The sequence below is a fragment of the Xenopus laevis genome, chromosome 8S (genome assembly GCF_017654675.1).
Source record: "Xenopus laevis strain J_2021 chromosome 8S, Xenopus_laevis_v10.1, whole genome shotgun sequence".
Lineage (NCBI taxonomy): Eukaryota > Metazoa > Chordata > Amphibia > Anura > Pipidae > Xenopus > Xenopus laevis.
Window position 1 is genome coordinate 35,449,035 of NC_054386.1, and position 144,179 is coordinate 35,593,213.

Genomic DNA, 144,179 nt, shown 5'->3' on the forward strand with positions numbered 1-144,179 from the left:
CATAGCACTTTGTTGGAAGTAGCAGTCTCCAAGTTGCAAACGGTTTCTACATTCTGCATATTACAGTCTCTTGTGCATTTACAGCACAGTGGTTGAATAAAATTGTAACCCTGACAAAGTGCACATGAAAAAGTTTGGCAAGTTGGAATCCTTGCCCATTATACTGGGGACAGAACTGGCTCAATGTATTCTGCTTTGCGTAGTTAAGAAGGATCCATATCACAAATTCATCAATCGGTTGTTAACTGGCTATGTAATAAAAGGAGAACTAAACCTAGGCCGCAATCACTTACCATCAAAGAAAAGATTAGCCTATGGACATTTCACTGTTTAATGTCAGTATTATCTGCCAAAGTTATTATACTCTACCAAGAGAAGTCAATTATGTACAATTCTACTCCACCCTCAAGGCAGGGTCTCATGTTTTTCCCTAGTTTACTGTTCAACTTTTTATCATACACTTTATGAGTTTTATGTGACTGAAATACAGTATACATAAAATTGTAACATAGGATTTGATGTGCTCCATCGAAATGAATAATTAAAAATTGCGTGACTGGGATGTGATTATATCCATTTAAATGATGTACTGTCCTCAGAAGGATTATAAAGAGTCTTGGCACACAGGCAGATTTGGGGAGATTAGTTGCCCGCAGACAAATCTCCTCTTCTTCGGTGATTAATCTCCCGAACTGCCTCTCCTGCTTTACCGCTGGCTAAAATGTAAATCGATGGCGGGTTGGCACTCGGTGCGATTCTTTTCCAAAGTCACCCAAAGTTTCCTCGTGAGGCAACTTTGGGCGACTTCGGAAAATGAATTGCGCTGAGTGCCCTCTCGTAGGTGATTTACATTTTAGCCGGCGCGATGGCAGGGGAGGCAGTTCGGGGAGATTAGTCTCCCAGAAGAAGAGGAGATTTGTCGCCGGGTGACTAATCTCCCTGACTCTGCTTGTGTGCCCTGACCCTTAAGGTATGTTGCGCACCCTCACATAATGTGTACCCATCTAAAAAAAAGCTGGGTTGTAACTGCATAGGCAAATTTTCATTCACAGACCAGGATTTGGGATCTGTGATTAGGGATCTTTTCCCTCTATTAGTGTTGCAAGATAGCACCATAAAGTGGAACTGTTTTTAGGGTACCTAGGTTCTGCATGGCAATGGGCAATAGGGCTGCTGCTCAGGAACCACTAGGGAAAGTCAAAACAGTTAGTGGGTGCCTGGGTTGAACAGCAGTAAGGGAAAGATGGGGTTAGAGATTATTCACTCTTCTCAAAGCTATTTTAACTATAGAAAAAACTGTCTTTTTGTGACCAACTGCACAGCCAATCCAACCTTTATCTTCCTCGCCTACTAATGTGTTCCTAACATAGGTCTGTGCATAATGCAGATACAAATTCAAAGTTTGCACCAGGTCTGATAGCCTTTAGCAAACTATCGGATGCTTTTTTTCATATAAATCCTCTTCTTGATTCCTTGTACTGTGAGGACATAACAGTTTCTAATCCCTACCAGACCACAAATGGTTAAGGAGGGGGAAAAAATCTGCAAGCAATGGCTTTGCTTTGAGAGAATCAGTGTGGGCACCGATCATGTACCAGTCTAATCCCGCTACCCTTATAACTGTTATCCTTTTATGATAGGCAGTGACATTCCACAAATTAAAAAGGTATTCCCCCAAATTTCCCACAAAGGCTACAAGTAAAAGATTAAGTTAGACTCTCCTATTGCCAACATTTTTTTTGTGTCTGTGTGTGAAATATTGGATGTTTAAGTATGATCTTAAATAACAAATAAAATAAATTAGGTTTCAGGCATTCCTTTCAGGCACTAGGACCCAGCTGTTTTCTTGATGTCACTGCGTTCCTGTAGCAGCTGCTGCTTTTACTGGGGCTCTGCAGCCTGGGAGAGAGATAGACCCTCTGTCAGAGGGAAGAAGCACAGACTCCGTTGCCTTGTCTCATATAGGCACTGTCTAGCATGGCAAGGCTATCTTCATAAAGGGAGCCCCTAAAAGATAGAGTGAGAAGCAGATCCTTGATACAGAGAGGGATATTGAAGAGCAAAGAGGCTCTCACCAACAGATAAAGGTAAACCTAGAATAATTGAAAGGGGAATAGAGTAGGTGGGTGCAGTGGCCTGTGATTGAAAGGACCATGGTGTGGGTGGGAGACAGAGACCTTCAGGCTGTAGGGAAGCTGCAATTACAATAGATAGAGAGAGGGCTGCACCGTGGGTTGGCTGGGGGAAGGAAAGCCCAAGCACTAGCACTGGCTCCCAGCCCGAAGAAGAAAGTGCTGGGAAAACAGATGCTGGTTCCTGCTTTGGGAGGAGAACTACCCTGACAGCAAAAGAGGAGGCCTGAAATCCCAGTGAAAACAAGGACCCCATATCTGTCAGTACCTGCTTCCCTTGGCCTTGGTGAGTACTATGTGGGAAGCTTGCTAAAAGATTGGGTATGTCGTACCTTTTTAAACTGTGGTGTTGTCCTTATCTCCCTTTCCCCTGACCCCCAGTATAAGGCATCACACCTGAACATTTCTACAACTATTACATAAAGACAGTATACAGAACTACACTAGACTGGACTGGATTAAACATGGGACATTGGCGATAATGTTTAGAATATATATATATTTATATATGCCAAAGGCTAGAGGATTAGACGAAGTGTTGTCTCCACCTAATAAACAACCTATTGTTTCTACTTAAACCCTGAAAGGGAGGATTCCTTCCTTGATGTGTATATATACAGTATATATAGTAAAAGAGTGAAGTAGGGTTATCCTTAGGTCCTGACCTACGTATACCATTTATATAAAGAAGGGCTACACAACCTTCACCCTTCCATCTGTTTTTCTGTAATTCAGAACCATCTGGCCTTACTATATTAATGGAACAGCATTCGACTCTAGTAGAATTAAAGCTGTACTCAGTTTTATCATAATATGTTCAGTTCAGAATTTGTTGGCTCATTGGGCAGTCTGATATATACCTGTAGGTACCATGGGCATAATAGAAAGTTACTGGGTACCACAGCACAGGTTTAAGAGGCATCTCTTAAATTATTCTGGGTCCTCTTTGCTAGCAGGGGTGTAACTATAGAGGAAGCAGACCCTGCAGTTGCAGGGGAGCCCAGGAGGTATAGGGGCCCCATGAGGCCCTACTAATGAGCATTTACAATATACAGTTAGGCCCATTAATCTTTGGACAGAGACAACTTTTTTCTAATTTTGGTTCTGTACATTACAACAATTAATTTTAAATGAAACAACTCCAATGCAGTTCAACTGCAGACTTTCAGCTTTAATTCAGTGGGTTGAACATAAACATTGCGTAAAAATGTGAGGAACGAAAGCCTTTTTTTTAACACAATCACTTCATTTCAGGGGCTCAAAAGTAATTGGACCATTGACTCAAAGGCTATTTCATGGGCAGGTGTGGGCAATTCCTTTGTTATGTCATTATCAATGAAGCAGATAAAAGCCCGGGAGTTGATTTGAGGGGGGATGCTTGTATGTGGAAGATTTTGGGAGCTCTCCATGCAGGTGAAACAAGCCATCCTTAAGCTGCAAAAACAGAAAAAACCCATCCGAGAAACTGCAACAATATTAGGAGTGGCAAAATCTACAGTTTGGTACATCCTGAGAAAGAAAGCACTGGTGAACTCAGCAACACATAAAGATCTGGACGTCCACGGAAGACAACAGTGGTGGATGATCGCAGAATCATTTCCATGGTGAAGAGAAACCCCTTCACAACAGCCAACAAGTGAACAACATTCTCCAGGAGGTAGGTGTATTGATATCCAAGTCTACCATAAAGAGAAGACTGCATGAAAGTAAATACAGAGGGTGCACTGCAAGAACAGATAGGCTAGATTGGACTTTGCTAAAAAAAAAAAAAACATCTAAAAAAGCCAGAACAGTTCTGGAAAATCATTCTTTGGACAGATGAAACCAAGATCAACCTCTACCAGAATGATGGCAACAAAAAAGTATAGAGAAGGCATGGAACAACTCATGATCCAAAGCATTCATCTGTAAAACGGCGGAGGCAGTGTGATTGCTTGGGCGTGCATGGCTGCCAGTGCCACTGGGACACTAGTGTTTATCGATGATGTGACACAGGACAGAAGCAGCCAAATGAATTCTGAGGTGTTCAGTGACACACTGTCTGCTCAAATCCAGCTAAATGCAGTCAAATTGATTGGGAGGCCTTTCATAATACAGATGGACAATGACCCAAAACATACAGCCAAAGCAACCCAGGAGTTTATTAAAGCAAAGAAGTGGAATATTCTTGAATAGCCAAGTCAGTCACCTGATCTGAACCCAATTGAGCATGCGTTTCACTTGTTGAAGACTAAACTTCGTACAGAAAGGCCCACAAACAAACAGCAACTGAAAGCCGCTGCAGTAAAGGCCTGGCAGAGCATTAAAAAGGAGGAAGCCCAGAATCGGTTGATGTCCATGAGTTCAAGACTTCAGGCTGTCATTGCCAGCAAAGGGTTTTCAACCAAGTATTAGAAATTAACATTTTATTTTCAGTTTTTTAATTTGTCTAATTACTTTTGAGCCCCTGAAATGAAGTGATTGTGTTAAAAAAAGGCTTTAGTTCCTCACATTTTTATGCAATCTTTTTGTTCAACCCACCGAATTAAAGCTGAAAGTCTGCATCTGAGTTGTTTCATTTAAAATTCATTGTGGTAATCTACAGAACCAAAATTAGAAAAAAAGTTGTCTCTGTCCAAAGATTTATGGGCCTAACTGTATATTGGTAAAGCTTGCAAAATCTGGATATTTTAAGGGCCCTAAAAAATATTTGCTGTGGGGCCCAGTAACATCTAGTTACGGCACTGACCAGTAGGTAGTTACTCTCCTGGTCCAGGAGGTACGGTTGCTCTGCACCCAATATATTTATTTATTCATACTTATTTATTTAATTTATTTATTTATAGTGAAATGGACCACAACTGTCTTGTTTTTGTTCAAGATCACTACAAGATATAAAGTGGCGTTTACAAATGTCTTTAAAATTATTTGATGTTGATTTATTGCTTGAATCCATATGCAAATGACGATAGTGGGAGTGTTTAATTACCAGGATTCTATGTATTTGTTATTAGGCCAAGTCTTAACAGGCACTACCTGTTGTTGCATTTTGCTGTTATGTAGCACTAATGGTCAGCGTCTGCCAGGGATGCTTATGGATCTCAAACATGCACATGGTCCTGGTGGGAAAGAATTGCACTGCCTACATTTCTGTGTATTAAATGGGAATGTGTGTGAATTAGAAGCACGTTTTACACATTTTTAGTAAACATGCTCTGCATTTTCCATTAGTGAATACATCTTGCACACATTCAAGAGGCCTTATGGTTCAGACCGTATGGTGTCTTGGGGATAAGTATTATGGTCCTCAGAATAGTCGTGGTATTGTGCTATTATCAAAGCCACAAATTCATCCTATAGTTCTATGGTTGGATGCAGTGGCGTAACTACCAGGGGTGCAAAAGGTGCGATCGCACCCGGGTTCACACCCCCCCCCACCGGCGCCGCAATAACAGTTATCGCAGGAGGCTAGGCAGGGCGAGATTTTACAGCTTGCACGATTCATAGGGAGGAGGGCCCAACAGGGGGGCCCAGTTGCCCATGCTGTACCAGGGCCCGCCGATGAGTAGTTACGCCACTTGTTGGATGATTCTGGTCATTCTAGAGCAGTGGTTATCAGACTGTTGTGGTTTCATCCTGTGTTAAGGTCCAATAATAAGGTTAAACCCATATATAAAAATATATGTGTTCAGCCAAATCTCTATCTAACTGATTTTCAAGTTGGGCTTCCAGGGGTAGCGAAGATGACCAGAGCCATCACATCCTTTTTAAACCTATGAATGTAGCACAGCAAATTGCAATGCTGATAATCTAAGCCTGAGATATCACACCAATTCTAGCTAACTCAGTATTTAAATACATATTATATTCAGTATATATATTTTTTGGTACCTCTAATGTTTAATTAGTCCTCTAGCTTTCCCATTAGAATCTGACTCTACTGGAAAAACTAGACGTTACTAGGCCCCAGAGCAAATTCAGTGTAGGCCCCGAAACATTAGTAAAGTTGACCTATCCTACAAATATATATATTGAAATTGCTCAATAACTATGGCCTTACTGGGCAGGTCTCCTTCCTCTGTAGTTATGCCCCTGATCTGACTACTGGCAAAATCAACTCATACAATCATCTTGTTCCTCTATCACATACTGTAACTTCCAAATATAGCCCTCTCGTCTTTTTCTCAGTACCACAAATAACTCTGCAATCCAAACATTTTAGCAGTTGAACTCTGCTCTGTTTTTCCACTAGCAGAGATTTGAGACAAAATGATAAAGTTCTGGGGTGTATAGTATATAATGTAATTAAAAATAGACAAATGAAAGATCTTCATTTCCTTTGGTAACATAATGATATGCTAGAACCCCTTTATATTTGGTGCCTACTGCAATTATCTGGCAGTGGGCTGAAGGCTTTAGACATTTTTGGGGACTTTTTTCCACTGCTGTAGCAGCAAGACAGGGAAAAAACCTGGCGGGCCCTGGCCAAGGAATGGCCATAAAATAGGCCATAGGAGGAGCAGTAGGACCCACTGACACCTAAAGGATGCATAATCTTTAATCTGAACGATAATAATAATATAATGTTTTACCAGGAGCGACCAGTTAAATATCCAGACAAACAAGTGCCATGTTGCCATGAAAATATAACCAGAAACTTTAGTTTTTCATCCAATTAAGATTCCCTGTATCAATGTGGCCCTAAATCAATGGATTTTTATTAGTGATACATAGTATCGCCAAGTGACCTTAATGCACTGGATTACTAGATAAGAATTTGATGACATATTTACATATGGTAATTTTGATGCCAGGCTATTAGGATGCTTTACATAAAGCAATATATCTAATGTAGAATAAGATGGGAAAGAGAAAGGCAAAAAAAATAATCCCCCTCCCCTTTAAATTCATATCTGCAACCCCAAAATACTAGCATTTTACCAATTTCTGTCATATTCCTCCCTCACATGTACTCTGGCTTTTCCTCTCTCTTTCTCTCTCTCTCTCTCTCTCTCTCTCTCTCTCTCTCTCTCTCTCTCTCTCGCTCATTTAATCCATCTTCCCCTCCCCTAAAACAGTCTGGTAGGGGGATGATTTCTGCAAGACTCCTGATTCGTTGCCATAGAAACGCATTGAGTTCCTGCTAAAACAGAACAGAGCAGGTTTCTTGTGCAATTACAAGCGGGAACAAGGAGAAGTTGCATTCATGTTGAGGGGTTGGCAAGAGAGAACAAAAAGAGAATGTAATTGCCTGTGTATGGCTGCAAAAGAGCACAAAATGGAAATATATAAATTCAGAACAGGGGTTGTTTCCTTGGCCTTGGTTCCCAAGTAGTGATCAGAGAGTAACACTGAGCCGTAATTAAAGCCTATGTTTCAATATACAATGCTACAGCATAGATAAAGGGACAGTATGAATTCATATTACATACAGATAATAAAAGGGGGAATTGACTAACCAGGCACAGTGTGCAATTTGGCATTTTTTTTATACCGTAATGTAATGTTTTCTCCCAGAATTCCAGCATGTTTGCAGTTGCACACTGATTTGCTGTCAGAGACACAATTACATCATTTCCAGTGCATGGAGTTAAAGGGGATGTTCACCTTGCAAACACTTTTTTCAATCCAGTTGGTTTTAGTTCACCAGAAACAGACTTTTTTCTTCTATTGCTTTCTATTTTCTATTTGTGACTGTTTTCCTAATATTGAAGTGTAAAGTTTTGTTTAACATTTCTTATTTGTCCCTGTTGAGCAGCAGGGCCGAATCTCTGCCTTTGGCACCCCGAGGCACGCCGCTGGGTCCATGTGCCCACAAACATCACGTGCAACCCCCTGTTCCCCTCAGATGCGTGTGTGCATGCATGGCAGTGGCAGTCTTGCCTTCCTAGGCCCGGGCCTATGTGGCCTCGTCACAAATCCGGGCCTGCTGAGCATAATCCCTGAGTTTCATTAAAGACAACTGTTAGAATTGATACAATGAATGCTTATATTAGAAACTAAGGCTGGAACTACATGATGCGTCTTCTTGAGATCCGACACACTGAGAGTAAGCGTATGCGTCGAGATGGATGCGGCAAATATAAGGTAAATAATAGAAATGTCGCTGCGTGCATCCGGCAGGACTATCGGATGAAGACGCAGCATGCAGCGTTCACATCCGACCGTCATGTCGGATGCACACAGCGACAAGGTCTGACATTCTATTACTTACCTTATATTTGCCACATCCGTCTCCTCACATGTGCCTCCTCTCAGCGCATCGGATCTCAAGAAGACGCATTGTGTAGTTCCATCCTAAATGTGATAAATTGTAACAGTAAAGACTATGCGCCTGGGATTAGCTGCTAGACTGACACACCAGAGACAGGAACATTAAACTTTAAAGGGGGGCTTCACCTTTAAGATAACTTGTAAGTTTTAAGCAACTTTTCAGTTGGTCTTCATTAGTTTTTTAAATAGTTTTTTAAATGATTTGCCTTTTTCTACTGACTCTTCCCAACTTTCGAATGGGGGTCACTGACCCCATCCAAACACAAATCGCTCTGTAAGGCTATAAATCATTGCATGGTCGGTAACATAATTAGGAGCCTAGCAACCAGATTTCTGAAATTGCAATCTGGAGAACTAAAAAACTCTAAAACCACAAATAATAAAAAATAAAAATCACAGAATATCAATCTCTAGATCATACTAAATGTTAATTCAAAGGTAAACAACTTTTTGAAGGGGGGCTTCACCTTTAAGATAACTTGTAAGTTTTAAGCAACTTTTCAGTTGGTCTTCATTAGTTTTTTAAATAGTTTTTTAAATGATTTGCCTTTTTCTACTGACTCTTCCCAACTTTCGAATGGGGGTCACTGACCCCATCCTAACACAAATCGCTCTGTAAGGCTATAAATCATTGCATGGTCGGTAACATAATTAGGAGCCTAGCAACCAGATTTCTGAAATTGCAATCTGGAGAACTAAAAAACTCTAAAACCACAAATAATAAAAAATAAAAATCGCAGAATATCAATCTCTAGATCATACTAAATGTTAATTCAAAGGTAAACAACTTTTTTTAGAAAATGGGAAAAACATTAAAGATGGAAAGAAATTGAAAAAAGTTTTTATTTCTGGAGAACAAAACGGCAGGTGAACTCCACGTTTAAATTGACAGTAGCAGTTGATTATTTTTGGATGCAAGTGTGGGGTGCAGCCCGCAGTGGGAACCCTGGCAGTAGCTAATGGGTGCACTTGAACACAATTTACCAGAGCAAGGTGTATGGAAGTGGCACTTGGCAGAAACACACATAAGCACAAGGAGCATATTATATGTAAGTACTATTACTGAATGGCACCAATATGTGCACAATTGCATCTGGTTTAGTACGTTCAGCCTTGTGGCTGCGGTCATAAATGAATTCCTAAATATCTTTACTACTCCTGTCTAGATAAGCATCGGAATCGGTTTGGGGTGCAAGTTTTCAGAGGTACACAGTGGAGCAGAAGGGGTTTGTGATGGGGGAGGAGGTGATCACTGGAGGTGGTGGCCCCCAGTCCGACACCTGATGTAATGTTCATATATGTTTATACTTGTTAGAAGCCAAGGGGGTCCCTGGCTTAGGGTTGCCACCTCACCCCTTTAAAACCGAACACACATGGAATTAGCAATTCATTTAGATGCGTGCTGCAGACAGAACTGATTTATGTGCAACCGTGCATCATGCATCTCAATGAATTGCTAATTCCATATGTGTTCGGTTTTAAAGGGGTGAGGTGGCAACCCTACCTTGGCTAAATTTTGGGCCTGGAACTAAAAAGTTGTGAAAAACACAGGTCTAGATGATAGATATACATCCTGCATATTTCACATGACGCTTGTTCTGACTTAGCAGCAGCAGCAGAAGTCAGTTTTCTTTTAGGCACAATAGTCAGAACCAGGGAACAGCAAAGGGCAGATTAATACTAAGTGTGCATGGGGTAGTGGAACCAAACTCATCCTAAAATGCAGGAATGGGAATTTCTCATTTCCCCTTTGATCAGCTCATTTGGGCTGTCAGCCTTAATGAATGTAGCAATCCTATACGGCCATCTGTGCAGATGACCAGCTTGGATAACTGTAAATGTCTGTCCACGTGTGACCACCTTAAAGGAGAACTAAACCCTAAAAATGAATATGGCCAAAAATGCCATATTTTATATGCTGCATTTATTTCACCAGCCTAAAGTTTCAGGGTTTCAATAGCAGCAATGATCCAGAACTCCAAACTTGTCACCAGGGCCGGATTTACATAGCGGGCGCCCTTAGGCCCCCTGTCGTTCATTGCCCTTCCCTTTTATTTTGTCAAATTTTCATCATCAGGTCCGGAGCAATGGGGATTGGCACACGGGAAATTTAAAAAACTGTCGTATCTCCTGCACATCCACAGTGCTTCTGAACCAATGTGGGTGTGGTTGGGCAGCATGCTGCCCCCTAAAATCCTGCCGCCCTAGGCCCGGGCTTTGGTGACCTTTTCACAAATCCGGGCCTGCTTGTCACAGGGGGTCACCATCTTGGAAAGTGGCTGCGACACTCACATGCTCAGTGAGCAACTGTTGAGAAGCTAAGCTTAGGGGTCATAGCAAATTATCAAGCAGGAAATTAGGTTGGTCTGTAATATAAGTTGATGCTACAAGGCTGATAATTAAAATATGATGCTAGTTGCACTGGTTTCTGTGCTGCCATGTAGTAATTATCTGCATTAATTACTAATCAGCCTTATATTGCAACATTTGTATTCTATGTTTACTGTAAATTGTGAGTGGGTCCCTAAGCTCAGTAAGTGGCAGCAGCACAGAGCATGTGCAGTGAATCAGTAAAAGAAGATGAGGAGTTACTGGGACATCTTTGGAGACAGATATCTAACCTGCTAAAGGCCTGTGGTTGCCATGGGCTCTTAGAGAAACCCAAAACATAATGAACAACATTCCTAGTCTACTTCTTTAATTAAGCTTTACTTCTCCTTTAAAAGGAGTAGAGTTCAGCCAGTATTTTTTAGAATAGTTATGGTTCCCCTTTCAACCTTGTGGTGAAGGAATGGAGTTGCTTGCTGCACAATGCAGTGTTGCCACGCTTAGGAAACTCTGCAGTGCAGTTTTCAAAAGGAAGCCAAAGCTGTGAGTCACTGTGGTTACAGTGGTTTTTTGCTCACAATAGAGGAGTGCTATTTGTTTTTTAATTAACTGCGTTATCAATGGAGAAAGCCACAGGGAGCAAAAAGGCAGTGACAGACATAGATATTTGTCGCCTGCAGGAGATTGTCTCTTCTGTGAGGACTAGGGTTGCCGCCTCAACCCTTTAAACCGAACACATATGGAATCCACAGCGTGCATGGCTAATTAGCAATTCATTTAGATGCATGATGCATGGCTGCACATAAATCAGTTCAGTCTACAGCATGCATCTAAACGAATTGCTACTTAGCCATGCAAGCTGTGGATTCCATATGTGCTCAGTTTTAAAGGGGTGAGGTGGTAACCCTAGTGAGGATCACAAAGCACCCAAAAAAGGGAAAATCCATACTGTGATTTTCCTTTCCTAGTCCTCTCCATGACAATACATTACGGGATGGCCCGTCCCTCTACCAATTACAGAACCCATGCATTAACCAATAAATACTTACTGAGCACCTCCCACCTCGTCTGGTCACAAGTTCTTGTATTATCCAGGACATTATCGGGAGGGAACAATCTTGCCATGGAGAGGACTAGGAAAGGAAAATCACGGTAAGTATGAAAGGATTTTCCCTAGTCTTCTCCATGTCTATACATTATGGGACTTAGCAAGTTTTCAGTCCCGGGTGGGAAGAAATACCCAAGACTTAAATGCAATTAACTTTTTAATGAGCCGAGGAGGCAGTAATCGGTACTAGAGCCAAAAATCGAGTATTCAGAATATCTCACATCTAGTTTATAGTGAGTTATAAAATTCCCAGGTGTCGACCAAGATGCTGCCCGACAGATAAGTTCCAAAGAAACCTAAGCTTCAGCTGCCCAAGAGGCTGCTTGCCCCCTAGTTGAGTGTGATTTAATGCCTGATGGTTCTGGAGGGTTGGAAGAGGAATAAGCTTTTTTGATCACCCTTCTTATCCATCTGGAGAGAGTTTGAGTTGAGGCTCAACCATTCTTGGACCTGAAGGAAGAATGAATAGTCTATCTGATTTTATGATGGAATTGGTCCTTTCACAGTAAATTTTAAAGTTTTCTGACACGTCCAAGGCACGCAGTTCCGGAGACTCCACTTTGTCCAGAAAAGCTGGTAATACCAACTCATCCTTAAAGGAAAACTATACCCCCAAAATGAATACTTAAGCAACAGATAGTTTATATCAAATTGAATGACATATTAAAGAATCTTACCAAACTGGAATATATATTTACATAAATATTGCCCTTTTACATCTCTTGCCTTGAGCCACCATTTCGTGACTCTATCTGTGCTGCCTCAGAGATCACGTGACCAGAAATACTACAACACTAACTGTAACAGGAAGAAGTGAAGAAGCAAAAGACAGAACTCTGTCTGTTAATTGGCTCATGTGACCTTACATGTGGTTTGTATGTGTGCACAGTGAATCTTACGATCTCAGGGGGTGGCCCTTATTTTTTAAAATGGCAATTTTCTATTTATGATTACCCAATGGCACATACTACTAAAAAAGTATATTATTATGATAATGGTTCATTTACACGAAGCAGGGTTTTACACATGAGCTGTTTTACTCAGTATCTTTTAATAGAGACCTACATTGTTTGGGGGGTATAGTTTTCCTTTAAGATGAAAAGATGAAATCACCTTTGGCTTGAAAGACAGCTGAATCCCAAAACTACTCTATCTGGGAAGAAAGCTGGACTGTTTGCTGAGAAACTAAGTGCCTGAAGCTCTCCTACTCTCTTCGCTCATGTTATGGCTACCAAAAAGACCACTTTGGCAGTCAACAGCCAAAGAGACCTGGAGCATCGAATGGCGGGGAAGAGAACATCTTCAAAACTTTAGGAAGATCCCAAGTTGGGTACAATGGTCTTTTGGCTGTTACCATTCTGATTGCGGCTTTAAAGAGATACTGACACCAGAAGTTGAACATTTTTTTAAATATACCATAAAATTGACTTCTTGCTTCTTATACTTTTGCCGTAAAGTATTTTCCCAATGCTTTTACATTACCCATCTGACTCCCTGTGATCGCCTATGAGGGGGCTGCCATATTTGTGCAGCAGGAGTCCGTTAGCAGCAGAAACTCTAACTGACAGGCTGAGATGGGACAGTCAGGTTGGCAGAACAGTCAGGTTTAGGAACTTCAGCTAACAATTGCAAACAAATACAAACCTCACAGCAAAAAATGATCAACATGGCCTATAGGTAACTTTTAATGTACATTCATATTTTAAAAAAGTAGTTTTTTAGTGTCAGTATCACTTTAAGAAACGTGTAACCAATGACTGAAACATGAGTCCTGAGTACTCCAAAATATTTTTCAGCAGCACTCTGGTTCAGTGAAAATATAATTTATTGAAGTGAAGGAAAGTTTCGGCATAACCAGTCCTTTATCAAGCTTAACCACAGTGTAACATAAAATCCTTTAAATAGCTCTGTAGGGGGAGGGGGGAAAAATTCACACCTCCCATTTAGTGTTTCATCACGTTAACCCTTGTGACATACATCATAAATAGTTGGTCATAAATACATGTAAAAACTATGTGCATTAGTCATATTCAAACAAAGTGTCTGAAATACACCAGATATTGTATATAAAATTGAACAATTCAGCATGTATTAGGATTGAACAATTCAGTGTATATTAAAATCATTACTCAATTAATGATAACATACAATTTGTATGCTCTATTCCTGGGAAAAAATGCCTATGTATTGCAGAACACAGTCATTCCCAGGGTATGAGCTGCATTGATCTAAAAGCAAAAGAATACAAAACAATGTTACACTTAGCACACAATCAGGTCAACCATATTAAATAAATAGCATTGGTGTTTACTCCCGATTCAAACCACCAGGTCCCAGCGTACCTAATTTATGTATCCATTTCATCTCTAATGTCTTTAACTGTAGGGTCCGGTCGCCTCCACGTCTCAAGGGTTCTACACTATCAATCACCTGGTAACGTAGCTGGCTCACTGTATGTCTAGCTTCAGCAAAGTGTCCTGGAATTGGAAGGTGTACATAACCAAAGCGGACATTAGATTTATGTTGCTTAATATGGTCTATGACCTTCTGTGTGGCTTAATCTGTCTATGCTGATTCCACATTGGACAGCCAAACTTCAAGGGCTTTGACCACCGAAAGACTGGCAATTGTGGGTTTCAGAGATTCTCCTGCCACTAAAAAGCCCTCTTTAGATCAGTTTCCAGACGCTTATCCATAGAATCCTTTAAAGTTGCCTGATCTTCGATTGGCAATACTGTACTTTTAGATAGATTGAGGACTGGGGCATCCATCTTTGGTATAGTAGTGAAGTCCTTAATGTCCTCCTTGGACACAATATCCCATTGAGACTTGACCAAATCCAGTACTTTCTGATGACGTGAAAAGGATTGTGCTCTTTTTTTGGATTTAGGCAAAAATGTAAATAAAGTTGCATGTTCCTCCTGCTGAAGAGCCAAGGAAGCTCTCATTGCCTTGATTAAGGGCTGAACCAGGGCAAAAGTCGATAAAAGAATGTCTAACCTCATCTTCCTCTTCAGATTCAGATGTTACCATACCGGAACCTGCCCTCTTATCATCTGGTGGCAGGTTCCGTTTGTCTCCAGTTTCTGACTGAATATCCTTGGCTACAGCCAGCCTAATCCATGATAGGATGTCAGCATTGGGGATAGCAGACTGCACCGTGGCAGCATTGAGACATGCCTGGCACAGCTTCTTCTCTGGAAGTGGGGCCTCCGAGCAACCAAAGCAGTGACTTTCAGGAACTTGGACATTGTCCTCTCTTGGTGCAGAATGTTCCCTAGATCTCTCTCTTGATCTAGACGGCTTCATAGCACTGTCAGAACAAAGAGACATTATTGAGAGTCTTGGGACAACCCACAAAGATTCATGCCTTCTCAATTTTTTTTATTTACCTCAACTCAGGGGTGTAGACTTCTTGGGGATGGCAGCTGGGACAAAACCTTGAACTGGGTAACCTGAGAGAAAAATAAGAGATAAGGAGACTTCTTAATTTCCAGTCCCAGTCACCTGAGTCCCACTACTTACCAAGGGAAAAGGACCCGAGGTTAAGGGCAGTGCGTGGATAGAGGAATGGCAAGGTCAAACCGAGCCACGCTCCCTCTTCCTCTATTTAACCACGGAGACCCTGCCCACTGCAGGAGCCACCAATCCCTGCTAGCAACACTCCGCTCAACTCCCCCAGGTAGAGGAGCCGATGCGGAAGTGACGTCAATGCGCTCCGGCATCACTGCCAAGCACAAGATGGCATCTGATGCCAGGGCAGGAAGTGGAAGTTTCAATGAGTCCGCCCTGCTACCCCCCCTCCAAGAACGAGCAAGGTATTCTGTGTACCTACCTTTCCACCATCCCCGCCTGATCTTGAAAAAGAACCCAAAAAAGACGAGGTGGGATAAGTATTTATTGGTTAATGCATGGGATCTGTAATTGGGAGAGGAAGGGAGAGTGAGGGGCCATCCCGTAATGTATTGACATGGAGAGGATTAGGGAAATTTAAGAAAAATGCTACGTGCGGGGATCTGATTTAAAGGGGTTTAGGTTAACTTTAAGTATGTTACAGAATGGCCAATTCAAATAAATTTTTTAGTTGGCCTTCATTTTTTTTCTATTTTTATAGTTTTTGCTTTCAAATGGGGGTCACGAATCCCATAAAAAAAGCAAATGTTCTTTCCTGTTCATATTCCGGTCTCTTATTCAAATCAATGCATGATTGCTAGGGTAATTTGGACCCTAGCAACCAGACTGCACACTGGAGAGCTGCTGAATGAAAAAGCTAAATGACTCAAAAAACACAAATAATAAAAAATGAAAACCAATTGCTATTTAATCATGGGGAAATGCAAAGGATGGTATTTTCCCTACAATTAATCCAGATCTCTAAAAGCTAAACCATGACAATTAGGGATGCACCGAATCCAGGATTTGGTTCGGGATTCAGCCTTTTTCAGCAGATTCGGATTCGGCCGAATCCTTCTGCCCGGCCGAACCGAATCCGAATCCTTATTTGCGCAAATTAGGAGCGGGGAGGGAAACTGCGTGACTTTTTGTCACAAAACAAGGAAATGAAAAATTATTTCCCCTACCCACCCCTAATTTGCATATGCAAATTATGATTCGGATTCGGTTCGGTATTCGGCCAAATCTTTTGCAAGGGTTCGGCCGAATCCAAAATAGTGGATTCGTTGCATCCCAAATGACAATGAATTTGTATTTTTTTTTTTTAGACACAAACGTGTGGCACAAGGAGATGATCGAGGAGTAGCAACACCAAGCCGGCGTGGAATATGTCTAACACCACAGTAATTGCACAGCATTTTCATCCTCTCTAAGCAAAAGGCCATCCTCTTTCCCCAATATACATTCCTTATCATAAACACACGAATGCCCTTCCTTGGTTTGCCTTCCTACATCCTCTGGCCCGACGTTGTTGCTGTATTAAATCTCCCAGCATCCTCTGCCTCTGGCTGAAGAACCTGGATGGAAGTTGGACATGGTGACCCTAATGCTGCCAGAAATTAAACTGAGAGCCACGGTACACAAATTCAGATTTAATGTTAACATTTTTACACTTGTGCTCCCTAAACACCAAAGGAGGCATTTACAGGACTGCCAGGTTTAGTGACCCCTATTTGAAAGTTGGAAGGAGGCAGAAAAGAAAAGCAAACAATTGGAAAAAAAACCAACTGAAAAGTTGTTAATATGCCATTAGCTTCCACATTCTGTGCCTCTTCAATCCTGATATATTAATGGAGGTTATAATAGGCATAGGCGCTATTAGTGGTCTCTGTCTGGTCCACCTCTTTTCCTGACAGACCACATGGTATATTCTGGCACTTTTTATTAGTGCTACTGAAATAATGGAATACTCAGTTTGAGCTCAGAAGAAAAAGAAGTGGACAGCTTAGATAAGACTCAGCCTTATAGAGTCTGTCAATAAAACATTCCCATCCTGAGTTGGCAAAAAGGAAGGCTGGCCTGGCCATGTGGCTTACCTCATTCATGGCTGACCCTCATCCACCAACTTCACTATGCATACCAAATAAAGATATATTATCTTCATTTCTTATTCTTTTATAATTTCTTAGCACTTTATTTGGTAGTAATGTAGAGGTGTTTTTTTTCCAGATATGGGATCCATTATCCGTAAACCTGTTATCCAGACAGCTCCGAATTACAGTCAGTCTCCTATAGACTCATTCAAAGCTGAAAAAGGAGAAAAGGCACAGGATACACAGCAGATAACAGATAAGCTCTATAGTGTACAATGGGATTCTTCTGAGTTTATCCGTTATCTACTGTGTATCCTTTGCTTGAATGACTGCCCCCATGGCTACACAGCAGCTTGTTTATATAACTATAGTTGTGTTTGTGACGCAAACACACCAGTTTTACCAGTACAGAGCAACACTACATTGTATTATCATTCCTTTAAAATCCTTTCATTTTTTGGTGTTACTGTTCCTTTAAAATTGATTTTCTTTTTCTCTGTTATAATAAAGCAGTACCTTCTACTTGAGCCCAACTAACATATAATTAATCCTTATTAGAGGGGAAACAATTGTATTTATTTAATGTATGGTTTTTGTTTTTTTTAGTAGTGCATTAAAGTTGGTACTTCTGGTATCTTGGTTTGCTCACTACTTTGAATACTTTGTCTGGTGTCCCCTGCAGGGCCGCACAGCAGCACTTATACTGATTTTCGCTTTGGTCACCTTTCTCATCATACTGACTTCCAACAACAGCGAGGAACCATTCAACTACAGGGAGCTGAAGCTCAAACACACCAACCCACCCAATATCAGGAAATGGCTTCTGCAAGACGGTTACATCTCAGTTTCTGGCAACAAGGTAAGGAGGGGAAGATGCACCTTTGTAGAGTTTGAACCAAATTGGCCTAACTCTATGGGAAAAGCAGTTTTGTGCTGCTTGCTCTCTGTTCCCAGATGGCCTGCAAGATGTACTGTATGTCTCACCCATAGTTCCTGACAATCTCGCACTAGTAAAATGTTTTGTGATGTTGCTCTGCTCTGAAAATTAAGTTAGTGAGAAGAGTCTGATGTTTCATTGGTCTGTTCTAAGCACAGCAACATCACAAGGCAATTTCTCAATAAAAGGTATTTTCAGATGACTGCAGTCATTTAAACCAGCAGGTATCGCTGTTTCAAACTGCAAACTAGAAAATGTATGTAAAGTGCAAACATTTAGAAGAGCGCTGCAAGCCTTTTATATTTATCTGTTGTGAGGGTTTTGCGTTACCTCTAAAAATTAGCTCTTTGGTGAGTTATTTTAAATACCCTTTTCGGTTTGAAAACAGATAGCCTGAGATGAGTAGGGATGTCGCGGACTGTTCTGCGGCGAACTTGTTCGTGCGAACATCGGCTGTTCGCGTCCGCCGCAAGTTCGCGAGCGACGTTCGCCAATAGGCGTTCGCGTCAAAATCGTTCGACCATTCGACCATTCGGTCGCTAAAATCGAACGATTTTCGTTCGATTCGAACGAAAATCGTTTGATCGAACGATTAAAATCCTTCGATCGTTCGAATCGAACGATTTTCGGATGTTCGAAGTTCGCGAATTGTTCGCGAACTGTTCGCATTTTTTGCCGGTGTTCGCGAACGGCATTCGCGAACACATTATCGGCGGTTCGCTACATCCCTAGAGATTAGTTAGGATGCATCACTGCTGTTACACCAATGATAATTGACTGACCTCTCTTTAGACACTCCACTCCAAGTGCAACAGCTGCGTCATCGTCACCAGTTCCAGCCACCTTCTCAACACTGACCTGGGCCAAAAGATCAACCAGGCAGAATGTATTATTCGCATGAATGATGCCCCCACCACCGGTTACGAGAAGGATGTGGGGAACAAGACTACATTCCGTGTGGTGGCCCATTCCAGTGTATACAGGGTTCTTCGAAGGCCGCAAGAGTTCTTAAGTCGTTTTCCAGGGCAGTCTCTTTTCTTTTGGGGCCCTCCTAACAAGATGCAGCAGGGTAACAAGGCAAATCTGTATCACATCATCCAACGTGCCAGCTCGGCGTTCCCCAATGTATCTGCCTTTGTTGTGTCCCCAAGGAACATGGGGAGATTTGATGAGCTGTTCCGGGCAGAGACAGGGAGAGACAGGTGAGAACTCATATGTTGATATGGTTGCTGCTCCTTACTTTTATAACTAGACATGTAGGAATACTAGAAATCAGACTGCACTGGTTTACTAACAGCCATTAGAAAAAGACGTTTGCATGCAAAGAAGAGTCATCTGATGTTACTCTGGTCTAAGCAAAACAACATTACAAGACTTTCTTTTCCAGCCAATTGTAGCCAGCTAAAATGACCAGTAGGTGGTGCTGTTGCTTCTTATTCACTATATTAGAAATTTCAAACTGCTAATATCTTAAAAACTAGCAGAAAAAGTATGTAAATTGTGAAATTTCCCTAAAGAGCCCTCTGAGCAATACCTTTAAGAAAAAAAAATTCAGCTCCACTATGTAAAGCACCAGTACATGTATCTTAATTGTTATATTATAATTATTTCTTGGTACGGATGGCTTAGAATCCTACATTTAAAAAATGTTTTTGTCCCTTAGAGAGAAGTCGCACTCCTGGCTGAGTACAGGCTGGTTTACCATGGTGATAGCAGTGGAGCTGTGCAACAATGTGCACGTGTATGGGATGGTTCCCCCAAACTACTGCAGGTAACACCTGATCTTGAAAGCTGAATATTAATCATATAGATTAAGTTCCATAGACATTTGCATCTTGCAGCACTGGGGTCCTGATTTTGACTCAGGTCTCCGTGTATCTGTGTGGGTTTTCTCCGGGTACTCTGGTTTTCTGTCATACTGCAAACCCATATTGGCTCCTGATAAAACTGGCCCAAGTGTGTATGAATGCAATATGAATTCTATAGGGACCTTAGATTGTAAGCTTCCTTGGATCAGTTAATGATGGACCATTTGGCCAAAATTTGAGGCACTTGCCACCTTAATGTACAGGGTCAATAGCAGACTGCTAGACTGGGGGTAGATCATCATACATGTACATTATTACATACTAATTCTGAGGGTGAGTCAAAAAAGAGAGGCAAGGAACACAGGAGGCCATGTATTTGCTTAAATGGATGAGCAATCAATATCAATGTTCATGACTTGATACGCATTTATAATATACTGTTATCTGTTTTGGAAAAATCGAACTTACTCACTGGCATAACAAGGAGATTTTGGGCCCCTAGAAAAAATATATTAAACTTTACATCATTCAGGACACCCACTGCAACCTCTACACTTCGATAATTTCTACCAGCTTCTGCCTCTATAATTACACCCTTGCTTATTGCCATTAATGCAGTAACTTGATGTTACTGGGCCCCACAGCAAATTTAATTTAGGGCCCCAAAATATTGATAAGTTTGCATATTGTACCATGTTACTGTATATTAAAATTGCTCAATAATTAGGGTCTTGCTGGGCCCCCTACACTCCTGGGCCCCCTGGAATTGCAGGGTTTGCTTCCTCTGTAGTTACTCCCCTACATCAGTGGGGAAAGGCAAATTCTATTGTGGGAGCACCAGAAGCTTCAAGTTAGTTCCTTGACAATGGGATTTGTTATTCAGTTATAGCTGAGTGGCTGCATGATATCGAATGAATTATTCTGAAGAAAGCAAGTCTTTGCTCAGCTATTTTCTTCAGTTCCTTGCCAAGTACTGCTCTTGTGTTATTCTTTGCATTGGGATAAGGGCCAAGGGTTACTGATCGCCAAATCTCTCTGATATCAGTCCTCTGCCCAATAACACACAGATGGAAACTGTTGTGAGTCAGTCTTTGTGCTCTTCATTTAACCCCGTACCTGCCATTGATTGTAAAATATATTGCTACGGCTCAAATGCCTTTTTACGTTTTTATATTACTGGGTTTTGCCTTGATGCTGAGATTGCACAGCAAGGGCAAAGGAAAGGGTTAATGGGCCACATTTTTCCCCACCATCAATAATATCTCCATCTGTGCTTTCAGAGGGGAAATATAATCCCTGCTGGCACATGAAGCGTTTGGAAGTTTGCTAGAAAATGAGTCAGCTCTGAATCTTTCATGGTCTTCACATGATCTCCCTCTTTTTTCCCCCCCCCAGTAAACGCCAGAGGAAGATGCCGTATCATTATTACGAACCAAAAAGTCCAGATGAGTGCATCACGTACATTCAGAACGAGCGAGGACGTCGAGGAAATCACCACCGGTTTATCACAGAGAAATTAGTTTTTGCCCGCTGGGCACCTGTATACAACATCACTTTCTCCCACCCTGAATGGTTTGATGATGCAGAGACTGAATATATTTAACTGGGTCCCAGTGGGTTATTTTACCCCCTGTCTCTTCTACTCACACCTTCACTGGTTTTTCTCTGTGTTGTTTGGTGTTGGGTGCTGTCCAGATATACAAGAAGCTGGCAGAGTGGATAACATGAGACACAATGAAAGAGCCATGGCATCATCCAATTGTGGGTTGCTTATAGTTTCTCACTGAGTTATCCTGGGAAGAAACCAGCTGTCATAAATATACCAGCAATAGCTCAAGGGTCCCAGAACTCTGCTGGAAAAATCTTTGGCCCAAAAGATAGGAGGAAAGTTTGTTTAGGGTGACTGGACCTGGAACGGTCACCATGTTACAAAATGTTATATATTTCTTTTGTGTTACCACCTTAAATATGTATGATTTGGCCCTATAATGAGGGAGTGCAACCATGCTGTAGGCAGTGATATACACATAAGGTTGCCACCTTTTCTGGAACAAAATACCGGCCTTCCTATATATTTAACTTTTTTTCCCTATTAATAATATTGGGATCAGCCATCATTTTTACCGGCCAGGCCGGTAAAATAACGGCTAGGTGGCAACCCTATATACACATAGGGCATCAAGATCTCAAGATCACCGCCAACACTACTAATCTACTGAAGGAACACAACTGCTTTAATCTACCGTACGTCCCAAAATAGTGTACAAGATGGTTCTATCCTATATTGGACATAGAAAAATAAGCACAGGCTGTCTTTCAGAAAGCAGCTGCCCAATGGTGTTTGACAGTGAATATTCCTATGGAACTACAATAGGTTGGGATAAGTAAAGATGGATCATGTACGAGAGTTGAGCAGTATGAATAAAGCTTTAAGATTCTGGGAAACGTGAATGTCAAAGGAAAACTAGTCCTGAGAGAATAAAATTGATATAAGAGGCAAAACAAGAGGAATGGGTTTGTGTTTTGGATATTTGTAATGTTTCATGAAGTTGCCTCTGGTGTTGTCCACTGACTTGTTCTTCCCTTTCCCCCACTGAAGTCTTGTATTGTGTACAAGGAACCCGTACTGTGCATTACTTTTAATATATCTGATTTATATTTTACATTGTTATTATACAAACAAGACACCCCCAGCCAAAAGCTAAGCATAATTACTGTACCAAATGGCTTATCATCCAGTGTATCAAGGATACTGCAAAATCTATTTTTCTTACCCTTTTAACCTGGTAATGTAAAAACAAAAAAAGGTTGTCCAAGCGATCTAGAGGAGGCTACCCCGAATGCTTTGTGTGTATGCATGGTATCTGAAACCGTAGGTAGTTCCATTGATAATGAACGGAAATGATGTTTGCACATTTCATATTTAGGAGCTTGAGTATTAATTCAGGGAATGTCAGGGAAATGCTTTACTTAAGTAAACAAAATGCTCTTTTACTTAGAAACTGCAAAGTGAAGATCCCCAAACAATGAAAGGGTTACTGCAAATCAACACCACGCAACGTTTGTACAAACATGGAACCAACTACGCCCAAATAGAGAGAAAATTATTTTTCTTGCTGTGGATTTTTGGGAGGACCCATGAAATGTTAGATTTGAAAAAAAAATAAATCTAATTTTAATACATCAAAGATCTTTTTGTGTGTGTGTTTCGCCATTAAAGGAACATGGTAATTTAATGGTCATATAATGTGTATTTACAAGAATAAAAAATGTAGGGTATAGGGGCAGAGTATTTGAAAATTGAGGTTGAGCATGACTTTTTTTCACCTTAGTTGAGCATGAGATAGAACTGCAGTAGAGTAATCCATAGGAGTGAAAAATACAGCCTTGATGTACCGGGTAACTGGTAACAACAGCTTTGCACAAACACAGGTTTTATATATAGTTCTCACATTGGGAGATAAGCAGCACTAGATTTTTTTATACTTATTTTCCCTTAGAAATGCATCAGTGCACAACATGCAAGGACTGTTTTGGATGCAGGTATATCTCAGGATAATCAGGATATTTTCAGATGACATGATGCCATTTCACTTTTACTGCCACTGAAGGAAACACGGTAAAAATGTGGATATTTTATTATTCGTTAAATTCAGCCTGAAGCGGCAGTGCAAGGTTTACAAATGGCTGCAATAGTAAAATAAGCACAGTTTTTCAGCAAGGCTATCACCCCCCAGACATAAAAAGGGGAGGAGGCAGCCAGGGCAGCCCAGCTTGATCTTGTATGTAATTACTGTACACTAGAAACTTGCTTACAATTACTCATTTTCTACTAAGCAGTATTATTTTGCAGTAGAAGAGCTCCCTCCCATGGCCAACTAAATTAACTACAACCAATAAGAAGAAAACTGAAAGTTAGCAAACATTTGGTTGTAAATTGAAGCCTCTCTTTTTTTCACATGTAAAATAAAAGTTAGTAAAGCTCTTGTAGGGATGAGATAGGATTCCTGGCTTGGTCAAAAATGCAAACACTGTTTTACTATCTGTTTGAGAGCTGGGGAAGCCAGGTAATTATTTATAAAACAATATCAACAAAATAATTGCCTCCAGTTCAACAAATGGGTATCGAAATATGAATAAAACACCTCCTGGGTCACTGAAGGTATCCTACATCATGAGGGTTGCCTCACATGCAGCATAATAATGGGTAAGCATATAAGCATTGACATACATATATATCCATATAATACACAAAAGCCATGAATATCTTGTAAATTATATCCTTATAAACGGTGAGTAGTGATGTCATCAGTTATAAACGGTGAGTAGTGATGTAATTTCTGTCACATGACTCACTGAAATTTGTGTATTATAATAAATAAAGTACCCCCTCTTGTAAAATATGAGGATATTAGAAGTTACCTCGGAGTTCCATGTCCTGTATAAAAACACTCGGCCTTCGGCCTCGTGTTTTTATATGGTCATGAAACTCCTCGGTAACTTATAATATCCTTATATTTTACAAGAGGGGGTACTTTATTCACTATATATACATAACAATTTTTAACTACTGGGACAGCACAAGACTTCTTCTTCTTATTTCATATGGATAATAGGTCACAGTGACTCCTTCATGCAATAGGCTTAGGATGACTTTCCTACTACAGAGAACTAAAATACTAATGGAGGTTTGTGGCACTAGATTAAGGATTTCCCAAATAGTAGGTTGTCTTAAAGGGGTAGCCCACCTTTAAGTTAACTTTTTGTATGTTATAGAATGGCTAATTTGAAGCAATTTTTCAATTGGCCTATATTTTTTCTTTCTTTCTTTATTTTTATCGTTTTTTGAATTATTATTTCTTCTGATGCTTTTCAACTTTTAAATAGGGGTCACCAATCCCATCTCTATAAGGCTAGAAATGTATTGATATTGTTGTATGAATATTGATACATTTTATTACTCATCTTTCTATTCAAGCATCTCTCTTTTTCATATTCCAGTCTCTTATTCAAATCAGTGCATGTTTTCTAGGGTAATTTGGACCCTCGTAACCAGATTGCCGACATTGCAAACTGGAGAGCTGCTGAATAAAAAGCTAAATAACACAAAAACAACAAATAAAAAATGAAAACCAACTGCAAATTGTCTGAGAATATCCCTCTATACCAGGGGTCAGCAACCTTTACTATCAAAAGAGTCATTTTGCCCCCTCTTCCACTAAAGAAAAATAGTCTGGAGCCGCAAAACATAACATTGCTTATAAACGTTTAAAAGTTTAAACCTTTTTTTAATTTTAACCGTTACAACAACAGAATACAACAAACAGAAGTGCATATGTGTAGGCCTACTTTGAAATAAGTTAAACACTTAAGAGCCCTATTAAATGCTAGTGTTCTCATCTGTTTAATGTGACTTCGGTTTCTGAAGCTCCGTGCTGATCTTCCCTCTCTTGTCTTGAGGTGTGACCTAGGTAAGGACAATGATGAATCATCTTGCTGCAGCTTGGTCTTGCCTGTCACTCCTGGGATGTCTATACAGCCCTCGCACCTGCTGCTGGCTTCCTGGGTGTGCAACCATGGTACGCTGATCATTAGCTTACTGCAGTAGCACACTCGAGAACCGCCAGCAGGTGCAAGGGCTGTATAAACGTGACTGAGCCGCAGAAAGCAGGATAAAGAGCCGCATGAGGCTCCTGAGCCGCGGGTTGCCTACCCCTGCTCTATACCATCATACAAAAATGCAACCCCTTTAGGAGGGTGCAAATGCGGGTACTGGCCTAGGGCCCATACATATTGAAGTCTCCATGGTTAACAGAAGGTTGAATATATAGTGAGTAAAAGGGCAGCATATAAGATATATATAAATATATATATATATATATATATATATATATATATATATATATATATATATATATATATATATAGAGAAGTGAAGAAGCTCGCACTCACAGGACTTATCAAAATCAAAAATGGTGTTTATTTCAGTAGAAGTAACTAACGTTTCGGCTTGCACTCAAGCCTTTCTCAAAGTGCTAATACAAACATTCATCAACCTTTTAAACCCAAAATGGCGGGAAATTAGGGGTAGTGACGTCAGCTGACGTGTGTGGGGAAATTCCACTGTGCAGACAGAACATCAAGTGTGGGGAAATTCCACTGTGTAGTTAGTAGTTCAAGTGAATGAAAAGCAATACATAATAAAGATACAATAGTGTCAATTACAGGCAATAAACAAATGTAAACAATCTGTTACTGTTGTAGGCAAAAAAGTGTCCATTTACAATAAAAAGTCTAATAACCTGAAGCGCAATAGACTCAATCCTTGTGTGCGCTTTTGGAGAAGAAAACCCAATATACGGCCAATCACATAGCATAATAGCAGTACAGTTACATGTAGAAGCGCGACGTTACCGGCTCTCTGCGGAGCATCTGGACCTCTGCATAATGGCGGCTACATATTCCATGGCTTGCTTACCGATCGCCGAGATCCGCATGTGCTGCGGCTCTGTCAGTACAGCCGCACACTCAATGCCGCTTCCTCTTAGAAGGCTGCTCACTTCGTCGGTGCTGCGTGCAATATTCTGTGCATGTTCAGGGAATAGGTTGCCCCTGGCACCGCCTATGCGTCTCACGGTTGTCATCTCGGTGCACGAACGGGTCGAGGATATATTGCAAGTGGATGGTCCCTGTGTTCTAGATGGGGACGTGTCATGGCCAGCCATCATATTCAGGATAATGCTGTATATGCCCACTTTTGCCATATCATCCGTGTAGTTCGAGGTGCTGGTTCCAGGTGGTTTTGTACTCGGTTGCCATGTTCCCAGTCCATAGCAACCAATCATTCAGGGCTTTTTGTGGGAGGGAGTCGATGCTCCACATCAGTTACAGAGTCACTATATGGCCGCTGATCATGTCAGTCTAATTCTTCCTGTAATAAAGCAAAGATTTCAGTACTCGACTGACATGATCAGCGGCCATATAGTGATTTTTCGCCGTTTCGCGAATTTCGCGAATTTTTCGGCGAAACGGCGCAAATTCGCCCATCACTATTCCTTACCCTTAATCACATTGCAGCATTTTGCACAACCAGTACAAGTATACATCCCGGAAGTCCACAAATCCAAAAATGTATCCCTTTGTTTCTGCTCTTTCTTAAGTATAGATGTAGTTACCATACTACCAATGGTCCTATCCCTTCAATAGAATTGTAGTGGGAGCGTTGTAAATTCCCAAATATGGGGATATGCTCTCTGTAAAACATACCAGTGCCGTCGTAAGATTGTCAGCTATTAAATTGTGAATTCAATCAGTGGTAATGCAAAACCTGTGCGTGTATTTGGGTGGTGCTTAATCTGGAAACCCTGCTGCAAACCTTGGTTTCAGTAATCCGTGTATAGTAGAAAATCAGATGGCACACACTCTGGCAAATGTGCAAAAAACTTGTAGTTTACGGAGATCTCAATAAATTACAAGTTTTTTGCACATTCGCCAGAGTGTGTGCCATCTGATTCTCTACTATATACAAAAGGAATTAGTTGGTTTTTATTTTTTAGTTTAGGTCTATCATGTTTTTTACCCTGTTTTTTGCTTGTTTCAATACATATTCTGGGTAGCCCCTTTTATGGAATATTTGACACATAAATTCCTTCTGTCGCTCACTCTCCTGTTTATCACTAACAATTCTATTTACCCTTGCTAGCTGGCTAATATGTATCCCTTTTTAATATGTTTCGGATAGTTACTCCGATAATGCAGAATTTGATTTCGGCCAGTGGGCTTCGTGTAAATCGAGGACCGGTATCGATACCTCCTTCAATATTTCTGTATACCAATACATCCAAAAATTTAAACCGTTCTGTACTGACAGTTAATGTGAAAGAAATGGAAGGATGTATATTATCATAATTTTTGTGGAACCGCTATAGCGACTTCATGTCGTCCCCCATAACACAAAAATATCGTCGATGTAGCGCCACCACGCCAGACAATGTCTGGTGAACTCCACATCGCGATACATACCAATTATTTTTTAATAATTGGTATACCTCTAGATCTGCTAATTATGCCTCAATTTCCGCAATATAATAGGAGGTATCCAGTATAACTATAGCTCCCCCTTTATCAGAGGGCTTTATAGTTATATCTGATTTCAATCTTAAGTCATTTAGGGCCTGCCTTTGTTCTTTCGTAATATTGAGAGCTTTATTAAAATTGGGATCCCCCAATTTATCCATCCCCCCAATCTTTTTTTGTATATTCTGAATATAGGTTTCAACTGCTGAATAGATGGTGGGAGGAACATAGTTACTTTTATTATACAAGCCCTAAAGCTGGCCATAGATGCAAATATCCGATCGTACGAATCAACGTATGATCGGACTTTCCCATCTCCCGAGTCCCGACCCTCCACTAACCATTCAGATCAAAGTCTTTACCATTCCGATCAAATAAGAACAGATCACCCAATGTTCTGCCCCTGACAGCAATCGTACGATACTTATGTCTGACAACACTAGTGACAGTCTCCCACTGAAAATCGTACGATCGGCAATACACGCAGAGATATTATCGGCATGCGACAGAAATTTTCTAACCTGTCCGATCGACCAAACGACCGATCTCCGACGGACGAAAAATGTCGGGACTCTCCACACATGGTCCGAAAATCGTACGAATCGGATCTTTGCGTCTATGGCCAGCTTAAGTCGTAATGTCCAAAGTTTCCACATCAGTTAATTCAAAAACTATATTAGGATTTGCAGCAAAATGTACTTTTAATCTCAAAGATCGAAAAAAATAATAAAGATCAATGTCCAATTGAAAAAAATCTGGATCAGTATCAGGACAAAAATGTAAACCTTTTGATAACACGGATTCCTCTGTGGCAGTTAATTTTTTGGTAGAAAGATTGTAGGTTATTTGCTGATCACTTTCTTGGTGCATCCCCATTGCAGACGCTTTGTCCCCCCTCCTGTGTCTGTTGCCACCTATTCGTGTCTCTCTCCTCCTGTATTTTCTCCCACATCTCAGACTAAAAAACGTGTGGTCACTGGCATTTCATTATTTATTGGGGTGGCCTTGGATTCCCTATGCTTAAAGTGTGGGTGTTGACTATCTGGGCGTGGACGTATATGCATACTTTTTTTTGCCTCCAGCTTCCCAGTTTTAAACCCGCCCTTGTAATCAAGGGCATCCCTATCAAACTTTGATCTTTTTTGTTTTTCTCTCTCCTTCCGATAGCAGTCTAGTTTTTCACTTAATTGCTCTTTCAATGTAGTGAAATCCTCCTCCGTACCTCCCCTCTTTACCTCCTCCTCCAATCTAGTAATGTCCATCTGTACCGTGGTGAGCTCTTTCTTAATATATTCAAGTGTCAATACCATAATATCGGCAGAGCATTTATTCAGTATCTGGGCAAAGCGTGCACTATAGTCGTCAACATTAGCAAATAGCGTTGGGCGTAAACTCACCCTTAAGCCTCTCGGAATCCACTGCTTTCTGTGATATTCCGCCAGTGTCAGTCCGTGCAGCTCCAGATCTATATAGCGGATAAGGTCATGGAACTCCGAGGTAACTTCTAATATCCTCATATGTTGCAACTGGGGTACTTCATTTATTATAATACGAGTCATGACATCAAGGATATAATTTACAAGATATTCATGGCTTTTGTGTATTATATATATACAGTATCTATATCTATATCTATATATATCTATATCTATCTAATGCTGAGAGGTAGTGACTTGGTTCCTGTTGCTTCTCTGACCCATTGTTTTTATTGTCCTGAAATAAAAGATGGAGTTTAAATATAATCTCTATGGAGAAAGAGTGGTCTATTTTTTATATATTGGTAGTGAAATGTGCAGACCAACTAGCAGAAGGGCTGCAGGTTGGACACCGTGCTAACTATTAGTGCTGGGAATAAAGGAAGTGGTTATATGAAACATGCACCAAGCTACAGTATAAAAGCAAGTACTGTATCCTTACATAAGATACCTGCTACCATAGAACTACTAGGGATAAGGCAAACTATTTGCTATGCCCCCCCCCACCAGTACCCCCCTTTCTGTTTCCGCCGCTAGGGGGGTGCATATGCTGCAGCTGGCAGTGTGTAAGCAGTAGGAAAGCCTGCGGGTTTAAGAACAGGCACTTAAGGGGTAGAGTGAGGGAGAGGCGACAGCAGCAGCAGAAGGGGAGGCAGCAGAGAGAGAGACAGTGACTCACAGTGGGGGACTGAAGAGTGAGAGACCAGGGACTGGCCGGAGTCGCAGTATGAACAGCAGCCAGGCTAAGGATTACCTGACGGACAGGCACATCCCCAGGCTTTTTGAGGTACATGAGCTGTGTGTCTATTAGTCTCCTGTTTGTTTGTGCGATTGACGTGTGCCTGTCCCTGTCAACTGCAATCTGCATCAGTATACACTAGTATCACAGTGCTTGCTTGTATCGGACACTCACTATCTATCGATAACTCATTCTGTCAATCCCACTCTCTTTCTCTCTCTCATGTTTCTGTTATCCATACATTCTATCCATATTCCCTAATACACCCATTCCACCTTTATGTCCAGCCATCTATCCTACCTATCTCCAATCCATCAATCTCATCGACCGACACACACACACACACCTCCATCTATCAGCAGCTCTTAGTGTATGTGTCACCTATCACTGCCATTTGTAGTCAGTATTGATTTATATATATATATATAGATATATCCAGCATTGGAGGGAGGGGGGTTCGGTGAGTTGTAGATAAATAGCAGTAATTACATTGATCTCTCATTAGATCTAATCAGCAGTGATTAGATTGACTCTGCTGCGTTTTGTTCCTGCATTGATCCATGAATGCGTCTTGCCCATCATCATTTAACTGTTTACCCATTCTCTGTGTTTAGGTTTATATAACAAAAGAGTTTGCTTTACAGCATTTTGTACTGAAATGTACACAATATACTCTCTCTCTCTCTCTCTCTCTCTCTCTCTGTTAGAAAAGACTCTTGAAGGAGCTGATCACCTTTAAATTAACTTTTAGTATGATGTTGTAGACAGTGATATGCAGAGACAATTTGCAATTGGTTTTAATTTTTTTTATTATTTCTGGTTTGAGTTATTTACTGTAGCTTTTTATTCAGCAGCTCTCCAGTGGTCACTGACTAAATCTAAAAAAAAACCAAATGCTCTGTAAGGGTACAAACTTATTGTTATTACTACCTTTTATTACTCAGGCCTTTCCTATTCATATTCCAGTCTTTTATTCAAATCAGTGCATGTTGCTAGGGTAATTTAGACCCTAGCAACCAGAGTGCTGAAACTGCAAACTGGAGAGCTACTGAATAAAAAGTTAAACAACTCAAAAAAACACAAATGATAAAAAATGCAAACCAATTGCAAATTGTCATTGTCAGTGACTATTATCCTCTACTTCATACTAAAAGTGAACCACCCCTTTAAGTAGCTTTGGAATAGAATATCATCACCTAGTATATTACAGCCAAATATGGCACACCCTCCATAGCAATAACCTTTTTCATACTTCCCCAAAAAGTTAGGTGAAATGATCTGCTTTGTATGTATGCTGATATTATGTAGCTTCAGTGGGAAAACCTAATCTTCTGTTTCTGTGCCTCCTACTTCCACAAGTAACACCAATAATAATTTAAACATTAAATAAAGCAATAGAATAGTTTTACCTATAACATGGATTCACGATGCTTAGTTAGAGTCAAGTACAAGCTACTGTTTTATTATAATAGATAAAAAAAGAGAAAGCAGTAAAAATGTGAATTATTAAACAAAATCTATGGGAGATGAGTTTTCTACTTATTGGGTTTCCAGGTAAGAGATCCAATACCTGTACTACTATAATGCCACATATCACTCAGCCAACAAAGTAAATGAAATAAAAGCCATTCAAAGAAGGCGTTGATGATATTAGTAATGAGAAAATCTTGCTTACATCCTGCAGAGTAGATAATTAGGTGCCATAATCTAATTCAACCCCCTCCCCAATTTTATTGGAAGCCTGGCTGATGGATGGAGGGCACTTAAGATACACGGGCTATTAGCATGATAAAAACCAGAACACACACTTAGCCCTGGCCACTTTGCCTGTGATCTCATTCTGCCAAGCTGAATAGATGCACTTGGGCACAAATTACATAAATAGTTTAAAAAAAAAAAAATATGTGCCTATGAAATTTAAAAGGGAACAGACGCAATCTATGTATAATTTCAAGTAAATTATAGGTGCCCTAGTAATCGGGCTTTCATATCACACATACATGTGGTTTCATAATATAATATCATCTAAAAGTGAAAGTGGTATTATGAGAGTTTGGAGTAGGGCATTTCCCTACATTTATTTTTGTGGCTTTATTAATGCAGCAGTATTTACAGTGAAATCCTGGGAAGAAATACTGCATTGTGGGTAAAAAATGGTGATTCCCCAAAGTGCCACACATGCTCACAACATGGTAGGGCAGTATAGTTGAAATCTCCCAAAGCCCCTGACCAAATCTAGGCATGAATGGCACCTTTAGTCTGTAAGACTCAATGTTATTTCTAAGGTGGAAATTTCCCCTTTGATATGCAGTAGAACCCCCATTTTACATCCCCTGATTTTAAGTTTTCCCTTATTTTACATTGTTATTTTGTGGTCCCACCTGTATATTATGCATAATACATTTCCCTGATTTTACATTTTCCTGGATTTTACATAATTTTTTTTCTGGTTCCCTGAAAAATGTAAAATGGGGGTTCTACTGTATTTAAAATATTATTTTCCAAAAGTAGAATTCTCTCTTGCTAAGAAATCAAATCTCACTTGTTCTTTTCTGTTAGATTCCTGTAATGCAGAGCAGAAAGATGCTCACGGCTGCCTGTTGTAAGGGCATTGTATAACACTGCGGGATATGAACGTGAGCGGTTATAAACATATCAGCGCAAAGAGAGGAAAAAAGAAATATAATAGTCATAAAAGCTGTGCCACCCACTCAGAACCAGCACATCAATCCCATATAAATAAGCTCTCCATGGTACCTGCAAATGCATATTCACAAAGGGTATAGGGAAATACTTTTTCAGAGCAATTTCACCTTGATAGAGAACATGAATATTCTAGTTACACCTTTGCCTGCAACATCTAAATGTTTTACCATGTCCCTTGTGCCCCGGAAGAACTGGTTAGCCATACCCTGGCCACTGTGAACATTAGGTGGTCAAATTTTCAAAAGCCCAGAAAATGCCCCTGATGCATGTAGATTGTTGAAGAGACAAAACAGCGTAATCCCATAATACAGTAAAGCGACATTTTCCTGATGTTTATGGGTGGTTGTGGGAGTCGTAGTTGTGGGGAAATGCTTGCTTTGTCCTTCCGTTTTACTTTATGGTGGTACTTTAACTTTAAATTAAAATTTTGTATCACATAGACAGTGATATTCTTAGACAATTTGTCTTTGGTTTACAGATAGCTTTTTAAAACATCCAATAGAAATAGGTATAAAAGTAAGGTAAATAATTCATGGTGAAGCTTTCTCTTGAGTTGTTTTCAGATTGTTCTCCAGTAATAAATACTTTTTTCAATTGCTTTCCATTTTTTATTTTTTACAGTTTTTCCAAAATCGAAGTTTAAAGTTGAATGTCCCTGTCTCTGGTGTTTGTGTCTGGCAGCTCAGTAATTCAGATTCTAAACTGTTCCAATTTTGCAACATTAAGGGGCACATTTACTTAGCTTGAGTGAAGGACTAGAATGAAAAATACTTAGAATTTTGAAGGTTTTTTTTGGCTACTTCGACCATCGAATTCGCTACTTCGACCTTCGACTACGACTTCGAATCGAACGGTTTCTAGCCAATTTGGGATCGAAGGAAAATCATTCGATCGATGGATTAAAATCCTTCAAATTGTTTGTTTTGAAGGATTTAATCGTTTGATCGAACGATTATTCCTTCGATCGAATTGCACTGAATCCTTCTACTTTGATATTCGAAGTCGAAGGATTTTAACCTCGATATTCGACCAATAGTAAATGTGCCCCTTAGTTGATACATTTTTCAGCAGCATCTGTGGAATATTAGCAACTATTGTATCAATTCTTACATCTGCATTTAATCAAACTCTGGGACCTTGCTCAGGAGGGACAAAGAAAAGAAATGTATCACCGAAATGTATCAATTTGGACAGTTTAGAGAGTCAGCAACCCCCCCCCCCCCAGAGCCACTTAAGAAGGTGAAAAATGGGGGGCGCTTGCGCGCAGGCAACCAGGATGGCCACCATGATGCCACCTACAGAAGACTCCACGCTGCATCCTACAACATCGTCCTGCTGATCCCAGTCATGGAGGAGAGTCTAGAAACACAGCTCTCACAATAACATGATAGACTTAAGCCTACAATTCGGGACTCCATTAAAGAACTATGTGAGCGGGTCCGAAATAAAGTTGAGCGCACGGAGCACTTGGAATCCACTGTGGACAATATCACACAACATCTCTCCCTCCTTGAGAAAGAAAACAAGTCCCTCCCGCAAGAACTCCAGCACCTCCAGTATCAACAGGAGGACACTAAGAACAGGGACCGAAGACAAAACCTCAGAATTAGAGGGATACCCGAGGAGGTAGGACAATCAGATTTAAGTCCATACCTGATGACACTCTTCCAGCAATTAGTCCCCAACCTGCCAACTGAGGAGTGCTGCTTAGACAGAGCACACAAGCCCTAACCAGCACAGCCCAACAACTACGACAACCCCGGGATGTGATCTTGAGGCTACATTACTATACCTCTAAAGAAAACAGACTAAGGCTAGCTGTATGGAAATCACAGCAGGGGTAAATCTTTATTGTTTACAGAATTTATAACCTTATGTCGCCCTGTATACAGGTATTAGGGAACAGTGAATCCCTGCTATTAAGAGCTTGCAGTCTGTAAATACTGGCTGCCAATTCAGCCTTTCTTGTTCAAACAGATTGATGTATTGGATTTGCTTTTCCAGAGCAGCTTCTGTGTGGGTGCATTAAGATATCATCAGTTAAAAGAATCAAGAAAAATGCAGTCCTCTGTGTGATCCAATTGTTGTGCAGCAGGGAGTGTTTTGCAGCAGCATACAAACAACAGTTTCAGGGTTTCAGGGCTTGTAGTTATGTGCTGGAGATTATCAGAAAAGAGATCCTGTCTGTCAGTCTGTCTATAACTGTAAATGTATGTACTGTGTGTGAGCCGTTCATAAACCTTTTTAATAGTAATGCTGAACATAGGACCATGATGGCTATTTTCATTAACTGGTTGACACTTTTCTGTTTCTACAGAGTCTGTTGACCGGACTCATGTATTACAGGCCAGAAGACCCCATCAGCTATATGGAACTGTGTCTGCAGAGGGTCCGGGATATGGGAGGGCCAGAAAAGGTTCAGTGGGACACTTTCCTAAGCCGCAATTTACCTCCCATCAATGGAGGGCAGGGAAAGAAGACACCACACAGGACAGGTGCGGGGGGAATAAGCATTTGGGCTTGGGGATCTGTCTAGGTTCTATCACAGTTCCTCTTTTTTCTACTTCATTTCACTCAATTTCCATTCATGATTTTTGTTTTCCATAGTTATGTTTTTTTCTTACTTGATAACAATGGCAAAAGTTAAGTTGACTGATTAGTTCATCTTTCTGCCATTTTAATGTTTTCTTCTTATTTCTTCTTTTGCAGTAGGTATTTATCTGTCCTTCCTTTCTCAGTCCATGCCTGTTCCTTCTACTTTTCACGTAATCTGTTTAATCATAGTTTCTCTCAGTTAAATTTGAAAATTTAACAGCCCCAGCGAGATTCCTGTTTATCCATTTTCCATTATTCTTGCCTTCTGGCCCTATTATTTCACATGTTCCATATTGTTTCCTCCTTCCTCAAAATTCTTTCACTCTTCATTTTCTTATTAATTTACCAGTTCAGTCTTCATTCACTTCCTTATACTATGACATACATATAAATATATACACATATATACATACCATCCTTCCACATTACGTTTTACTGTTCCACATTTCATTGCTTCTACTCCCCCCTTCTCTACTTGAGTCACCTTTCAATCTTCTATTCCTTCTATTTGCATAATCTATTCTTTTTTTCTATATTTGATCCTTCAACTTTTATCCCATATTAATTCTTCCACACCATCTTTTATCGGCCATTCCTTCTACTATTTCTTCCCATAACCTATACCCTTTCCTCTATCTTTCTTTTACTCTTCGTTATCTTCTCTTTTATTCTTTTTTAATGCTTCTTCCATTCATCCTTTTTTACCATAGTTCCTAAATCCTTTAATCCATTCTATACTTATTCCAACAATTTTACTTTCTTCATTTTTCTTTTTCTTATCCCTTTTCTATCCTGCTCCCATATTCTATCTTTACTTCCTACTCCACCGTACATTTTCTTTCACCTTTCTGCACTTTTGTTTTTTATTCTTCCTTCTTTTTATTATTCTGTTTTGTGCGATTTGTTCCTTCTCACTTTTCCTCTCTTATTTGCCTGCTTTCTCTTCTTGGTTCAACTTATTCTGCAGGGTACCCCTTAAATGCAGTGACATTTCTAGAAGCATTCAGTTAATAAGCCTTCAGATAAAAATCTCCTACTATGTTGACTGTCATGTACATGCTATTCCGTAAAGAGCTCAGTCCCATAGTCTGAATACCTGTGCCTTATACCCAGACCAAATAAATTTGAGTAAAAACAATACTTTTATATAACATTATAACAGAACATCTCTCCTTCATTCAGAAGGCCTCCCTGCTCCACAGATGCGACGCTATGAACGTCTGCCCCCCATCCAGTCACAGTTTTCAATTGATAGTGATTCAGACATGACAGAATCTTCTGGTCTCATCCAAGAATATGATGTATTTGACCCAAACAGGGAGAGACCCAAAATCATCTTTGTTATAGGTGAGTTGGAGTATGCGATCTGAAGGTATATTTTGGCTACTATTCACCTCTGGATAAGTTACAGGTAAATTTCTATTTTTATATCTTTCAGGTGGTCCTGGCAGTGGCAAGGGAACACAGAGTACAAAGATGGCTTCCCACTTTGGCTTCATCTGTGTTTCTGTTGGCGAGATCCTGCGCAAACAACTGATACATCATGCCAGTAGCGACCGCAAATGGGAGTTAATAGCACAGATCATCTCCAAGGGAGATCTTGCTCCTCCGGTACTCAACTTACTTTGCTGGTTTGTGAAATACAACTTGAATCCTCATTAAAATCCATTGTCGCAATATGTGTAACAAACATTAGCTCAGTAAGTCTTTAGGCATTTTGTAAATTCCACAGATGGTAGTTTCTGGAGAAAACAGGTCTTAGGTCTTAGCTGCTTTTATTAAATATATCCATATTGCCTCTTGTTTTTCTTCTAACCCCTAATTCTAGTAGTAATTTTTATGAACTGAATTAATTTAATTCCATATGATTCACTGGCAAAAAGTTAAACGGCTTCCATCTATTCTATTCAGATGACAAAATGTTCATAGCTTTTTAGTGCAAAGAAGGTTCTTTATTCTTTATTTACTGTAGGTTATAAAGTGTTCTACCAAGAACAAATGCAGGCCCTGCCCAAGTATTTCTGTTCAACATCAATTTCAGTTTTGCTGTTGTGTTGTGATGTCTACATCTAAAAAGTTGCCATGCATTTTTTTGAAGTGCCAACAATCCAAGGAAATATGGCATGGGATAAACATTTCGACAATAGAATACATTCATTTTGCTTCTCTAAGGAACTGTTGTAGGTGACAGCCAGCAGCAGAAATACAGTAGCATCATCATCAAAAGGAAATGGCATGACATGAGCTTCAACCATATCACTTTATCCCATTAAATTCCAGTTTAGACAATGGTTAGAGGTATTCTTTGTATTCATCAACCTGCTTTCTTTTTCATTTTTTTGCCCTTCTTTCTTTCCAGGAGACAACAATTGAAGAGTTGAAACAACAGTTCATCAATCATCAGGATGCAGCTGGTTTCATAGTTGACGGCTTCCCAAGGGATATTGGACAAGCCTTTACTTTTGAGGAGCAGGTAGAAAAGTTGCATTAGGGCTAAATATTTTGTAATGCTAAAAAGTGGAAATCTTTTGCACATTTAAGTGGTGATTTTGGATTCCTTTAAGATTGGATCACCAGACCTGGTCATTTTCCTGGCTTGCTCTAGTCAACGGCTGCGACAGCGTTTGGAGAGGCGAGCAGCTCAACATGGCCGGCCAGATGACAATGCTCATGCCATCGACAGGAGACTTGATACCTTTAAACAGAACCTTCCCTTGATTGTCAAGTATTATCAGGATAAAGGACGTATTGCTAGGGTGAGCACTCATAAGAAAATGGTGAATCTGGGCCACCACCAGAGCAGAATAGGAAAAGGCAGGGCAGATGAAAACTCTTATTTAAGAAAATGTCTTGCAGCAAAAGGAAATTTAAAAGAAAAAGTTTTGAGAGGCCTCAGACAGAAGTTCCTTCCTCTAAGATATTTCAGTGGGTAGGATTAAGGTAATGTTAACCCTCAAAGCAAATTCATGTTAAATGTCTCAGAAAATGAAGTTGTGCAGAGAAGAGCCATCTGATGTTTCTCTGGTCATTTCTAAGCAGAGCAATATCACAGCACATTCACCTTTCTCACCAATTTAATTTTCTGACTGGGGTGACCAGTTGCCTGAAATGAACAGCAGATGGTGCTGTTGATTTAAAGTCATTAGAACAGCCGTGTAAAAACCGACGAGTAAAGCTGGCCATAGATGCAAAGATCTGATCGTACAAATCATCGTACGATCGGACTTCCCCATCTCCCGACCTGCCACTAACCATTCAGATTTAAGTCTTACCAGTCAGATCAAATAAAGTAGTAAAAGAACAGATCAGCCGATGTCCTACACAAATGGTCCGAAAATCGTACGAATCCATGATTCGTACGATCGGAACTTTGCGTCAATGGCCAACTTAACATTTGTAGGTTTTACATTTCTATTAAGAGAAATTTTGATTACAAGTTGAAAAAAAAAATCATTTCAAATATTGTCAAACATAAGTTGCACGGTTTAGCTGGCGCTCTAAATGGATAACGGATGTTGAACCAATGGCTGTTCTACATCTCCATACGTTTTTGGTTAAACTGTCAAGGTTTAAGCATTCTGTTTTGATATTTTATTGCTCTCAGGCAAAACAATGTTGTTTGGCTCCTAGAAAAGTAGCATGTCTAGCAAGTTGCTTATTAATAAACATCTTAATTTAACTATGTGGGTCAAACGACCGAGAGGGGGCTAGGTGTAAAAAGTTTGACTTAATAAGGAGACTCCTGAGGTGTTGGTGCAGAAGGCTACAGAAAGACTTCTGGTGACAGAGCATACAGTGACTAAATAGTACAGAAGACCACGGACAACCCACAAATCTCGTCACTAACAATTTACATAAGAGGCATACATAAATCCTTTTTTACCCACCCACACTATGTAACTTTCTGTTTTTTTCTTATTGTACTTAGTTTGATGCAGACAGAGAAGAGGATTCCATATTTGAGGACATTTGCTGTGCTGTGCAAGGGCTTCTCTTCCCAAATGGCCTGGGGATGCAAGGCAAGTTGTAAATATGGCTTCCACCTACACAATGATCTGAGGAAAAATGCATTTAGCAATCCTAATTTCCCAGTCAAATTTTAACTCCCATATTAAATTCTGTTAAAGGACCAGTATATGAGTTCAAGCGACACTCACCTAATATGCTAGTCCACCGAGGTTGCAATTTAAATTTTGATTATTTAGTTACCTTCCCACTGAGCTATTAGTAACTCAGACTTTTTATGTCGGTGCCCTATAAATATGTATAGAGCCATGAATGCCATGTGTTAACCTCTGCTTATCAGCTCCTAGGCCACTAGAATACTAAAGGCTCTGATATACAGGCTGCTTCATCACCCAATGTAATCTCCCCTTCTGCGAGGAGATGAAGCACCCCACATTACATGCCTCATCTTGGAATAACATGCAGCAATCTCTTAAATATATCACCTGTGTGTCAGGGCCCTTAGTATTACATCTATTGTATACTAATTTGTTTATCTGTTATCTGCTATTCAAAGTGAAACTCCACTACAGGTGTAAAATTGACAAATTACCTGAAAATGCTCTGGTAAGAAGCAAAGTGCAAGAGTAATGTGCAAATTAGAGGGATTAATAATGTCCTGGGAAGGCTCAGTCGGATAGGCTGAATGTGAAGTGTTTCTCATGGAACCTATCGCTGTAGGGTTAATTTACTGCTCTGGATAATTTTTGACAGTATAGCCTGGGGACTCATGGGCTGCCTATTCATATTAAAGTAATACTGATGCTAAAACATCCAATGGATTTATAAGCAAGTGCAGTGGTGTAACTAAATGTTACTGGGCCCACAGCAATTTATTTTTCAGGCCCCCAAAATGTCTAGAGGTTGACCAATATTTATTGCAATTGTATATGCTTTAGGGCCTCATTGGGGCCCTTGTACCTCCTGGGCCCCCCTGCAGCCGCAGGGTCTGCTTCCTCTGTATTTATGCCCCTGAGCAAGTGTTACTGAGTTGTCCCATAGGGTGAAACAGTGCTGTATACCTTCCAGTGGAGATGAAACTTTAGAAGAAATTGACTTGTGCATAGGAGGAAAAACAGATATTGGATATATTGGTGTAATTAGAGCCCCAGATGTAACAAAATATTTGCCTATAATGTTCACAGATTCTGGAGAAATTAGACTGCTGCAGTTATATATTCTTGTTAATAATAATGTTTTCATTTACATCAGAGAGTTTTTGTGCAGCACTTACTGTATTTTTATCTTGTTCCTTCATTTTCATTTCCTTCCTTTTAATTTACATCTCTTTACTCGTTCTGGTTTCTTCCTCGCTGTGACACTGCACAGAGTTCTTCCAGCAGAGTTATCGTGCCTCTTGTTCTGAGGACTCCAAAGGACAGCAAAGAGAGGTGGAATTACCACAACAGGTAACACCGTTCCTTTACTTTTCTCTAGGGGTTAACAATATCCAGTTGAATAATTGCACACAAAACAGTATGTATGTATGTACATCTGTCAGTGTTACTGATTGGACCCATTTAAAAGCAAATTAGGGTTCATGCAGCCTATCAGACTGAAGAGTTTGGGGCAGGCTGAGGAGTTTGTTCTTGATATACCTGAAAGCTAAGCTCTACGGTTTATTAGGGTGAGATTTGTGGCTTATGAACTTGCTGTCCTGAAAATTCCTGGACCTGTTACTAAAATGATGCAATGTGGGTCACAGGCACAGTAAAAATTCTATAGGGATAATAAGTGATTATCTAAACATTTATGAATGGACATAGTAGCATCAGCCTAATAAAAAGAATGTTGTTATGTGAATGTAACTTCATCTAGAGACCATACCATGTTGTTTAGCTTTTCTTTCTGTTGCAATTGGTTCTGTTAATCTTGGATTTGTCTGACTGATTATACACAAACTATAGAGCAATTAGCAGACGCACACTCAAAATACTGTGAGGTGCTAATTCCACAGGAGGCTACTCATAGGTCTCCAATAAATGAGTACTTAAAGATGTGGAAAGCACACTCTTTATAAAAATCAAAGTTTTATTGAGTCAAAATATTTAGCCCTATGCTTTTCGACCACAAATGGTCTTCCTCAGGGGCACAAAGTATCTACAAAACAAAATGAAAAAGGCAGAAAGAGCATATTTACAAGATCAGCTTTATACCTCTTATATACTTAATTCAATCTAGCTCATCTGTAAAGCCATGCGGGAATTAAGTAATATATACAGAAATATAGACAAAGCTTGACCCAATCAAGTACAACCTTGGTGTAAAAAGCAAATTGCTTGAAAGCTGCCTACAGTAGCTTAGCTTTGAGTGCATCCATAGATGTTGATTTTAATGAAAATGTAAGGATTTTTTTAACCTTAAAATTAGAGACATGTACAAGCCTCTTTCCTACCCTATGGTACCCTGTGCCCTGCAGATGTTTTAGGGAAAGCCTGTTCTATTAATATGCAATAGGAATAGCGGGTATTCAACCCAGTCTTGCATTGTGGTTCATATCTTGTATACACAGACAAAATGCATAGACTATCACTATGGGTCACAGTCTCTTGAAGTGTTTTGCCAATCAGACTGGAATGTACAGAGCTTTAATTCAATCACACAGTATATTGCCCATTAAATTAAGAGAACTATAGTACACTGTACCCTTCTGTAAGCTGTATATTAGTCAATTAGAGAATATTAAGTTGCTAAAAAAAAGACCACTGCAGAGATTTCAAATATCTTATTTTCTCTTCATGAAACATTAAAATGGTGAAATTAAATAAATACAATAAGTTGAACTTTACATGCTTCCAGCCTTTCTATTATAAAAATAATGTACCCCTGTTTAAAACAACTAAAAGGCAGCTGATGCTAAAGCTTGAAGTAAAATGGCAGGTAGGTGTGGTACAATCAATGCTGGAAACTTCGATAGGATTGCTGCTTTGTTCCAGCCTGTTTCTTTTTTCTCTCGGAGGCTTAACACTGATGTGTCGTGCGTGTATGCCTTTGTCCTCCTACTGTAACCTTCAGAAAAACTGCACGCAGTCCTCGGTTACATCATTGGAATAATGGGATTCATTGTGTGTTTGTTCTACAAAAGCTTGTGATGATAAAATATGAATAATTTGATGTGTAACCAGGCATTCAAATGGTGTATTCAGACTACACATCTCAGTCAACTTGAGTGGGTAAACTGTACAGCCTGAGCCAGGCTAAAAACAGAAGGGGACCAAGTCAAGCCCCCAGCCTCATCTGACCCGCTACTCGCCATTCAGCACCACTCCCTACTCCACTTGGCATTTAATGCTGCTGATCTTGGTGTGGAAGGTTAAAGCACATGCCTCTTCTGTCTACACCTAGTTGCAGCCCTTAGGCCAGTGCAAGAAAAATACAGGAGCGGCATATGCGGAGCATTGTGATAGTGGTGACAACCCAAAGATCACCTCAAAAGACCTGCAAGAACATCTTGCTGCAGATGGTGTATCTGTACATTGTTCTGCATTTTGCACACAGAACATCTATGGCAGGGTGATGAGAAAGAAGCCCTTTCTGCACTCTCGCCACAAACAGTTGCTTGTTGTATGCAAAAGCTCATTTAGACAAACAACAGTCATTTTGGAACAAAGTGCTTTGGACTGAGACAAAAATTTCATTATTTGGTCATAACAAAAAGTGCTTTGCATGGCGGAAGATGAACACCGCATTCCAAGAAAAACACCTGCTACCTACTGTCAAATTTGGTGGAGGTCCCATCATGCCGTGGGGCTGTGTGGCTAGTTCAGGGACTGGGGCCCTTGTTAAAGTCAAGGGTCAGATGAATTCAACCCAATATCAACAAATTCTTCAGGATAATGTTCAAGCATCAGTCACAAAGTTGAAGTTACGCAGGGGTTGGATATTCCAACAAGACAATGACCCTAAACACACTTCAAAATCTACAAAGGCATTTATTCAGAGGGAGAAGTACAATATTCTGGAATGGCCGTCACAGTCCCCCAGCTTTACTATCATCAAAAATCTATGGGATGATTTGAAGCAGGCTGTCCATGCTCGGTAGCCATCAAATTTAACTGAACTGGAGAGATTTTGTATGGACGAATGGTCAAAAATACTGCCATCCAGAATCCAGACACTCATCAAAGGCTATAAGAGGCATCTAGAGGCTGTTACATTTGCAAAAAGAGGCTCAACTAAGTATTGATGTAATATCTCTGTTGGGGTGACCAAATTCATGCACCTGTCTAATTTTGTTATGATGAATATTGCATATTTTCTGTTAATCCAATAAACCTTATGTCACTGCTGAAATACTACTGTTTCCATAAGGCATGTAATATATTAAAAGTAAGTTGCTACTTTGAAAGCTCAGCCAATGATAAACAAAACTCCAAAGAATTAAGAGAGGTTCCCAAACTTTTTCATATGACTGTATATGAAGCTTTAATCACAAAGCTGCCTGTATGAGTGGCAGCACTGAATATATGAATGTGGAACTGGCAAAAACAAGAGCGCCATCCCTTGCCAAAACAAAACAATTCATCAAAGACATTATTTCTTAATTAAAATAATAGGCAAAAAAATATTGCTCCTTTAAGTGAAGCAAGAGGTCTCTCTCTCAGTAAATCCAGACAGAATTGGGGATACAGGGGCCCTCTCTTGTGTTGGGGTGGGGGAACTCCTGTGAGGCTTGAGCCACTAGTTATAAACCTGTCTTAACCCACATGCCAGTGGTCTAGTATTATATTCTTCCACCTCTAGATTAAAGTTTGGCTGTTATTGTGGAGCACCAAGGGTCAGTCCAATTCAACTACAAAGCGATTTATGATTGAATCGGTGTGACCCCCGGTGCTCCATAAACAGCCAAAATGCTGTGTTTAGTTTGAAATTTAAGGTAGCATATATAAAAGCATTGCTACAAGGGAAAGTGTTTGCCTGGGCTTTGCCTTTGTTGGAGAAAGATGAACCTCTTGGTCATAATTGCTCTACCTTTATTTCCACCTTCCGTGAGCTCTTTGATGCTCCAGGATGCAAGGTCAATGCCTTTGTTCGTCTTATGAAGAACTTCCATGTTTCAATCTATTTCTGCACATTGGCGGCTGAAGTCTCCAGGAACAATGATGCCTTGATTGTAGCCTTTTAGCAGGGCCTGAACGAAGATTTGAAAGACGAACTGGCCTCCAGAGACCTGCACACTGTATTCGAATAATTAATCTCTTTAGTCTTCCGTGTTGATACCCGGATGAGGAAAAGATCATCCCAGAAGGTGCGTACCCGCTGGCCCATAATGCCCTTGTTGCTTTCCCCAGTGAATGCTCCACTTCCTTGTCCTTCAACTGAAGAGCCCATGCAGTTGGGCGCCATCCATCTATCTCCTGAAGAAAGGATGCATAGGAGATCTTTGGGACTTTGTTTGTATTGTGGTCAGAGCGGCCATCTTCTCAAGACCTGTCCTGTGAGACCAAAGTGCCAGGGAAACGCTCCAGCCTAGATGAGTCTTCCCTAGGCAAAATTGATCCACTCCCAATGCAAAATTTGTCTAGAATTTTCGTGCCTGCATCATTATTTTTTTGGATAGGATATTTCCCTGTCAAGCACTTCTGGACTCTGGGGCAAGTGGGAACTTTATTGACGCTGCCTTCCTTGAGAAATGTGCGTTTCCTTCAGTCCTGCTTAAGCTGTTGATGGTCGGCCAGTCTCGCCCAGGCTATTAACTTCCCCCACAGTACCATTGTGGGGTTGGTTGCATTTCGTAAATATCTTATTCTTAATCATTGTTTGTCCAGCCACGTCAGTCATCCTTGACCTCCTATGGCTAGGACGACATAATCCAACCATTAATTGGAGCTCCGGTCAACGAACTGCTTGGGGGTCCCAGTGCCTATCCCGGTGCCTCCCTGCATCTCCTAAGCCTGTGCCTGTATCGACTCTCACGCTCTCACATGGTGCCCATGTGCCATTAACCTGAAAGTCTGCACTGCACCAACTGCAAAAATAATCTTTGGAGGGGCACTGTACACCAAGTCCCCACCCCACCGCCTATGTTCTTTGCATCCCAGAGGTAGGAGAGCAGCTGGGGGGGGGTGATTAGTAGAACCATTTCCCCCTTCTAAATGAAAGTTTAATTCCGCAAATCTAAAGTGAGGCATCTGGCTATTTTCTATGTGAAAAAAACATCCCCTGTCTATAATGTCCTGTAATGTACTTGTAAAGAGCAATCAAGTAGCGTTCTTACTATAAATACTAGCTACCACTTGCTGCCCTCATGTGACATTCTCATTCTTACAGTACATTTTGGGATACAGAATCTTTACGCTTACTGGTGCAGAATGCATGGGCAACAGGGGTTAACACATTTTTGAACTTTTTTTGAACATTGACAGCCACTATATGTAATATGTAGCTTTACTGGGTTAATGTGATTCCACTTGGCTCTGCTGCCTGTATCATTTCCCTATCTGTCATTCAGCGCTTCCTTGTTGTGCGACTGCCGCACCTCTTACCCCTCCCTGCCTGCCTTTGCTCTCACATTGAAATGCAGCTCACATCTTAGCAGCCTGATGTCCTTTACAGGCTCTGATATGGTGAGATATCCCACACCCAGCATGCAGTGCACTAGTCAGCTATATATATATAGAGACAGAAATAAGCAGGGCAGCTGACAGACGATACTAAGCACTATCCTCTCTGCCCCTGCACAAGACAGGTCAGTATGCCAGCACATGCAAGGCTATGGGAGGGTTGTTTGTCTCTGCTTTATTTACTAGAACCAGTGCTAACATATCTCAATGATTTTTATTAATTAATAATCATATCATTATCATCATTATATGATAGTTATGGCCAGACTAAGAGATGGATTTATTACTGTGGAGCTTGCATGTTATAAGTCTATCACCTGTTGTTATATTTCCATACACTGGCTAGGACAGGAGACTGCCGGGATCCCATTGAGCTCTGCAAGGGGTAAATGTCCTTTACGTTTGGTCACTTGGGGTAACTGACAGTGGCCTTCAAATATCTGCCACTACATTAAAGGGGTGGTTCACCTTTAAGTTAACTTTTAGTATGTTATTATATGCAACTTTTAATTTGGTCTGCATTATTTATATTTTATAGCTTTTTAATGATTTGCTTTCTTCTTCTGAGTCTTTCCAGCTTTCAAATGGGGGTCACTGACCCCATCTAAAAACAAAATGCTCTGAAAGGCTATACATTTATTGTTATAGGTATTTTCTATTATCCATCTTTCTATTTAGGCCTCTCCTATTCATATTCCAGTCTCTTATTCATATCAGTGCATGGTTGCCAGGGTAATGTGGGCCTAGAAACCAGATTGCTCAAATTGCAAACTGGAGAGCTGTTGAATAAAAAGCGAAATAATTCAAAAAACACAAATAAAAAACGAAAACCGATTGCAAATTGTCTCAGAATATTCCTCTCTACATCATACTTGAGTTAACTCAAAGTTGAACAACCCCTTTAACGCCATGTTAATGTTTTGTTGCATAATAGGTAATGTAATAACAGTAGCAAAAGCAGTAGCAGCTGATGATCGCTTTACATCCATACAGTGCTTGCTACCTGCTCATTGGTTGCTATACGTTAATAAACCTGCAGCAAACTTTGCACCTGTTACATTAGACAATAAGGTTTTGTTTTAAGAAGGTACACATACTCATTTTATTTAAAAAAAACAAGCTCAGATCCCAAAAGTCTGAGCCCCACTTTGTAAAAGCACCCCACTGCTTTGGGTTCTTCTACTGAGGGGTACCATTTGTTGACCTATAACATAAATTAATCGCTACACCTACAACCTTGTATTTTGTAACAAATGTTGCTTTCCGGTGTGTGGCAGGACAGGTTGACAGTAATGTGTTTGGCAACTGTTAAACACAGAGTTCCTTTATATGGAAGAAATTGACACAATATTTAAACTAAGTCTGTGCCTCAGGAGAACAAAGCGCAGACGAGACAGTTCATAAAATAGGTGAAACAGTTAATATATTGTAAATGGATACTTTTTTTTTGATACATATAGTTTATGAAGCAATACATTTTCTTAGAAAACATTACTTCCCTTTAGAGATGTAATTGGAAGCTGTGTTATGTAAAGCGCAGCCAGGAACAGTTTGTGGGAAACATATCTTTAGCAACCCAGGGATTCCAAGCATACATTATATCGATCGCTTAACATTGTAATACGAGTATTCACTCACACAACTGCTGTGCTTACACCTTTGTGTTACATTGGTAGGTATTATGTCTTTTAACTGCCACGTAAAGAATCAGATAATTCAGTGTTGTTTCAGCAGATTTGTGTGTCCTACTGTTAGAAGTTACTCACTGCTAGGACTAGGGTCATTGATTAAACATGAATTGCAGGTTAAATATAGAAATAAATTCTACATAAATTCCCCTGAGCCAATCCTTTGATCATTCTGTAAGTTTTTGGGTCCAAGTCAGTTCTGCACAGGATTATGTTAAATGTAATTTATAGTGTGATACACACTATAAAATAATTAATAATAATTTTAAATAGTTACAATACCATACACTGTGTATGTGTGTGTGTGTGTGTGTGTGTGTGTGTGTGTGTGTATGCCCTGGCTGTACAAATGTAGGGAAGTTTGAATTTAAAAGGCATAAAACGCACTACACAATGAGCCACCCTCAATCTTAATGGGTGCTGCAATTCCATATCTGTTAGTCCTTTAATATCAAGTGGATATTGTCTTCCTAATAAAGTCAAGGCAGAAGGCATGTGTGAATACAATTCCCCATGAACAGACAGCAAGTCAGTCCAAGTCATTGGTGGGTAACCTACAGATGTTTGCAAGTTACATTTAGGCCAGGGCTGTTGGTTATAGCAGTGGAGAGAGTTCATTAGCAAAGGGAATTGGGTAGAATGTAATGGCTAATCCTTAGCCTTTAAGGATCTGAACACCTATGCCCCCCCAAAGGGAAGATTTCCTATAATTTATCATATTCTGGGTTCTTCTACGGGAATTTTTTGGAGCAACTGAGGCAGAACATGAGATTAGTTGGCCTTTCTAGGAGACACAGGCTGCTTTTAGTGCATAGATATCAGATGGTATAACCTTACTTGTGACATTTTCACTTGCTGAGTATCATATGGCACGGGCCATGTGAACACCTTATCTGATATATTATCTCTGTTGTCCAGTTTCACCATCTTGTGGCCAAGTAAAAATACCAGCACATCTAAGCAAGGGTCCCTTTGTTCACTTATGTTAATGAAATATGTCTTACAATGAGGTTGGACCCAGTACTAACTGCTGCATAATGTTTTAGGATAACAGATTTTATATGGCATTTATCGCTTTCCATGCCTATTTTCAGTTATGTACTGCTGGTTATTTCTCACCCAAGAAGGAGCCTCTGTGTGCCCTGTCTGTTTGTCCGGGGGGGGGGGGGGGGGGTTGTCCTAAAATCAGTTTCAATCATTGTCTTGTTCTCAGGGAGTTATCGGTATGCAAATACTGAGATTCCAAAGGGCAGCTACATATCACACAATGAACAAATGGATACAAAGTGACATATATATAGGGTGGCTACAGGTTGTGCCAAAGGCTTTCCCAGAAGATGATCAATACTGACATCTCTGAAAGCCTCACAGAGATCAGATGCATGTTGCCCATGTGACATATCTGCCATGCTGGTTCACAGCAAACGAGGTATGTGTAATACTACCACACTGGATTCACCTGGAAGTACAGGGGCAGCAGCTTTCACATAGGCCTTGTCCTTGCTGGATACCAGAGAACATGGGTGGGGACAAAGGGACCCTGACTTGACTATACAATTCAGTTGGGAATGACTCCAAATCAGTGTGGAGCAGCTAGGTTACTGAAAAAGAAACAGAAAACAGCAAGCAGTAATGTTTGTACAGCTGTGGAAGAATCAATGGGCTAAACTATTCCCCACACCAGGACCCAGATGTGCAAGTTCGGGCCTTATAACGCTAGCTCTTTTGGACAGTGTGTAACGACCTCCTATGAAAAGAATGGGGTCAAGGAACATGAAGCCCTCTCAGGCCTAAGAGCATTGGTAAGCCTCGCATATATAGGTATATGTTTGTTTGGAGCATAATGAAACTTTTATAAGTCTATGTGGGACATTTACTAAGATTCATAGTTGCGCCAGGCGTAACTTCGCCGCACTTCGCCAGGCGTAGTTTCGCCAGCGCTCCGCAAATTCACTAAAATCCGAAGTTGCGCTCAGGGGTAGCGTAAGGTTGCGAAGTTGCGCTAGCGTTGATTCGCTAAGCGAATCGAAGTTACGCTAGCGATGGTTAATTTGCATACGGCGCCAAATTCAAATTTCAATGGAGGAATATGTAGCAGCACTACAAATGGCTGGGAAACCTTCAAAACATAAAATAAAATTTTTATTTTGCTCTACACATGTGCCCACTGTAAAGGTAAGTCGCCATGAGTTAGGAAATGTAGGGGGGGAGGAGGGGAGCCCCATAAAATTTTTTAGATCTTTTTCAGCCTATCACCCATAATATAGAAAAAACGCAAGCGTTTTTTGTGACTTAGAAAATCTTTTAACTTTTTTTGAAGAAATCCCTATCTACTCTATTGCGCTTCGCCTGGTCTGAGGTGGCGAAGGAAGTCTAGCGTAAAAGGTAGCGTTCAGAACAATGCGCGCGTTAGTGAATTTGCATAGTTACGTCCGTTGCACAAATTCGCCAGGCATAAGGGTGCGAAGTTACACTAGCGAAGTTACACCAGCGTCCATTAGTGAATTTGCGAAGTAACGAAAATGCCCAACGCTAGCGAATTCACGCTAGCGTGAGGCGCTTCGGCACTTAGTGAATTTGCCCCTATGTCTTAGTCTAAGTCATATGTAAGAAACCTTAGATATTTTAAAATGAAAAACTTTGCCCCGCTATAAAAACTTAAGCCAGAAAAGCAGAAAGGAAAAAAGTAGAGAGAATGAGGGAGCTAGTCTAGATATGCAGTTACTGGAAGCACATTGCTAATTCTGTTCTGTATATAAGTCTTAAAATAAGTAGTCTGATCTGAATTACATGAGGAGTACAAAGGGCATTTGTCTGATAACATTATTCTTACCTTTGAAAAATCTTATTCTGTTCACCTTCACAAAACAGACTTACAGTTATAGGATACCACACCACAAATACTGTCTTTTAAAGATGCTATTGATTTTATAAAATGAATGCTTAAAGATTAATTAGTTCATTATTCTCCATTTACATTTGCCAATAGCAACTGGGGTCATTAACTTTCTAAACTTTACAATCTGATACATTAGTTAATACACAGCAGCAGGCTCTTCAGTATATTACAGGTTTTGCAGACATGCCAGCAAGTATGAAATATACAGGCATGGGACCTGTTATCCGGAAACCCATTATTCAGAAAGCTCCACAGAAAGGCAGTCTCCCATAGACTCCTTTTTATCCAAATAATCAAAAATGATTTCATTTTTCTCTGTATTAATAAAACAGCTTGTACTTGATCCAAACAATGATATTGTGAATCCGTATTGGAAGAAAAACCAGCCTATTGGGTTTATTTAATGTTTACATGATTTTGTAGAAGACAAGGTAGATCCAAATTATGAAAAGGTCAGTTATCTGGAAAGAGCCAGGTCCGGAGCATTCTGCATAACAGGTCCTATACCTATTGAGATGGCTTATGGCTAAAGGGAAGATAAGGTTTTTTTTTCTGTACAGGTATAGGATCCGTTATCTGGAAACCCATTATCCAGAAAGCTCTGAATAAGGAAAGGTCGTCTCCCATAGACTCCATTTTATTAAAATAATCCAAATATTAAAAAAGTATTTCCTTTTTCCCTGTAATAATAAAACCGTACCTTGTACATGAATTGCACTAAGATATAATTGACCCTTACTGGAAGTAAAACCAGCTTATTGGGTTTGTTTAACATGATTTTCTGGTAAACTTAAGCTATGAAGATCCAAATTGCAGAAAGATCCATTATCCAGAAAGCCCCAGGTCCCAAACATTCTGGATAATAGGTCCCAAACGTGTACTACTAAAACATGCTGCTTGATGTCGGGTACATCACAGTCACTGTATAGTTAAAATTGGTTAATTAAACTGTGAATGGATCAGCAAGATAATCAAGTCTCAGCAGCATGACACCCAGGCCCGGACTGGCAATCTGTGGGTTCTGGCAAATGCCAGAGGGGCTGCTATAAGGTGCCATAGAAAGTCACTATTTAGTGGGCTGGTGAGGGCTGTTTGGGCCTCTGTTTGGGCTGACTGGGCCTCTGTGTACCTTAAATAGCAGGGCCTATTTTAATTCTCAGTCCGGACCTGATGACACCGATAAGGATTTTAGAGGATGAGAAGTCTTCCTGCACTTCACCTCTGTGATCATCTTCTATTAGCCATGTCCAGCATTGCACTACATGGGTAGTGAGTGGGGAGCAAAATTTCCAAGGCCAGCAACTAACTTATGTTATGATCAGTAAGATATCTAGAATGTTTGCATGTCACTTTTTTGTTGGCAGATTAACAGGACAGTTTACAATAAAATGGTAGGATATACAAATAGGTGTAAAATTATGGGGAAACAAGAATGTTGAGGGCCCAATGAGAAACAGATCTTAGATAGATTTAGGGGGTGGTGGGGGGTTGCATTATGCACTGCTGGATCCAAATACACCTAGGGACACTGTTGCTGAACAGTGGACTCCTATTTGCTGACATTTTTGGCAAATTGGCAAATTGGGGCTTCTTTACTAATTTATAGCTGCCAAATTGCCTCACTACATGGTAACCAATCAGTAATTCATTCTGACCGGTCTTTTATAACTAAAACTAAAACAAAGATCTGATTGGTTGCTTTGTCTAAGTGGACTGGTGCATTTGAGCACCAATGACTGAACCTCATCTGTGTTCTTTAAAAATTGCTAATTCTAGTGAGGACAGATACAAAATGTTTGATCTGCTATGTTCCATGAAAGTGTTACATCCACATTGTGTATATAATTGAAGCATTTGTGTGCCATTATGGAAGTTTCATAGCTATGAGGTAAATGCCTGCAGTACATCATAGAAATGTGACAGCACAGACAGGCTTTTAGTAGTAAAATCTTCTGGAGCAGCTAAATCTGGCTTCTGTAAGTAAGTTATAGCTGGGTTGGGTGAAGGGCAGGATTACATTTCAGACTGCTTGTATGTAGTCTATGGACCTTAGGAAAAGGGCAGGTGTTCTGCTAAATGTCATTGCATGACCTTACATTTCCAACCTAACCTTTCAACCTGTGGCCTTTACAGTAGCTGCAATGTATGGACTGACCATCTAAACACTTGGGTATGCCTATCACACAGGCTATGATTTAGATACTTAAGTTGGCTCCAGCTCCTTTGCTGAAGCAGGAGGTATTCACTGTAGATGGAGGGGTTTAGCCATCTACTTAAAATCTGCAACTGGAACGATCCACACTTTTGTTGTGTGGGGAGAAGACTACAGTTACCAGAACTGCTTTGCTCATTAAATATAGACACACAGAGAGTGCAATTGCATTTGGCAGCATTGCAAAGCAAGGACTGAGACTGCACAGTCAGATAGACCGGTAGGAACCTCGTTCATCATCCCAAGCAGTCAGTGATGTTAATAGAAATTACTGTGGTGCAGAACAGTTCTATCATTGAAGCAGAGATATGAATGAGAAAACATTTTGGTACATTTTTGCAACAATATAGCCTTGCAAACTAGAACAACTTCGTAGCTGATGCTATGAGGCACCCTCCAGGATTCACACTCCCTTCCTATCAGTTTGCTTTTCAACAGCTATGAAAAACTGGCTTCATATAAACATATAGTGGATATTTACAAAACAAAGATAATAGTAGAACATCCCATTGCAGCCATGCTGTAGCCTTAGTAGGATAATGCTATAATCCCTCCTACTGTTCCTGCCTACTTTCCTCACGGTCTAATTTGTCCTTATTTACTCCCTTCCTCCCTACCTCCATCACTGATCTTTCTCCCTCTCTACTCCCCATACTCGGAAGAACAGCACTGTTGTACTGTCCATAACAGCTGCATGGGTGGCAGGTTAGACATATGTACCCTACTGCCCTGAACAAATATACCCACTGCATTCCAATGGGAAGGGGGTTTGTGATCTATTTTCTACCCTCATCCACCAAATTTATTTGAACTGCAGATCATATCTTCACCTGCTGTCAGTTTTGGAACACTGCTGGAGGATAGAGCTATGAGCAAAGCAGCACCTGCAGAGATGCATTATATGACATGCTGATATGTACTTTAATTGGTACATTTATGCTATTGTGGATTCATAGAAGACTTGCCCTAGAGAGCAGTATATTGCACACTCAGCTCATCTGAAAGGGTTAACAACTCATTTTGTTCCATCCTTCCCTACGTCACCCATGCATATAGCTACCCGCCTCCCTACCTCTATATTTCTTATCGACTCAAGCTGGTATGGGGGTAGCTTCCAGCTGTGCTCTCCTGCCCCACTTCCCCTCACCTGTCGGCTGATTTTCCCAGAGGAGGTAATGTGACAGTCCAACCATGGGCTGATCCTGACAAGAGTCCGTCTTTTTTGCTTGACTAGGCTTGCATTAATCCAGAGAGATAAGAATATCTCATTTTGTACATTTATGTAATATGCATGCAAGAGAGATGTGCACCCTTTGTGCTTAGTGGAATGCTTACAAATACAAAAGGACAGTTGATGTGTAAGCCATTAGCCCTCAAGGGCAAATAGATATATGAATAGCCATGCTGATGACAAAGCATAAATGGGGAAAGAAAAGTGCTAGAGTCAATGTGTTTTTAACGGTTTGCTTAAAGGGGTATAGTAACAGATAGTGAGTTGAGCAGGCTACTGTAAATGCAGCTACATACAGCAGCAGTATGATAAACATACATTCATAGGAGGGACTCTGAGGTTAGTTAGGGTGCATGCACCCATGTATGTGCAGAGAATGCAAATGTACCACTGAGCAGTTTTATTTTATACTTCATATCGCACTAGCTGGGCTCATTTCACCAGCAACATCTGTAGACCTGCCATTTGCTGTGATTATGCCTACTTTTTTGAGCTGAATAACCAAGCAACTGTGTTGCCCTGTGATCCACTGGTGAAATACAGAAAAAATGTAACAGCATAGAACAGTTGGCAAAATACACTTCAGTTTCAATTTATATGAACATGAGTTGTGTTAACTCTTCAAGCAGGCACTGAAGGTACATATTATTGTATAATTTCTATAATAATCTTATAATATAGTGATAGTCTCTCTGAAAGCTTTGTCTCATAGCATTCATAGAACATTTGGGGTCTGTGGAATGGGTTTAGTCCACAACAAGTAATATGTGAAGTTCTAATAGCAATAGGGTTCCTGTTCAAAAGAAGCTTATGCTTAAATTAATGTTTACTTTCCTTTATAAGACCTTTACTGCATATAGTTACACTAATGTATTTGCATATGTATAATAGCACTGCCAATTCATGTACACATTATTTCTGTATATGTGCATCCTGAGTCGATGACAAGGCAAATGCATGGGTGTATTCCAAGATGGCCAAGGGGCTGATAGAACAAATATGCTATTGTTTCAAGATTTGCTTTTCCTTTAACACCTTTAGTTCTGTTTAAAATGCACACACTGATGGCAGAAACAGATTGGGTGTCTAAAACAAAAGTTGCAGAAACGTGGCTCCGTGCAGGTCAGTTGCGTTGCAGGTTAATCTTTACTGTACTGCTTGTACATTCTTAGAAATGTATTAAGAGTACAAACCGGGAGCAAAAAAAACTGTAATAAGTACATGTGCCAGAGACCTAATTCGAAGGAGACCACTGAACTTTAGAGCTTTTGAGTAGAGACCTGCATCAGGTTGGGTACCCATAGGTACCCGCGGAATACTTGCAAAGTGGTTGGGTTTCGGCAAGAAGTTCCCAATGCCTTGGCTGTACGGCAGTCCATGAGTAAACTGGCTGGGTACAAAGGTGCAGGCTTGATCCCTCCCACCCTCCCTTGTTGTTCTTCCAGTTTTTAATTTTTTTTTGTGAAGATTCTATGCTAGACTTCAAGTCCAGTCAAATTTGACGTCACTTCCAGTTTTGAGTGTCCCTCCGGGTCGGAAGGTTAGTTGGCCTATTGTGAGTCGTCTCTGGAACATGCCGGTCAAACTGAGGGTTGCGGGTACAGGTCGGGGTACAGGTTTCAAAAAATGGACCCCCTCAAGACTCTACTTTTGAGTAATGGTGGAATTTGCAGAGAATGCCTATTTAATCTCAAAGGTACACATGAATTTTCAGCTTGAAGTTTAATCAGGGTCAATGGCATAACCAGAGTTTTATGGACCCAGGATTCGCAAGAGTTCTTAAATCCCTTCTCCACATTGGAGCCTGGGTTAAAAAAGGGAGGGCAGGGACAGGTTGACATCCAACCCACTTTCCCTGCTGTTCATTGTTTCTTGAACCTATAAAGTAAATGTAAATGCTCATTTACAAATGCAGAGCCAACAGCAAAAGTCAGCCAAACTGACTTTTGTCAGTCTGCATAGTGTCGTTGCCAACTCAATTTCACATCCAAACTAGCACTTGCGTTGAGCCCTATGATCCATTTATGTGCTCTATATAAGGAGATGTTCTGTTATGCCACCAGCAATTTGCCTTGCCAAGTTTCGGTAACTGTTTGGTTCAATTGGGAAATTATGGGCCAGAGATACTAACGTATTCTTTCGTTAGTTATTTAATTACGGTCTGAATAGCAAGCAGCACTGTTCATCAATAGGGAATGACAGCAGCTGAGTTTGTTTACAAGAATGGGCTGCCGCAGTCGAAGTGCATCTGCATAATTACTCCCTGTAATCAAGGAAGCAGCATTTATAAGTTCCATTTGCGGAGGCTGGAAGGGAATCTCTGGGGATCCGTGTGGTGCCTTTAATAGGGGTTTGGCAGAAAGCAGTTCTCTCTTTATCTGCATCCAAAAATGGGTTGTAAAAAGTTCAGTCTTAAAGGCTCTCACACATGGACATCTTTTTGTACAAACTTGATGCAAGTTTGAGTGCATCAGCTAATTGATTCCACTATCCTATATGAATGTCCTCACAAGAGTTCAAAGTGGCATTTTACTGCATTCCCAACCATTGCATGTTTAGAGGCAACAGTCTGCTCTTGTGTTTGATGCAAGATCTGTTAGTGTTGTGTTTTTGAAATCACATAAAGGCATTTGAATGCATTGAGTAACAGCTCTTATCCAATATGCTGTGTGCATTCTCCTTTTAGCTTACCTGCCTCTTCAGGAGACATGTGCCTTCTTCACCTTAGGACCTTCTGTATAAGACAGTGACTGGTCACAGCAGGACTCAAGAAAAGGGATTATTAGAAGGAAGACTGCCCTAGATGTCCAGGGGTGTTGCAATCACAGAACCATTAGCAGCATATCTCCCCATAGGCCTGCCTGAACAGCCTGAACACCAGCCAAATCACAAACTTCTCTTCCTATATAGCAACATAAAATTACATGAGCCACGCTGAATTCGGTTCCTTCCAGGGAATATTTATACAGGAATGGTATCCATTATCCAAAAACCCATTATCCAGAAAGGTCTGAATTACGGAAGGGCTTTCTCACATAATAGACTCCTTTTTATGCAAATAATCCACATTTTTAAAAGTTGATTTCCCTTTTCTCTGTAATAATAAAACAGTAGCTTGTACTTGATCCCAACTAAGATATAATGAATCCTTATTAGAAGCAAAAGCAGCTTATTGGGTTTATTTAATGTTTAAATGATTTTCTAGTAGATTTAAGTTATGAAGATCCCAAATATGGAAAGATCCATTATCCAGAAATCACCAGGTCCCAAGCATTCTGGATAATAGGTCCCGTACCTGTATTTTGAAAGGTGGGGGTCACCATATTGATAAAGCATTTTGTACAGGCATCTTCCATGAACTTCTAGTTCAACTGCTATCACTCAAGGTGACTCCTGATGAGATAAAAGAACACATAAAATATCTTATATTATCTTAAGGACAGAGACCAGTAATACTGAATCACTTCCCTTGCCTTTAATGGAGAAAAAAAGGCAATGCAAATACAAAAGGGCATAAACATAAAGTTTCATAAAGTTATGAAAATGTACATATGTAATTCTGCATGGTACATGCTACAACAGTCACTATACAAAGGATACAAAACTACAACTACAGTATAAATAAATGATGATGATGATAACTATTATAGCCCCAATAGGTTGACGGAATTCTACCCGACATATGAATAGAATTTGCATCAATGCCACCAAATGTTATGGAGTGTGATTCTGACCTGGCGTTTTCTCTTCCAGGAGATAGAAGTTGTCTTTTCCCCAGAACACACCGAAATGGCAGGTAAGACCATCATTCTAATCCATGTTTGTCACATTTAGCAATTAAACTAAGAAGAGAAGCATCAGAAGGGGCTTTCTGCACCAGTTAATTAAGTGATGACCTGTTAAACAGTCATGACATTTATTTTAAAAAAACTGAAAAAGTGCTCAGAAAAGCATACTGAGCAATAACAAATGGGGAGGCACATTTATCAAAGGTCGAATACATGGGAATTATTTTTAACTCTAATAAATTGGAATACACTCGAAATTCGATTGGGGGGTTATTTAATAAAAAATGGAATATCTAAAACTCGAACACTCGAAAACTCAAATCAAATTCGACTAAGCTTGAATCGAGTTTTTTTCTCCAAATAAATGCGAATGTCAGGAAGGCTAGTAACATGTTCAAATGGTCCATGGACCTCTTTCCATTGACTTTATATACATGAACTCGGCAGGTTTCTGGTGGCGAATAGTCAAATTCGAATTTTTAAAACCCAAAGGTTTGATAAATCTCTAAATTAAATTTTTTATCGAGTTTGGATTATTCACAATTAGAATTTGAGAGTTTTGACCATAAAAAAAATTCTAATTTTCAATTCGACCCTTAATAAATCTGCTTCTAAGTATATAGGCAATTAAATGTGCCCTTTAATACACTGATATTGCACAGGCGCATTGGTGGAAGACACATTTGATCCTATGTAGGAAGGCACATATTACATGCCATGTACAGACCATTCAAATTCTTGCAGGGAGAGTCTTGGTGGTTAAAACCATCTTGCCCAAAGCATATTGTAACAGATACATGTAATATATGAAGGCACAAATAATGTTAATATGGAGAATTTTTGCTGGCTGCCACCAGCATTTTGCCTAACCGCACCCTTGACTATTTACTCCCCACCTCCTCATACTCCTTGGCCTGGGGCTCATCTCTGGTGCTACCTTAATTCCTGGCATGCCATGCAATTTTCCCAATGCCATTCCCAGAAATTACAGAGAATCAGTCATTACAAGGAAAAAGCCAAAGATGACTGGCAGAGTGTTAGATCCCAACTCTTAAGAGTTAATTAGCAGAGCATTTAAAAAGGGAGCTAAGCAAGGCCAATGAAACAATTAATTAGCATTTGTAAATTCATGCAACAATTACAATTCTGTAAAAAAATAAATGAAAAATGTATTATCTATCGCTTGCTCAAAACTTTAGACCCAGATTAGACCTGCCTAATGTCTCATTTTTACACACATATACATGCATGTTAAAGGGGATATTTACCTTTGAACAAGTTGGTTTACATAATTTATAATGTATGATTTTAAACTACAGGTCCCATTATCTGGAAAACAGCTATCCAGAAAGTTCCAAATTGCAAAAAGGATGTCTCCCTTATACTCCATTATAATCAAACAATCAAAATCTTTAAAAATTATTTTTGTCATAATTAAACAGTAGCTTGTACTGGATCCAAACTAAGATATAGTTAATCCTTATTGGAAGCAGAACCAGCCTATTGGGTTTATTTAATGTTTTACATGATTTTCTAGTAGACTTAAGGTATGAAGATCCATTCCAAAACCCCAGGTCCTGACGATTCTGGATAACAGGTCCCATACCTGTATTAGTTTCTTATCACATTAAACAGCTCTGATGTTCTTATTTTTTATTGCTTTTCTTTCATTTCATGTGCTTACTCTACCTGGTTGCTAGGCTAATTAAGCCTTAGCGACCCAATGTGAGTTGAATTTCAAAGTCTTAATGCCTACCTAATACCAAAAGTTATTTTAGGGTGATTTACTCCATTAATTCATGACATTTCATTTATCTTTGTTATATTTTTATGCTGCAGATGATTGGTCCATAACTGCTTAAGGCTTATAGCATACAGAGAGATTTGTCACCTACAGTTAAATCTGTGTTACTGCAAGCAAAATCTCCCCAAAATGCCCAAAGTTGCCTCACAAGAAAACATTGGGTGACATCGGCTAACAAAGTGCCACTTTTTCCCATTGGCGATTTACTTTATTGCCGGTGGAAAAGTTTTTGGGGAGATTTGTCCGCCACAGATATAACCACGGGCAACAAATCTCCGTATCTGCCATAAACCTTAGAGCTTAATTTAATAATCTGAATATTTTCTGAGCTGTCATAAAAAATCAATATGAAAGCAACTGGTGTGGTTGGGTCTTCTCCTTAGCACGCATCTCTATTTATAGAGGAGGCTACATTTAGAGTCAGCATATGCTTCAGTTTAGCTGACCACATAGAATTAAGCTGGCCTTTAACTCCAGACTGAGAGGCACAGGAGGGTGTGTGATTTTCTCTTGGAAACAGTTTATGTTTGCTTATTTGTAGTTCAGAAACAGCTAAAAAGCTCTTTGTAATGGGAGTTTTGTTAGTAATTCAGCGTAGGCCTGTAATCATTCTGTGTTTGACTGTAAAAAGAAAGAATTGTACCTGTGGGGAATCCTTGCCCTTGGCCGATAGTAACAATAGAACCCTTAGTAAGTGTCGGACTGTGTCCCAGATTTGTTTAACATTGTCCTGGGTTACAGCTGAGAAGGGGTGGTTGCAGTTGTCACCATGTGAACAGGCACAGTGCCACTCACCACAACCCAGCCCAAATTGGAACCAGGGAAACACACAGATAAAATTCCAAACACTGGAATAAACTGAACTGTCCCTATTCACTCACAAGAACTTCACAGTGCTGCTATTATTGGGGACTGAGAAGTCAGGGGAGTGCTTAGAAGATTGCCTAGGCAAGGTGATGGTGCCTAATACCAAAGTAAGTACTCTCTGAGGTACCAAAGAAAGAGAAAGTGCCGTAAAGTTCATAACCAAGCCACGAAATATGGGATCCGGCTGTAGTCGCAAAGGCAAATCTAAAACAGGACCAGCTAAAGACAACTCAGGTAACTGGATTTAATATGTAGCTTATGGTCACCTTTCAATATTTTATAGGATGACATTCTTAGCAACTTTTAAACTGGTCTTTATTTTTATAGCTTTCAAATCATTTGCCTATTTCCAGTTTTCAAATGGGGGTTACTGACCCCTGCAACCAAAACACTACAGCTCTATGAGGCTACAAGTTTATTGCCGCTTTTTATTTCTTATCTTTCTCAGACCCTGTCCTATTGACATTCCAAGTCTCATATTCAAACCCCTCACAGACTTTTTGTGACCCTAGCAACCAGGTAGCTACTGAAATTCCAAGCTCAAGAGTTGCTGAACAAAAAGACCAATTACAAATGTTTTATATTACATTATAGTAAAAGGATTTAAAGATGAACTAACCATTTACAGTCAAGTACTGTATCAAGTAGTAGTGTCTGTGGTGACCACTGAAGAAGGGCTAAGCAAACATTCCTTGCTTATCACCTACAACTCCCAATATTCTACCCACTGCAAGATGATGTTGGGTGTCATAATTAAAAAATATCAAGAAGGGGCGAAGGTGCCGCTTGTTGTTTATGGGATCAAGCAATATTCTAAAATTTAGAAAAACGGTGTATGGTTAAATTTAGGAGTGGCGTTCTCACAGCCTACTCTATATAATAGCTGAACTACTCAGTTTGGATTGTTCTCTTTTTTCTTGTCCATCTTGTTAGTCCGACTCTTTATGCAGTTACTTTCAGAATGATGAATGTTAACAGCAGATCAAGATAAATCAACACATTCCTATAGAGCAGTGATCCCCAACCAGTAGCTCGTGAGCAACTTGTTGCTCTCCAACCCCTTGGATATTGCTCCCAGTGGCCTCAAAGCAGGAGCTTATTTTTGAATTCCAGGCTTGTAGGCAGGTTTTGGTTGTATAAAACCAGGTGTACTGCCAAACAGAGCCTCAATGTAGGTTGACAATCCACATAGAGGCTACCAAATGGCCAATCACAGCACTTATTTGGCACCCCAAGAACATTTTTCATACTAGTGTTGCTCCCGAACCCCTTTTTACTTCTGAATGTTGCTCACAGGTTCAAAAGGTTAGGGATCCCTGCTATAGAGGAAGCCCAGAAGCCAACTGTGATACAAACACTTTCTAACTAATGGTAGAATTGGTGGTCTAGGTAGTTTAAGTAAAAATAAAAATACTTTAAACCCCTAGGGTAGTTGGGAGGTAGAATCTTCCACTAACACATAGGCTGGAAGCAGGGGCACTGCACCAATGAGGTGAGTTGAGAAACTCAGCTCAGGCAGCAGCACCCCACCAGTTACCAGGGGCAGCAATAAGTTGCTCCGGGTAAATTTAAGACCTGAATTTCTGGTTACTAAACAGGAAATTTTGCGGAAAATTGCGCTCACTACACTAGCATCATGGAGCCCCCTGGAAAGGTGAGTGTGGGGGTAGGGGGAGCAGCAGCACAAAAGCCGCCTCATTGAGCTAGGGAGTTAAGAATCGCCCCCTAAGGTGTAGCTTCCTATGTGTCAAGGAAGACCCAACCCACTGACATATTAACAGTGCAAAGTAGGGCTAGTTACAGTATAACATGAGTGGAAGTATTAGATGATTTCTCTTCCATTTTGCTCCTATGGAATAACATTTATATATTTTTTCTTTTGCAGATAAACTTAAAAACAGCAAAATCATCTTTGTCGTGGGTAAGTGTTGGCTGTGTATATTGCGGAATAACTCAGATCTCAGTATTTAAAGGAAACATAAACCCTAGAAACAAATGTATGTAAAAATGTGTGCAGAGTGTTCTTCTGAGCATTGCTAACATAATGAATCTCAAACTGTGCTGCCATGTAGTAATTATCTGTATTAATTATTAATCAGCCTTATATTGTGACATTTCGATTCTATGTGTACTGTACATTGTGAGTGGGTCCCTAAGCTCAGTAAGTGACAGCAGCACTGAGCATGTGCAGTGAAACAGCAGAAAAGAAGATGGGGAGCTACTGGGGCATCTTTGGAGACACAGATCTTTACTGCTAAAGGGTTGTGGCTGCCTTGGAAGCCCAAAACATAACATGCAACATTTCTAGCCTACTTCTTTATTTAGGCTTTAGTTCTCCTTTAAATGCCATGTTAGACTACAGTTTGGCTGTACAACTGGGCCACAGGCAGAGTGAGATGTTTTTATGGCTCACATTTTACTGAAGGTTTCCATAGAAATAGTTTCCATCTTTTGTATGAAGCATTGCTTTAATACAATTTTGCCCTCAAACATTTGGTTTGAAAAATAACTGTCCCTCTGCATGTAAAAATCTGATCTGCGCTGGACAGTAGCGGATCAAGGCAAAACCAAATATTCCCATACTGTCCACTAGATGGCAAACTCTGACTTTTAGTCAAGTTTATAGTGAGTCTTGCAAAAATTAACCATATGAGTGTGTAAGATGCACTCACTGAAACTATTCCAATGCTAAACAATGTTAATTATAATAAAACCAGCTAAATGGCTTTATATAATAGCAATATGGATGTCTGTTATCTGGAACCTGTTATCTGACTGCATTGTGCTGGGGTTATCATAGGTGGTCCAGGCTCTGGCAAAGGGACACAATGTGAGAAAATTGTGCACCAATATGGCTACACTCACCTGTCTACTGGCGACCTGCTGCGAGCAGAGGTGTCCTCTGGATCAGAACGAGGGAAGCATCTGTCTGCCATCATGGAGAAAGGAGAGCTGGTACCATTGGTAAGTGGTTTGTGTTTTAAGTCTTTGATCAGCATCTACAGTAGGGTCTGGAATATATTGGAAAATGTTAGAACAGCATAGAACTAAAGACTTTCCAATACATTAATGTTAAAGGGAAACTGTGATTGCAGGCAACAATTAAACATTTTTTATTTTTTTTATGCAACTGCCACTGAAAGCAGTATTTATCAATTTTTTGGTTCACTGGTTCTGATTTGGAACAGAAGTAAGCTGTCTTCTAGGTCTGTTAATCAACCAACTTCTGCTACATTGGTTCAGAAGTCAGTAACTGCAGTACATGTATACAGTCCGACAGATGTGTTTTAATAGCAACTCTATATTATACTGAAAATGTGTAATATTTTTTTTTTTTTTTATAAATTCTTTATTTACGTGTTTTGCAAAATACAAAAAGTACAATGGTATGAGATTCCTGCAATAAAGAAAATGTGTAATATTTTTAATGGAAAGCTGCTTGGAAATCACACGGTTTAGTGTTCATCACGTGTTGAAAAAACATTGGCAAATGCTATGTGTGCCATTTTCCTCTTACGCCCATGACACACACTACAGTACACCCATCCATCGATCTATGGTCTTTGTTTAATATCAGTACATGTACATAGCCTTATAAGGAAGAAAATCTAACAAAATTAGAATGCTTTTTTTTATAATACTGTGGGTCCTGTTTTTTAGACAAACAGGATTATTTATATGTATGGTGCCGGCATTACAAGTAGCTAGAAGCATTATAACAATGACATCACATAAGAATAATTGAAAACACAATTTCCAGACAAAGAAACAATAGGGAGGAAAGTGCCAACTGCAGATTAAATGGGGACTGAAGATAAGGCATTGTAGAATGGTGAGCGGGCAGAAATCTGTTTATTTTGATATCCAGGGTTAGTGTGTGCTGCAAGGTAGTTTGTAATGTCAGTGGAAAAATGCAAAGTTTTCAGGTCAGACAGCTTGGATTGTTTCCCCTGTAATTCCAGTATCATTGTGGCCACCAGAGAGATCAACACAGTTGCGCTTGCACTTTGATGGGAATCCCATGCAAATGTGCTGAAAACTATCCAGCTAGAGTCAGTTCAGCATTCAGCAAGTCTGTCCTATTGTGGGGTTACGTGGGACCCCTGGAGCACAAGCCTGTTTTGGAGATGGTGGTAACTCCAGGGCTCCCCTGTGCCAATTTTCCTTACAATTGTGCTTGTAAACGATCCCTTATATGTACCCCACAGTAATTCATCACAGAGGCACTCTTTCACTGTGATCAAAGTGTAAGGTCACATCACTCTAGTCACTCCCTGAATCTAGCCCACTTGATAATTAATAATGATGTAATTCATTCCGTAGCCCTTTACAGAGATTATACATGATTTCCATCAGTCCCTTTCCCAGTGGAGTTTACAATCTAAGGTTCCTATCACATTCACAACTTATGGGCAATTAGGAGTCAGTTACCCTTCCTGTATGTTTTTCGGAGTGTGTTAGGAAACCAAAGTACCTGCAAGAACCCCATGCACACACAAGAAGAACATGACAGGTAGTGCCCTGGCTGTAACTGAACCAATGACTCCAATGCTCCCAATAGCACCTATCTGTAATTGGTTGGCTATGAATACTGGAAGATGTAGTTGATCAACAGCAGCTCTTTTCCTTATGTTAACATCCTGCTTTCATTCCCTAGGACACAGTTCTGGACATGCTAAAAGAAGCCATGATTGCTAAAGCAGACACCTCCAAGGGATACCTCATAGACGGTTACCCTCGGGAGGTCAAGCAAGGAGAAGAATTTGAAAAGAAGGTAGGTAGCATGTAGTCTGAAAGCTCCCTTTGTCATTTTCTTCTATCATTAGTCTCTAGGGCTAGGTTACATGGGGATTCATACACGTGGGAACTATAGTATCTTGACTTTGTAGTTCTTTTTGTTTCTATAATTTCACATGGTATGCACAATGGCGTATAGGAGGGGAAAAACTTGACAATAAGAAGATAATATGGTGTTAGACTCTTTTGGAGATCAGTGTTGTATATAGTGAATGTGATTATTCTTTACTGAAATGTATCTTACAAATACTTTTTTACATGAAAGTCTGAGAACATGGCTTATAATATACACAGTACACCGCTTCCTTGTATGACCACTGGAGGGAGCCATCACATTTTTTTTTTATTTTGTTTATCTCACTTAGATGGACTTGACTACGGCATTACTCTGCAGTTTTTGATAAATCCCTTTATAAGGTTAGGGTAAATGGGACCATAGTCATGTTGCATTGGACAATAAATGGCAGGTCCGGACTGAGAATTAAAAATTTCAGGTACACAGAGGCCCAATCAGCCCACACAGAGGTCCAAACAGCCCCCACCAGCCCACTAAATACTGACTTTCTATGGCACCTTATAGCAGCCCCTCTGGTATTTGCCAGAACCCACAGATTGCTAGTCCGGGCCAGATAAATGGTGATATTAAGACTTTACTGGTGTTCCCCACTCTTGTATCTTTGAACTTCTGCACATGTCCTGCTCCACACTAGCCAAATTACCCTGTCCATTCCCATCTACATCATCTGACTGCTTAAGGTATCAGTGTGGAAGACAAGTGCCCAAATCTTCTACTTGGCCCAGTCCTTAACATCCAAGGACTCCAAAACTAGGCTTTTAGGCACTGGCTTTCACATAACATTCTTTGTTTTCAACAAGTAAGATGCAAAACAAGGCAAATCGTGGGTTTTCTTCTCATATTCTGAGATAATAGTTGTTTAGTAGATTGAAAGCATATGGCCCTTGTCCTATTTTCATTGCTAGTGAATCCCACAGGACAATTCCCTTCCTTGTCTTCCCAGAATGTGTGTGTGTTTTTTATGGAATTTTTCACATATTCATCCATCTAGACATGCCAAATCATCATCAGCAAAGGAAAACTCAGGTCTATTGCATTACCATAGTTGTAATCGGCTAAAGGAATATGTGGTTCTTCCTCTTTAACTCCCAGCACCCCCTAACACAAATCCCACATTTCCCTGTCTCAGTGGAGGAATATGCACCGGTTAATTTTTTATTCTAGTTACAGGTATGAGATATATTATTTGGTATGTTTAGGATCTGAAGTATTTGGGACAACTGGCCTTTTCGTAATGTGGATCACAATGCAGTTGCGCTGTGGTTTCCAAACTGTGGGCCTGGACAAAAGTGTCAGGGGGCTAAACTGGGCCATTTAGAGGATTGGGGAGAATAGCGATTTGCTGTTCCACCTAAAAGTCTATCTTGACTGTCTGTTCAGGTGATGTTAGATTTAGGGTCAGGATGTATTAGCAGTACTATATATTCTTTAAACTATTACTACATCTATTTGTTCTCATTTCATAAGCGAAGGGGAATCTCTAGCCAAAGTTTGGGCCTTTAAGGGGAGCCCTGACCAAAGGTTGGAACCTTAAAAGGGGCCCACCTTTGAGTTTACTTTTAGTATGATGTAGAGAATGACATTCTGAGACAGCTTGCATTTGGTTTTCATTATTTGTGTTTTTTGAGTTATTTAGCTTCTTATTGAGTAGCTCTCCAGTTTGCAATTTCAGCAATCTTCCCTAGCAACCATGCATTGATTTGAATAAGGGCTGGAATATGAATAGAAAAGGGCTTGAATAGCAAAATAAGTAATAAAAAGTAGCAATAACAATAAATGTGTAGCCTAACAGACCATTTGTTTTTATATGTGGTCAGTGACACCTATCTGAAAGCTGGAAAGAGTCAGAAGAAAAGGGCAAATTAAAAAACTATAAAAATAAATAATGAAGACCAACTGAAAAGTTGCTTGGCCATTCTAGAAAATACTAAAAGCTAATTTAAAGCTATTGCTTTCTGTTACAAAGAACATAAAAATTAAGAATTCTTAATTGTAGGAATTGCATTTCTTTTATTTAGGAGAGTTGTGGATACTGAGCTTATGGATAACAGATCCCATATCTGTAGCACGCTTGATAAAATAGAATTACTGAATGAAACTCAGTCGAGCTGGTGCTGTTGCCAACAGGATCTTTTTCTCCCCCAACAGATTGGGCCTCCCTCATTGCTCCTCTACATTGACGCCGGTTCAGACACTATGGTCAAGAGGCTACTGAAGCGTGGGGAGACCAGTGGCCGAGCAGATGACAACGAAGCTACAATCAAGAAGCGTCTGGAGACCTACTATAAAGCTACTGAGCCAGTCATTGCCATGTATGAGGGAAGAGGCATTGTCAGAAAGGTATTAAAAATATATTCTGATGTAATCAATAAGACTTCAACTTTGTGTGTTTCTGGGGCATACATCTAAAAGGGGTTTATTCTGAAAAGGAAGACTGGGATTGCTCTGCTACAATGTAAATATATTTTTCTTTTTTGTGCAGATCAACGCAGAAGGAAGCGTAGATGATGTCTTCAAACAAGTCAGCACTGCACTAGATGCTCTGAAATAAGCGGTTATTGAAGGAAATATGCTTCATATCTGTGTCTTAAAGCTTCTGGTTTTTGAATCCTTAATTCTGGCACATTTCATGCATTCGTGTCATAGGTTTTACCAACATTTGGGAAGACTTAACAGGGGTTTTGTGCCTGGGGGCTGGTATCGTCGGTACATAATGATAAATGCCTGCTGAGGGCTGAAACTGTCAATAAACATTCAGTTTTGCAGCTGTGGTGAAGTTTTTTTTTCCCAATAATTCACAACAACTGATTGACGAATGGACACATGGATATAGCGTGTCTGGTTTATCATATCATGTCTTTTGTTGAGGCAAAAATAAACTATGTTCAAAGCATCTCATGTTCATGAAATGAAGCTACAGAGTCAGTTCACAATAAAGTCTACCTACATCTAGATAACAATAGGCTTCAGCTCAAGTTCAAATGGCAAGTCATTTCTCAAGGCTCTATCATTGCACAGACCAGTTACACCACCAGAAACTGTTAAAGGAATAGTAACAACAAAAAATTAAAGTCTTTTAAATTAATGAATATATAATGAACTGTTGGGCTGCACTGGTAAAACTGGCGAGTTTGCTTCAGAAAGACTATTATAGCGTATATATTCAAGCTGCTGTGTAGCCAAGGGGGCAGCCATTCAAAGCTGAAAAAGGAGAAAAGGCACCGATGCACAGCATATAACATAAGCTCTGCAGCATACAATGGAATTCTTCAGAACTTATCTGTTATCTACTGTGTATCCTGTGCTTGAATGGCTGCCCTCATGGCTACAGAGCAGCTTGTTTAGATAAACTATAGTACAGTTTCTGAAGCAGAAACACACGTTTTGCTAGTACAGAGTAACGGTACCTAATATTGTTTGTTTGTTTTTTTAAAAAACACTGATTATTTTGGTGATACTGTTCCTTTAACTTTTTGTCTAAAACAATTGGTTTGTCAACATGGACACTGAATCTGATATGTACAGTGCTTTTATCTACACAGTACATAACAATAATGAAAGCAACCAAGATATGTCCTCATTGTGTTCTCGGTTCCAGAAAACAAACAAGCAGGCACTCATAGCCCACCTCTACATGGGACACCACAACAAAAACATCTCCTCTGAAGATGGCAGCGTTTTATCAAGGTCACTTAGGGACACTTATTTTAACAAAGAGCTGGTAAGAGTTAAAAAAAAAAAAAAGAAAGAAAAGTGAAATTTTAAATTGTTAAAGGAGGGCTAAAGTTTAGCAAGTAAGTAGGCTCAAAACGCAGCACATTATGTTTTGGAGTTTTGTACCTGGTTAAGGCAGCCACAGCTATTTAGCAGTGAAGATCTGTTCCTCTGAATATGCCCCTAGTAACTCTATCTTTTTTTCTGAACTTAGGGACCAACTAAATACATAGAATACATAGAATTAAAAAAAATCACAATACAAGGCTTAATTAATGGAAGCTCAGAACCCCTTTCAAATTACAGCTAAATGTAATAATCAGCCCTGTAGCATTAGCTTAAGTGACAAGCAATCCTTTATTTTCTACTTGATTTGCATCAACCCACTATGTTCAGCTTCTCAACAACAGCCTAGACTAGAGCATTTTGAGCATGGGCGGTGTTACTGACAAACAAAATCCAAGATGGTGAGCTCCTGTGCACAACTTTGTAGGTCTGGCTTTTTACTGTGAACCTTTAGGCTAGTGCAGTAAGTTCTACATATAAAATACATAATTTCTAGTAATATTCCTTTTTAAGATAGATGGGCTATAGAGCCCATACACAAAACACTTGCTCCCCTACCCACAACAAATGCAGACTGCATTCTTAACCTTGCACCAGAAAAGAAAATTCTATGGGATTCTTAGAAGCGTATTTATCAATGGGTGAATGTTAGATTTCACGGTTTGATAAATATGCCTCTAAATATCCAATAGGAATCAAAAAGTGATCTTTTGTAACTCAATCAAGTCAATCATTACCATCTTCAGATGACTATTATGTGCTGTTTTACTCCTTAAGATCCCTCAATATTCCTATATAATTCATACAGGGTCGGACTGGGGGGCCCAGGGCCCACCGGGACTGCTGGTCCAGGGCCCCCCGCCCCCCTACTGCGCCGCTCAACCGCCGCTATGCGCATGCGCGAGCAGCGCTTCTCGTTGAGCAAGCGGCAATGCGCATGCGCAAGCGGCGACGCGATGCGCATCGCCGGAAACTTTTTCAAAATTTTTATAATATTAGAGGTGGTCTGGCCCGGCGGGGGCCCACGAGGGTCGGGGCCCACCGGGTTTTTTCCCGGTGTCCCGCCGGGCCAGTCCGACACTGAATTCATACCTAAAATGAAGAAGTCTATCAATGTTTCACATTGCTCCAAATTTCTACCCAAACATCGAACTACCTTCTCCCTTTGTACTGCTACCCCTGACTTCTCCCAGATCCTACAATCCTACTTGTCAAATTAGTCCCTCCCTAGAACATGGTTTCCTAAAGGCCATCAGCATAGTCGGATTTACATAGTGGGAGCCCCTAGGCCCACTGCTGTTCGTTGTACCTGTCCCCTCCCCTTTATTAGTGCATATTTTTATCATCTGGACAGGAGCAATGGGGATTGGCACATGGGAAATTTAAAAAATGATTGTATCTCCAGCGCATCCCCAGTGTTTTTGAACCAATGTGGGTGTGGTTGGGCAGCATGCTGCCCCCTAAAATCCTGCCGCCCTAGGCCCGGGCTTAGGTGGCCTTTCCACAAATCCTGGCCATCAGATCATCCTCTACAGAAGATACATGAAAAGACTTGATTACACAAAGCACATCAAGTCTCTATGAGACCACAATTGCAACTGCAACCACTTTAATTCCTCTGTTTCATAGCTTACCATTATTGCACCACCACACTAACACCTACAGACAGGACCAATTTGTATCTATAATTTCTAACTCTATATAAAGCCTGAACTATGCAATGCCCCACTTACTGCATAGCGCTGCAAAATATGTTCTTTATTTTTTTTTTAAATCAATTAGAAAAAAACAGAACAAAAGCAGTACAATATGTGCTTTATTATCTGGTATAAAGATTCTCTGTTTTCATCTCCAAAGAAGTACTTGCTATCAAAAATAAACAAACTAGCAGGTTTGGCTACAAGGTGTGATTGATCCTTTTCCCTTTTTCTTTTTTTTTTTTTGGGAAACCTTCCGTATGTTTGTTTTTTCTTTCTCTGTTACATGTTATCACAAAATAGGCTGTATTTCGGAAATGTGTTCTTGCACATGTATATTTCTGATACTGCTGTTTGACAGAATGTTTCAGTCAGCTACTATAGTGACCTTGATTATGGTGTAAAAGGTACAATGTGTATACAATACTACATTCTGTGTTGCTGTAAACATATTTGATTGATATCAATAAAAGAAGTTAAAAAAAATAAATAAACAAACTCTTGAATGCTCCCGGCCTTTAGCTCCTGAAAACACAATGCTGGCCTGGTTGGATCCTGTCTATCACTGGTCTCACACGTCATTTCAGGCCTCAAGAGACTTAAGGAATTTGCTCTCCTTCCTTTAGGAAGGTGCACTTTGCATCTCTAAGTCACTCTGTTCCAAGACTGTAGATATCCTCACTCTCTTCCTGTTTTCTGCAGTGGTAAATGACTTCAATGAAACATGAAGGTCTTTCACTTTGGCTCCTGGTTATTCTTTATTTATTTTTTTTATTGTCTCTCGTTTTTTTTCACCTTACCCTTGGGTTACAGATATTCCTTACAAGAACAGGAAAAGGTTGTTTGAAGATTGGTCTGGTCATCCTCGTATATGCTCTTTAGCGGAATATTTGTGACATTAGATGCTAGCTATCCTTGTTTGCATTCTGAATTGTTAAATTCAAAGTTCACGTTGAGGTATTTCCTTTTCGGAGATGTGGAATCTCCTTACAGAAAGCTGTACGGACACCTTTGACCCTGGTGTGTAGTGGCAGGCAACTGTAGGTACTTTTGGAAAGGAAGAAAAGAAAGCCATTATATGCAGAGGCTTCTGGAAAACATCCGAACTGATAAAATGTGTTTTCCACTTTTTAACGAGAACATGTTTTTGGAATAATTAGTGTGCAAAGAATTCTAATCCTTAAAAGAAAGCAAGTGAAGGATGGAACAAGAGAATTATAGATGGGATGCAATGTCATATCACCTCAATCAGTTTTGCTGCCCTAGCCCATTGCCTAAAGTAGCACAAAATAAAATCAATAAATTCAAGCATTACTACAACGTTTCACATAACAGTCTCTCATACAACCTATTGAATAACAAAGATGCCAGCGTCTGCATCAGCTGCTAACTGTAGGTCTCTTGGTAAATAGGAAAAATAATTTGGTATACTGCCTGCAACTGAAAGCTTCCCTGGAGATACATCACTAATTATAGAGCCTAATGGACAACTTGCAAGCAGTAGTACAGTATGAGACCTGTTATCCAGAATGCTCGGGACCTGGGGTTTTCCGGATAAGGGATCTTCATACCTTAAGTCTACTAGAAAATCATTTCAACATTAAATAAACCCAATAGGCCGGTTTTGCTTCCAATAAAGATAAATTATATCTTAGTTGCGATCAAGTACAAGCTACTATTTTATTATTATAGAGAAAAAGGGGCAACAAAAAGCCAACAACATGGTGTGGCTAGTTTATCCAAAATGTCTATATGGCTCTGATTAAACTAAAGAATCTTGTAAGAATATTACACAGTTGCACTCAGGAAGTAGCTTGAAACACGAGAATTGTTTGGAAGTCTGATTTGCTGCTACAACACAGCTGGGTGGACCCAGACTGCTGGAAAAAGTTTAGACATGGCTACTCCGGAATGACCCCATTCTTCCCTCCATCAACCCTGGCATGACTAATGAATCATTTCTGCACAGCACCACATAAACAGGTCAGTTCTTTATAAATAAAGCATAATAATAAAGATCAAAACTACTATTACCAGCAACCCCTCCAATAAGTAAACAGCTGGAAGAATTGTGTGTGTGACAACATAGTAGGCAACTAAAGCTTTTTTAAAGCTTACCTACCCCACACATGTCCAAGTACACATGGATCTTCTGGTGTTTTCTGCATTTTCTACTAAGGACGGCAGAGCAGTTTTATCAAGCCCAATTCTTTTATGGCTTGCCAACATAGGAATGTCAGCAATAAAATAATGGTTTGAAGAGCCTTTGGTATCTCAAGTTTATTTCCTTTCACATCACGATTAGAAAGTAAAGCTTGTAAATTTCCAGATTGCTGGGGCCTAAAACAGTTGAAGAAAAAACAGTAAAAAAAACTGCTCCATCTCTAGGTGCTGAACATTATCTTTACAGCAACCCAAATTACATGCTGCGCTTTAGGAAAAAAACACATTTATAACAGCCTGTCCGTCTGTACATCCCCTCCGTGCACAGAAAATTCTTAATGGTCTTTAAAGGCAGAACAAAGATGGTAAATGCTAGCCAGCATATTGCAGGTTATGGATTTATATGTGAATTCCCTCCAGTCAATTTTCTGTGTTTCTGAATCCAGAGTTATCACACAGCCATTCTTAGATATTATTTTACAATTCTCTGCACTTTCATTTCCAGGATTATCGTATTGTTACAATATATAGAAATATTGTTTTCTTTTGAAATGTGCATTAGATACTTATATCAATCTGGCTATATTTACCCTTTACTAGTACTTTAGAGGATATTAGAGGCAGATAGCAGGTGGACCTTTTTCACTTAGCACAATGACCCCACCCCCACACACACACAACTTTTAGGCTTCAATCTACTGAGACTTTATTGAATTCAGGCTCAGATTTGTGGCGAGGTCACAAAGGCCCAGGCCTAGGGAGGCAAGATTTTAGGGGAGGAATGCTACCCAGCCGCATTCTAAAGAGGAATGGGGATGTGTAATGCAACTCTTGTATGTGCAAGAAAGTGGATGGGTGCTAGGACCATGCGGCCTAGTGGCGCCCAAGAGAAAAGTCCAGACCTGTATAAATTAACTATTAGTAAATTTGATAATTTTGGAATTGTCTGTCCCCAGGAGCAAGAAAACTTTTACTCTGTAAAACTACAATTTTATGGTCACTTTTTTAGTCTTCATTCAAGCCCTCTTCTATACACCTTCTAGTGACTTATTTACTTTATGGTTGCTAGGGTAACTGAATCCAAGATTCGGGATTTGGGATACTACCTACATCTAGATTTTTTTCAATTATTTATTTTTATTTTCTTTAACAAAATGTATTTTTGTCTCTACTGCTGGGCCTGGGACCAGTTGGGATGGGTGCAGGTACCTGCTTGGAGAAGATTAGGCAGCTAGACAAGACAGACTGGATAGAAGCTGGTGTCAGCCCTTACTTCAAAAATAGATGCTTCCGTATTGTGTCACTTGCTCCTACCCAATGCAGAATTCCAAATGTAGTATAGGTGGGAAACAGATACCACAGGTGCAGGAGAACAGCTGTGAAAGGTGTCTTTATTGACCACACTGTTTAATAAAGGCACCTTTTGCAGCAATTCTCTTGTCTAGCTCTTGGAGCTAGACAAGGCAAGGTGTGTGTGTGCGTGCGAGTAGTGATGGGCAAATATCTCCCATTTCACTTCACTTCCTGCAAAATTAGCAAAACTCAAAAATTTACACCCGCGTCAATTTCGACGTCTGCGTTAAAGTTAATGTGCGTCTGAATATTGTTGACATGCGCTGGTTTTGACGCGAGCGACTTTTCCAACGCGTGTCCAAATTCGCGCCTGCTGAATTTATTCGCATATAACTACGTCTGGGCTCTCTAAGATGCGTTGGTTTGGGTGCGTACTGAACCAGATGTGTCTTAGAAGGCTTGGACACACGCCACACGCCATGCCTTATATGACTGCCTAGGACTGGTGCACGCCGAACCAGACACATCTTAGAGAACTCAGAAGCATGCATGTGCCTTGCCCTATCTGGCTGCCTAATCTTTTCCCAACAGGTACCAACCTGACCAGAACCCAGGCCCAGCCTTGCAGAAAAAAATAAGTATTAAAAAAAAAAAATACTAGTAATAATTGAAAAACGCTAGACGCAGCGATCCCCAACCAGTAGCTCGTGAGCAACATGTTGCTCTCCAACCCTTTGGATGTTGCTCCCAGTGGCCTCAAAGCTGTTGCTAAATTTTGAATTCCAGGCTTGGCAAGTTTTGCCTGCATTAAAACAAGGTGTACTGCCAGAGCCTCAATGTACAGTAGGTTGACAACCCACATAGGGGCTACCAAATGGCCAATCACAGCACTTATGTGGCACCCCAAGAACATTTTTCATGCTAGTGTTGCTCCCCAACTCCTTTTACTTCCGATTGTTGCTCACGGGTTCAAAAGGTTGGGGATCCCTGCGCTAGAGCATTGTGTCTCTTGTATCTCCAGGTGCACCTGTGACCCTGATTAATTGGGAGTAGACTAGAAGGGGGGCCTATAGTAAGTGTAGCCTAGGGGCCACACATCTCATTAATCATCTACTGCCTCCCTTTCATAATAATAAGAAATACCTCAGGGCAGTACCTAAACCGTGGTAATTTGTATCCCTCCATTACATACTGGTAGTATACCCCCCAGGGCAGTACCTGCACCTCATTTTATCTATCCCTCCATTACATATGCATATTACACACCCCAGGTAAATACCTGTAACCTTAAAATATTTTCTTCTCCATTATATACAGATAGCATGCTTCTACCTGTACCTTGGTGTATTTATCCCATCCTAAATGTGCTGGTCATATGAGGATCAAAAATCCCTGCACTTCCCCAATGACCCCCTCAGTAAGTGACAACGTTTATAGCTGGGATCTGATCAGTAGCTACCCTGCTCTCCCAGTGGGAGATATAATATATAAAAATTGTATATACATATAAATATTGTATAAAATATAAAAAGATTTTAAAAAGCTCCTAGTTTGTATCCCTCCTTAAACAGATATTATGCCAGGTTAAACTCTGTATATATGTAAACCAGCAGAGTGTCTGTTTTGCTCCCATAACAGCCATTGGATTTTTTTACCAAGCCTTTGTTAATCTCACCGGGATGAATACTTTCTTTTTTTCTTTACCACTATTATATTTTTTCTGATGAAAATCCAGTGCTATATTTAGTAATTACTTTCATGCTTATAGACTAGTCTGCTACATACTGTGGCTGCCTGTCACCGCCTGTTTGTGGCGACTTGCTCTAATTCTGTGTCCCCATATCTTTCTCCCTCTGTCTGTTCCTCTGACCCAGCAACTTCATTGATTTACTTGTGCTGGATAGCCAGTTACACACCACACCAGTTAATAAGAATGCAGACAGGGCATTCCCTGCCCCTTAACTGTCGCCAATCATATGTTGGGTGACAGACAGGAGGTTCCCCTGCCATTTATTTCTTTTGTGAGTTAGTTGAGTCAAATTTCAAAAATATCTGTCTCTCGTTTTCCTGCATGGAGAATAATCAAGCCAGCAATGTCTTCTAAACCTCTCCAAAAAGTGTATAGAGTCTCTGGTTATAACACATGAATGAACTCCTAATATATTGCTCCTGTCAAGCCAATTGTTAGACAACCTGCCTCATACAATGCCACTTCCCACATCAGCATCATGCAACTGTAGAATTATTATTATTAACATGTATTTATATAGCGCCAACATATTGCGTAGCACTGTAAAGTAAATGATTACTAAATCACATGAATTCTATACATAAAACATATGGAGTAACAAATATCACAATCAATATAGGTACAAAAAGTTGAGGAAGGCCCTATGCATAGGCATACACTCTAAAGGGAAGGGAGTAATACACAAGGTGTGGGAGTGGGCAAGATCGAATTAAGTGGGTGAGAAATGTGGTATTGTATGTGGTGTTGCATTTGGTAGTTAAGCAGAGTGAGGGTAGGCTTCTCGAAAGACATGCATTTTAAGAGATCTCTTGAAAGCAGAAAGGTTGGGAGAAAGTCGGACAGACCGTGGGAGAGAGTTCCAGAGGAGGGGTGCAGCCCTTGCAAAGTCTTGAATGCGAGCATGTGAGGAGGTAATGAGGGAAGAGTTGAGTAGCAGGTCAGTAGAGGAGCGTAGTAAGCGATTGGGTGAGTATATAGAGATGAGTTCAGAGATGTAGGGTGGGGCAGAGTTATGAAGTGCTTTGAAAGTCAGTGTCATTAATTTGATTCTTAAAGGTAACAGAAGTCAGTGCAGGGATTGACAGAATGGCGAGGCAGAGGAGGAGCGGTTGCTGAGGTGTATGAGCCTCGTAGCAGTGTTCATTATGGACTGGAGAGGTGACAGTCTCTGGAGGGGAAGGCCAATTAAAAGATAGTTACAGTAGTCTAGACACGATATGATGAGAGAGTGAATAAGAATTTTGGCAGCATCTTGGGTGATAAATGATCGTATTTTGGATATGTTCCTTAGGTGTAAGTGACATGATTTAATAAGTGACTGGATATGAGGAGTGAATGACAGGGCAGAATCTAGGATAACCCCAAGGCACCGGGCCTGGGGAGAGGGTGTGATAGTGGAATTGTTAACTATGATGGAGACTTCCGGGATGTTACTGGCGTTAGTTGGAGGAAAGAGAACCATTTCAGTTTTAGAGAGGTTTAATTTAAGGTAGCGTTGTGACATCCAGGTAGAGATAGCGGACAGGCAGGAGGAGACGCGAGTTAGGAGTTCTGGGTTGAGATCAGGAGATCAGAGATAGATCAGAGTATCGTCAGCATAGAGGTGGTAGTAGAAACCATACGAGTTGATTAATTTGCCGAGGGAGGAAGTATAGAGGGAGAATAGTAATGGTCCCAGGACAGAGCCTTGAAGAACTCCAACAGAAAGAGGTAGGGGAGAAGATGATACTCCATTGTAGGAAACACTGAAGGAACGATTGGTGATATAAGAAGAGAACCAGGACAGGGCTGTGTCACGAAGGCCAAGCGACTGGAGGAGGAGAGGGTGATCTACAGTGTCAAATGCGGCTGAGAGATCAAGCAGTATTAGTAGTGAGAAATGATTGTTGGCTTTAGCGGTTAAAAGGTCATTAGTTAGTCGAGTCAGGGCAGTTTCCGTGGAGTGTTGTGGCTTAAAACCAGATTGTAGGGGGTCCAGCAGGTTATTGTCAGAGAGGAATGAGGTTAGTCGGTTGTAGACTAGGCGCTCAAGTAGTTTAGAGATGAAAGGTAGCAGAGAGATAGGTCGGAGGTTGTCAAGATTGGAGGGATCGAGAGAGGTTTTTTCAGAATGGGGGTGACAAGAGCATGTTTTAGTTGAGAAGGAAACAGTCCAGTTGAGAGCGAAAGATTAAATAGGTGAGTTAAGGCTTTGATTAGACAAGGATTGGTATTGCGCAGAAGTTTTGAGGGAATTGGATCAAGCGGGCAGGTGGGAAGGTGAGAAGAGGCCAAAAGCTTTGAGACTTCCTCATCAGTGACAGGGGTGAAGGAGCACAGGAGAGACTGGGGAGTGTGGAGGGAGGGTGGTGGAAGTCTAGGGGGGTTGAGTAGTGTAATGTCCCTTCTGATAGTGTCAATTTTGTTTTTGAAGTGCTCAGCAATATCTTGAGCAGAGACAGATGTGCATGGAGGGGGTGGAGAAGGGGAAAGGAGAGTGTTAAAGGTGGAGAAAAGTTGTGCTGGTTTTTTAGAAAGGGAGTTAATGAGTGAAGTAAAGTATGTTTGTTTGGCTTGGAAGAGGCTGGTGTTATAGGAGCGCAGGGCAGATTTGTAGCTCCAAAAGTCTGAATCTCAAGTGCATGTGAGTGTCTTTGGAGCGCTTTTGTATGAGAAGTATGCCAAGGTTGAAATGGTTTGGGTCTAGAACGTTAAGTTTTTATAGGAGCAAGCTCATTTAGGGCAGTGGTGAGAGTACTATAGTAGACAGAGGTAGCCACATTAGGACATGAGACGGATGAGATATTAGAGTGAAGAGAGTCAAAGGAAGGAGAGATGTGACATGTCTACAGCTTGCAAGTCACGGTAAGTACGTGTTTGGGGAATAGCAGGGGGTGAGGAGGGAGGTAGTGAGAGTTGAAATGTGAGCATATTGTGATCAGAGAGGGGAAATGGTGAGTTATTAATTTGTGGTTGAACAAAGTCTGGTAAATATGAGATCCAGAGCATTACCGTTGGAGTGAGAGGGGGAGTCTGAGCACAAAGATAAGCCTAGGGAGGAGGTTAGTGAAAGAAGTTTAGAGACAGAAGAGTTGTTAATGTTGTTAACGGGTATATTAAAGTCACCTAATATGATGGATGGGATGTTAGATGAAAGAAAGTAAGGAAGCCAGGCAGCAAAGTTGTCCAGAAATTGTGCAGTTGGTCCTGGTGGTCGATATATAACAGCAATGCAGAATGAAACAGGAGAAAAGAGCCTAATGCAGCGAGCCTCAAATGAGGAGAATGATAGAGAAGGAACAGGTGAAAGAACTTTAAAAGTACAGCGGGGAGAGAGAAGCAAACGTACCCCACCTCCAGGTCTGTTACCAGGTCTGGGAGTATGAGTAAGGTGTAGGCCCCCATAGGACAGGGCAGCAGGTGAGGCAGTGTCAGTAGGAGAAAGCCAGGTTTCAGTAAGTGCGAGTAGGTTAAACGAATTTGCAATGAAATGGTTGTGTATAGCGGTGAGTTTGTTGCAGACAGATCTGGCATTCCAGAGAGCACAGGAAAGATGAAGTGGGTTTTTGGGTATAGCAGCAAGAGTTCTGTACTGTTTGAATTTGCTCCGGAGAGAAGGAGCTTGTGGTCATGATATAACTGGGATGGGGTAAGGGCCAGGGTTTGGGGAAATGTCCCCAGCTGCCAGTAATAGAAAGGAAAGAAAGACTAAGTGAGAGTGGGATTTATAAGTCCTTAGTTTGTATGAAAAAAGAGGAGTTTTGTGGAATAGCTAACTACTATATAGTAGTTATATATATATAGTACTTTATAAACTTCATGTGTGGAGAGGGAAGGAGAGGAGAGTAGAGAGGCTGAGATTTGTATAGAACTGGGATTTGCTGAAGGAGGTAGTGAAAAATGTTTTATGAAGCTTGAGAGTCAAAGGAGGTGAAATGCAGGATAAAGCATGTTTGGAGTAAGAAGTAACAAACTAGCAGGTACAAACAAATCTGTTTTCTTCTTATCCCAGATGGTTCACTGTTGATTGCAGGGGAATTCGGTTCCTTTTGCCTTGTCCAACTGTCTTGTTTAACTGTCATTTCTAAGCACTTGGGAAATATTAGCATTTAGGAAATATTAGCACTCGTGCCATGCCCCAGACACTGGGTCTGAATTTATATGTAGCTGATTGGGAAAACCAGAGCCTAATTAATCAATTAATCAATTAAATAGCTAGCAAAGGGCAGAGTTTTACAGACACCAGAACCAGGTTTGGGGCTATAAAAAAAATTCTAGTTCATGGAGGAGTGGACACAGATAGGGATGTAGCGAACGTCGGAAAAAAAGTTCGCGAACATATTCGCGAACTTGCGCAAAAACGCGAGCGGTTCGCGAACGGTTCGCGAACCCCATAGACTTCAATGGGAAGGCGAACTTTAACATCTAAAAAAAAAATTTCTGGCCAGAAAAATGATTTTAAAGTTGTTTAAAGGGTGCAACGACCTGGACAGTGGCATGCCAGAGGGGGATCAAGGGCAAAAATGTATCTGAAAAATCTGCCTGTGTGTGCTTGGAAGAGATAGTGTAGGGGGAGAGCTGTTAGTGATTTCAGGGACAGATGATAGTAAGTTTGCTGGCTAGTAATCTGCTTGATACTGCTCTGTATTGGAGGGACAGAAGTCTGCAGGGATTTGAGGGACATTTTAGCTTAGGTAGCTTTGCTGGCTAGTAATCTACTGTTCTCTTTAAACAACTGCCATACGTTGACCTTGTAGGCATTGTTTGCCCAGTTTTTTTGGACGCAGCCACTGAAGCACAGTTGCCAGAAAAAATATGCCATATAAATGCTGAAAATAGTCATTTTTCGCCATACGTTGACCTTGTAGACATTGTTTGCCCAGTTTTTTTGGTTGCAGCCACTGAAGCACAGTTGCCAGAAAAAATATGCCATATAAATGCTGAAAATAGTCATTTTTCGCCATACGTTGACCTTGTAGACATTGTTTGCCCAGTTTTTTTGGTTGCAGCCATTGAAGCACAGTTGCCAGAAAAAATATGCCATATAAATGCTGAAAATAGTCATTTTTTGCCATATACGTTGAGTCAACGTATGGCAAAAAATGACTATTTTCAGCATTTATATGGCATATTTTTTCTGGCCTCTGTGCTTCAGTGGCTGCGGCCAAAAAAACTGGGCAAACAATGCCTACAAGGTCAACGTCGTTGACCTTGTAGGCATTGTTTGCCCAGTTTTTTTGGCCGCAGCCACTGAAGCACAGAGGCCAGAAAAAATATGCCATATAAATGCTGAAAATAGTCATTTTTTTGGTCGCAGCCACTGAAGCACAGTTGCCAGAAAAATTATGCCATATAAATGCTGAAAATATGCATTTTTTTGGTTGCAGCCACTGAAGCACAGAGGCCAGAAAAATTATGCCATATAAATGCTGAAAATATGCATTTTTTTGGTTGCAGCCACTGAAGCACAGAGGCCAGAAAAATTATGCCATATAAATGCTGAAAATATAAATTTTTTTGGTTGCAGCCACTGAAGCACAGAGGCCAGAAAAATTATGCCATATAAATGCTGAAAATATGCATTTTTTTGGTTGCAGCCACTGAAGCACAGAGGCCAGAAAAATTATGCCATATAAATGCAGAAAATATGCATTTTTTTGGACGCAGCCACTGAAGCACAGTTGCCAGAAAAAATATGCCATATAAATGCTGAAAATAGTCATTTTTTGCCATACGTTGACCTTGTAGACATTGTTTGCCCAGTTTTTTTGGTTGCAGCCACTGAAGCACAGAGGCCAGAAAAAATTAAACCAGTAGGGTTTGCACCCTAGTTTGTAACGGTGGCGGAGGGAGGAGGAGGACGCTAAAGGACAGCTGTGTGTGGAGTCATGAGGCTTGAAGAGAAGGACAGCTGCATAGAAGTCAGAACAAGTCTTCCGGCGTGCAGTAACCCTCCGAGATCCACCCCTCATTCATTTTAATAAAGGTCAGGTAATCGACACTTTTGTGACCTAGGCGAGTTCTCTTCTCAGTTACAATCCCTCCTGCTGCACTGAAGGTCCTTTCTGAGAGCACACTTGAGGCTGGGCAAGACAAGAGGTTCATGGCAAATTGTGACAGCTCTGGCCACAGATCAAGCCTGCGCACCCAGTAGTCCAGGGGTTCATCGCTCCTCAGAGTGTCGATATCTGCAGTTAATGCCAGGTAGTCCGCTACCTGCCGGTCGAGGCGTTCTTTGAGGGTGGATCCAGAAGGGTTGTGGCGCTGCCTTGGACAGAAAAACATTTGCATGTCTGACTTTACAGACTGGCCAAAGGGCTTTGTCCTTGCAGGTGTGCTCGTGGCAGGATTACTGGCACCTCTGCCCCTGGAATGTTGATGAGTTCCTGAAGTGACATCACCCTTAAAAGCATTGTACAACATGTTTTGCAGGCTGGTTTGTAAATGCCGCATCTTTTCGGACTTGTGGTATGTTGGTAACATTTCTGACACTTTATGCTTGTACCGAGGGTCTAGTAGCGTTGCGACCCAGTACAGGTCCTTCTCCTTAAGCCTCTTGATACGGGGGTCCTTCAACAGGCATGACAGCATGAAAGACCCCATTCTCACAAGGTTGGATGCAGAGCTATCCATCTCCGCTTCCTCATTATCAAGGACTGCATCATCCACGGTCTCCTCCCCCCAGCCACGTACAAGACCAGGAGTCCCCAAAAGGTCACCACTAGCCCCCTGGGAAGCCTGCTCCTGTTGGTCCTCCTCCTCCTCCTCCACAAAGCCACCTTCCTCCTCTGACTCCACTTCTGGCACCTCTCCCTGCGTTGCAGCAGGTGCCTGGGTTCGTTCTGGTGATTCCGACCAGAAATCGTGCGCTTCCAGCTCCTCGTCACGCTGGTCTACAGCCTCATCTGTCACTCGTCGCACGGCACGCTCCAGGAATAAAGCGAAGGGTATTAGGTCGCTGATGGTGCCTTCGGTGCGACTGACCATATTTGTCACCTCTTCAAAAGGTCGCATGAGCCTGCAGGCATCGCGCATAAGCACCCAGTAACGGGGGAAAAAAATCCCCAGCTGTGCAGATCCAGTCCTACCACCCAGTTCAAAAAGGTACTCGTTGACGGCCCTTTGTTGTTGCAGCAGACGTTCCAACATAAGGAGCGTTGAATTCCAGCGAGTCTGGCTGTCAGAAATCAAACGCCTGACTGGCATGTTGTAGCGCTGCTGAATGTCAGCAAGGCGTGCCATGGCTGTGTAGGAACGTCTGAAATGGGCCGACACCTTTCTGGACTGGGTGAGAACGTCCTGGAATCCTGGGTACTTGGAGACAAAACGTTGGACTATTAAATTTAACACATGTGCCATGCAGGGCACATGTGTTAAATTGCCTAGTCTCAACGCTGCCAACAGATTGCTTCCATTGTCACACACCACTTTTCCGATCTGCAGTTGGTGTGGGGTCAGCCACCGATCGGCCTGTGACTGCAGAGATGACAGGAGTACAGATCCGGTATGGTTTTTGCTTTCCAGGCACGTCATCCCCAAGACAGCGTGACAACGGCGTACCTGGCACGTCGAATAGCCTAGGGGGAGCTGGGGGTGCACAGGTGTGGAGGAGGAGAAGGAGGACCCAGCAGCAGAGTAAGAAGAAGAAGAAGACGAGGTAGAGAGCGATGGAGGAGTAGAGGTGGTGGCAGAACCGCGTGCAATCCGTGGCGGTGACACCAACTCCACTGTTGTTGTTGAGCTACCCATTCCCTGCTTCCCAGCCATTACCAAGTTCACCCAGTGGGCAGTGTAGGTGACATACCTGCCCTGACCATGCTTGGAGGACCATGCGTCAGTAGTCATATGGACCTTTGGCCCAACACTAAGTGACAGAGATGCGGTAACTTGGCTCTGCACATGTTGGTACAGGTGTGGTATTCCCTTTTTAGAAAAAAAATTGCGGCTGGGTACCTTCCACTGCGGTGTCCCAATTGCTACAAATTTGCGGAAGGCCTCAGAGTCCACCAGCTGGTATGGTAAAAGCTGGCGGGCTAAGAGTGCAGACAAGCCAGCTGTCAGACGCCGGGCAAGGGGGTGACAGTCAGACATTGGCTTCTTACGCTCAAACATGGCCTTCACAGAAACTTGGCTGGTGGCAGATGACTGGGAATGGGAACAGGTGGTCAAGGTGGAAGGCGGAGTGGAGGGTGGTTCAGACGGGTCAAGGAGAGCAGAGGTAGAGCAGTAAGATGCTGGACCAGAAGGAGTGTGGCTTTTAGTTTGCCTGTTGCCTTTGAGGTGTTGCTCCCAAAGTGCTTTGTGCTTGCCGCTCATGTGCCTTCGCATAGAAGTTGTACCTATGTGGCTGTTGGGCTTACCAAGGCTCAGTTTCTGACTGCACTCATTGCAAATTACAATGCTTTTGTCAGAGGCACACACATTAAAAAATCCCACACTGCTGACTTTTTGGAAGTGTGCGATCTGGCGGTAACAGTAGAAGTTGGCGGCATTGGCGGCAATGGCGGGTGCGTTGGCCGGCTGAACACAGGTGCCGATACATGTTGTTGCCCTACTGATCCCTGCGGGCTGTCCTCCCTGCTTCTTCTAAGTCTTATTCTCCTACTGCCTCTCTGACTCTCCGTCTCTCCATCTGAACTACCCTCCTCTTGCTCTCTTCTACTAGGCACCCACAAAACATCAATCTCCTCATCATCATTCTCCTCAGATGCATCAATTTCTTCTGACACATCACAGAAGGAAGCAGCAGCGGGGACCTCCTCCTCATCACTCATTATGTCCATCTCTGTCGTGTTCTCTGCCAGAATTAAATCTGGTGTAAGGTCCTCATCTCCTTCATCTTCTTCTGGCAATAATGGTTGCGCATTACTCAGTTCAAGAAACTCATGGGAAAATAACTCCTCTGACCCCAGTGAAGAAGGGGCACCGGTGGTGGAGGAAGTGTTACGTGGGGTGGCCATAGCAGTGGAGGATGAGGAGGATGTTGTGGTAAAGTTAGAAACGGTAGAGGATGGGGTGTGCTGTGTAAGCCAGTCAACTACCTCTTCAGCATTTTGGGAGTTCAGGGTCATTGGCTTTTAAAACTGGGCAATTTGCTAGGGCCACAGGATTGCATAGCAGCACGGCCCCTAGCACGGCCTCTGCGTGGCGGCCTGCCTTTGCCTGGCATTATTTTTTAAAAAACAACAACAACAACAAAAACTCAGTTGGTTTTTCTGGAAACGATAATACACACAGCTAGATGGCGGGTTGAAGAAAACAGTGTGCAAATAATGCCTACAAGGTCAACGTATACACTACTACAGCGGTGGATACGGATTACGTAAAATATATTATGGCTGCTTGAAAAAAGTCACTCCGGTGTTTTTTCTGGAGACGGTAATATTATGGATATTTAGACAGAATGTGAACAAGGTCACACAGCTAGATGGCGGGTTGAAGAAAACAGTGTGCAAATAATGCCTACAAGGTCAACGTATACACTACTACAGCGGTGGATACGGATTACGTAAAATATATTATGGCTGCTTGAAAAAAGTCACTCCGGTGTTTTTTCTGGAGACGGTAATATTATGGATATTTAGACAGAATGTGAACAAGGTCACACAGCTAGATGGCGGGTTGAAGAAAACACTGTGCAAATAATGCCTACAAGGTCAACGTATACACTACTACAGCGGTGGATACGGATTACGTAAAATATATTATGGCTGCTTGAAAAAAGTCACTCCGGTGTTTTTTCTGGAGACGGTAATATTATGGATATTTAGACAGAATGTGAACAAGGTCACACAGCTAGATGGCGGGTTGAAGAAACAGTGTGCAAATAATGCCTACAAGGTCAACGTATACACTACTACAGCGGTGGATACGGATTACGTAAAATATATTATGGCTGCTTGAAAAAAGTCACTCCGGTGTTTTTTCTGGAGACGGTAATATTATGGATATTTAGACAGAATGTGAACAAGGTCACACAGCTAGATGGCGGGTTGAAGAAAACACTGTGCAAATAATGCCTACAAGGTCAACGTATACACTACTACAGCGGTGGATACGGATTACGTAAAATATATTATGGCTGCTTGAAAAAAGTCACTCCGGTGTTTTTTCTGGAGACGGTAATATTATGGATATTTAGACAGAATGTGAACAAGGTCACACAGCTAGATGGCGGGTTAAAGAAAACACTGTGCAAATAATGCCTACAAGGTCAACGTATACACTACTACAGCGGTGGATACGGATTACGTAAAATATATTATGGCTGCTTGAAAAAAGTCACTCCGGTGTTTTTTCTGGAGACGGTAATATTATGGATATTTAGACAGAATGTGAACAAGGTCACACAGCTAGATGGCGGGTTGAAGAAAACACTGTGCAAATAATGCCTACAAGGTCAACGTATACACTACTACAGCGGTGGATACGGATTACGTAAAATATATTATGGCTGCTTGAAAAAAGTCACTCCGGTGTTTTTTCTGGAGACGGTAATATTATGGATATTTAGACAGAATGTGAACAAGGTCACACAGCTAGATGGCGGGTTGAAGAAAACACTGTGCAAATAATGCCTACAAGGTCAACGTATACACTACTACAGCGGTGGATACGGATTACGTAAAATATATGAATGCTGCTTGAAAAAAGTCACTCCGGTGTTTTTTCTGGAGACGGTAATATTATGGATATTTAGACAGAATGTGAACAAGGTCACACAGCTAGATGGCGGGTTGAAGAAAACACTGTGCAAATAATGCCTACAGGGCAAATAATGCCTAAAAGGTCAACTTATACACTACTACAGCGGTAGTAAAATAAAAAAAAGTAAAATAAAAAAAAAATGAATATTAAAAAAAAAAAATTAAAGTTGGTGCTGCTGAACTACTAGGAGCAGCAGATTAGCACACCAGTCCCACTCCCCAACACTGCTAGACTAATAGCACTGGGCTCTTATAGTAGTAGTAGTAGTAGTAGTAAACAACAAAAAAATAAATAAAAGCAGTCCTTACAAGGACTACTGTTATTGCAGCAGTCAGCAGATGAGATCAGAAGCAGGACAGCTGCCCACTGCAGCTACATACAGAGCACTGCAGTAGAAGGTAGATTACTAGCCAGCAAAGCTACCTAAGCTAAAATGTCCCTCAAACCCCTGCAGACTTCTGTCCCTCCAATAACAGAGCAGTATCAAAACGATTACTAGCCAGCAAACTTTCAACTGTCCCTGAAATCACTAACAGGCAGCAGCTCTCTCCCTACACTATCTCTTCAGCACACACAGGCAGAGTGAAAAAACGCTGCAGGGCTTCGGTTTTTATAGGGAAGGGGAGTGGTCCAGGGGAGAGCTTCCTGATTGGCTGCCATGTACCTGCTGGTCTGGGGTGAGAGGGCAAAAAAAAGCGCCAACAATGGCGAACCCAAAATGGCGAACGTCGCGCGACGTTCGCGAACTTCCGGCGAGCGCGAACACCCGATGTTCGCGCGAACAAGTTCGCCGGCGAACAGTTCGCGACATCTCTAGACACAGATGTGTGCTTGAGATATTTATCAAAGAACTAAAGTAGAATAGGCCTGACAGACAAAAGTTATTGGGGTTAACAGATACAAGTAGGGATATAGCAGAATTACCAGAATAAGCAGCTGCAGTATATGGATATAGCAGAATTACCAAAATAAGCAGTTGCAGTATATGGATATAGCAGAATTACCTGTAGGAATGAGAAGAGATAGGAGTTAGTTACATGGAACTGCCTTGTTTAACTGTTATTTCTAAGCACATCTAAACAATCAATATTAGGTTCAGACATGTTAGATGTTTACAGGTTGGTTTTAGAAAGCACTTGCCTATCTTAACATTTCACCATGACCATATAAAAAAGACGTCACTAAGCTCCGTTTTTAACTGATGATATCACTAAGAACAGTTTATATAGTGAATAAAGTACCCCCTATTGTAAATTATAAGGATATTTTAAGTTACCGAGGAGTTTCATGACCATATAAAAACACGAGGCTGAAGGCCTCGTGTCACAGGTCATGGAACTCCTCATATTTTGCAACAGGGGGTACTTTATTTATTATAATACACACGTTTTAGTGAGTCACGTGACAGAAATGACATCAGAACTCACCGTTTATAACTAATGACATAAGAACTCACCATTTATAAGGATATCATTTTACAAGATATTCATGGCTTTTGTGTATTATAAGGATATCATTTACAGAATATCCATGGCTTTTGTGTATTATATTATTATATTATTATTTTTGTATTATGTGTTCTTGCTTGTATCTAAACTTATCTAAACAATCATTATTAGGTTTAGACATGTTACAGGTTCACAGGTTGGCTTTAAAAAGCTCTGCCTTTTAATATTGCTTTATTATATGTTCTTATTTGTATTATACTTAATTCAGGTATGGGACCTGTTATCCAGAATGATTGGGTTCTGGGGTTTTCCGGATAATGGATCTTTTCCGTAAATTGGGTCTTCATACTTTAAGGAGCACGTTTATCAAGGGTCGAATTTCAAGTTTGAAAAACTTCGCAATTCGAATTCAAAAAGATCAACTAAAATGAAGTTGAAGGGTTTTTTTGGCTGCATAGGTCCGTTTTCGATCAAATAGTTCCTTTTTAGTTTTCGAATCGTACAAGTACGAAGTAATAGCGCATTCAATTGAATTCGAATCAAAGTTTTCCCCCAAAAAAACTTTGATCTTTCAAAGGCCACCAATTGACTCCAAATAGGTTCTAGGAGGTCCCCCATAGGCTAAAATAGCAATTCAGCAGGTTTTAGATGGCGAATGGTCGAAGATGAATTTTTAAAGAGACATGATAAATTTTGTTATTCGAATTTCTGAATTTTTTTCAAATTCATATTTTTTGAATTCGAAAATTCACCTCGACCTTTGATAAATCTGCCCGTAAGTCTACTAGAAAATCATGTAAACATTAGGCTGGTTTTGCTTCCAATAAGGATTAATCTTAGTTGGGATCAAGTACAAGGTGCTGTTTTATTTTTACAGAGAAAAAGGAAATCATTTTTAAAAAAGTGGATTATTTGATTATAATGAATTTTATGGGAGACGGCCTTTCTGTAATTCTGAGCTTTCTGGATAACGGGTTTCCAGACAATGGATCCCATACCTGTTACTTCTGTCTCTTTCTTGACACTTTATATGCCGTAATGTTGCTGCTATTTGTTTACTGCCCAAAACACAGCGAGAGATTAAACATTTCAGATAGTGGCCCTTTCAGGTTCAACTTTAGGGTTAGTTCACACAGGGCGTTTTGGGGAAATTTGGTCACCTGGTGACTAATCGCTTCATTTTTGCGGCGACCAATCTCCCCAAACGAACAAGCATAGATGCTCTTGTGAAACAAGCCTGGACAAACAGTCATACCCCTAATTAGCCTCACTAATACCAATGCCCCTCCCCATGCACCTAAACTCTACCCAATCTCCCCCACACCCCACCTTTCACGACTGAAAACCATCTCTGGTTTTCCCTCTGCCATGGACAACTGACTGCAGTACCCCTGTACTCGCTGATGGCAGCCCTGGGTTCATATTATAAGGTAAGGGGGGGATTTTTTTAAATGTCTATGCCCCTTTCCTAAATTCAAATGCTTGCCTCTGTCTCTTCCCATTGAGCATGCACTTAATAAAAATATAGAACTTTTTTTGACCTGCAATTAACCTGTTGAAAGTAATTAGCTGGTTTTTGGTTAAAATCAATAAAAAAGAATTAAACCTCAATAAAAATATAGCAGGTAAAAAAGTCAGCAGAAGAGAAAGAAATAAGCAGGGGATGTGTGAGTTTACAATTGGGTAGAGATGCAAAGGGAGCCTATTGTGCAAGATCGCCACGGTCTGATACTGAAATATAGAAATAGGACTATTAATTGTTGCATCTTTATTACCCTGTTCACCTTGGTCATGGTGGTTCTTAAAGTATGTTGTTCACCAACTCCTTTGATGTTTCTTTCAGTAAATGTGCTTATTTTTTAATTGAATTTTGGTTGCATAAAAAACCATGTGTACTACCAAATAGAGCCTCCTATAGGTTGCCAATCCTCATAGGGGCTACCAAATAGCCAATCATATCCTTTGGCATCCTGAGGAACTTTTTCATGTTTGTGTTGATCCCCAACTCTTTTTACATTTAAGTGTTGGTCACGGGTCAAAAAGGTTGGGGACCTCTGCTTTAGAGCTTTACAGAGAATGTATAATGGTTTATAGCAGCCTCAGCTTCAGTGGTCGATGTCATTATTGAATTTGGACATCATCCTGAAGCAGGCATGGCATTCAGATAGTTAAAACCATTCTTCCTGCTGGACATGTGCAAGTAGGGAGGAGGGAGGTCTGTTTGTTTGGCCCATGTTCTGGTATGTGGGTTCCTTGGAGAATGCTTTATTTTTTTTTTTAACTTTAACTTGTGTAAAAGGCATTTCCTCCTGGGCCAGTGATCTACAGTTGTATAAGACCTCCCTCAGTCCCATCAGCTTCCTGCAGAGGGCTGATAGTGCTGAGTCTAATGTGTGCAGCACAGAGCAATGTGGATATTTGTCTGTTCCTCATCACCTATTGCATCTGTTGAATCACAGACTTCCTTTCCATCTGTCTGACTGTCTCTCTCTTTCCCTCTGTATCTATAACTAGTCTGTTCTTCCACAAGGAACAAAAATCTGGATATCTGTGACTGTTTCATTCAGCTTTACCCTGTGCCTCTCCGCCCAGCTGTGACACCGCTCTGCCTCTTGCAGGGAGCTTATTCTAAGCCGGCACCACTGGACACAGGCTAAAAAGTGCCCTATAAACAGGAAGAAGAGATTCAGCATGATGGAAGCATTACAGTTAATGCTTTTTGTTCTATGCCTCAACATGGGACACGCAAGTAAGTCTCTCTGTCCAAGTGATTCTTAATCTTCTGTGTTCTTGTAGTTACTTCTCTTGCTTCAGTGTAGAAAGGTAGGTTGATATCAGTTGCTTCTTTTGTGTCTGTTGTCGTTACACTCTTTGTTGCTTCATACTGCAAAAAGAGTAAATGAACCTCTTTGCTGGAGAAGAAGTGAAATGGGAAGCAGCTAGTTAACTTCTTAGAACTCAAAGGTGGAGACGTTCTTATAATACTATGTACGGTCTTCTCCAGCTGTTGCAGAAAGGATACCTGGAGCTCTAGTTCATAATGTCTTTCTGTCCTAAACATAAGGATTTGTTTCATAAAAGTACAGATGCACTGAATCAACAATTTTTGGATTCGAAATTTGGCTGAATTCTGACACAAATGGTGGCGTTGGAGTATCCCTAACTAAAACCAAACCCTTATTTCCCCTAAATTTATATTGAAATTGTTGAATTTAATTGCCAATGTTTTGACAATGTGGGCACCTTGAAAAATGAACTAAATGTCAAAAACATTCTACACTGGTGATCTTTAACCTGTGGTTCTCCTAATGGGAGGGGTTGAAGGGTATGCTGGGTCTTGTAATTCTGAAACACTTCAAATGCCTTCTATAAGCAACCCTTGACCTAAAGCAGACACCCAAACACAGATGGCCAATGTGCAACGTAGGAGCTAACATCAGTGAAATAACAAGAACTAAACACTTCATCTATATTTTTTTAAATCACATGCTAAATGTTTATTCATTCCCTGTGGAAAAAAACGCATGGCAGTACTACTGTAGTTAAAATATTCTTTGCCCTGACGTTAACATACAGTATAGCCTAGATCATGTATATAATTTAAATTTAAAACATGCCATGGTCTGGTCTTTTATTTTTCAGAACAAGGACATAATTTTTGAATATTTGTAGAACAGTTATTTTGCATCTCTCACCAGGTCTGTAAGAGATGGACCCCCAATGTCGGACTGGGACACCAGGGGTCCATCCAAAAAACCTTAGATCAGGGGCCCACTCTCAATACTATCATTCTTCCTCTCCTCACTTTACCTCTATTGGCCTAGTCAGGGGCGATCCTGGCCCCTCCGCCACCTGAGGCAGCAGCAGTTGTTGCCGCCCCCCTCTCCACCGTGCGCTTACCTTTTTGCACCTGAGGGGGTCTATGGGGGGACCACAAGGGCACCAGAGAGGGTCAGTACGCTAGCGCAGAGAGCCTAACTGCTCTCTGCACTAGAAGAGCCAAATTTCTGGTTTGAAAACTGAACATTTGGCTCTTAAAGTACCAGGAGCAGCATTTTTGCTGCCCCTGGTACCTAGTGGGGTGCTGCCGCCTGAGGTGACAGACGCAACTCGCCTCATTGGCGAAGCGCCCCTGGGCCTAGTCTCTTTTCTTTACATACTATAATCTATTATTTCATTTATTTAGCCTCTCTGTTCTCATAGAAATAGGGAATGGCCATGAAATAGGCCAAATGTTTATCAGCATGAGGGCCCACTGACACCTGGGACCACCGGGAGTTTTCCTGGAATCCAATGGGCCAGTCCGACACTGGGCTTAAAAATGTTTTCTTTGAATGGCAAAACCAATGTACAAACTTGTCATCCTCTCATCAGTGGGGAAATTTTGTGCAGACAAATCACACAGTATTATTAATGCACTTCAAGACAAAATAGGTCGGGTAAAAGTAACTGCAGCTCTGCCTTCTTAAGCAGACCTATAGTTGTTGGACTACAAGTCCCAGAAATCCTTTGTTTGATGGATGCTAGAAGTTCCGCACCAGCTGTCAGGCAACAGTTTAGGTAATCCAGCTGTGGTGTAGATTTGTCTGTGGGGGTGTTTTAAATCGGTTCCTCAAAAGTCTAGCTCGTAATGTTTTTGATACTGTGCTCAAACATAGAAAGTAGTGCTACACAATCAATCTCACCGCTTTTTGTAGAGTCGGGTGCCGGCTGTGATTTTGTCTGCCCAGGTCCAGTTCCTAATTTCAATACAAATTTCAGCAGCAGCACTCCGGTATAGTGAAAAATAATTTATTTGTGCAAGTTTTTTTTGATACTGTGAAAACCAAGAAGGGGGGTTTCTTTAAAGCCCAGAAATATATCCCACATCCTCTGGATTAAATTATTCTCATTTATTGCACCCCCTGTATTTGCTGCTTGGAATGTATCATGTGAGAACATCCAGAGTATGTCATGGGAAAGATGGAGCAGTATTAGTCTCTGCATGGGGTAGCTGGATCAGGATTATTGGCTTTTATTATATAATATTTGACCATGTATGTGAAATATCCACCACTGGGCTACCGAACCTCATAGACCCTTAGTTATAGGTAAATGAGGACTGCAAATTAGCCACAAATGTCTCCTTGGCTCTCCACATATTTTAACATAATAACAAACTGGAGTCTCCAAATAAACAAATCCATCAAGGATATAAGAAGTAAGATGGATGTTTAGAGGACCCTGTTCACAGTATATACCAGGGAAAAACATATGTATACATTAGTCCAATGAGTTACATTTGCCTGAAAATACCATCAAAGACACTTTCAACCACTTTGTTGTTAGTAGTGGCAGATAGTCTCTTAAAACTGAAATTCCTATTTTGGCTATCCATTGAATGGCCAAATTGCATTGTTCTGGTCATCAGGACAGTTGACAAGTGATCAGAATTCGAAGTTTCACCCTCCCTGGTCTGTTTATGACACATCCATTAATTCTTGTCCATAGTTCTACTATTGTAGTGGTTTTCAAACCATAATGGGGGCCCAGAGCAGTGACTGAAGATGCTCTGATTGAAAGACAACAAAGGTGCCTATTGTCCTCCAAGATAAACCAAATTGGCATTTAGGGTGAGATTAGAAGGAAAGCCTATTTGTTCTCCTAGATCAGGGCTGTCCAACTGGCGGCTGTGTCTGCCTGCTGTGTCTGTTTACCATATGTAAAATTTAAAAGGTATCCCTACAGAGATTAACTGGCCCCTGCATTGTCTAAACCTCAAATTCAGACTAATCCCCTGTATTGTTCACACCTGTGACACCTCTATTGTTCACTCCCCTAAAGGCCTGTACTGTTCACACCTGAGACCCAGACTGAAACTGCCCACATTGTTCTCCTGTTCACACCTTATTCAAAATGCTAATGGGGCACCAGCACTGTGTCACTGTATGTAGTACATATTAGACTGGTCCTGATTCCTGTCTCCTGCTCTGTTCTGCCTTCCCTATGCTCCCTGTGTGTGTCATACTTTGGTATTTGTTCTAGGGGTTTGTTAGCATTTGAAAATTATTGTTAGTGGCCCCTAAGGTGTTTAATCATATTCTGGGGTACTGTATTATACACAGGGGAGGAGGAGGCATATGGATTTGTGTCTTATATGCTTTTTTCACATATGAGTGACATCCTTGCCAGGGCAGGCACAAGGTAGTTCGGCACCCTAGGCAAGAGCTTCACTCAGTGCCCCCCTATCCTGCATTACCATTTCCCTCCTTACCATGATGGTTTTTAAATAAAGAGAGCAAGAAAGTGTACAACACTTTTTAATTTATATTACTGCCCCCTGTACCTGTGCCAGCAAGCCCAGCAGCCATCCATCATACAGCCCTCCAGCAGCCATCATATTGCTCCAATCTTTACCTGTGTCAGCAGCAGCCAAAAATAAATCTGATCACATCATATTGCCCACAAGTATTTATGTACCTGTGCCAGTGCCCAACAGCAAATATATGGGCCCCAAATCTGTACCTGGCTGTGCCAGCAGGAAGCTTCACACTTTACAGTAATACTGTATAAAGAATGTCTTCAGTTCAGTGCAACTGTGCAAGGCTGAGAGCAGCGAGAGCCGCACCAAGCAGCCCCCCAGCTCTCTGCCTCTCTCTGTCACCCAACACATCAATGACATCATTGACGCGTGTATGCACATCGCGGTGCACCGCACAGAATGAGCTATTACTTGCCGGCAAGAGGGAGAAGGGGAAGGAGATGGATTCCACCCAACCGGGTGACCATGATAACTGAAACAAATTATTAAATAAACGCGTGAAAAAAGTGCGCCCCTCAAGCGGTAACATGGGTGTGGTTTAAAGTGGGTGTGGTCTAAAACAGGGAGTGGCTAACACTGGCTTCTGTTATCGGCCCTCCACCATATAGATTGGAAAAATTCAGGCCCTCGGTACCATAGAAGTTGGACAGCACTGTTCTAGATAAACCTATCTTGAAAATCTATTCGGGTTATATGTAGGGTTAAAACTTATTTGCTACCTTAGATATTCTTGGAATTATGTGTGAACAACTAATCTAGAAGTAATTATATACATATATTACCTTGACATAAGCAAAGGGGGGCTCGGACAAATGTTGGGCCTCATAGGGGTGCTTCAAATGAAAACATGGAACACAGTGTCAAATATGTTACACACACAGGACTTTCCTTCTTGCACCTCAGCTGATCTCAGGTCACCAGTCAGAGAAGAATCCTTGCCTGTTTTCTATTTGTCAGCATTTTGTGTCTAATGAGGAACACATGCTTAGAAATGCCAACATTGGGTCATGTTCTTGTTCTGCTCCAGCTGGTAGCATTTTGCTACTGTCACTTCAGTATGCAGTCTGCCTGTAGATTGCTTGACATGTTCCTGGGGATTAGAAACCAAATCCAGATGTTCATCAGGTCAGTCATTTAACTTGGCCTGCCATCTGCAAACTTTGAACCAAATGTGCATCAGACCTAATGTAATCACTGTGATATATTCCATGCAGTAATATGGCAGCTAAGTGGCTTTGATAAATAGGCAAAAAGGATTATAGGGAGGAGGGTTGGAGACAGGAAGGAGCCTGTCTTGTCTGGCCTGTCTTGATACAATTCAATAGAAAATAGTAATTAATATTATCAGTACACTCTCATAGCATAGCTTGTTAGACATATTTCAGTTATATTCATTTTGTGGGTTCCTTCCATATGTCTGGACTTCAGACCAGACTACCAAATGTCTAGGCAACAGAATGTGGGTTTGGGGGACATCCTATAATACACCCCACAGTTGACCAACACACTTGACCTTACTTTGCCTGTAGTGAACAGTGGGGAGTAGGGGCAGAAGGCAGCAAGATCTTTGTGACTGAAGGGTCTCTTCCATCCCTGGCGACTTATTCCAAGTGCTGCGTCCAAGCGTCTGGCTGTCTCCATCCTGTTAACATTTGCACGGAGCTGAAGTGCTCCTCCATCCTGTTTCTAGCCAGGGCTGCGAGGAGTGGGAGGTCTGCTCGAACTCTCCAGGGCTCCACTGTGTAAGGAAAAGGAACTGTTTAATGTGCTCTCCATGCTTTCTCGTTGAAACCTTTAGAATCAAAAGCTTGTTAATCCTGGTTTTAAATTTAGAGAGTAAAAATACATTTGTTCTCTGTGTCTTCCTGTTCCATCATCTTGTTCCCCTCAGTTTCCCTCTATTCTTATTCCATTTACTTCCTCTACTACCCAAGAGGGTTAATAAGACAAAAAAACAAACAAACAAAAAAGGTGTGCAGAATATGTCACCTGGTGGGAGGTACCTGACAAAATGAATGATTGTCTTCATAAAGATTTTGGGAAAGAAGGACCTTCCTCCTTAGTGCTTACAATATAATGTTGACAATAAATTATGCCTACATTCATTCACTTTCTCCCTGAACTCTAATTTCACATATATTTCCTAATTATGAGCTTAGCTTAGCTACAGTCTTTTCTTATGATTAATTTCTTCCTGAGCCTTTCATTTATCAGTCCAGTTCAAAACATATCTCCTCTCCAAATCCAATAAATCTTGTTTTCTTCTTCAACTTTATCTTCCCTCTAGTCAGCTGATTTAGCTTTCACCCATTCATATCTCCCTTTTTGACAGCTATTTTTATGATCTTGCCTTTTCCCTCTTGCTCTCATATATAGAACATAATTTTGTGCTCTTTTGACTTCTTCTCCATCCTCGGCCTGCTGCCACCTCCCAAACTTATCTCCAGACCCTGTACAGTGCCAGCCTAGGGGAAGGCAGGCAGAAAAGGTACAACCCCAGCACCTCCTATTGTTGTGCCCTAGGCATGTGTCTCTTCTGTCTACCCCTAGTTCCAGCCCTGCTGTGGTGAAGGGGACCAGCATCATATTGGGTCTTTCTCCTTTCTTTGTGTAAAACAAAACTTTTAACAAAGGGTTGAATTTAATAGACACAAATAAACATCTTATTATCCGTATCCATATTATTCTTTATTTGTACTGCTTTGTGTAGGGCAACGTTGCACCACCCCTGAATGATAATTGCCTTGCCCCTGCCAGTATACTCATAAATGTGGCAGTAGTCTATTGAATTTTCATTCAGGTTCCTGGAGGCGCAATATTTAGCATTTTGTCACCCATTTAGCTGGAATTGAACTCAGAAACCCAGAGACACAAGGCAGCCGTGCTAACCACTAAGTCACCATGTTAGCAGCCATTGTGCAGTTATCTGAATCTGTGAATATTTACTTGTTTCACAGCTGGGCTCTTAGTTGAGGGGAGACACTGAGACGCGTCGTGGCTCAGAGTCTTAAGCCTGGTGCTGGTGTTAGTGGGGAGGAGGAGGCTGTGTTTATTTTTGATTCCAGAGAACTTCCCCTCTACATTCTTCTTTCCTATCTGATCCTCTCTCACTGGCACCCGCCTGTGTGACTTTATCTGATAATGACATAATGTGGTGCCAACTGGCCTGTCAGTGACGCAGGTCCTACAAGGGTACTGGTAGGCGGCACAAGTTCTGAGCCCTTCCTTCTACATACAGTTACCCAAGAAACAAAAATTCCCAAGGCTCGTGTCACTTCCTGTCTTTATTCCTCAAATACACAAATTGTGTAACTCTCCTGCTGTTTCTTAATTATGTACTATATACCAGCAAAATCTACTTACATTAATTATGTATGTGAAAAGCAGAAGCGTAACGGGAGGAAGCAGGTGCAGTAAATATTAGGGGACCAGTAGGGAGTGGGTCACGTGGGGGCAAAATAATAAGCAGCTTCATGAAAAATTCCCTATTCCTAAAGTTTAGGGGGCTTTAAATTATTTGGATTGGGGCTCAGTAACGTCTAGAAATTGCCAATGACCTTATTTTCCATTAAGAGAAGATGGTTTTGTAGGTCAGTCCAATTGTAAACCTGCAAATCATATGGGTCGATCAGGACATTTTTATGGTCCCAGTTTCTGCTTATTGGCTTAATAGGCTTCTCATTTTGCGGGGAGGTGGCCCTTTATATGGAAAACATTGGATGCCACTGTTGGGTTGTTCAGTATAGTACATATATGCCCATGGTTGTGCTTCATGTACCTGTATACAGTAGACCTTTGCATAGGGCCAGGGAGGAGAAAGGCTGTATACAGGGAATATCTGTTATATCCAGATAAGGGATGTTTATGCTACCAGCAGGAAATGGAGCACAATAGTGAGGTTTCATGTCTGTGACCCAGCATGGGGGTTAGTTGTAAGCCCCTTCATTAATTAAAGTTCCTATAAAATTCACGCTGAACTTGGAGGCGTCTGTCTCCAGCCTTGAGCAGGAAGCAGTCCGCACACTCAGAGGGCAAGAGGCTATTTATACAACCCAGAACCGGTGTGTCTGACTGAACGTGAAGCACGTGGTAGAACAAAAGGGGAACTCCAGTTCCATGAGACGGCTCCTCCAACTGCTGAGTGACATGAGATTGTGGCTCAATCAGATTGTCCCTACTATTGCATGGAGAACATTGGCAGAGTGCCACTGTCCTTCCTATGGCAAGGTCACAACTCAACACACACTTATTTCACTCACACAAAGGTGCACACCTTCCATTTATAGATATAAAACACAATTGTGGCCTAAATGATTGGCTGCTTGCTTTCTTGATTTCTGCACCCAACCATTTGCACTAGGGATGCACCAGACTTTACATAGTTCACATCTGTAATTTGCGACCCTGTGCCAAAACTAAGCATGTACTGTTCTGGGTCAGTGTTTCTCAGTGATCCCCAGCTATTTAAGTGGCCAATCCCTACCATACGCAGATCATTAATATTAATTTCAGTTGGAAGTAAATGGAGACAGAAGGGATTGTTCCAGATCTTTTCCCGTTATAGATACTGGGAATGGTAGACAGGGCTTTCTTTATCTGTGGTGGATCTCAAGGTAAAACAGACTTTGTAGGGTCCCACTACATATTTAAAACAAGCCCTTTTAACCTGTTTTGTTTTTGGGGTTTTTTAAGTGGCTGAGCTACAAGTCCCACAAAACCTCATGCTTCCCATTGCTGCATGTCATTTGTTATCACTGAACCAGAGGCCACATTTCCCTCTGTCATAGTATCTTCATTTGGCTAGTATCACCAGATCAGTTCAATATGGTCATCCACTTGTATAGGTAAAAATGTGGAACATGTGGCCAGTGTCTGGAAAGATATCCTAAAACCACAGGTGCTATTAGTCTTAGTATGTCTGCACACAATCAGTATGTCACGTTTTTGTATACGTACTTCGCAACATCTATAATCTTAAAGGCATCTGCTTGAGTAAGGACCACAATTTAGAGATAGTACCTTCCCATATTATGCTCCCATCTTTATCCTCTGTATACTATGTACCCCTTTATTTTTTTAGCTAACATTAATGTTTTGTGCTTTCAGATCCAGTGAATAATCTGAAATGTGGATCAATGAATGTAGAAGACATTACAGTGATGTCGGACAGCACCAGACGGGGCTGCGTGAGTCAGGGGTCTAAGAAGCAGGTCTATGTCCTAAATATCCAGAAAAATATGGTGAGTACATGCATGAGTTTGAAAGCATTATTATTACTATTTAATTTATGTAGAGTTCACATATTCTATAGTGCTTCTAAGGCTCCTGTCACACACACACCCACAATGCATAGTTTAATCAGCAACCAATGAATCCTCTTGAATGGTTTTAGAGTGTGATAGGAAACTGGAGTACCCAAAGGAGACTTATGCAGACGTAGTAACATACACACTACTTGTAGATAGTGCCCCGGCTGGAAATTAACTTAATGAACTCGCTAACCATAAGTTGAAAAGCAAAAATAATGTCTTCAGGTTTATTTTAATGAAATTGCAGGTGATCAGTCTGAAATTGTCTAATAAAGTTGACCTTTTTATTTTGCTTTGGATATCTGTGTACATAAAGAGCCTGAGGTTCTGATTAGAGTTATAACTAGCGGGGTGCACCCTGGTTGCATACCTCCAAACAGTGTCGGACTGGCCCACCAGGTTACCAGGAAAAGTCCCGGTGGGCCCAGGTGTCAGTGGGCCCTCGTGCTGCTAAACATTTGGCCTATTTCATGGTCATTCCCTATTTCTATAAGAACAAAGAGGCTAAATAGATGCAATAATAGATTATAGTATGTAAAGAACAGACTAGGAGAATAGAGGTTGGGTGAGGAGAGGAAGAATAACAGTAATAAGAGTGGGTCCCTTGTCTAAAATTAATTGGTGGGCCCCTGGTCAAAGGTTTTTGGGTGGGTCCCTGGTGTCCCAGTCCAACACTGCCTCCAAACTGTCCTGTTTTTCACAGGACAGTCCTGATTTTGACAGCTTAACCAGCAGTTACTGAAAAGTCCCGACTTTCTCTTTGATCTCCTGCACTGAACCAATTGGCGTTGGCAGAGAGCCCAGAATACGTGGCAAGTGCACTTAGATACTTTGTAACAATTTAAGATAAGCAAAGAAACAATTGTAACAATTTAAGATAGGCCTGTCTCTTGGGGAAACTGTGACTTGCAGTTTATAGGGCAATTCCCCTTCATTAGCACAACTGTAATAACACATAAAAGACACAGAAATGTGTTCAAATTTTCAGAACCTGACAAATTTTGTAAAATGAACATGATAATTAGGGGTGTGGCCAGAAAATGGGTGCGGTCAAAAATTTCGGCACGCTCCGCATGGCAAATATTTTGTCCCTCTATCTATTTCCAAATGTTGGATGGTATGATATTGTGACATGATCTAAACAGTCTTTTTGTTAAGGACGAAGGTGGGTATGAGTGTGGGCTGTAGTTTCTAACTCTGATTGCACGGGGTGTAGTGTGTGCATGTGGGTCATACTGTGTGTATGTATGCAGATATGGGTGTGGGGGGGAAATGAGCCATTCGAGGTGTAGAGAAGAATTACTGGAAGTGAAGCAGTAGTTGCCGATTTAAATCAGTTGACAGGAAACAATGTCTGCCTTAAAGCAAAAATAGAAAGTGAGTCGGACCTTGAGGCGGCATCATGGAGGGCGACGCTTTGTCATTGTGGAACGCAATAATCATGGGGTCATTTTGCCAGTCAAACACCCTCTTTTTTAAGAGGGCAGGAAAGACCCTGTTGGCTTTGTTTCAGTTACAATATAAGAAAGAATAAGGATATATATGAAGATAAGGTCACGGGCCTCCTATTATTTATATTTTCACTGTGAAAATCAGGAATTTTTATTGACTCCGAATTAAACTGTTTCTCTGTTCTGCATTTTGCCAATTGCTTATATTTTTTTTTTTTTAAAAAAAAATAAAGAATTGCAATTAAAAACAAATGTTTTGGCTCCAGTTAGTCTATGCAATAAAAATTGTGGACATAACAAATAGCGGAAAAAAAGATTAATTTCACATGCTCATCCAGTGAGGGATATACAGAGAGTCCAACAGAAATGATATTTCACCATCACAACGAGAAAGATTCTTTACTGCTATTCTGCCAAGTTATGGAAATCATTACAAAGGTGTCTCATTCATGGGGTGCACTGAATAGGAAAGAGGTTTTTTTTAGAAGGTGTCTGTCATTATAATTAATTAAGAGGAATTTAACCCTAACTTTTAGCATTAGGCAGACCATGGCATTCTAAGTTGGTCTTTATGTTTTTTTAAAGTGCTTACCTATAAATTAACTGTTAGTATGATGCAGATGGCCTTTATTTTTTATTATTTGAGTTTTTAAAATTATTTAGCTTTTTATTTAGCAGCAGGAAGTTGAGCAGGTATTTGGTTGCTAGGGTCTGAATTACCCTAGCAACAAGGCAGTGATTTGGATGAGAGGCTGGAAGATGAATAGGAGAGGTCTAAATAAAAACAATAATTTAAATATGCATGTGGCTTCTCCACTCAATGACCATCTCCCTGTCCTTACTTATTTGGGATTGTGCTTCTTTTCAGTCACAGCTCTCTAAAAGTGTTAATACTAAAGGCCCTGATACACGGGCCGATAAAAGCTGCCGACAGAACGAGTCGGCAGCTCGTTGGCCTGTGTGTGGGGCCATCCGACGGCTTCCCAATCGATATCTGCCGAAAGTCGGAAAGATCTGGATAGGGCAGGTTAAAAAATCCCGTCGGATCACGGGCGCATCTGTGCGTCTATGCGGCCCCGCAATCCGACCGCCGGATCGGATCCACTCTGATCCGCCCATTCTGACATTGCCAAACGAGCGGATCTCTACGTCTATGGCCACCTTAAAGGTGCTGGAGAAAATCTCAGCATATATAGCTAGCTTTAGTGTACCTCTCATAGAATATATGAGAAAAATAAATTTTTGTCATGTGCTCTGTTATATAAATTGACCCTGGTGTGGGAATAAGATAGGGACTTTAGAAAGTAAGCTCCATTGGGACTGATTTGAATGCTGAATAATCTCTGCAAGGCACTGTGTTTATGAATAACAAATAATACTTCATTGAATGGAAAAAATTCCCATGTGAAATCAGCCAACAGTTTGGATACATAACAACTGGTGGTTTCATTATCAAGCAGTCAGCTCCACTAACCAAAATCCGGAGAATGATAAAGAAATTGTATATTTTTCTTCTAACAATTTTTTGCTGACTTAAACTTGAGTTTTCCAGTGTCCTTCCTGTTATTCCTGTCGTTTATGTGGATTTCACTGGGCTTTGTTTATTGTAAGGAACTTACCCTGGTGGTCTAGCGGCAGCGGGGTCCACGCCGCGTCCTCGGCGTGGACGCCTGTCGCACTGCTTCCTTCTCCTGTGCCGGTTTCCTCTAGGGCGGGTGCCGCGCGCACGTTCATCATTTAAAGGCGCAGTCGCGCTGGCGTCATTACGCAATTGGCGCAAAATTCAAAGGTATATAAAGCCCATTTAGATTACAGGACCTTGCCCATTGTTAGGTTCAATTAGCTTGTTCCTGGGTGTTATTATTGTGATTCCTGTCTTGATCTCCTGTGTTTGACCCTTGCCTGCCTGCTTACTACTCTGACCTCTCCAATCCTGATCTTGCCTGCCTGAAACTACTCTGATCTCTCCAATCCTGACCTTGCCTGCCTGAAACTACGTTGTTCTCTCCAATCCTGAAACCTTGCCTGTTCTCCAACTATTCTACGATCTCTAATCCTGATTCTGGCCTCCGCCTATCTGTCTACTCTAACTGCTTGTGCTGGCCCGGCCTGTCTGTTCCTGGTGGCTTCCTATCTTCCAGCATCCTTGTAAACAGTCGTGCCCCATTGCCTGCCAGAACTTACGCCTTGCACCTCTCGTTAAGTCCAGGTGGCGTCTGAGTAAGCTGAGGGCTCCTCCCGAGGCCAAAGGCGGTCACTTAACTGGTGAAGTACGAGCCAAGACCAGGGCTTGGCATCTGTTCTGGTGTAGGGTGCCGACCATGACATTTATATTATGATATGAAATCTCTCTTCTTCCTATCAGTAAACCATACTGCTTTTCTTGGTCTCAACATAGAATTGCACTTTTTCCAAATCCTTTTCCCAGAATTACCAAATTATAAACATTAATAAACAGTTCAGGTATGGGATCCGTTATCTGGAAAGCTCCGAATTACAGAAAGGCCCTCTCCCATAGACTCCATTTTATCCAAATAATCACAATTTTCAATAATTTCAATAATGATTTCCTTTTTCTCTGTAATAATAAAACGATAGTTTGAACTTGATCCAAACTAATACTGTATATAATTAATCATATTAGCAGTGTAAAAACTACTAATATCTGGAAAACTAGAAAAAAAAGGGAACCATGACTAAAAGTAAGACCTCAAAGGGGACTTAAAGGGCAATTCAAAACAAAATAAGTGTTTAATAAAAGAAAACATAATTCTAAACAACTTTTCAATATAGATTAGTTACACATTTTCAATCGTTTTAAAGTTATTTGTATATGTACTGTATCACTATTGAAAGCAGAGTCTGTCTGTCCCTTTCTATTCTCTGCTAGATGGCTCAGACTGTTGAAACAATTTAAGACAAGACAGCTGATTAGCAGACCTGTCTTTGCTGGGGAACTCAGACTTTTGCAACATTGTTTGAAAAGTAATAACCAGGAATTAAGCAAATGCTGCTTTCCATAGCCCCTTTTTTTTTATTTTTTAAATAAGACCATTTTTAAGAAATTAATATTGAAAAGTTGTTTAGAATTATATTCTTTTATTAGGATTTTTATTTTGGGGTTGACTTGCCCTGAAAAAAATTCCAAAAACTACTGCAGAAAGTGTATATCATGTTTCCATGATGTTTTTAAAGATGAGTATCAAGCCTTAGGATCAGTGGCATACAGAGCCTCCCGCTGTGGGGTCATGTGATAGGCCAAATATGGGAAGTAAAAACAAGCCATGTGACTGATGCCTCAAACTGGTATTTACATTATGGGTTACAGGGAGCCCAGGGATGCATTGTTACGTCCCTGCTACAATAGACATTTTTATAGGAGTTTTTTTGTTTTTTACAGCATGTGGATCTGGAAGTAGAAAGACTGCTGCACCCCCAAATACAAACTGAAGGCTGGGTTCTGATTATAAACACCAATGCGTTGGTTGTCAATCTAAGTGTCACTGGACCTAAACTTCCTCTAGTTCTCCATGTGAGTATCCTGGCGCATGCATATATATATATATATATATATATATATATATATATATATATTCTCTCTCTCTCTAGCTGTATCCAACATTTCTTCTCTTATTTTCCCAAAAGTATCCACAGCACACTGATGTAAAAAGATGCCAGTGGAACTACAATACAGTGAGAATAAAGAATCCGTCATTGTTGACAGTGTGGAGCTTTTGCAATGGGCTCAGACCAAATATGGCAGTGTCACATTTTTTGGAGAACTATATAACCCAGGGAAAGTTCATCTAATCATGGGTAAGTGCAGCATTGCTTTCAAGAAGAGAGTGCAATATTTTTATATATATATATATATATATATATATATATATATATATATATATATATATATAGACAAATACAAGATTCCTCTGCACTCAACCCATTATCAATATATTTAAGACAGAGACATTTTTGCATACTGCTACTGAAAAATGCCTTACCCTTTAAACAAAACAGGGATTGTTTGTCCATATATTGCAATATATTTAAGCTGGCCAACTACGTCAAAGTCATCCCATATCTGGCCAGTCCTATGCTCAATTTTCATCTGATTCATTAAGAATTCTATGGTTTAATTATACATTTTATAAAAGGGACGAATACGTTTTACCTGCAACTTACTAGCTGCTTTCAAAGTAAAACTCCCAAACTTGGCTGCCCTTTTATTAGACACCAGTGGGATCACCTGACTATAGTTGGAGAGGGTGGGAGCTACAACATGGAGCTGGTCACTGCTCCTGTACAGTGTCGGACTGGGCCGGCGGGACACCGGGAAAAACCCCGGTGGGCCCCGGGCTCTTGTGGGCCCCGCCGGCCCAGTTCCGCTACTTAGTGGGGCGGCGCGACCCCACTTTGTTTGGGGTCGCGGTAGACTAGAAGGGCTGCGCATGCGCACAAACGCGGCGCCGCGCGCATGCGCACAAACGCGGCGCTGCGCGCATGCGCACTAGCCGCCTGCAGCACTCCGGAGCGGCAGTGGCGGCTGGAGGGGGCCCTGGGGCAGTAGCCCCGGTGGGCCCCATGCCTCCCAGTCCGACCCTGCTCCTGTATAAACTATAACAAACAAAGGAAAGTTGTGCTCACCACTAGTTTTTAAAATTGAGCATAGGACTGGCCAGATATGGGATGACTTTGACGTAGTTGGCCAGCTTAAATATATTGCAATATATGGACAAACAATCCCTGTTTTGTTTAAAGGGTAAGGCATTTTTCAGTAGCAGTATGCACAAAATGTCTCTGTCTTAAATATATTGATAATGGGTTGAGTGCAGAGGAATCTTGTATTTGTCTATATGTATTTTGTGGTCACACCCTCATTGCACCCCCGCCTAATGATTTTAAAAACTAGTGGTGAGCACAACTTTCCTTTGTTTGTTATAGTTCTACAAGAGCAGTGACCAGCTCCATGTTGTAGCTCCCACCCTCTCCAACTATAGTCAGGTGATCCCACTGGTGTCTAATAAAAGGGCAGCCAAGTTTGGGAGTTTTACTTTGAAAGCAGCTAGTAAGTTGCAGGTAAAACGTATTCGTCCCTTTTATAAAATGTATAATTAAACCATAGAATTCTTAATGAATCAGATGAAAATTGAGCATAGGACTGGCCAGATATGGGATGACTTTGACGTAGTTGGCCAGCTTAAATATATTGCAATATATGGACAAACAATCCCTGTTTTGTTTAAAGGGTAAGGCATTTTTCAGTAGCAGTATGCACAAAATGTCTCTGTCTTAAATATATTGATAATGGGTTGAGTGCAGAGGAATCTTGTATTTGTCTATATGTATTTTGTGGTGACACCCTCATTGCACCCCCGCCTAATGATTTTAAAAACTAGTGGTGAGCACAACTTTCCTTTGTTTGTTATATAGATAGATAGATAGATAGATATACACACACACATATATTGTATATAGATATACTGTATATGGAAAGTAAACTCGTCTTAAGAACTTACCATAACTAATAGATAAGACGTAATTAGATCTGCTATTGCTTGCAGTTAATTCCTGTGTTGTTTCTTACAGATGTCCATTCTGGAGCCGATTCCTGTATGTTGCAGGATGATTTCAGACCTACGGGAATTCTACAGTATGAGCTTCAAAAATTGGAAATTCAGGGCTGTGAAATTAAAAACCCCAACCCCAACTCCTCTGCTCAAAGAAAATTATTCATTTTGCATGTGACCCACCCTTTTACTTCTCAGCCAAGCTATGCCAATGAGGATTCTAGGTAAAGTCCATGGGATAAAGGGCACTAAAATAACAGATACTTTGTACAGATTTCAAGCACCTTTGAGTTAACTGTTATTATGATCTAGAGCTTGATATTCTGTGACAATTTGCAAGTGGTTATCATTTTTTTTAATATTTGTGTTTTTTTCAGTTATTTCGTTTTTTATTCAGCAGCTCTTCGGATTGCTATATTAGCAATTCTGTTGCTAGTGGCAAAATTATCCTAGCAACCACAGACTGACTTGAATAACAGAATATAAATAGGAGAGGGTCTAAACAGATTAATAATAAAAAGTAGCAATAACGATACATGTTTAGCCTTACAGAGCACTTTTTTTTAGATGGGGTCAGTGATCTCAATTGGAAAGCTGGAAAGGGTCAGAAGAAAAAGGCAAATAAAAAACACTAAATAATTGTGAAGACCAATTGAAAAGTTGTTTAGAATTGGGCATTCCATAACATACTTAAAGTAAAGTGAAAGGTGGTCAATTTTAATAACTTTAATCCATACACTGCCACCACATGCAGAGGTGCAGTCTACACCTCCTTTTAATCACTAATTTCAACATATTAGTCTAATAAGCTGTACAAGAGCTGAAGCAGAAGAGAAAAGCATAACACTCAAAGAGGGATGATGCAATTGCAGAAGAGGGTTGAAATAAAGGGTAGGGGGATAAATCAGAACTGAATGGGGTTGAAGAGAAAAGATTCTATGGAAGCAGTAGGGACTTCTGTGAGGGAAGTATTGGTTCCAGGGCCGGGTCAAGGTATTTTGGCACCTTAGGCAAGGGATTTAATCAGTGCCCCCCCACCCAACCCGGCCCTACATTATCATTTCCCACCTTACCATTCATATTGCCCCCTGTACCTGTGCCAGCAGCCATTATGTTGTCCCGTGTACCTGTGCCAGCACCTATCATATTATCCCCATTTGTACCTCTTCCAACGGCAGTCAATCACTCAGATTGCCCCCAATCTGTACCTGTGCCAGCATAAGACAAAACATCCATCATAGTGTTACCCCCAGTCTGTAATTATTCCAGTGGCAGCCAAAAAAATCCATCATATTGCCCCCAATTTGTACCTGTGCGAGCAGAAGCCAAAAATCCATCATAATGCCCCAAACATCTGTGTACCTGTGCCAGCAACTATCATATTACCCCCATTTGTACGTGTGCCATCAGCAGCCCTCATATTGCCCCCAATCTGTACCTGTGCTAGAAGGAGCCAGAAAATACACAATATTGCTACCAAATATGTACTTGTGCCAGCAGGAGCCAAAAATCCACCATATTGCCCACAAATATGTAGCTTTGCCAGCAGTACAAATCACGGGCAAGAGGGGGTTGGAATTGGCAGTTTATAAAATTAAAAAACTATTGAAGGTGAAGCAAACCAGGGTTTTAAAAAAAAAAAAAAGAAAACACAATCCCCCCTAAAAGTGCGCCCCCCATCATGATTGCGCCCTAGGCGGGCGCCTACTCTGCCTACCCCTAGTTCCAGCCCTGATTGGATCAAGTCATTAAGCAGTAATGAGCAAAAGACTACCCCCCAAGATTTCGGAGCCGGAGTGATGTCACTTCCAGTCAAATGTCACGTCCATTCCGGTTTCAAATGTACCGCCTGAGTGCTGGTTCAAAAACATGTAATCAACCTTGGAAAAAAAACGCACATACAGGCCTTGTAAGTTGTGTTTATATTCCACTTTTTTTGCACAACTTACAAGGCCTGTATGTGCGTTTTTTTCCAAGGTTGATTACATGTTTTTGAACCAGCACTCAGGCGGTTGCCATTTCTATGAGTGCTCCAGCCTTTTGTAATTATATATATATATATATATATATATATATATATATATATATATATATATATATATATATATATATATATACACACACACACACACAAGTCCAAGGGTTGCCAGCACTCTCGATAAAGTTACTTAAATATGCCTGGGTGCAGTGCCAATAAATTATCCATAACTACTACAAGAAGGTCCGCACTCTCAGGACTTATAAAAATCAAAATATTTATTATAAATGACTAACGTTTCGGCTAGGTCCCTAGCCTTTCTCAAAGTCTTTGGTCTGGAGTCTGGAATACCTTACTAAAAGCTCCCCATCTTTTGTATTATTACTCTGTATTATTATATTGTATTATTATTATTATTGCTTGTATTTTGACTGGTGGATTAGAATGTCTTTCTGTTTCTTTTGTCTGCTAGGTCTAAACAAATAAAAGTGACATTAGAAGCTAATGATACATGTAAGCAAAATCCATTTTTGTGGCTTAAAAGCGAAGAAGGCTTTCATTGGGATGTCCTGTCTAAAACTGACTTTAGCATTGAGGTAAGACTACGGATCATCATTAACTGCATGTTCTAGACGTGTTAGTAGATATTTCGTGACTGTTTCAGTTATGTGATCATACACAAAATATGGGTGTATTTTGTGCAATCTATCCTTACATTTGTTGTAATTTCTTTGCTGTTTCAGGCATCTGGCAGTTACAGAGTCCCTAATGTCGATATATCCTTGCCAGGGAAATTGCTTCCTGATACTAAGGAAGATCTGATCCAGGCAGCAAAATATAAAGGCACAGATACTATTGTGTATATACAAGTTCCAAATGCTATTGCTATTACCCAATATTTCCCATGTGGTGAGTACTGTTATGCTACATAGAAAGTTGGGTTTGCAAAATGAACTACAGGTATGGGACCAATTATCCAGAATGCTCCTGACCTATTTTTTCCGGATAAGGGATCTTTCCATAATTTGGAACTTCATACCTAAAGTCTACTAGAAAATCATGTAAACATTAAATAAACCTAATAGGCTGGTTTGCTTCCAATAAGGATTAATTATATCTTAGTTGGCATCAAGTACAAGGTACTGTTTTATTATTACAGAGAAAATAGAGTCTATGGGAGCCTTTCCGTAATTCTGAGTTTTCTGGATAATGGGTTTCCAGGTAACTGATCCTTTATCTGTATATTATTTTTGTCTCTTATTCTCTCTCGAAAAGCTGGTCTTAATAGTATAAAATATAGTATAAAATCTTGAATCATAAAAACTTAGTTTTACATGGGAGTACAGTAGATCTTCTGTCAGCAAAAAGTTCAGAAGTGGTAATCAACCTTTTATTATTTGAGTCTGTGTCATAGGGTTTTACGCAGGCATCTTATCAGTTTAAAGCGATTTTAATCCCTGGTAAGCCATGCAGTTTTCCCCAATGGCATTCCCAAAAATGACAGGTTTCTTCATTGTAATGACCGATACCTTAAAATGACTAGGAGGTAACAGTTCCCAGCTCTCATGAGATAATTAGTAGAATTATGGGTTGTTAACTTTTAGTTTGATGTAGAGAGATATTCTGAGAATTTGCAATTGGTTGTCATTTTTTTTTTTATTTGTGGTTTTTTAGTTATTTAGCTTTTTATTTAGCAGCTTTCCAGTTTGCAGTTTCAGCCATCTGGTTACTAGGGTTCAAATTACATTAGCAACCATGCATTGCTTAGAATAAGAGACTGGAATATGAATAGGAGAGGCCTGAAAGCAACACGAGTAATAAAAAGTAGCAATAATATATTTATAGCCATACAGAGCATTTGTGTTTAGATGGGGGTCAGTGACCCCTCTTGAAAGCTGGAAAGATTCAGAAGAACAAGGCTAATAATTTAAAAAAAACAATAAAAAATGAAGGCCAATTGAAAAGTTTCTATAACATACTAAAAGTTAACTTAAAGGCGAACCACCGCAGCTCTGAAAAAGGAACTAAAGAAGGATGGTCTTTTACATTTCAACTGTGCTTTGACAGAACCTACAGAGCAGACGAACACAACCAGTACTGTTTCACCTGTAGAAAACTGTCTTGAGTTACTGAAAGAAATTAAGATGGTCAGATGCACTGATAAATACCTGACAGTACGGCTGGATGACAATATACGAGAGGTAATGTAAGCTTTCACATTGTGAGACAAAACATTAATTTGGAATGCCTGTACAACAAGATTATATGCCACTTTATTTGAAGCAATTCAACCTCAATGACAGTGGTTTATAGAGAAAGCAGACCCCGCAGTCTGTGGAGGGACTGCTTCCTCTATAGCTAATAAAAAAACCCACCTCCCCAGCTGCTCGCTCTTACTGGTGACAAAGGGGAAGCAAGTCGAGCAGGAGTGGGCGGAGTCTTGACTGGATGTGGGCGGAGATGGGGCATTGGCAGGGTTGGGCTGAGGCGGAACAAGAGTGGGGTGGAGCGGAAGTGGGCGGGAGGATGGGGATTGGAGTGCGCCAGGCCCTCTGAAGATTTTTATGCAGGGGGGCCTGGCTAACTCTAGTTACACCACTGCTAACTGTGTTAAATGCAGATTTGAGATCCTCAGGGGTACAAATCAGATATACAATCAAACAGAATTAATCCCCAAACAATCAGAATTTCACTTACCTACTTGACAGAAATTCCATTTCTTCTAGTCCCGACATATCAGTACACACGGCGGTATTCCCCCTCCAAGTATAGGAGGTGAGACCTATAACATAGCCAATCAAAATGAATTATGACCTATAAGACCACATGACCTTCTCCTCACCACTGTTATACATTTACCATAGCGATACAGTAACCAAAATAAATAACTTGGGATGGGAAACCCTGTACTGACATGTCGGGACTAGAAGAAATGGAATTTACATCAAGTAGGTAAGTGAAATTCTCATTTTCTTCTGTGTCCCTCCATGTCAGTACACATGGGCTCTTCAAAAGCATGCCCCAAAAACAACAAGTGGTGGGAATAACCAACATAAAGGCAATAACCAAACAGATGCTAAAGATGCCCTGAGTAACATGGCCAGCATCACACCCATCCTATAGGGGAGCTGATAAAATGTATAGCCCCTGAAAAGATAGACGAAAGGCACAAGAACATGGACATGTCCTTGGACATGGAAAGCGATTGACAACAAGACCTACAAAACCAACCATTAGATGACAGAGACTGGCACTTGATCAGAATAAAGTCTTGCAGAGCAGAATACCCATATTTTGCTTAAAGGGTTACCTCAGCAACTACATAAAACCCCACCTGGGGAAGAACCAAAATCCTGAAACTGTTAAAACAGGCCTCTTCGGATATAACCATAACTATGGCGCCAGCCATCTCAGAACTAAAACACCCTAGAAGCCACCGGAAAACCAGAATATACAGATCAGAAATTAACCACCACTTAGATGCAACTATCCCCAGTGCTGGAGAAATGTAGTCTATCTTCAGCCCTAGCCAGTGGCTCCAGAAAGACTTGGCACACACTAGCCTATAGCCCTGCAGCTTAAAGTATAAGTAAAGCTTTAAAATAAGTGAGTGTAAAAGTGATGAGGGGGGTATACTAAGCACTTTTGTAATGTACATTCATTATTTATTTATATTTTATTTCAAGATAAAGGGATACATGTACTGTTACTATGAATGAATTTTGTTACAACAGCGCCACTTGCTGGTCAGTTTCTCACCAGTCTGACCACCAAGTAGTCAAGCAAGTTGTCAGGAGAAAGAAAGAGGTTGCTCTGATATTCTTCTGCTTAGAAAAGATTTGAGAAAGGTTTCTAATTGTTTTCACACCAGTGCTGACAGGGGTCAACTCCACACCAGAGACCAGCCAAAGATCCACCAACTCATGGCTGACAACACCCTATGACTATGAGGACTAAAGAACCAGATGAAAAACTCTGTGATATCCTAATCCAGAATTCCACTATAATCATAGTAGGGTCATGTTAGTACAGTAACAGTAAAAAAAAAATACAAAAGAAAAAAACAAAAACTGCGTTTGAAATCTATCAATAATTCACCAAAAGGGTGAGGAGGGAGATCCCACAAAAAATAACAGTGGTGAGGAGGAGGTCATGTGGTGTTATAGGTCATGATTCATTTTGATTGGCTAAGTTAAAGGTCCTACCTCCCAAACTGGGAGGGGCAATACTGCCCGTGCGTACTGACACGGAGGGACGCAGAAGAAAAAGGAACTCTACTTGAACATATATGCAAGATGTGTAGCTCATTATTTTCATATAAAATACATAAACTGGTAAACGTCACTTGCAGGTGAATGGAAACATGATGTCGGAGCACTTTAGTAAGGCGTAATCTAGTTCCCTTTAAATAATTGAAGTAATAACATTTACTAGTTTCCGGGTTTACTGTTCCAAGTTTCCGTTGATGTTGGAAATGTCTGGTTTTCAAGCTTCAAATGGGTTCCAGCAAATTCCAAATTCCAAAATGACAATGCAATAATGGAAGTATAACATAGCAAAGTATTTCTGAAATTCTTTTTGCGTTTTGACTATGTGGAATAAATGATTGCTGGTCAGTTAAATGTGAATGAGTTCTTTTGTCATTATACCCAAAAGAATTTATTCATCCTCGCATAGGAAATACTGGGATTTAACCTCGGCAATTGCAGTGATGTCTATGAAGGGTTTCATTCATTCAGGTCATGAAACATAGCTGTGGTTCCCAATTTGGGGCTGTCCATCCTGGAGGTGGTGCTTGGAGCAGTGGGGGCTCAGTCTGAAGGCCATGTAGGGTCATATTTGGGAAGAGTGCATGTTTTATGTCTTTGATAACCCTCATGGTAGAACTACACGGCCGATTTCAATGCGTTTTCGGCGGTTCCGACGTGCTGTGCCAAAATGCAGGCATCAAGTCGGATGCGACGGAAAATAAGGTAAGAAATACAAATGTCGGATCGTTCACCTGACATGACACGACTGTCGGATGCAGACGCAGCATGCAGCATGTCAGATCCGCTGAAAGCACATTGAAATCGGCCATGTAGTTCTACCCTAAAAGTCAAGCTTGAAGGTTAGTGTTTGCTTAGTTTAACAATAATTATTAAATGTGGCCAGGTACCCTGTGGCAAATATGTCTTACAGCATAGCCCAATTTAGGAGGCAACATACTGTTATCCACTTGAATAGTTGTAAACCCCAATAATAATGTTATAATACTAAAGGGGTGATTTATCAATGTCTGAAACTTTTTATCTGGGTGTAAAAATGAAAAAAAATACTGGGATTCAGCCAATACATAAAAAATGATAATATAACAAATATAAATTGAGCTCATTATAATCTACTCTTCTTTTAGACTTGTGGTTTTTGGCCTGTTATCACATTGAAAGACTCTGACTGCCAAGATGAGAACAAAGGAGAACCCAATTTATGGGTCACATCATTGGAGAAATGCAAAATAATAAAAAACAGTCAAGGCTTTCAGACTGAGGTGAGTGGATGGGATTAAAAATCCTGAAAGGTGCTTTAAACTTTATTGGCAAACCTATTTACTTTGGTTTGAGGCTTTAGTTTGGTTTGAAGGTAGATGATAAAAACTGCTTGATGACCAATATCAGGCAGGTTTAAAAATCCCCTTGGCTGAAGACTGCATGGGCGCATTCATGTGGCTATTGCTCAATGGTTCACATAGACTTCTGGGGCACAAGCCCCACATGAAGATAATTTCTGACCCCATCCTTTGCTCCTGTTGAGGGTCACCAGCAACAACCCCATCCACAAAATCGTGGTGACCAACTAGGAAGCATACCATACTTGGTAGTCATGTCACTGCCCCACAGTATGATTCCCAAGTCCAATGCACACATTTACACTATTTTTTGTTGTTGTTTTCAGCTGATTCAGACAGTAAATAAATTCACAATGGATTCGGTAAGTACTTGTGTGTGTTAGAACCAATACTGTATCTTTTTTCCATGTAAAGGGTAATCGTGGGTGGGCGAATGTTTATAAAGTGTAACTACCCCATCATCACACTTTGGACAAACTTTAGCCTGTGCAAGATATTCTCACCACCATACATGCCCCTGTCACTAGTGATCATGGGTAGACACTTTGCCCCCTTCAAAGGGTTGTTCATCTTTAAATGAACTATTAGTATGATTTAGAGAGGGATATTCTAAGACAATTTGCAATTGGTTTTTATTTTTTATTATTTTTAGGGGTTTTTTAGTTATCTATCTTTTTATCCAGCAGCTCTACGGTCTGCAATTTCAGCAATGCTTTTGCTAGGGTCCAAACTATTGGTTTATGAACATGATTTTATCCTTCTCTTCTGTTGCAGCAAGCAATCTCTTGCAAACCTATTCATGCCCAAATGTTGGTGTCACGCAGTCTTGATTTCTCCCAGGCTACCAGCAAGTTACAGACTGGTGAAGACATCCATGTGCAGGTACAAACCTTACATGTGTCCTGCTAGTTCTACCCTTGTTTATGATGGCTGCAATTACTATCTGTTGTTTATATAGCACTGCCTGGTATGTTGCCTGTAATGACCCATAGCTCTTGATTAATGATCACTTCCTAGATTGTATTCTACTCAACGGGGAAATTCACAAAAGTGGAGATAGCCCATTTTGGAGTAAAAGTGATGGTAAACTGGAGTAAAATTTTTTCTCCTTATTCACAAAATTCACCTAAATTCTGACTCAACTGCCACTCAACAGCAGTTTTTAGTGAAAGAAAGACAGTTTGCAGACATTTTTATGAATTTGTCTTCCAAACACCATAAAAATGGTGCAAAAACAACATTTTAAACAACATATTTTAAAAATGAAGTAAAGATCAATTCTAATATAATTTGCTCTGCTTTGGTTTACCTAGACTTTATTTCACACCTCTTGTAGGTGCCTCTATTGGGGAATTATCATATTAATAGGAATTAGCATGTTATAGTCAGGGCACATTTCTGTCTTACAATATAGGTGTAAAAGCCTCACTAACAAAAAAGATTAAACAGCATTTTTTTATTTTATACAATTCTATATGAAAAACGTTTTTAACTCACACTTGCATTATTTTACTAGTTTTAGCCTAATGAATGAGGCAATGTTAGCAATTTGAAGGAATATATTATCTAAAGGGAATATCTAGTATAGGTAAATTTAAAACAACTGGACTTGCTGAGTAATCAATGAAGACGTTTCACTACTCATCCTAGCAGCTTCTTCAGTTCAACTGACTGGTGTGGAAAGTTCTCGGCATATAAACTCTTCCACTAATCCAATCACAATGGCACATTGTAACTCTTCAAAGAGGTGACATCTGAAGAAATTCACAGAGGTGTTGATTCTGTGTAGTTACTGTGATAGGATTATCCAATGTGTGATGCAACTCCTAGAAAGAGGTGTTAATTGTGAGAGTGGCATGAATGGACGTGTGAAGTGTTCTGAAACTGCCGGGGTACAGATGTTAGAACAGCATTGTATGTAGCAGACAGGTGGTGTCGAAGGCCCCCGCCTCTGTTCACATGAATCGCCTCTTTCAAGCCTCGTTCAAACCAGCGGTCTTCTTTATCCAATATTTGGACCTTGCTATCTTCAAAGGAGTGTCCCTTGTCTTTTAGGTGTAGAAAGACAGCTGAGTCTTGCCCTGTAGAGTTCGCCCTCCTATGTTGAGCCATTCGCTTGGAGAGCAGTTGTTTTGTCTCCCCAACGTATAGATTTGTGCACTCCTCCCTACACTGGACTCCGTATACCACATTGCTTTGTTTTTCTTTCCAACCCCTAAAGAAAAACAAAGCAATGTGGTATACAAAGTGATTGTAAAGCCCTGGAGTATCACTGGTTATATATATGTTTGGTTCATCGAAGAATCACCAGCAGCACACTGTTAGATTTGCAAAAAGTGCTCAAGTGTAAAATTTATTTAGCCCATAGCATACAAAAAGGGCCTCTGGTCTACTCTGGGAGGTGAGCGCTCCATATTTGTGACTATATATATGTTTGGTGACCATCAGGCACGGTATTCAATTAGTACATCAATTCCTTCAGCAGGTATACCTCAAAGTGGTCCAGCTCCCACCCAGAGGGTGGTCAGTGAGTAGAATTCTAAGCCTGACACCCTATCCACTGTGGCCCCTTCACTAAAAGCATCCAAAAGCCTTGGGAAGTTACTCCCTGTTACAATCCTCAACGGAGCTCCAGCTGCTCTTACTATCTGTCCTCTCTACCTTACTCTCCTAGAGAGTCTATGACAGAACTAACCCTGTTTAGCTAACCTCATTCACGGGGTTCCCTGACTCAGACACTAGAGGACCAGGTCCCTCTAGGGCTAACACTTTACTGGCGAAAAGGGGAGAGAAAATGGAAAGAAAATGACAAAGCTCACATTTGGCGGGTGAAACGCGCGTCAGGCGCACCTTTTAGCTTTCTGTTAGGCAGGACGCTTGATAGGGACCTTTATGGTAAAACGGATCGGGAGGGTGTACTACGAGGGTGAAGGGGTTGGATGTGGTGTATTGATCCGCGGGCCAGAACTTTAGCTCTCTGTAGAAATTAAGCACCTAAGCAACACCGCATTATCACTGAATTGTACTTTACAGCGGGTGGTGAATTATGAGGGTGAAGGGGTTGGAACTGGCTGAATGAACCGTGTGCTAGAATTCTTCACTAGCGACAGAACAGATATTTACCAGCAAGGCAAGCTAGCCGTTTGCTGATTAGGTTCACAATTTATACCGAACACCCATTAAGATTAACCTATCGCCGGGTTAAATGGTTGCTCAGCACTATTCGTGACAACCCTCCTTTACCAGTCAGTCAACGTCCTGTTTCTCGCTGATTTTTTAATATTTATATACATATTCTTTTGTTTGGACATCTATTTTAAATACAGATTAAAAGTTATGTTTTAATTTTAATATTTCTAACTACCTCGGAGGTTATATATGGGAAGGTGCAACTGTGAGGGCCAGCTATTTCCATTTTCTCTCCCCTTTTCGCATATAATCATTATTTGGCCTTGCACACCATATACTGTGTTTGATGGTTGGTGCTCCCCAACACCATATACTCTTTTCCCTAACACTTTACTGGGCCTTGTTGTACCCAGGCTCAATGGGAACAACCAGTCGATCAGGACACCAGCAGGCAAAGAGGAAGATTCACCCTTTTCACTATATGGAACACTATATGGAAGTGCGGTAGGAAGTGATCATTACCCCTCTTGGCAAATACTTAAACTAGATACATGAACTTTTGCCCAGTAACTAGGGAAGGGATAGGGAAGTAAAGCCATAGGGGCACATTAACCCTATGGGTCCCTATATTGTTATAATGGGCTTCTTTGTCACCACAAATGTGTTTTTTTTCCCTTGTAGGTTAACACCACTGAGCCTTTTTTGCTCCTTGATGAGTGTTTTTTGGAAGTGGATGAAAAAAAACAGATTGTCAAAAAGAGTGTTTTTGTTCTAAAAAATCTTACCTGGAACTTCAGCACTGAGCTTCATTCTACAAGTGGCGGAAGGCTGACCTGCATCTTCTGTGTAAACAACGAACCGGTGAGGGTTCCCTTTGTCATCGAGTGTCACCCATTTTTACGTATCATAAAGCCTGTATAATGGAGGAATATGTGAATCAGAAATAGATCATCCTTGGCATGTTGCATTGTTATAGTACAATTTTCAAAATCAACTTGTGACCTTGGGATTTGTAGTTCTAGAATTGTTTGAGGCCAAAGGTATTTTTGTTAGTTTATAATTCTTAAATACAGTATGTGAGAAGAGATTGTATTATGGTATGCTCTGAATGTAAGTCAGTTTCTCCTCTAACCTTTTTGCTCTCCCTATCTGTAGGGTTGCAAGTACTATGATCAACTGCGTAGCTCTTGGGACGTGACCATTGACAGACCAATAGATCAGAGTAAGTGATCAGTTGAAGCATTTACTGAAATTATTAGTGACTTCTTAATAGCAGGGAAGAGTGCATTAGAATATTCCTGCTTTATGTGCTTAAGGTATGTGAGAGGTGCAATTGAAGTCCCCCAAACAGGGGCGTAACAGTAGAGGAAGCAGACCCTGTGGCTGCAGGCAGGCCCAGGAGGCATAGGCCCAAATAATTAGCAATTTTAACATTTATTGGTAAAACAGGGCAATCTCTGGATATGTTGAAGGCCCTAAAAATAATTTGCTGTGGGACCCAGTAACATCTAGTTATGCCACTGCCTCCAAAAATAATCTGGAGAATATCTAGTTAGAAGAACTTTGTATATTGAGTTATTAGCCATAGCGAGCAACAGGCACTCATCTGTCCTTGTCCCCAGGCCAAAGTGATGTCATTATGACAAACAGTCAGGAGAGGGGTAACTGCCGACCTCAGGAAGGAGTGTGCACTGACCTTAGCTCAGGCGGGAGGGGAGATGAGAAGGCGAGGAAGGAAGCCAAAATATACAGGAGACCAGAGGAAAGAAGAAAGGGGAACAGACAATGAGGGCTCATCACCCCAAAGCAGGAGGGAATGTGCCAGGAACACAAGGGGAAGAGGGGAGCCACTGTCTGGATGTTAAATTCATCACACAAAACATACTACAAAAACAAATTAAGGATTTGTGAATTGCTAGGGGGAATTTTGCCAAAACAAACAAAAACCAATTGTGACTGTAACATTCTGTCTACTCAGACCCAGCTCTCAGCATGCCGTCTGTACTGGGAATAACGTTTGGAGTCTTTGTGATTGGAGTTCTACTTACAGCTGCCTTGTGGTACATGTACAGACGAACACGTGAGTATATTGACATTATTCTTATTTATATTGCACAATCATGGCCTACCTGTGGATCGACAGCCATTGCAGAGTTCAACATATGCTACAAATCCACACCAACTATGGAACATCTGTCAATCAGCAACAGATAGGGGTCCTCAACCAGGAGTCTGCTACTTGTGGCCCCTATGGCTGTTGAAACATACAGGGACAGACAAATACATTTAAAATCGAGACATTTAAAGGTATGGAATCTATTATTCGGAAAACCCATAATCCAGAAATCTTCAAATTATGGGAAAACTATCTCCTGTAGACTCCATATAAATCAAATATTTCCCATTTTATTCCATGTAACAATAAAAGAGCACCTTATGCTTGATCCCAACTAAAATATAATGAATCCTTATTGGAGACAAGACAACCCTACTGGATTTAATTAATGTTAAAATAGTTTTAGTATATATAAGGTATGGAGATCCAAATTATGGAAAGATCCCTTATCTGGAAAACACCAGGTCCTAAGCATTCTGGATTACAGGTCCCATACCGGTAGTTCCAGGTGATCAATTAGTTATTTGATAGAACTAATCTTATTTATTAGACCTTTATGCATGGTATTGTCCCATAGAGAAGCCCTTTGACAAGTCAACCAAAGGGTTTTGTTGTCCCCAATCTAAGATCTTTGTATGACATTTTTTATATATAAACAAGACTCTAGGCACAGTACATGTCTGATTGAGTGGTTATTTACCTATCTTCTTAGTCCAAAGGTTTTATGTTGCCCTTATTCTACTTCATGAATTCGGTGATGGTATGATCTCTAAAATGACCCACAAACCCAAGTTCTCTTACACTCTTCTAGGTTTGTCCTTTAAGATGCAGCCAGTATCTACAGCAGCCGGAGGTTCTGATAGCAGCAGCACCAACCACAGCATTGACAGTACGCAGAGTACTCCATGTTCAACTAGCAGCAGAGCATAACAGTGAAAGAGCCCTCCACCCATTCGACAATTGAGAAGATCCATAGAGAAGAGTGTGATGGTATAGACATGTGTTCCAACCAAACAAGGCCTAACACAGATCTCTACAGTGAACAGACCAAAACAGAATATTTCCCCCCTTTCCTACACTGGGCCTTAAAAAGGCAGTAGTGATGGAATACTTGCAGGGAAAGGGAAGCAGAAGAGATGGTTGTAGGCAAATGACAGAGACAAAGAAGAGGCCTACACCCCTGCCTAAGCACTGCGGAGGAATGACAAATTCTGGGCCTTGATCATTTGCACTTGCTTTAGTGTTTGCAGACAGCAGTAGCCATTCATGAGACCAAAATCCAGTGAATGTTTTCCCACTGGTTAAAGCATAACTATACCCCCAAAATGAATACTTGAGCAACAGATGGTTCATATTAAATTAGGTGGCATATAAAAGAATCTTACCAAACTGGTATATATATTTCAGTAAATATTGCCCTTTTACATCTCTTGCCCTGAACCACCATTTCGTGATGGTCTGTGTGCTGCCTCAGAGATCACCTGACCAGAAATACTACTACTCTAACTGTAACAGGAAGAAGTGTGGAAGCAAAAGACAGAGCTCTGTCTGTTAATTGGCTCATGTGACCTAACATGTATGGTTTGTTTGGGTGCACCATTGTTTTATGCAATATATTGGTATACAGACCTAGATTATTCGGGGGTATGGTTTTCCTTTAATAATTTAAGAATTTGGAAAACTGAAAGCATTATTCACGACTTGATTTCATATTATTTTATTATTATGAGTTACTTTTGAACCCATGAATTACTTCAGTTTCTTTAATCTGTAAATGTTTTTGGGATATACAGATCTTAAAACATGCTATACTTTCCTACTGCAAATGCGGCACTGCTTTGGGGACATGAGGTGGAGTAAATTAGCACCCCAATGACATAAGCAGGGATGCCCCAGTTCTTTAAGCCACTGGGACACCAATTTACTGTCCCTCAAATAAAAATACAATCCTGCCAAACACAGGCATTACTGCATTCATGAGAAAGGCACAGTTATTTGCACTGTGGGAGCAACCACTAGGTATGATGCAAAGTGCAGAATACATGTCACCGTATGCCTGCTTATACTGTTTGCACTATGCCCCATGCTTCAAAAATGAGGCCCAATACCTTTATCAGCTTCCTAAGGACCACTTTAAAATGTCATCCTTCTTCTTTAAAGGGAATAAAGCTAAAAAAAGCTGCTTTTTGTGCTATCACAAATGTTTAACCAGGGATCAACTGCTGGTTTTTCGAGCGTAATGAATAAACAAAAAATGTTTTTCTCGAAAAAACTTTGTTCACATAATATTTTTCTAAAATAAAAAATTTTTTAAAGGATAAATAATAAAAAATGTTTTTAATGGTTTTAATCAGTGAAAAGATTTTTATTAGCACAAATAATAGAATATATACGTTTTTATATGATACTCTATGTATCTGATGCACTTATTTATAATATTTATGAAGATGGGCACTATACACAATGTCTAAAGATATTCTGATTGTTATACACCATATGTATCAAAAATGTGATTTGCTGTAATTGATGTTCCCGCCCACCACTCCCCCTGACCTTTCCCCGCCCTCCCTATTCACTATTTAACACAGAGTAATGATTGTAACTACATGCTTGATAAAGGGTCCTGTGAGACCCGAAACGTTGCATTTTTTGTCTACTGAGCCAATAAATCACAAAAGATTTTTTCACAAGAAACAACGTGTCAGTGTGCTGCGGTCTGTTGGACAATTGCAAATGTATAAGCAGTGGCTTTCATGATGAATAAGATATATATATAAGTGCCCCCGGTTGTATTGGATTTACATTTTTACTGCCTTTGAAGTGGAGTGCAAGTTATTCTTTAAATTGGGCTCTGGCTCCTGTTTGCTGACTCCTTTTTTTTTAAACTGAGCTCTAGTTCCTAGGCAGGAAAGAGAGGCACAATTCCAAGTACAAATACACCTGGAAAGATCATTTTGTTGCATGAAAGCACTGCCTTATATAATTGTGCACATTCAAATATTTTCTTTTATAAAGGAATGTCGTTTAGTATCAATTTGAATATTTAAAAAGAGTTCTTACCTTTTTTAAAATTAGAATCCAAACGTGCGTGTTTTGTTTTGTTTAAGGTTTCTGCATAACTGGGCTAAATTACAGTGGTGATTTCTCAAGCTGAAATTCCACAAAACAGTACATTGGCCAGAGTGGTGTCTGACAAACTCCATGTACATTATATGCAACTATATATTTATCTGTTTTCCCTATCAATAACATTGGGATCAACCATAATTTTTACTGGCCAGGCCGGTAAAATACCAGCCAGGTGGCAACCCTAGCCGTCTCCCACAAAACTTGCACAAGAGCATTCCTTTGCCCAAAAAAAGGAAGTGCTTTTTGGTTGGAGACTGCAGGAGTCATTTTGGGGTCTTTAGCTGCTACATTTATCAGCACCCATTATACCATAAGCCTACTGTTATCTGATTGCTGTGGTCATTAGTCCTAGTAATTATTCATTCATATTTATATGGCACAGTAATTGGCACCCAAGCTTCTTAAATGGGAACACACTATCGCGAAAATGAAAATTTAATATAAGCTAGCTTACAATCAATTAAAAATTCTGAATTGTTTCTGAAATAAAGTTTATATTCACTATTCCTCTCTCATCTGTGTCTCTTCATTCTTTCTTCATGCAGCAGTTGGGTGTCAGAAGAATGATCCAATATATCTTATAGGGGGGCTTCCTTTCCTAGCAGATGTATTAGAGCTCACTCAAATAACTGATTCCAAAATCCTGCCTTTTGCACAAATTCTGCATGTAGAGAGAAAGGATTTCTGGTGATTTTAATAGAGTGAGCTCTAATACATCTTCTAGTTAAAAAGAGCCCCCCTAAAAGATATATTGGATCATTCATCTAACACCCAACTCCTGAATGATGACAGAATGAAAAGAAACAGATGCTGAGAGAGGAATAGTGAAGATAAACTTGGTTATGTCAGAAATAGTACAGAATTTTTAATTGATTGTATTTAGAAAGTTTCTTTTTTCAGTATGCTGAAGTTTATATAAAATTTTCATTTTTGCATTTAAAGGGGTTGTTAACCATCCAACACAAGATAAGAAATGTATCAACTAAATGTTTCGATTTAGAACAGTTTACAGGGTCAGCGACCCCCCTCCCAGAGCTGCTTTAGAAGGTGAAAAATTATACTTGTAGTGTAGCCCGCTCACACAACCCTGGCCTTCAGCAATTCGACGCCTGGTGCACGGTGTTGGAGGGATCGGCAACCCCCTCAGCAAATTGTCCAAGAAGACACTGGCACACAGAGGCTAGTAACAGCAGGGTTATACCCTTGCGTGTTTATTCTGCAAACGTTTCGGGGTCAGACCCCTTTGTCAAGCAAGGAAGTTCTTTTTGGTGGGAGACAGCAGGAGTCATTTTGGGGTCTTTAGCTGCTACATTTATCAGCACCCATTATACCATAAGCCTACTGTTATCTGATTGCTGTGGTCATTAGTCCTAGTAATTATTCATCATTTTTTTTTATGATGATGGCACAGTAATTGGCACCCAAGCTTCTTAAATGGGAACACACTATCGCAAAAATGACAATTTAATATAAACTAGATTACAATCAATTAAAAATTCTGAATTGTTTCTGAAATAAACTTTATATTCACTATTCCTCTCTCAGCATCTGTGTCTCTTCATTCTTTCTTCATGCAGCAGTTGGGTGTCAGAAGAATGATCCAATATATCTTATATCTTCCTTTCCTAGCAGATGTATTAGAGTTCACTCAAATAACTGATTCCAAAATCGAACAAAATGCCTGCCTTTTGCACAAATTCTGCATGTAGAGAGAAAGGATTTCTGGTGATTTTAATAGAGTGAGCTCTAATACATCTTCTAGGCAAAAAGAGCCCCCCTAAAAGATATATTGGATCATTCATCTGACACCCAACTCCTGAATGATGACAGAATGAAAAGAAACAGATGCTGAGAGAGGAATAGTGAAGATAAACTTGGTTATGTTAGAAATAGTACAGAATTTTTAATTGATTGTATTTAGAAAGTTTATTTTTTCAGTATGCTGAAGTTTATATAAAATTTTCATTTTTGCATTTAAAGGGGTTGTTAACCATCCAACACAAGATAAGAAATGTATCAACTAAATGTTTCGATTTAGAACAGTTTACAGGGTCAGCGACCCCCCTCCCAGAGCTGCTTTAGAAGGTGAAAAATTATACTTAACATTTCAGTATTAGAAGAACAGTCACACATAGAAAATAGAAAGTAATTGGAAAACTTTTTTATTTCTGGTGAACTATCTGAAACCAACTGAACTGAAAAAAGTGTTGGAAGGTGAACAACCCCGTTAATGTCCAAAGTTACCTTTTCATTGGTGTCAATGTGAGTCACTGATAGCAAAACATTTCAATCACATAAGTGCCTGAATTTGCCCTCTGTTGCATTTTCCCAATCAAATGTTGTACACTCACACTGACAGCAATGAAAAGGTATCTTTGGATGTTTTTTCGCCTTTGCTGTAGATTTACTGTGGGTGGGGTGAAAATAATAAAAAGTTCTGTGTGCCATTGCCCCTAAAAGCTACTGACAGTAGAAGGAAAGGTAAAGTCACTGGAGGATGACAAGTTGTTGTAAGTATTGCATCGCCATCTTCTTCTGATCTTCCTGATGTCTACCTTCAGACTTGGGTGAGCACATGCATGGGGGGGGGAGTGCCAAACAACTTGATGATACTTTTCCTCCTCCTTTAATATAGACACCTCCAGCTACAAGGTTCATAAATATACATTTTTAAGTGACATTCCCTTTAATTAGTATGGTCTCTGCAGTTAAATTCTACAGACATGACGGAAGCCACTGACCATAACTGCAGAGATTTGGGTGAGCCTGTTTGTTTTTTTACTGGAAATCAGTGGTTGTACAAATGTATTATGGACTATTGTATTATTTGTAAGGTTATAGAAAATATATTTCCAAGGAATTCATAGTATAAATATAAATATATATATCAAACACCTCTAGGTAATGTCAGTAATGTCAAACTACATTTAGTAGCATCAGCTGTTGGAATTCAGGAAAGGTTTACGTCATTGGGTGACTATTGTTTCCACTAAAGATTAGCTGGTTAGGTTTCCCTTTAATTCAAATTGGCTAGTAGATGGACTTGGACTCTTTCACTGACCAAGGCAGTTTGAGGAATGCTGGGAGTTGTAGTTAGCTAGGTACCACCACATCCTATGGTTAGTTGTAACCCACAATGATTATGCCCAATGTGTACATATCAGTAAAGATACCCCAAACAGCGGGATTTTTAAAGTCTCCGAATTTACATAAATGCATGATATGAATCTGTGTATATATGACATTATTATTATTTCATACTTGTTTTTTTTCAAGAATTTGAATAAAATATGAAGTGAGAAATTTGTTGTTATGTTTTATTTTTGTGTTTGTTTGCTGGGCCCGCTGTCACAGTGCTTTTCATAGCACTGGCACTGATAAGGCCACCTCCAGCAGTAGGCTCTTAGATGGTTACCCTGTTTATCTACAGGTTTACATTCACTGATCCAGCTGTAGATGTGGCAAGTTTAAATGGAATATAGGGTAAGTGGGTAGACAGACATGTAAGTTGTGTGATAGAGGTTTTTAAAGCCTCTTTCACACTAATAAACTCTTGGACTTCCTCCTCCGCCCAGCAGCTGGTTACTGACTCCGCTGTATTTCAGAACAGCTATGATACTGCCAATTGGTAATGCTTAAGCACAGGGTAGCCTTCAGGAGACAATGAATATAAAAAAGGGGCCCCAACTGAAAAAGTGAATTTCTAAAGGTGGCCTTCCTATGAGCCTTTGAAATAAATAAACTCATATGCTCATATTTCCAATTTAATTTCTGTAGGACGGTACCTGGTAAAATAAAGTGCTTGATGTTGTCTTAATGTCCTGATCTAAGTAGCGGGAAGGATATACTGTACCGGGGTCACAGAGCAGATGTTGAAGTCGAAATGCAAAACTATACATTTTTGTGCCAATATCAGTGTGTCTGCATGCAGGCCAATGCTATGTGTCTGTCAGTGCAGAGATACAGTGGAGTAGATAGGAGGGCATTGGCTTCTCTTTACCTACAACAAAATACACAGGATGGTGAAGTTGAGGATTTACTTCCTGCACCCAAGAAGGAATGGCCAACTGAAAAGCTGTCCAAGCAACAATTCTGGGATCCTGGATTATCAGCCTTTATAGAAAACAAAGCATCCCTGCGGCTCCTCTTCACTTTCTACTGTTCCAATCTTTTGGGTGGCCCCAATGAACAGAACAATGCAATGTAAAGCTCACAATCCAATCAGTTGCTTACTATTTGAGTTGGTCCCCATGTATGGCCATCTTTAGTCCATACCACATACACCAAGGTGAACCTGCCTATATATGTTTAGGATGTGAGAGGTAACAGGAGTATCTGCAGGAATCCCACATAGACACAGGAAGAGCCGACAAATATCTTGCCCTGGCTGGAGTCGAACTTTGAACTGCAGCATTTCTAACCACAGCATCACAGTGGGGTTTTGTCTGTGATCTGCAATAAAAAAATCCCCAAAAAACCCACCAGGATTTATACAGAACCCACAGCAGCAACTCTTACATGATTTAAGGTGCAAACCACAGGAAGTGGAGGCTGGGCCCCAGTGTGGTGGACACAAAGCAAATCTGTATGACCCCTGACACGATGGCTCAGATGGTGTTAGCTTGCCCAGAGGTGCTCCTGCATGGCCCGGTAGAGATGCCCCAATGTGGCACAGCAACTCTGTGAGTCCCGCTGTTTGTTTTGGCAGCAAATGATTGCTAAGCAACATGCACTCCAATTAATAATGGAGGGGAAAAAGTACCCCCCTCACTCCCCAGTGCCAAAAATCTTTCTAATCTCCAAGGCATTTTTCTTTAGATGTGTATCCGCATGTGTCGTGTTATTAATCATTGACCATGCCCATTGTGTGGCCACACCCCCCAATTACCTTAAAAAAAAGATGGCAACCAAAGTTCCCTTTAAAGTAGAACTAAAGCTTAACTAAAGAAGTGTTGTACATTATGTTTTGGGCTTCATTACCAGCCAAAGGCAACCACAGCCCTTTAGCAGTAAAGATCTGTGTCTCCAAAGATGCCCCAGTAGCTCCCCATTTTCTTTTCTGCTGATTTGCTGCACATGCTCTGTGCTGCTGTCACTTACTGAGCTTAGGGACCCACTCACAATATACAGTACACACATACAATAGAAATGTCACAATAAGGCTGATTAGTAATTAGTACAGATAATTACTACATGGCAGCACAGAAACCAGTGCAATTAGCATCAGAATTTAATAATCGTCTTATACAGACATCACCATATATTACAGGTCAACCTAATTTTCTGCTTGATAATTTGTGACGACCCCTAAGCTTAGCTTCTCAACAGCTGCTCAGAGCCCACTGAGCATGTGAGTGTCGTAGACACTATCCAAGATGGTGAACCCCCTGTGACAAGTTTGAAGTCCTGGATCATTGCTGCTATTGACAAGCTCAAACTTAAGGCTGGTGCAATAAGTTCAATATATAAAATATGGCACCTTTAGCCATATTCATTTTTTTAGAGTTTAGTTCTCCTGTTGAGGCCATTGCACAGGGCCACCATTAGAAACTTTGGGCCCCATACAAGCTATTTATATGGGCCCTCCCCGTAAACACAAGTGTGCAGTGTGCAGTACAAACATTTTGGCCATGCCCCTTGTGTGTGCTACACAAATGATCCAAACTCATATCAATGATATAAACAGGGGTATAACTATAGAGGAAATAGAAGCTGCAATGGGGGGGGGAAGAACTATAGGGGGCCCAGTGAGACTAATAAGGAGCTGTAATATATATTTATGGAAAATGTCTATTTCCCCAAGTTTAGGGGCCCAATTAGATACTCATATAATTCAGTAAATAGATCTTGATATTAACAGCTAAAGGTTTTCACTAATCGGGAGTTCATATAAATAGTAGGGATGCACAGAATCCACTTTTTGGGTTTCAGCCGAATCCCCGAATCCTTTGTGAAAGATTCGGCCGAATACTGAACCAAATTCAAATCCTAATGTGCATATGCAAATTAGAGGTGAGAAAGGAAAACGTGTAAAAAAAAAAAAAAGTGACTTCCTTTTTTGTGACAAAGTCACATGATTTCCCTCCCAGCCCCTAATTTACATATGCAAATTTAGATTTGGTTCAGCCAGGCACAAGGATTCTGCTGAATCTGAATCCTGCCGAAAAAAGCTGAAGCCCAAACCAAATACTGGATTCAGTGCATCCCTAATAGTTCCATTAATTTTTAATTAATGTGTGAAGTCAGTCAGCTCATTGGGGGGGGGGGGGTCAGTGGAATTTATTTCATTGGTGGTCAGTGAAGTTTGCCTTTACATGCCCCTGTCATGCTTATCTGCTAAGGATGCCCCAAATCCAGGATTTGCCTGGCCAAACTGAATCCTTAAAATCATGTGATTTTTCATCTCACAAACAAGGAAAAAAATTAAAACCACACTGGTTTAGCCCTTCCTGGACCTAATTTGCATATGCAAAATTACATCAGTTTCTACATAATTTTCTAGGCAAGTCGCTGTAGTTTTTTGCAAAAGTTACATAATTACATAGTTAAATGGGGTTAAAAAAAGACAAAGTCCATCAAGTTCAACCCCTCCAAATGAAAACCCAGCATCCACAAACACCCCTCCATACTTTCACATAAATTATATATACCCATATCTATACTAACTATAGAGTTTAGTATCACAATAGCCTTTGATATTATGTCTGTCCAAAACATCATCCAAGCCATTCTTAAAGGCATTAACTGAATCAGCCATCACAACATCACCCGGCAGTGCATTCCACAACCTCACTGTCCTCACTGTGAAGAACCCCCCCTACGTCATACCTCCCAACTGTCCCTTTTTCGGAGGGACAGTCCCTCTTTTGACAGCTCAACCCGCAGTCCCTCATTTGTACTGGAAAGTCCCTCTTTTCTCTGCACTGAACAGCCAGAAAAAGAAACAAAGTTTCTCACTTAATTGGCTTTTAGGAGAGCCCAGAACAGCTAACAGGTGCAAATAAGATACTTTGTAACAATTTTGAGACACAAAAACACAGTTTAGATAAGGAGAAATATTTTCAAACTTTCATAACCTGCCAAATTTTGTAAAACGAACATGGTAATTAGGGGGTGTGGCCACAGAAAGGGGTGTGGTCAAAAAAATTGCTGCGCTACGTGCGGGAAAATTTTTTTTGGCCCTCTTTTTACTTCCAAAATGTTGGGAGGTATGCCCTACGTTGCTTCAAATGAAAGTTCTTTTCTTCTAGTCTAAAGGGGTGGCCTCTGGTACGGTGATCCACTTTATGGGTAAAAAGGTCCCCTGCTATTTGTCTATAATGTCCTCTAATGTACTTGTAAAGTGTAATCATGTCCCCTCGCAAGCGCCTTTTTTCCAGAGAAAACAACACCAACCTTGACAGTCTACTCTCATAATTTAAGTCTTCCATCCCTCTAACCAGTTTAGTTGCACGTCTCTGCACTCTCTCCAGCTCATTTATATCCCTCTTAAGGACTGGAGTCCAAAACTGCACTGCATACTCCAGATGAGGCCTTACCAGGGACCTATGAAGAGGCATAATTATGTTTTCATCTCTTGAGTTAATGCCCTTTTTTATGCAAGACAGAACTTTATTTGCTTTAGTAGCCACAGAATGACACTGCCCAGAATTAGACAACGTGTTATCTACAAAGACCCCTAGATCCTTCTCATTTAAGGAAACTCCCAACACACTGCCATTTAGTATATAACTTGCATTTATATTATTTTTGCCAAAGTGCATAACCTGCATTTATCAACATTGAACCTCATTTTCCAGTTTGCTGCCCAGTTTCCCAACTTAGACAAATCACTCTGCAAAGTGGCAGCATCCTGCATGGAACCTATAGTTCTGCACAATTTAGTATCATCTGTAAAAATAGAAACAGTACTTTCAATGCCCACCTCCAGGTCATTAATAAACAAGTTGAAAAGCAAGGGACCTAGTACAGAGCCCTGTGGTACTCCACTAACAACACTGGTCCAATTCGAAAATGTTCCATTTACCACCACTCTTTGTAGTCTATCTTTTAGCCAGTTCTCTATCCAGGTACAAATACTATGTTCCAGGCCAACATTCCTTAATTTAACCAGTAACCTTTTGTGTGGCACTGTATCAAATGCTTTAGCAAAGTCTAAGTAAATCACATCCACTGCCATCCCAGAATCAAGGTCCCTGCTTACCTTCTCATAAAAAGAAATGCAAGATCTATTACACATAAAACCATGCTGGCACACACTCATAGTATTATAATTTACTATAAAGTCCAGTATCTTATCCTTTATTAGCCCTTCCAAAAGCTTTCCTAGCACTGACGTCAGACTAACTGGCCTATAGTTTTGAGGCTGAGAACGGGATCCTTTTTTGAATAGAGGCACCACATTAGCAATTCGCCAGTCTCTCAGCACTATGCCAGATCTCAATGAATCCTGAGAAATTAAGTAAAGAGGTTTGGCAATCACAGAGCTAAGCTTGCTAAGTACCCTGGGATGAATACCATCTGGCCCCAGACCTTTGTTAATCTTAACATGTTCTAGTCTCTTTTGACTTTCCTCATGTGTGAGCCATGTATCATTAGTTGTACTACTAGAACTGGGACTATTAAGAAGGAAACCTTCATTAACTGGTTCCTCATTTTTGTAGGCAGACGAAAAATATGAGTTCAGAGTCTGCACTTTTATTTTGTTTTCATCAACCAGCTGACCCCCCTCTGATATTAAAGGTCCCATCCCTTCCTGCTTCATTGTTTTACTATTAACATATTTAAAAAATAATTTTGGTTTCTTGTTACTGCTTGCTGCGATATCCTTTTCCATATCAATTTTAGCTTGCTTTATAGCTTCTTTGCTATATAAATTGTGGAGGTATATTTTAATCTTGAATATGTATAAGTGCGTTGTCTGACGAAAATAACTGTCTGTACACATTTATGCTAAAAACAATAAAAATTTATTGAAGTAAATTGTGGAAGTATTGCCGTAACTTCATACATAACATACACAATTAACAATACGTTTGCAATGTGAGCAGGCCCCCCTCCAATGAAGATTTTGCCATGCCCGGGACAATAGTCTCTCTTTTAAACCCCCCGGACAATGCGTACAAAGAATTTTGAGGGAAAACACGTAACTTTGATCTGTGCATACTGATTTTTAAAAACAAGCACACAGGGTAACTCTAGCTTCCCGGTTTAAAATTGCCTGTTGTAGATTTCAGAAGTCTGAATCCCAGACAGGACTTGATTGATGTGAAATTTGTCTAATCACAGGTCCCAGTCCCAAAATCAGGGTCATGCACCTCCCCTAACCACCCTGCTCCACCTATTATCCAGGCAGTCGGCCAATCAAAGACAACGCAACTCACAGTTGTCATATGGACTCCTTAATTAATATCTATGGTAACAAAGAGGAAAAGTGGAAAATACTTTTGGACAGACTGGGTTAGCCTAGGTTCTGCTTTCTCTCACAATAGGTCTGAACGGGCCCCTCTGTAGATCTAGTCACTGATTCAGGGGCCAAACAACTAGGTCAGCTTGATTATTCCTATAGATCTGCTTATATGCCAATGGTTCATATTTCAGAGCTCCTATTCAAGGTGTGGTTCACCTTTAGGTTAACTTTGGATATGTTATAGAATTCTAAGCAATGTTTCAATTGGTCTTCATTTGTATGGTTTTTGAATTATTTGCCTTCTTCTTTATTACTCTTTCCAGCTTTCAAATGGGGGTCGCTGACCCAGTCTAAAAACAAATGCTTTGTACGGCTACACGTATTGTCATTGCTACTTATATTATACTTCTTTCTATTCAGACCTTACTCTATTCATTTTTTAGTTCTTTATTCAAATCAATTAATGGTTTCTAGGGTAAACTGGGCCCTAGCAACCAGATTGCTGAAATTGCAAACTGAAGACCTGCTGAATAAAAAGCTAAATAACTCAAAAACGACAAATAATAACAAATGAAAACCAACTGCAAATCGTCTCAGAATATCACTCTCTACATCAGACTAAAGGTTAACTCAAAGGTGAACAACTCCTTTAAAGGATATCCATGCTGCAACCTTCACCTTATGCAGAACTACACATACCAGAATTCCTACACAGAAGCAGTTCTTCTCAAGCACACCCTTGAGAGGCGCGCCAATATTGCTGGCTGCCTTTATCCTCTTAATTAATCCTTCACCATTGTCTCCATCTGTCTGCGCCTTGGCACTGCCAACAACTAAAATATATTAATTGCCCTCATTTCTTATAGGGATTTTCTAAGCCTTGGCCGCAAGACAAAGTAAAGTAATTTCAGCCGATACTCTGTATGGGACACCCAATTGTTCTCTGTATCCTTTCATTTTGCTTACAGCGTTGCAAAAGGCCTCTGGCAAAACACTAGAAGTCATGCTTAGGAAATGCAGCCAGACGCAGAGGTTGCCAAGCTCATCCCTTTCCTGCTGTGAAATCAACATCAGCAATTCATTCAGATGCACGATTCTGTATACTGGAGGCATACCTTCCAAGTAACTCTTAGTATGACAATTATGATGTGTAATAGAAGCTACTTAACTAATAACTATGGAATTTAAACTAAAGTTCAATATGAGGGTATCAATTCTGCACCCCATATTTTAGGCTACTACACCAGGCTAAAACAGCCCACAGCGCATAAGCAGGAAAGATCTGTGTCTCTGAAGATGCCCCAGTAGCTCACTATCTTCTTAGCTGCTTATTTCCAGCACATGATTTGTGCTTGAATTAGGTGCATCATTAATAATGATCGACTATACCATTCCCAACCCCCTTTTAGGCTCTTTCCATTCTGCAGCTATTACACAACAATCGCTCATCTAAAGAACAAATAGGGGGGTTACACTTGATAAAGGGTACATAGGCCCGAAACATATTGTGTACGAGTAGTCAGCCAATAAAAGGAAACCACAGCATTGATATGCTTGCTGAGTGCTCTCCTCATTTCCCAAAAATTTGAGTTACATATATCAGGATAATGGTGACCTGATCGAGGAAAGTTGCACTCTGATTCTGAATCAAGCTAGCAGTGCATTTGGACAACGTATTTCTTTAACAAATAGAGGGGTTCGCTGAGAGACTCTTATCCAGGAAGGCAAGCAGCACTCTTTTCCAGGAAACAGACCCACTTTAAAGTCGCTGCGGCCTTTCTATTTTTTGCAGGGAAACCTATTTCCAAGGACATTGTTACAAACAAATTCTTTGATATTATTTTAAACCATTGGCCATGCCACAAAGTACAACCGCCAGTCACGTATCACAAAATGGAGTAGTGCACAAGGGGCAGACTAGGTGTCTGCATCAGGAGAGACAGCTTTGAAAAAGGAGGGGGATAAAATAAACGCTTGGAGCAGACCAGGAAGAGACTTGATCAGAAGCAGATTTCAGAGTAGCGTCACGCTCAAGAATTTTTAAACAACATAACGGGTCCCCTATGGCGCCATGTGAAGGGGTCAGAGCTCATTGGAAAATGTCAGTGTTTTGCAGCAGAGGAGGGGAAGGCTACAAGCAGCAGTCCACAGCACAGAGCTAGGCACCCGGCCAGACTAGGATTTCCTCAAAGCACAGGAAGGCCCTGATATTTGTGTAGAATATTAAGGAAGGGGGGGGATTGCTTTAACACATAAGTGGCTGAAATATTCTGCTTCCTAGGGGACAGGAAAGCCGTGACCTTGTTCAATGCAATCAGACGTTGGCTAGGACGCTGGACGACTGAAACAAACCTGCCACAGAGCTGCTGATCTCAGACAGTATATGTACTACAGCTACATAAATCCAGTTAATGTATGCTTCAGTATTACAGATATTCTTATCTTTATAATTGCATATTTCAATTTCTGGCACTTTCCTGCCCTCCTCCCATTCTGACTTCTGAACTGCTACCTGGTTGCTAAAGTATAATAATCCCTAGCAACCAGATCATAATCTAAAAGCCAAGATCAAGAGAGGCAGAACAAAAAATGTAAACAGTTAAAAATATATTCTGTTCACGGTCCTTTCATACAAATACTCACGCCCAGCACATGCCTTATAAAAAAAAAAGACAAGTTTTATTGCTACAAAGCACAATATTCTGAATAAGGAACAGTGCATACAGAATTCCACAGCTGCTAAACAAAGGCCTCTACAGGAGAGGCTGCAGAATGACATCAAAATAATAAATAGGGATAAAGAAAATGGCACAAATATTATTAATAAATATTTTGGACATTATGTAAAATAAAAAAATCATGGTAGTACCTAGATACCCCTCACTATTGTATAACAAGGCAACCGCAGCAGGGCTATTGGGAAACAGCAGCTTTAGGGGGAAGGAACATTTGCAGCTACACAAGGGGGGCTGTAGCACCACAGAATAATTTCTTTAGAGATAATGACAGATTAGATGCTAAAAATGCATCATAGAGGTCTCTGGAACTAAGTAGTAAACAAGCAACGGGGAGAAGTCCTGTCATTCAAGTAAAAATTATTTAAGAACCTGATTTGGTATTATTGAGACAGAGATTGGTCGAGCAGTTTCAGGGCTCCCCCTACAAGGTGCAAGCTCCCAGTAACCAGAACTTGGATGCATGCCGCTTCTCTCAAAAGTACTGAGCCCGAGCTGGCCACAGGGTGGTGGTGGAGCAGGTTAATGTCCAGGCATGGGAACTCTATGTCTCTTCCTTGGGTTGCCCATTGCAGGGCATGAGAGATGCATGGGAACACCAAGGAATTGCAGTTCAGAAAGCGCTCGGTGGAAGGGGCGAGAAGCAGCGGAGAGCCACGTGGGCTGTCTTTAATGAGGGCATCTACAGCCAAGGAAGAACCCCACGGGGCAGAACAGCTGCGTTCTTCATTCAGCTGATTCCATGTCTTTTGGTTCTCAAGGCATCGAGTCAGGACGTTCTCCAGGGTCACGTTAAAATTCTGCTGATCTGGAGAGAGCATTGTATGGATAAGCACCAATATATTAATACTCTAACTCAGTAGCTTTAAAAATTTGGGATCCCCTAGGGGGATTCAAAAAGATAAAATTTGCTAGGCAGTGTTTATTTACTTTCTTGGACACCCCTGAAACTATAGGAGAGTGGCTTTTAGGGGCATGTTTCATACATTTATATCCTTGATATGAGCTAAGGGGCCCAACCAAATGCTGGACCTAAAAACTGGCCACTAATAGCCTTAAGTAATATCATCCCTACTGGAGAAGTGGTCTGGTCATTTAAGAGGTGTGATGTGGTATTGTTGGTTGTGTCAGGCTGATAAATATGGTTAACTACATACATAGCAACCAGAGGAACAGCATTCCTTGCTTTAGGGAAACCAAAAAATCCCCATTTTGTCTATCTAAAGCTGGCCATAGATGCAAAGATCCGATCTCCCGACCTGCCAATAACCATTCAGATCAAATAAAGTAGAAAAGAACAGATCAACCGATGTTCTGCCCAGCAATTCTGACAGCAATTGTACGAAAGTTATGTCTGACAAAAGCTAGTGACAGTCTCCCACTGAAAATTGTAAGATTGGCAATACATGCTGAGATATTATTGGCAGCCCACAGAAATTTTTTAACCTGTCCGATCTCTGCCGGACGAAAAATGTCGGGACTCTCCAGACACGGTCCTAAAATCGTATGAATATTCGATTCGTATGACTGGATCTTTGCGTCTATGGCCAGCTTAAGACCTGTTGGAGTGAGTGTAAAGGCAAACTGACAGGGTTATATTCAGTACTAAACCTTCCTAATCTGTAAGAACAAGAGACACAGAGGTGGGAGATTATGAACAAATTTTAAGAATTTACCTGCCATTCCCACTCCTGAGACTTCACTGATATTTGGGCAGAACACGGCATAGTCAAAATGGCAGGGCTGCAACAGAAAAGGAAAGAAAGGAAGGAAATTGAATATCCGCTACAAACAAGTTATGTAAATTTAATAAAATCAAAATAAGCTTTGGAACTGCCCCACTGCACATTTACCTGTAGATGCTTCAGCAAGGCAGCAGTGTCCCTCTCTCCTGTGGCATTAAACAGAAGAACGCGGACCACAGATCCCCTGCAATAAACACAAACCACATAAACAACTTGGAATGCACAACAAGCATGCAGAAAACTGCCCATTTTGGTTAGTCATGAAAGACTCTAGATACAGTTTTGTCATTTTTCATGTGCATACTACTGGTCCTTTACGACTATTTAGGCCCATGGTGCATATTCTCTGCTGGTATCAGATTCTTCAGCTAGTCATTCAGATGAATGGAATCAATATGGCTGACAGGCAGATTTAATAAAACTAAATGACAGGCACAGTCTGGCGATTCACCACTGGCTTTCTAATGCCAAAAATTAAGCCCCATAGGCTGAGTCTGACATAAGGCAATTACCCTCCAGCCTTTTCTTCCTCGAGAGCCACCTCACGGAACCACCTCACACAGGCCTTTATGCTGCTGCTGGTATGTGCCCCATCTATGTAATAGGAAATTGGGCCCCGTTTCAAGATCTGTGTCCTTCCCAGCCAAATGGTATCCTGCAGCCCTGCAGATTATCCAGACAAAAGACTGAGTTATAGGAGACACAATAGCTCTGGTCACACAGCTCAGACAAGCTTGGTCAGATGTTTACAGGCAGTAAAATATCCAATTTCAATATATTATAATGCACTAGGCACCATCAACATCTAGTGTCCATTCTAGTTGCAAACATTATTACAGGCATCATAAAGACTCAGCATGTCACACAGTCTTCACTAACAACAAAAAATAAATGTTTTTAAAAGGCAAGTCTGTGGAAGGTCCAGGAAGCTGTTTAATCCAATAGTCTAGGTGGGGCTTTGTTTAGACAAAAGATACAAGTCAAAGGATAGCTTTTCTATTGTTGATGTTACTAGTTAATTTACAGGTAAACCCAGAGCATTGAGATTCTCACCTTGAACCATAGGGATGCTGGGACGGAAGGCTGATGCCAGAGGGAAGGGCCATTTCACTGGTGGAAGGTGGCAGCTTGGACTCTTCTGTTCTCCAACACCTTGAGAAAGAGAAAAGATCATTCAGCTAATAAACTTATTATACATCCTTTTTAGTGGAATGTGATCTTGCACTCAGCAGCAGCCTTTGCCCAATCACTTGACCTATCCGTGTCTCAGGCACCTAAATAAGGTTTAAGAACTCTTGCCACTTGAGTACAACAGACCTGTAAAAATTAACTGTTTGTTTCTATGAATTACAAGATTATCCCTGACTATTTTACAAGTGATAAAGACACATTTTTTACATTGATGTCACTGACTCTAGTAAATATAGAACATAATTTTTCATATTTTTAAATACTCTCCCATCCACAGATTGCAGTACACAAATAAACTGTACTTCTATATACTGTAGAAGGATCAACCCCCCCCCCCCAGCCCAGCTTTACTGGCAGAACAGGCCCTCCTGGTCTGACTGTGGGAGCTGTTGGAGGTCTCTGGTGGGAAATCTGTTACATGGCTGGACTTACCAGGATAGCCTTGGTGCTGAAGCCATGTCTGTGCCAGCTGTAATGCCAATGCTGCATTGAGTTTCTGATGATCCCCTGCCAGACCCAGCTGTAGGCTAATGCCGTCATCCTCATACGCAGTAAGATCAGGGCACATGTAGAGGGGGCACTGCAGAGAGAGAGGGAAAGTTAGAGAAGTGCCAGTGGCCAGTATAGATATGGACATGTGCTGGTCAGAGACCTACCTCAATCTCCTCTGCTCGTTTTCTCAGCACCTCCAATGGGCCAGCTGTTTGGGAGACTGTGAAAGCAGGGACACCTGGCTGTAAGATAGAACAGGTTAGATCAAAACCCAATAATAACATTGCAGTCTTTCTATCTAGATATAAAATCACTGTACTGGCAACATAAAGCGGAGAGTTGGGAAGAAGGAACACCTGTCAAGCCAATAACGTTTTAAGGGTTGCAGCAGGTCACATCTCATTGATGATCATGCAAGGCTACTCACAGCACAAATATAAAGCAGTTTCATTATCCCTATGGGATAGTCAGGGGTTTTAATCAAAAATAAAGACAAGAGAATTTGCAAGGGGTTTGTACCAATGCCTGGGTTTCCCTCCCACACTCCAAACCATATAGGCTGGTCAAATGGCTTCTGATAAAACTGCGTTGTTTGTGAATGCAATATGGGCTTAGATTGTAGGCTTCACTAGTACAGAGACTGGAGGCTGTGAAGTTCTGTAGAAAATGTCAACATAATATAAATGAAGGATAAAAATTGCAACATAGTCTAAAAGGCAGAGCCATGGCACGACACCCTATATATCCATCAAAGGAATTCCAACGGCACACAGGACTATGAGAAATCTTCAAAAATTTCTTTTAATGCGGAGTGCGATGCAACATTTCGGGGAGTAAAACCCCTTTGTCAAGCTTGATGCTTGACAAAGGGGTTTTTCTCCCCGAAACGTTGCATCGCACTCCGCATTAAAGTGGACCTGTCACCCAGACACAAAAATCTGTATAATAAAAGTCCTTTTCAAATTAAACATGAAATCCAATTTCTATTTTTCATGAAAGCGTTCATAGCTGTTCTAAGCTCATTTAAAAGTCTCAGCTGTCAATCAAATATTGTCTGCCCCTCCTCTATGCCATGGGCATAGAGGCGGGGCAGACAATTACTTTCACTTTCCATTCAGCACTTCTTAGATGTCACTTCTCTCCCCACATTCCCCCATTCTCTTTACCATTTAATTGTGTAGCCAGGGAATGGGGATGGACATCAGGTCCCACATTCTGGTGCACAAACAAGATTCTGAGATGATACAAGGCTTGCCTTAATAACAGTGTCCACAAAATGGCTCCTGCCTGCTTGCTATAATTTTGAAATCCCAGACTGAAGGAAACAAGATTCAAATAATTTATATACTGTAATTAAAGTTCCTTTTGCTGGACTGATGTGATAAAATAGGATTTTGAATATTTTTTTTGGGTGTCGGGTCCCCTTTAAAAGAAATTTTTGAAGATTTCTCATAGTCCTGTGTGCCGTTGGAATTCCTTTGATGTACTCTGTTGTGGGGCTTGCCGAACCTCTGCCAGTGAGCACCAGGCATATTGTTGTTATCTGTTGGGTGTGCAGGATCCTGCTTTGTTCCTAACCCTATATATCCAGCCATATAAATAACAAGAAAATTATAGTCACAGATAACAAAGGATCCAGACACTAGTTCGATTGCCATTTTGGAGTCAGGAAGGATTTTTTTCCCCCTCTGAGGCAAAATGTGTTTTTTTCCCTTCCTCTGGCTCAACTAGCAGTTAGGCAGGTTAAAATAGAGTTAAAAAGTTAAACTTGATGGACGTGTGTCTTTTTTCAACCTGACTTACTTTGTTACTATCCTATATATTTAACCAAACCATAGTGAACACTGATCAGGGTCTTCCTGTTTCCTTGATCTCTATGGGTCATTATGGTCAGGGAAAGCATTTTTGATGGAGAAATAGCTCCCTCTGGTGGTCATTAGTTGTAGCACCGTGATAGTATGAATGACAGACCTAGGTGCTCTGTAAGAAAGAAAAAAAAAAAAAGGAGGGGGGGGGGAATAATGTACCCCCTATACTACATAAGGGGATTTTGCAACAGAAACCCTTTCCGAGGTGTGGAGTGTGACAGGCAACAGGCATTGCCCTGTTCAGTGCAACAAATGAAATGCAAGCAAACATTTTAATTAGAACATGTAACCTTTACTATGTTTCTATGCAATTCAGCGAGTCTTTCTTAGCAGGATTATTACAATACACAGGCCTGCAGAATTAGGAATAGGTACCAGCCCACTACACAAGGTGGCATATGTTGGATCTAGTCACTCTCCATACCTTAAATATCCCCCCCTTCTGCCAAGCGATTTTCTCAATGGTGTCGCCCAGGATGCTTGTGTGGTCGATATCTAGGGATGAGACACCACAAACCACTGGGTTCCTGTAGGGAGCAGACAGATGTTTAGAGTCACAAGCTGCAAAAAACTGCTATAGACTACTGAAGATGAACCCCATTACCACAACTCTCCTAGCATACTAGCGTAATGTACTTCTACCCACCTGATGATATTGGTACAGTCGTATGCTCCCCCAATGCCAACTTCCAGAACAGCAAGGTCTACCTGAGACACACAAATGGGAAGAGTGAGGGTCATGCAAACATAACTTGGGATGTAGCCCAGACATAAGAGGAATCCCCCAGTGCATGAGTCTAAACGAAGCATAAGGATTTATGAAACATCGAATGTCTGTGGCACAAAATGAAACAATGAAACAGTGTCCACTATTGACAAGAGTGGTGAAAAATAATAGATTTCTTTCTTGGCTTTACCAAGGAATAATAAATAAAATTCTCATTCATCTATGATGGCTACAAAAGTGGACAAGCCTAAGAGCAGACAGACCTTCTGTTCAAGAAAGATGTGAAAAGCCATGATAGTGAGGAAGCGGAAGTAAGGTGGCATGCAGGGGTTCTCTTCATCCTAAAGGAGGAAAACAGAAAACATGGTTCATTTTAAGTACTGACCGGGTCCCACACATTAACCCTCTGGCCCTCCAATGCTAGCACTATAAATGTAGTTAGAATTTTGCTCTAACTTCCAGCATGTTTTACCCCTCCATTTTCTTACATTAGTTTCTTCCAAGCGGTTGTACACCTGCCAGAAGTATTTGCTGAAAAGCTCTTTGCTGATTGGCTGCCCATTGATTCGAATCCTCTCTCTCACTTGCACCAAATGTGGGGAGCTATAAGACAGCAGAGTCACATTAGAGGATATAGCATTGAGCTGGACAAAATCTGTAGGTGACCAAGCCCCTGCCCTCTCTTCCAGAGCAATAAAAAGCCATGCAACAATTCTGTATTGTCAATTCAGTATCCAATGGGAAGTTGAATTACATTTACAAATAACAATAAAACCAATAAAATTGTGTAATAAATGGAATGGTTTTTGGGTGACGTACTCCTTCAAATGATTAAAAAAAAAAAACGGACTTACCTGTAGAATCCAGTTTTCAGGCCATTGTTGCGCAAAATCTTCTCCACAAAAGCACATGTGGACCCCTTAAACATACAGTACAGGTCAATACTATACTTAACAAACAGCCCAAACTGCTTCTGCAATCCCCCACCTGCTTCGGTCTGCTCCCCATCTACTGGTCCAATGACCACTAACACCCTCTACTGCTCACCTTGCCCTTGGTTCCGGTGACATGTATAATATTCAGCTTGTCCAAGTCTTCCACCTGCAGATATAGCAGACAAGTTATTCATTTCAAATAGAATCCACCCCTCAGATAAGGTTAGAATAACTATAACACCTTCTAGATCAAGATAGATATAACACCACACAACCTGATACAATCAGATATCCCACGGGATCAGTAACTGATTGGCACAGAGGTTTCGTTTTTTTGTGACAACCTCCTTACATGTGGGTCACCAGATTCTCATCTCTGATGTTTGCCCTTTAAAGGAGAAAGAAAGGCTGAGTTTACTTGGGGGTGTCAGAAGTTAGGCACCCCCAAGTGCTTCTATCAGCAGAAAACTGTACCCGTCCAGGGTTTCTTACAGCGAGCAGCACGGAATGATCGCTTCATTCTTTTTTCGCGCCGTTGCACATGCGCAGTAGAGCGAAAAGCCGAACTTTAATGAAAAGCCGGCTATTTCATTCTACTGCACATGCTCCTGCCCGGGAAATTTAAAGAAGAAAGCCGATCGCACTGTGGTGCTCGCTGGAAGAATCCCCCGACCGGGCCTGGCGTTTTAAGTAAGTATATACAATCACTTGGGGGAGGCCCGGATTTGTGGCAAGGCCACAAAGGCCCGGGCCGCTTACCGAGGATCACTGGGGATGCACAGCTCCCCAGTGCTCCGTTCGCCTGCTCTCGCTGGATGCCCGCTGCTGAAATCAGGCCATGCTTGGAGGTGCCTAACTTTTGGCACCCCAAAGTAAACTCAGCCTTTCCTTCTCCTTTCAGCCAGGAAAAACCAAGCTACATTTTTGCAAATAAAGCATTTGTGGACTACATAAGTGTCTGTACTAGTGAAGGCATTGGAAGGAGGCAATTCTGGATACTTTCCAGCCGTCTGAAAAACACATAGTCTGTCATGGTCTGTGACCCATGTGTCATTTTGACCACCAAAGAAGTAAAGAAGCAGCAGCACTCTTAAGTGGACAGCAGTGTTTTGACATATTCCTTCTATTTATCCCCCAGAGCTCCACTAGAAATTCACTAACTTCAATAGGAACATATTCCAATTGACTTTTAGTTCCCCTGTAAGGCGAGTATCTTTAAATATGTGTAAGTAGATAAGATTTCATTTGGCACTGCACTTTATCCAAAGTGAGGGAAAGTCTAGCACAAGAAGCCAAACAAGCCATAAATCATTACCCAAGTGATATATGAACCTGCAGCACGTGGCTCTGCACTGCTTCCCTGCCTACCCAGCACTTACAGAAAATCATTAACAGATCAACCGTAAAACACTGTTAAAAGGTTCCGGCAGCACAAACATACCTGCACTTTGCTCTGACTTACAGGGCAGCAGCAGGCTTTCTAGTGCCGGTTGGACAGAGAAGAATGGCAATACTTTAAGGGCAGTGGCCCATGGTGAGTTTTGACAACCGTGATGATTTATGATTGACTGCAGTTGACAAATGTCCTAAAAATGCCTCTCTGTTGGAAATAACTGAAATTGGTGGCGGTATGACCAACATATCACTAAGTCACCTGAAGTTGCCTCTGGAGGAAACTATGGGCAACTGATATGTCGGTGATACCACCAGGATTTAAATATTTCCAATTGAGAGGCATTTTCTGGAGATTTGTCACCTGCAGTCGCTCATAAATAATCGCGGACAACAAATCTCCCTGACGGCTACTGTCCTTTAAAGGGAACCGATGCTACAAAAATTAATTAAAAAGTCCATTAAACCTATCAGGTGCTTAACAAATCATTTCCACAAACAGGTTTTCATTTTTTTCTTATGATTTTTAAGATATTAAAGGTTTTTGAGTGGGCCTCCTCCCCTAATGCCAACAACTTGACCATGCTGAGTGTCACAAGGGCTTGTGCTGAATTCAGCAAGTCAGAGCTGATGACTCACAGTCTGCTGATGAGCAGAAATAAATATGGTTGCTTATAATAATAATTTATTAAATATATATATAGACAA

The 144,179-nt window shown here is 40.7% G+C and overlaps 4 protein-coding genes across 13 annotated transcripts in view; 3 read left to right on the plus strand and 1 right to left on the minus strand.

Annotated features, from left to right (window-relative positions):
* The first annotated feature begins 1,872 nt into the window (after positions 1–1,872).
* Positions 1,873–23,234, plus strand: st6galnac6.S (ST6 (alpha-N-acetyl-neuraminyl-2,3-beta-galactosyl-1,3)-N-acetylgalactosaminide alpha-2,6-sialyltransferase 6 S homeolog). 4 transcript variants are annotated; one of them, XM_041574760.1, is made up of 6 exons: positions 1,873–2,087; positions 16,542–16,616; positions 17,989–18,165; positions 19,036–19,445; positions 19,907–20,014; positions 21,447–23,234. In XM_041574760.1, the coding sequence occupies exons 2-6, from the start codon at positions 16,602–16,604 to the stop codon at positions 21,652–21,654; spliced, it is 918 nt and encodes a 305-aa protein (XP_041430694.1). In that variant the 5' UTR covers positions 1,873–2,087; positions 16,542–16,601; the 3' UTR covers positions 21,655–23,234. The 4 variants fall into 4 exon arrangements, with proteins under 4 accessions (XP_041430694.1, XP_018088242.1, XP_041430693.1 ...); XM_018232753.2 differs by having other exon boundaries at positions 1,875–2,087; positions 16,542–16,849; XM_041574759.1 differs by lacking the exon at positions 1,873–2,087 and adding an exon at positions 2,094–2,418 and having other exon boundaries at positions 16,542–16,849.
* Positions 23,235–30,291: 7,057 nt separating this feature from the next.
* On the plus strand, positions 30,292–68,337 carry ak1.S (adenylate kinase 1 S homeolog). 5 transcript variants are annotated; one of them, XM_018231987.2, is made up of 14 exons: positions 30,292–30,389; positions 35,365–35,542; positions 36,825–36,989; positions 37,081–37,253; positions 38,002–38,115; positions 38,207–38,398; positions 39,571–39,661; positions 40,977–41,056; positions 57,994–58,036; positions 62,585–62,620; positions 63,500–63,663; positions 65,357–65,473; positions 67,721–67,912; positions 68,055–68,337. In XM_018231987.2, the coding sequence occupies exons 1-14, from the start codon at positions 30,330–30,332 to the stop codon at positions 68,121–68,123; spliced, it is 1,674 nt and encodes a 557-aa protein (XP_018087476.2). In that variant the 5' UTR covers positions 30,292–30,329; the 3' UTR covers positions 68,124–68,337. The 5 variants fall into 5 exon arrangements, with proteins under 5 accessions (XP_018087476.2, XP_018087475.1, XP_018087473.1 ...); XM_018231986.2 differs by lacking the exons at positions 30,292–30,389; positions 35,365–35,542; positions 36,825–36,989; ... (3 more) ...; positions 39,571–39,661; positions 40,977–41,056 and adding an exon at positions 46,271–46,335; XM_018231984.1 differs by lacking the exons at positions 30,292–30,389; positions 35,365–35,542; positions 36,825–36,989; ... (3 more) ...; positions 39,571–39,661; positions 40,977–41,056 and adding an exon at positions 53,665–54,181.
* Positions 68,338–90,734: 22,397 nt separating this feature from the next.
* LOC108700515 (endoglin) lies at positions 90,735–121,255 on the plus strand. The gene is made up of 15 exons (XM_041574668.1): positions 90,735–91,138; positions 99,797–99,930; positions 104,851–104,982; positions 105,096–105,258; positions 107,037–107,241; positions 109,468–109,591; positions 109,739–109,904; positions 111,063–111,196; positions 114,391–114,525; positions 114,930–114,965; positions 115,378–115,485; positions 118,414–118,593; positions 118,888–118,954; positions 119,711–119,812; positions 120,660–121,255. Exons 1-15 carry the CDS (start codon positions 91,081–91,083, stop codon positions 120,776–120,778), a joined length of 1,863 nt encoding a protein of 620 aa, XP_041430602.1. The 5' UTR covers positions 90,735–91,080; the 3' UTR covers positions 120,779–121,255.
* A 13,792-nt stretch (positions 121,256–135,047) lies between these two features.
* Positions 135,048–144,179, minus strand: part of fpgs.S (folylpolyglutamate synthase S homeolog) — a 17,082-nt gene continuing 7,950 nt past the window's right edge. For all 3 annotated transcript variants that reach the window (XM_018232759.2, XM_018232758.2, XM_018232756.2), the window contains 13 exons: positions 142,192–142,245; positions 141,999–142,063; positions 141,633–141,747; positions 141,408–141,485; positions 141,064–141,125; positions 140,842–140,944; positions 138,714–138,791; positions 138,490–138,637; positions 137,920–138,018; positions 137,379–137,529; positions 136,975–137,050; positions 136,798–136,864; positions 135,048–135,929 (listed from right to left, as the gene is read on the minus strand). In XM_018232759.2, coding sequence (XP_018088248.1) covers positions 135,505–135,929; positions 136,798–136,864; positions 136,975–137,050; positions 137,379–137,529; positions 137,920–138,018; positions 138,490–138,637; positions 138,714–138,791; positions 140,842–140,944; positions 141,064–141,125; positions 141,408–141,485; positions 141,633–141,747; positions 141,999–142,063; positions 142,192–142,245 — 1,521 coding nt within the window. In that variant the 3' untranslated portion in view covers positions 135,048–135,504. The remainder of the gene's footprint in view (positions 135,930–136,797; positions 136,865–136,974; positions 137,051–137,378; positions 137,530–137,919; positions 138,019–138,489; positions 138,638–138,713; positions 138,792–140,841; positions 140,945–141,063; positions 141,126–141,407; positions 141,486–141,632; positions 141,748–141,998; positions 142,064–142,191; positions 142,246–144,179) is intronic.

Coding starts and splice junctions, on each gene's coding strand:
- st6galnac6.S (XM_018232753.2), top strand. CDS start 16,808: ATGGTGACCCTAATGCTGCCAGAAATTAAACTGAGAGCCACG. Junction 16,850..17,988: donor AAATTAAACTGAGAGCCACG/GTACACAAATTC, acceptor TGTCCCCTGCAG/GGCCGCACAGCAGCACTTAT. Junction 19,446..19,906: donor GCAGAGACAGGGAGAGACAG/GTGAGAACTCAT, acceptor TTTGTCCCTTAG/AGAGAAGTCGCACTCCTGGC.
- ak1.S (XM_018231987.2), top strand. CDS start 30,330: ATGAACAGCAGCCAGGCTAAGGATTACCTGACGGACAGGCACATCCCC. Junction 35,543..36,824: donor GAAGACACCACACAGGACAG/GTGCGGGGGGAA, acceptor TCCTTCATTCAG/AAGGCCTCCCTGCTCCACAG. Junction 41,057..57,993: donor AGGTGGAATTACCACAACAG/GTAACACCGTTC, acceptor TTTCTCTTCCAG/GAGATAGAAGTTGTCTTTTC.
- LOC108700515 (XM_041574668.1), top strand. CDS start 91,081: ATGATGGAAGCATTACAGTTAATGCTTTTTGTTCTATGCCTCAACATG. Junction 114,526..114,929: donor GTCAAGGCTTTCAGACTGAG/GTGAGTGGATGG, acceptor TGTTGTTTTCAG/CTGATTCAGACAGTAAATAA. Junction 114,966..115,377: donor ATAAATTCACAATGGATTCG/GTAAGTACTTGT, acceptor CTTCTGTTGCAG/CAAGCAATCTCTTGCAAACC.